This window comes from Tetrao urogallus (genome assembly GCF_951394365.1).
Source record: "Tetrao urogallus genome assembly, chromosome: Z".
NCBI classification, from domain to species: domain Eukaryota; kingdom Metazoa; phylum Chordata; class Aves; order Galliformes; family Phasianidae; genus Tetrao; species Tetrao urogallus.
In genome coordinates, this window is record NC_136816.1 from 61,645,490 (window position 1) to 61,789,668 (window position 144,179).

The 144,179-nt window shown below is 39.1% G+C and overlaps 2 protein-coding genes across 2 annotated transcripts in view; both read right to left on the minus strand.

Moving 5' to 3' along the window:
• Positions 1–322, minus strand: part of CCDC152 (coiled-coil domain containing 152) — a gene marked incomplete at both ends in the record, with an annotated part of 15,034 nt that extends 14,712 nt beyond the window's left edge. The window contains one exon of the mRNA XM_079548309.1: positions 260–322. Within this exon, the coding sequence (XP_079404435.1) occupies positions 260–322 (63 nt within the window). The remainder of the gene's footprint in view (positions 1–259) is intronic.
• Positions 323–13,256: 12,934 nt separating this feature from the next.
• GHR (growth hormone receptor) lies at positions 13,257–76,351 on the minus strand (the record flags this gene model as incomplete). The annotated part of the gene is made up of 8 exons (XM_079548935.1): positions 13,257–14,216; positions 14,493–14,562; positions 16,644–16,734; positions 18,843–19,014; positions 22,202–22,380; positions 23,424–23,584; positions 26,494–26,614; positions 76,282–76,351. 8 exons carry the CDS (start codon positions 76,349–76,351, stop codon positions 13,257–13,259), a joined length of 1,824 nt encoding a protein of 607 aa, XP_079405061.1.
• Between the last annotated feature and the right edge of the window lie 67,828 nt (positions 76,352–144,179).

Here is a 144,179-nt window from a genome sequence, read left to right on the forward strand (position 1 = left end):
CTGTGTGTTATGAAGGAGCTAGACTTGTTGATACTGGTGGGACCCTTCCAACACAGGAAACTGCATGATTCCATGGTTCTCTTAAATCACTAGTATCACTGTGAGATAGAGCCAGTACAGAAAGCTTTGAAACAGCATTGGTATTACAAGGTATATTAATCAGAATTAGCTGACAATAATTGAAAAGCTTCCCACAATATAAAAAAAAAAAATTATAGATAGCAATTTCAACTCTCTTTTAAGGCTTTTTTTCACTTACCTTTTCTATCTCTGAGAAGTTATCTAAAAGTTTATCAAGATTCACCACATTGATTTTCTTCATGGCTGTGATTCATTTATTTCTGGAACATTTCATCCAGTGACAATTGCATATATAAAAAATAGATCTATTAATTTTCAGAAGATTTCTTATCCACAAATATAAGCAGAGCACTTCACACTTTTGAAAAAATTATAACTATTTTTGCCCATTAATCTGAACTTCAGCCAACCTAAAACCTAATATTTTTAAGAGATAAAATTAATGTCAGAAAGACCAAAGCCAATCTATCAAACTGTTAGATGATGTAATAAATTGTTGCAATTAAAAAAATAAATCTGAATACATTTCCATAGACACAGTGACACAATTTTAGCTAAAACCACATATGATGCTTTTAAAACATATGAGATACTTCTTTCTGTATGTGTTACTGAAACATATTGGTTTTCCTATCCTCACTTTTAAAAACAAGAAGTTGAATGGATTCAAAATGCTCGTTTTCCACTGCGCATCTTTTAGAGGAAAAGAGTGAATCTCTGTTAGGTTTAATTAACTTAAAACATATTACATAAACAAAGGAGCTTTTAGAAGGTACATATTAATACAGAATATCCATCTTTTAACTGTCTATGTGCTCTAATACTTTATTCAGACTTAAAGCTACATACATATTTTCTTATAAACAATCCATACTAGTATCAGAGATGAGACACTGCTGAACATAAACCTCACCATGCTAGTAAAGATCAATATTTTGAAGCACGCCCGTGTAATTTCAGATTAGTAACACAATTCCTGTTTTTACTGGGAGTTTTACTTACAGAATCTTCAGCATGCAATTGCAAGATGGATCTGAAAGAAAAGATAGGAATGTTTATAAAAATATTTCAAGTGTCTTAGAACATCAGGCTTCATCAAATAATTCCAATGCAGATAAAGCATATATTCTGGACCAAATCATCAGTTCTGCATAGGAACGTATAAACTGTCTTTGTTACATGGAGTAAAGTAAAGATGAAATGAGGGAGCTGATCCAGAAGATAGAAAGTGTGTGCTACCCAGAAACTGAAGACGTTTCGACATCTATGTGCTTATAATGAAGTTATGCTGAAATATACATGTAAACGATCAACTGAGCAAGAACTAAACTGAATATTTCCAGGTCTTTATGTATGTGCAACATCTTTAGAAAAGCAGTAAGATAGTAGAAATTGTTCTGTGTGTTTAATAGAGTTTTCTCGCGTCCCCTATTTCCTCTAATTAGCAGTAGAGGGACTAATGTGAATTCATTATGTAACACTAAAAACTATTCTTTAAAAAACAGTCATTTTTAAGAATCAATACTTCTAAGATACTGGTAATTTTCTTCAAAGTGGTAATCTTAATGGCCTGTAATTTTTATTACAATGTAATGAATTATTCAAATTGAGTTTCAAATAATTTTTTAGGACATTCAATTTTGACAAACAATTACATGTTTTATTTGATAATCTACATGTACAATGTAAATGCTAAGCTGTAATCTTTCCAGTCCTCATCGTGGGCACTGTTTTATCCATTTCTCTATCACTGTTCCATGCCGTGCTTATGAAATTGTTTCAACATCTGAATATTGACTGAGGATGGAAGCTCAGGGAGCTGCCATGCTGCATGCTGTTTTATTTGTGTTTTCATATTCCATGGCATCATTTGTTTATGTAGAAGACAGGACGTGCTAAGCATTTGGCAGCATTAGCAATGATGCCACTGGGAATATAACTCCTGCTGAACAGAAAGAATACATTAAAAGTAATATGCTGTATTTTTAATGTTGTATTTTTACAGCAGGAAAACTCATCACTTTTGGTGTAATTATTTTTACATGTTATGTTCTCCAAAGGCATTTTTCTTAAGCATCCCACTTCCATTTTGAACTACATTTATTTGGAGATAGGCTAAAGATTTAACGCGTGTTTTCAACTGCCACAAAACTGACGCCATTATTTACTCTCCACCTCCTCATCTCTTACAATCATTTTCTAAGTATTGCTTATGATGACCTCATTTTGGAATTTAAGGTTTCTTTTTTGTTTCATTTAACACTGAAAACTATATATAACCAAAAATGCTCAAGAGGCTCTCCTGATTTTTCAGCAGCACATTTGAATTGAATAAAGCGATTACTCTGTAACAGGCACTCCAAATCCTCTCACTGTTTTTCTGAGCTCCACCCATCTTGAGGACCAGCGCTAGCACTGGTGCTGACCTTGCTTCATTGCTCACTCTTGGAAGACCCTCTGGCATTTAAAACACTTGATTTTGCAGAAGTCTCACCACAACGTAAGAAGACAGCGGAACAACTGCTGCAGTCCCAGCCAACGGTGTCCACCAGCTTGCAGTGGCGTTTGCTTTTCTGACCTGTAGTTTGCTAATAGCCGGTGCCTGCGTCCAAGTGAGATCCTCTCACAGGCTCCAGAGTGCAGCACGCTCAAGGCAAGGCCTTTTGCTTGGCAGAAGCACGGAGCGAAGGCAGATGCTGCGGGTACCTGTGAGGGGCCGTGCCTCGCCCCACCCTGCGCACCCCTACCCCTCAGTGGGCTGAGGAGGAGCAGCACACACCCTCAAAGGCGGGAAAACCTCTCGGCGGTGGAACGCTCTGCTGCTGACCTCGGGGTCCCTTCAGCCCCCTTTGATTGTGGGGTGCCGGGGGAAATGTTGTCAGGAGTGTGCTGCACATCCTCATGTTCCCTTGACATCAGCCCTTCAGCAGTGCCTTTGCTTGGCACCTCACAAAATGAACAAAACAGAACCTGAACACCTCAGAGGTGCACCTGTCAAGGACCTGACTTTATTCTCTCTGTGATGTTTGAATTATTTTTTTCAAATGTATCCTCACACTGGCATTAACATTAGCTGAACAGGAAGTTCATGTGTGAATATTCCTTTGAATAACGGCAAATTGACTTCTGATGAAGTCAGCGCACCATCTCTGTGAGTGACAGAGAGCAATTGGTTCCCATTATCTCCATTTCTAAGTATTGATGATGTGCCTATAACTCAGTCGATCAAGCAGTGATACTCTCTGTATCACTCCTTTTTCTGTGGGAAATTACCACAAAGAGCTTCTGAGAAAGCTGTCCAAGATACACGTATAAGTGTGGCAGCATGTAGTGAAGCCTGCAAAGTAGACAATTATAATGTCATTGAATAACATTTCCAGAAAATCAGAGGCAACCAAGCCCTTTTCCCAGGAGGAGCTGAACAACTCCTCCTCCAGCTCCTTCTTACCTCGTCAGGTAAAAATTACTTGTTTTCCACACTAACACTAAATTGATGACCAGGACATGCCAGCGGTTTTTTAATCCTGCTTGTTAAGGCCATGTATGTATTCTGCTTGATATTCTGCCTTACCATGGAAACAAACTGTGGAGGCAGGAGGTTCATATCTGTAAATGTAACTCTTGTTATAATAGGGTAATTAGCTAGAGACTGAAAGCTTCACAGCAAAACATTAACTATTTTGTCACTAAAATTATCATAACAAGGCTTCAGGGTTAGTAATGCTGAGTGAGGGAATATTTGCTAAGCTTCACATAATAATTTTGTTTGGAAGGGACTTCCAGATCTTACTGAGTTCAGACCTCTTCTCCAAGCAGGGCCAGCTTCAAAGCCAGACTGAGTTGCTCATAACTTGCCAAATTCAGTTCGGAATATCCTTAATTCATGATTATATCATGGCTTGAACTGGATATTTTTAAAACAAACTGTTTCATTTAGATAGAAACAACTCAGCCATATCTGCATGCCAGAATAAGTGGACTTGCTTTCAGAAATGCTAATTATGTCACAGCATGCTCAGATAGTGTGACTTAATTTGTGATAGAGAGGAAAGATGTTACATCTTCAGTGCTTGTTGATGCTGTCCTCAAAACTATTTCTGCCTGCCTCATAGATAGAAGCCATGGGGGCATGCAGGGCCCTTCAGGTCTGACCATGTCCAGAGAAATAACATCTTACCAGTCCTGTTAACAACAGCTGTCTGTAAGGAACAATGTGATCAGAATATCTGAGGACCGCTGTCCACTGGAATATAGACATAGTTAAAGTGATAAAAATATTTTTTGTGCACAGAAGATCTGCAGCTCAGATAGGTGCAAGTGGAGAAACTACTGTGCTCTAGTAGTTGTGGATTACACTTGGGATTCCAGGTGTGTCATCATGGCAGGTATTGATGGGGAAAGTGGAATTCCTGTCATCTCCCAGTGAACTCAGAGCTACTTGTACTTTCCAATTCACCTCTGCTTCACATACCAATTTTCATGAAATTTATTATTCACTTTCTATTGTTCTTGCACAATCACAACTACCACAAAGATGAAGATTAAAAAAACACAAAAAACAGTGCTGAGTAGTGAGATTTTAAAACACAGTAAACCACACAGTACTGTACAGTTTGTTTCTAATGCTAATTATTTAGAGGTTGTTTTACTTTATAGATTACATTCATAGGAAGACAGGCAATGAAGAATGAAATCCAAAAATTTAACTCTGTAGACGTCTCTTATATTTGCAATAAGGTGATGCTGAATATCCATTTGTAAATACATCACAGATCCTGTCTCCGCACAAGACTACACAAAATCCAAACACCATGTCTGAGATATGACCAAGTGCTATGTCTGAGGTATGTCCAAATGCTTCTTGAATGGCTTGGTGCTGTGATCTCTGCCTCAGGGAGCCTGGTCCAGTGCCCACCACCCTCTAATGCAGAACCTTTTCCTAACACTCAGCTCGACCCTCCCCTCACACAGCTCTGTGCTTTCCGTCAAGTTCCATTATGACTGGTAAACAGGAAATCGAAAATTTCTAAAGTGTATACCATCCCGTATCTCTGTAACTGCCTTGATTTAGGTGCCTCCAGGAGGACTCATAGGGGTCAGATGAAAAGATACAAACACACACTAGTGTTAGTGGTTCCACATGCTTGACTTAAAAATGTCTATAGTCTGCGCTAACTTTCTAACTGACTGCGACTGTGGATGGAAATCCAACTCACTGTATCATGCTGTCTGCAAATCTTAGTCTGGAATAGCCCATGTTTGTTTGCAGCATAATGTTTAATAAGATATTTAGCCATGTGGGATTGAAGGTAGACAACATGTTCCAGCATTTTCTGCAGACAGGCTGGTACGTGCTGTTTCCAAGGGAAAAAAAGCCCCTTATATGTCATTAAAGCCTTAGAGACCTTTACAGTTATTTAGCTTGTCAGAACAATATTTTTGTTTTAAAAGTCTCAAACATCAACCAAGCAGGACTGAAAGCATTGATTTATACCGTGGCTTTCTTTCTTTTTTTTTTTTTTTAAAGTTTATTAAACTAATTAACAGGAAGAAACTACACAGTTGTTATTTACACTACAGAAGCAACAGATGTTTTACCCCTAGAGCTTTTCATAAAATAGGTCACTGGCTGGTCTCTTGGAGTCTGACAACTACTACACTTCAAAAAAATGTTGCATTTTTAAGTACACTGTGATAACAAATCTAATTGCATTAGATTACATACTTCTCTAGAGCTTCGCATTTTTTCGTTAGAACATATTTGGCTCAAGCAATTTCACTGAGAAGCTTTCATGGCACTTCAAGGCATTAGCTAATCTTCCTGATTCTGTAAACAACAAAAAACAAAAACAAAACAAAACAAAAAAACCCCAAAACACAAAAAAACAAAAAAATCATGAGAGATTTCCAAAACATAGGCAATAACCTAGCTTTTGGAATCCCACATTGCTAGACTACAGATGGAGGTTGGAATGCTGATAATAATTCTGACAATTCTGGGTAGCAAATATTCGGCACTCAGACTGTTTTTGAAGGGCTGGACCCACTCTTTGCATAACACAGTTTTGCAAGGAATCATGCTATCTTTGGTAATTTTCCAGACTTGTGCCTTACTCTTCCAAGGAAAGTACATTTAGTTGGCTCACAGAATCAGTTCCTGAAGAATTTTTCCATTTGGAAGGGCAAAGTTGCTATTTCTTTTGTTTTGTAACTCAAGATTGCAGCACTGTATGTGCTACAGGAATAGCTGCTGTGAAATAGATCAGAGATTTTAATTTCTTTCTTAGTATGGGGAAGTATAGAACTCTGTATGGTTCTATACTTCATGTCTTTCTGGTATAATATTGTAAAGCTTCAGGAAGGAGCACAGCCAGCATCCAGCAGGCAGCCCACTCTTTCTCCCTTCTGAGAGCAGTATGAAGATGCACTCTGTTGAAACAAACATGGTGACCACCTGCCACAACTGTCAGACTGTGGTGGAAACCCAGGCTGGGGAGCCACAACCTTTCCAGGCTGATGCATGCACTCAGAGAGGGTTCCTGGTGAGCAACTGAGCTGCCCAGGCCTTTGGTTTTGAGGGACTCCAGAATCTGGAAGTCCTGAATGTGGGCCTGATGGCAGAGGGAGGTGTGCAAATGTGCAAATGTGCCTAACTTGATGAACTTTTTGAGCAGGTGGCCATGTTGTGTGAGGAAATCATTAGGCAGTGGAATATTTAGATTTCAGACAGAGAAATTGATAAGTGATATTTCACAGTGACGTGAGCAGACTGACAGCTCTGCCTTGAGTTCTTGAAAAGGAAGAAGCTAAGCTACCTACCTCTCAGCCTTGAGGAGACACAATATTGTGTTCAGTGGCTCTAAATCCAGACAGAGATTGGTGATGAATAGTATCCACAGAGGGTCTGTCTTTGAAGCAGTGCTATTCAACATCTTCATCAGTGATCTGGACATGAGATTGACTGCACCCTCAGAAAGTTTGCTAATGGCACTAAGCTGAGTGGTGTATAGTTGATCTAACAGAAGGAAGGTATTCCATTGAAAGGGACCTGGACAAACTTGAAAAGTGGGCCCATGAGAACCTAATGAGATGCAACAGGGCCACATGCAGTCTTTAGCACTTGGGTTGAAGAATCCCGGGTATGTGTAGAGGCTGGGAACGTAGTGATTGCAACTCTGAGGAAAAGCACTTGGGGTTCTGGTGGGTGTAAAGCTCGAAGGAAGCTAGCCATGTGTGCTGGCAGCCCAGATCTATCCTTCACTGCATTAATAGAGGGGTGGCCAAAGGGCGGAGGTCACTATAGTACTTCATCCAGGTCTGGGGCTCCCAGCACAAGATTTGGAGCTTTTAGAGCAGGTCTAGAGTGGAGCCACAAAGATGACCAGAGGGCTAGAGCACCTCTACTATTAAGACAAGCTGAGAGAGATGGACTGCTTCAGCCACCAGAAGAAAAGGCTCTGTGGAGTCCTCATTACAGCCTTCCAGTATTTGGTGAGAGCTTATAAGCAGGATGGAGACCCACTTATTACACATTCTGAAAGTAAAAGGACATGACAGAAAGACTTAAAACTAAAGGAGGGGAGACTTAGGTCAGACGTTAGGAGGAAATTTTTTACTCAGAGGGTGGTGAGGCACTGGCACAGACTGCTCAGAGAAGCTGTGGATGCCCCATCCCTGGAGGCACTAAGGCCAGGTTGGATGGGGCCCCGGGCAGCCTGATCTGATGGGTGGCAGCCTTGTCCATGGCAGAGGGGTTGGAATGCCATGGGCATTAAGGTCTCTTCCAACCCATGACGTTCTGTGTTCTATGATATAAAACAGGAATGGAGAAATATGTGAAATGTATGTTGTTAGTTTTACTACTGAAGAAAGAGTGCAAGGAATCAGATTCCTGGCATGCATTGTCCTGAGGTGTCTCTTAGCAAACATATTTCACTTCCTTAAGCTCAAAAGGGGAGCAATGATTGCAGTGGAAGCTTCATTTATAGGATTTGTGAGTGGAGAGTAGATTGCTGTCATCTCTTCAACTTTGCTTTTAATTCTACTCCCTAAAGATAAGCCTTCTGCAGACTTCCATTCTTTCCAACTGGGAAAAAGTAATTTTATGTTCCCTCATAATTTGCAGCATGATGTGGAAGGATCCTCTGATTTCTGATTTTCAGTAAGCGTATATAACATTAGTGTGATAAATTTCATATATTAGGACATAAAAACTCTTATAATGTGAAAAAAACTGCTGAAGTCTGTAGGAAAAAAAAACCCTATAAAACATTTGTGTTAATTTACAAGATGCACTGATTTTAATAGCTGCATCTGCTTTTCATTACACATACTGACAACAGTGTTGTCATCCGCACCACTCATACAGCTCCACCTACAACTTGTTACCGTTGCTGTATTCCTTTGACTATTGGTCTGCTTGGCCAGAGTCTTAAATATCACTGATATTCTTCCACTTCCATCTCTTTAGAACATTTTCTCTTACGGCCCTGAGTTGAGGAAGTGATGAGATGCTTACTCAGTAAATAATGACAGTTGTTATGTGATGCACAAATAATGGAAATGGATTTCAGGTATATCTCGCTTCTGTTTGGCATGATTTCTAGAGTTGCTAAAGCACTGACTGTATGTGCAATTAATGATAACAAAAGAAAACAGACTTTGAACATTTAGATTAGATTTTAACAGAGATTTCCAATATAAATATACGTCCAGTAGTATCTTCTAAAAGTCAGTTGGCTAAGGAAACTATTTAGTACCAATTTGCACCGTACGTGCAAACAAGGATGTTCTCAATTACAATAAGGAAACGTGTAATGACATCGTAATCTTTCATAGTAATCCTTCTCCAAAACAGAGTTTGCTTTGCTTCTTTAATTTAAAACAAACAATCAAAAGAAATAAAAAACAATGCCATACTTTAAGCATTTTCTGTCTTTTTTTCTCAGGTCAGTTAACCCGGCACCCTGTGGGATACTTCTTTATGCAGGGTGTCTGGTTCCCTTAGGCTTCCCATGCTGCCTGACCTCTCTCTCTCCAGTGGCAATACTTTCATTTTCCACCTGAACTACAGGTGACGTTCCTGCTCAGTAAGCTAGCCTTCTGTGCCATCTACTGGACTTCCAACATTTTGTTATTTTTCTATTCCTGTGCTCTTAAGAGGTGGTACTGAGCTGAGAACAACAGTAGTGCACCCAACATAGACTGCAATCATAAACGTGAATCATTAATAATAACAGTGAAAACTTATATAACACCTCACACCTATTTAACCTATTGATCTTGCCTCCTGCATAGAGGATTAGGAAAAACATTTCAACTCAAGTAGTAAGCAAGAGAATTGTAAGCTGTTTTTTCACAAAATTATGCCTTAACAAAAAATTGTATAAATATTCAGTTTTTTGTAACTGTAATTTGGAAACCTTGATGCAGAAAACTGATTCAAAATCAAACTCCTTCACGATGAAGTGTGCTTTTTGATGACACCAAAAGGCAGAAACAGATACAATTTTTGCCCCACTTCAGGGAAAAGGTGAAAGCAAACAAATAGGCTGCTATGCAAGTGCCTTGTACCTTAATAACAGGTTACTGTGTTCCATATGAAAACAGCAAACTGCCAGTACAAAACACAGAGTTCATAGGCAGCTGCAAGTCCACCATCTGGACTTGTCTTCAGAACAAGTGCACTGTGCACACAACCGACAGTCGTTAGTCATTAAACTTGAGCTGCTGTTGGAGACAGGAAGGAGCTCAAGACAGCTTTCCATAGTCCTCTTAAACTGATGGATGGTAGCTGCCACCAAGAGAGGTTGTTACACTACTTCCCTGCAAATGCACCTACCTTCAGCTGCACGTCCCTCCGTCCCTCATCTTGCCCACAAGGATGAGCTTCTCAAGAAAACTGTTTTGATCAAAAATATTCCTGTAGGAAGATCACTGTAGTTCCTTCTTCCTTTGCTCTTGGCCATGTGGTCCTGTGTATCCTCTGTGGTGTTCACCCAGAATTTTGTTCAATTAGTTTAACTCACTAATTAACAGAATATAGCTTTTAATATTCTCCTTCCATGAATATATTCAGGTTGGATCAAATAATTTAAAAGCAATTGCTGAAAGAACCGAAAATGTCATAGCTGGACTTCCCCTTATGGCAGCAGAGAACTACTGTACTTATTGCCATTTCTTACTTTAAGATTCCCCAATTGTGAATCCCCAGACTCCCAGTGGAGCTTAAACAATTATGGAGACTTAAAAAAGGCTTAACCCTTCTGAAGGTTAATTCTTCAAGAAGATACAAGCAAGCACATTCACTCATAAGGACAGTTAATTTGTACTGAGTTTATACAAACAGCACAAATCCTAAGAAAATAGAAATAGCTTTCTTTTCCCTTCTCATCAAAGGGTCCAGGTGAGATGAAATTCAGCTCAGCATTAAGACACTTCAATTAACTAATATAATTTTGTTTCTGCAAAACGTCCATGCTTCTACTCTGGTCTGAAGAGTCCCAACCAACTCTCCTAAAGAAGATGCCAAACCTGACCAGATAGGTAGCTCTTTAGACTGCTGGCCATAGTGGTAACTTACACACACCTGACAGAGATATTTACATTCCCTAACCTGTTCTCTTCCACTAAGGATCAATTCAGCTGCCAAATTTATCATCAGTCAGGCTTTCAGATGAAGCAGAATCTACGTAAGCCCTGTTGCTGTTTTTCCTGGAGTCCCAGAAGTGGCCTTCTATGTACGGGGAATTGAATCATACCCTGACTGCCTGGGGAGGCAAGGATTTAGTCATGTCCAGCTGGATTCCAAAAGCTCCCTCTCTACCCATGTATAGAGAACACAGGCAGTAATAAATGACCAAGGTGCACTCTAGGAAACATCCGAGGTATGACATTTTTTATAGACAGACTAGATTGTATTTCTGACATTTCAGAGTTCATTTACTGATAGGTTTAAAGCATAATTATAAGAAAGTACTGAGGACTGTCAGAACCTGATTTGTGGATTGAATTGTAGGTGTGAATCTCAAACTAATGTGGTTTATTTATCTGCAATCACAGGCTGCGCCAGCCAAAGGTCTGCTGAATTAGTAACACAGTCTGGGCCAGTGCTGGGCACAGCATGTCCTATCTCCTTCTACAAATTTAGGTACGTCGTTCTATTTTTAACTAATAAATATCAGTAAGTGAAAACACCAATGCCAGCAGGTATAGCTTGTGTTCAAAGGAAGGCTGTATTCTTCTTGACTCAGTAAGAAATACTCGATTTCTCCTAGCAGAATCTCTGTTCTCCACAATCACTGAATTATCTGCAATAAAACACATTCTGTCAGGACAGATCAAAGACAATACATTTATTAAACTTTGAGGAAAACAAACAAAACACTGACATAAGGAAAGTTAAATAGAAACTGAAAGACACATCTTCTGACCGGCGAATAATGGCTTGTGTGACCAGTAAAGTACCAAAACAACATTCTGAGTTTGATTGAGGTATTTAACTATTTTTGGCAATAGAAACAGAGTAAGAAACTTCTTCCAAACACACATAGGCTTTACTTGCATTAGTGTCTATCATCTATGAAATTTTATATGAAACTAAATAATGTAGCTGTTAGAAAAATATAGCAGCAAATTAGCAGAATACCTAATGCACATTTACCATAAAGTACGTTCTAAACGTAAAAATCCCACCCAATAGTTGGGCTCAGTCCTGTAGCCCTTGGTCACAAAGAGAGCATCAGTGAGTTCAGTGGGAGACATCATGAGCAAGATCTGCATTCACGGCACGTCATACACTTCTGTTCATGTCAGAGAAAGGCAATGAACATCCCCATTTGCTTTATCAGAAGAACCCTGCTGTGATGGAGCTATAGTCTAGTAAGGTATCTTCTGAAGCAATAAAAACTCATTGCAAAGCTCTGTCAAGTTCTTTATATACTTAAAAGTAAAGAGAACTTTCCCACTTGGTTTTGGTTTTCTCATAACCTTTCTTTCCTAAGTCTGCCTAGCGCAGTCAGAGGAGATACTGTAGGCAAAGAGGACAAATCTTTTTTAACAACACTGTATTAAATTCCTGTGCTCCATTGAAGACTTTAAATCTATTTATAGCTTAAAAAATCAACCGCTGGCCAAATCCTGAAGTCCTTATTTTCTTAATCAATACTTCATTTGTTAATCTAATAACTGTTGTGGCAGCTTTGTCCATCGGAGGGCTTCAGAAGTCGGTCAAATATGGAAAGATTATGCTACTAAATCACCAGAGCTTATTCATGTGTTTTCAAAAATTTTCAGTGAAAGCGTACTTCCATACTCCTTAATATTGTGGTCACTGAAATCTTGCTTTAAAAAAGTATATTATCATTAACCAGAATTTGATGAATAACAGAAATTTTTGTCCAAATATTTTGTATAGTTTAAAGTTTTCTACAAAACTTTAAATTTCATGTCTATTTCTATACTAGTTACCTTAAGAAAGCAATAGGATCAATTACTCTAAGCTCCTAAAATATTTCAAAATTTCTCAACAGATTTCCTTAGAGGTATAAAATGGCTCTGTAAAATCTATCTTTAATTTTTGCTGCAAACAAAACTTTTATGAAACAGAAAACTTTTTTTCAAGACTGCAGCTCTTACATTCCTTGGATGGGCCATTGTAATTAAACTACATCATGTAGTGTAATATACAACATCTACGCTTTTGTGCCTAAAGTATTAAAATATATTTTATTAATTTATATGGATCAAAATAGATGCTTTTTTCAAACTACTTCTGTGGATTTTTTCACCCTCGCGCTCAGTTCCCAATTATTGATAGAAAGATCTCTGTCAACTGCACAATTTTACTAAATTCTCAGATTTTAGACCACCTGATTTTTAGCTTTACAAAAAGCGTGATTTACTGTACATTAAACATAGTCATTTCAATGTTTAGTATCACAAAAATCAACACCCACAAGAACAAGACAGTCACGGCTAGTTAAGCAGTCTCAAGACAAATTCATAGATAATATTTACAGAACAAGAGGAATATTATGATGAATATTTTATGCTTCAACATTTGAGATAAACTTTTAAGAACCACAACAAATGTTTAGACTTCATTTTGGTTTCAGCACACAAGCCCAAGCTGACCCTCTGCTGTGAAATACTGCACACATCTAGTCAAAGAATTGCTACGGCATGATTTTGTTCAGCTGGTCTGTGCTCACATAGCCGCAAGACATGTTAAATTCTTTCTCTGGCACAGGCAGTGCAGTTGCATTGAGCACAAGGCCTTGTGGAGAGTGAACTATATGAATAGAAGTGTAGTCTGGGACAGGCATTTCCATACTTGGGGTTTCTGCCATTGAAGCTCCAAGACTGATACCAGTAGTGGTAAGGCTTTCTGTGGTGAAGTAAGTGTCCTCATTACAGCTTTGCTCCTGACCACGCGGCTCATCCTCTTCCTGGGAAATCATGGCAATACATTTTTTCACATCCGCCTCGCAGAAATAGGCATTGTCCATGGTGAAGTTTTGTTCTGTGCAGCCTTCGCATTGCGCTCTCCCCACCTTGGATTTCTGCCCTGGAGAAAGTACAACACTTCCAGCTGGAGTAATATCACTCACTTGAGCATAGAAGTCAGTGTTTGTCAGAGAATTCTGGTTACTTAGCTGAGTTTGGACTGATGGACTAGCTGAGTCAGTGCTCTCTGCAAAAGGAGGCCATGACTCTCTGCTTTCAGACTGAGTACTAGTAGGTGACTGTTGGGTATCTGTGTTGGCAAGACTTCGAAGTGCCTCATCATCTTTCCTATGAAGGCACAAGAGATCCCCTTCCTTTTCTGTTACCTTCTTGAACTGATCAATGTCAGAGATGGCATCACATGTGTCGCTTGCACTGAAGTCTGTCTCTGGAATATCTGGTTCACAGCAACTGGCACGTCCAGAATCATCATCCTTTGCTCCCAAGCAACTGTGTGATTTCAGATGATCATCACTCAGGAGCCTGTCAGTATCTGAGACTCTGTTCTTTTCATCGGAGTCATCTATGTCTAATTCAATAAACTCAACCCACAAGTCATCATTGTATAGCTGTGTCTTGTAGTTGTCATGGCTGGCTAAGATGGAGTTCACTTCATCTAGCTTTCCTTTCTATAAAACAAGAAAAAACAGATGTATAAGAAAGAATAAAAATATTTGTGCTTCTAATAATGCAAACTTACGGAAAGCTAACTGGAGCTGATATAATAATTACAAGAAGGTTTTTTTTGTTGTTTTCATATTTTATGAAAAGTTGTTCCATTGCATCTCCCCACACATTGCTAGAAGATGTAATTTCTTCATAGAAAATTGTTCTGTTTTTGATAGCAGTTGTAGCCTGCCACTACTACAGTGATTCCTACTATACATATCAGAATGCAACATTACCTTCAAGAGATCTGGGTCAATCCCTTTAATCTTTGGAACTGGCACAGGAGGAAAAATCAGCATTTTTAGCCTGGAAAAAAATAAATGATTGTTTTTAATTTACAGCAGTCCTTTTTGAGGAGGCTACAAAAAAGAAAGCTTTATGTTGCACTTAGACTTCTTTGCTTCAAAATTGAAATGTTTGAAGATTCAGCTTAAAATTGTGCTAAGGAAAAGAATATTTTTTTCACACATTTCAAACTAAAGCAAAACAAAACAAACCCCAGTTTTTTGTAGCCTGCCTTGTTGGAATCACGTAAATTTATGCTGAAGTCCACTCTGACTCCATTCAGTTATTTTAATGCTTTATATAAGGAGAATAAACTCCTAGAGCATTGCCAATTGTTTCCCTTTTTATGTTTTCCCAAAGGTGGTTTGTTTTTTTTTTTTTTTTAAGGGATAAAGTAGTTCTTGCATGAGCCCAATTAATTTAAACAGGGGAACAGAAAAATAAAGTTGGCTAGGCCAGTATTCTGTTGTCTGCAAGACTGTTGTTGATGCAAAAATTAATATATAATAATAAGGTTTTATCATTGTTGAGAAAGAACTTGCTTAAATGTGTTCATGCTGCCAAGACATTATTTTAATCCTTCATAAAATGGATTTAAAATTCTCAGAGAAAATAACTAATAATTAGCTATGGCCCTCTTCCATTTTACCTCTCTGTTTCTTTTACAAACACATAAATTGTAATCCCCAAAGGAAAATTCAATATTTTCTTTATACTGGATTACTTCTCCATTTTAGAAGGTAAATCTGAGTCCACAAATCAGATATTCTGACAGGATTGGGAACTAATCCATCTAATGATACAGCCCAAGGATTTAACCACTCATGGACTCAAGAAACAGTTCAGGAAGCATCTTTATTAGCTTCAGATAACTGTAACCTGTGTGTCTCAAGGCTTGATCCTATGGCATCTGTCCTAAGGAGCCTGGTTCAGAATTTGTGAAACAAAAGTTGAAAAAGAAATGAATTGGGATCTTTTTAGATACAGGAAAAAATGGATCCTGGGTATTTTGAATTATTGGAAATCTAAGACGTCCATTTCCCTGCAAGAATTGCTGTCACTCCCACCACCACATGTACCACTTTGAAGGGTGGAGGCCCATCGGTCCAGAAATGCGTGACAGACACATGCTGGATAAATGCCTCCTTCAGCAACCATTATTAGCACCGAATGAGCTGTGATTAGAGTCATGCTTCAGCCCTTGGGATTTTTTGAGAATAAGTTACTCCTTGCTGAGTGTGCTGAACAGTAAGCTCCTGGTCCCACACGTGACATCTCGTACCCATCTGACACACAGAGCTTCTGCTATTGCAGAGAGTGGCCTCTTGGAAGTAAAGCACTACTAAAATGCAGTGTTGCTTGTTTAACCTATTTTTCAGTGGTAGCTCCAGCTGGACCATCATGTTTTCATTTCAGTGACTTGTACTTACCTGGTATGTAAAATATCTCAAAATATCTCAGTGTTAATTTTCAATGTGTACATATAAGCTTATTGACAATATGTATGCGTGCACTGGGGCTAGACCATAGCGTTGCTCTAAAGTGAATTAATTCTATCAAAATCTGTCCCTGAACACATATTTCAGGGAATGAATTTGCTGTGAGACCACTATCTCGTTCTTACAAATGTGTCATTGTGACATTTTTATGAATGACACAATCCTGAGTTTTGTTTTATTTTATCCCTGTTATTTATAGGAGGCACAGTCTATCCACAGATGCCAAATACCACCCCATGACTCAAGCTCTTGCCGGGGCTCAGTGAAGTAGCCAGAGATTACTGGAATAGCCTTAGAACAAAGCCGAATATATAATTTGAGTGAAACTTTTGAGCAGAAGTGTGTAAAAAATACTGTTCACAAAATCTGAATGAAGTAAAAATATACCAATTGCCTTCAAAGTCTACGTACACTAAGTAAATACCATATTATAAAGCGCTCTGCAATCCAAGACTCCTGCTCAAAGCCCTGTATGCACATGTGCCAGCATCCATGTAGCCTGAGCAGGTGGACAGTGATCATCAAAATAGTGTCTGGCCCCTAGTTGAAGCACCCTTTTCTTAAACTACAAAGGAATGAAATATGACAGATAAACCTCTGTACCTTGGCTGTTTAGACAGCAGGATTAAGATCGCTGTTATGGCCAGCCCACACACTCCGAAGGCAACTACTAAGAACCAGGGAAACTCGATTTCTGGAAACAGAGAACAGAAACATTAGCAAGAATCTGAATCCCTGTTGCATGTTCAACTTACACCTTCTCTGCAGTCACCTGAGAATTCCAAAGTCAGAAAAGCTGATAGGAACATTTTTGATTAGATAAACGTGAAAGTTCTGTAGCAAGAAGAAATAAAAACATTCTGACATCAATAGTTTCTTTCCATGCTGCATTTGCGAGTCCACTGCGACTGCTTGCAAAAAGAGTCTGAACTTTTTGACATGAACAAGATCATAGCACAGGCAATATATACAGCAAAAGCAGACTGGAGGAAAATTCTGTCAGCTGGGAGCATGCTACCAAGTAGACCCCTTTGTAGTTCATGTTACTGCTTCTGTTAGCCCAAGCAGAGAGGACCTTATTAACAGTGTGTAGCTCTGCTAAATCATGGGCACTACAGTGGCATCAAAAAGGATGATGCCACTTTTTCTGAAGGCAGAACATTATGTTGTGAGCTGTACCAATTGCCAAAAAAAAAAAACCAAAAACAAAACGTTTTTGACCTTGCAGGCAGCTACATAGAATTTCAGGCCTGATAAAAGTGATGTGGCAGGGATGAGGAACAATGCTGATAAATGAAATGTTTTATCTTCTAAAAAGCATCAATTGCTTATTGTAATGCTAATTCTGAATTGTAAATTCAGTGGTATTTAACCTGACACTGTAAAGTACAAACTATAGAGAAATTTATTCTGGCTGTAGCCTAAGATTCTTCTCACTTGTTCCCAATTTTAAATTTTATGTTCAAACTTCACTTTCAGGGTCAAAAAATACTGGGCAGGAAGCTTTAGAATTCTATACCATGTAGAGTGGCCTATACACAAATTTATGGCCTTCTAGGAAAGAGAAGTTTTCAGTTTCAGACATCTGCTCCCAGCTTAAGTCGTTAACTTCATATTTTCAAACATGACTACTTGAAGTTCTATATGGTTATTTCTCTGTTAGTCAGGACCCTGTTCTAATGTAGAACCAGTAACTTCTAACATCAGTGAGACCAGAGTCCAGCTGCTTAAAAAAATTAGAATACTACATGTGAATTTACTACATGTGAATTTAAGCACTTCACAGCAAAAATGTCAAGTATGCATTCCTACAGGTGAAACACAAAACAAGGAACATAATATTCTGTCATTCTATACTTCCTCAGTTTTCCTCTGTGAACTTCCAGCTTGTGTCACAATCTAGCAATTCTGCAGATGGAGGAGAACTGACCTTCAAATAATTCGTTGCTGCTCTATGACAAGTACAGATATGAGTCCACTTGCAGATTGTGGGTTGTAGTGAATGAAGCAAACTGCTCGGCCTTGGATTTTCATGGTATTTTTTGTTCATATGCAAACACACACAGTGCAGACTGACTTGTGTTAACAAAATCATATGGACAGAACACTAGCTGAACTAGGTAATACAAGCTGCTAAAAAGGAGATTCTGGCAAGACCGTGAAAGACAACAGTTATAGGTTGGTTGTATTTCCATTGATGCTTCACAAAATGAAGTTAAGCAGTTTGTTAAGATAATTTACTGCAGAGTTCATCTCGTGAAAAGTTTAGAAAAAGGCACTGTCTCATTCTTCTGATAGAAAAAATGCAGTGCCCAGTGATTGCTGCTTCTGTTTTTAACGGCAGTTTTAAAACAAGTGCAAGCACAAAAGAAATAGAAAAAACCGTCCTTGGTTGTATCAGGGAGATCAGGAAAGCACAGCATTCTGATAACAGACTTAGAAAACAGTGTAACAATTTGATAGAAACCACAGCTCTCGCTTCACTGCTAGAATGCTCTCCTTGCACAATGGAGGTTGAGGTTTATCTGTCTCCATTTTAGGCTGTATAGCATGTGTAGGAGCAGATACTATTTCTGATCCTCAAAGCTACCTGTACTTTTGCACTCTAGTGAACTGAGAAACAGTTGTTGAATTTAATTCTGAACCTGTGTGTAACTTGCATGCTCTTAATCTCACCAAATGACTTGCATGTGGTAGGCTAAATTATCAACCCATTCAAGCATACAACATCAAAAGAATGGAGCAAAAAGCAAAAAGATGGCAATGGTTATAAGAACATTTTGATGCATTTATCTTATTTACCTTCAGCACAATGAACAAATTCAATGCCTGCTTGAGTAAAGGAAACATAGAGGATTTCGCTGAACTCCCCAAACTTTTCGGAGGTACGCTGTCTGGATCGGACTCGGACCTCATAATCTCGTCCCATCTTCAGAGAATACAGTGGAATCACTGTTGAGAGCCTGGGTTCTAACTGCAAAGACAGAAAGGCTGTGATATATTTAAGGGAGTTGTACAATTTTACACTGCTTCTTGGTTTCAGAAATTAACATTCAAAGGTATTTTTTCTGCTTGGAACATTAAGGACACAATGAGAAGAGTTCAGAGAGAAGTCACACCATTTACTTCAGACTTACTAGCTAGACACTGGACTTTCAGGAGATGAAAAGCTAAGAATCAAAACTCTCTAAATACTCTGTGAAGAAAGGCAGCTGTGACTAACTCCGCTGATTTTACCTAGCTGTAGATTCTTGCTACTGTTAAGATACAACCTTATTGACACCAAAATGCTAAAAAACTTGCTAAAATAACATGGGACCCTTAAAATAACTGTGATTCCCCCTGAATAATTAATTTTACGAAGAAAAGTGATTTACAGGCTTAAAAAACAAATTTATTGCATCTAACAAATCTAATTATTTTGCAAAGGTTGCACAGTTCTCAAAATCTTCAAGGATATATAAAATGAGAAAATGCAAAAAGAGTCTGGTAGAGCTGGCATCACATTGTAGGCCTTGAGATGCCTGCATTAGTTGCAACATTCTTGCTGCTGTGTATCAAACAATGTAGGAAATCATACTGGAGGTCTTAATACACAGGATGGCCATTCTTTACCCCTCCTCCTCGTATAAAAACATGCATTTTAGCTCTGACTTTATAGTAGGAGTACAGAAAGTATAGAAAATCTAGAAAAATAAGGAAAATATGCACAAAATAGAAATTCATGTGGCAGATAATATATTCTATATTTACTTCAGTAAATTTACCTCTGTGAGGGTAAGAATTAAAACACTACTTCTGTGGGGGTAAGAAGAAAAACAACAGCCACTGGAAACTTCAAAGAAGCGTCATCAATACCTTCCAAATATCACCACTGCTGCACAATCTACACTCAAAACACATTCTGTTGTTAGACATGATCTGTGGAGTACTGTCATCCTTGATGCCTCTAGATGCAAGTGTTCCCAGAGATGACCAGTCAGATTCTGGATGAGGAAGTGATGAGCACAGATAGATCACATTTTTTTCTGCTAATAATGGATGACAACCCAACTGGAAAGCATGGAGAAGGGAATATGATACTATTCTACTTTACTTATTTTCTGCGAAGAAGCCATAGAAAATAGCACACTCAATTTCACTGTAGATTAATTATTTTTTCTGGAACACTTAATACAGATTCTTGAGAAAGGGATGCTGCCCACACTAAACTTTATGTACCCCAGATAATAGCAGCAGTTGGAAAAGGCAGCATGCAAGCCAGCACAGAGAGCTGAAGAACATCAAGTAGAATTACTGTGTAACTGATGTGACCTGAATTTGCAAGATAGGTAAATGAAAAATTGAATGGTGTATGAGAAAAAGCAATCAGGTTAATCCCGAAACCTATACAAAAATTGCAAGGCTCAGCAAAGAGAATTTAATAGAATTTAAGCATGGAAAATTCTTTTCTATGTTACTTTCTTGTATCAGAGTTATCCATCATTATGATGTATCTGTGCACTCCGAGATTATCTTCTGTGTACAAAACTAGTAATTTAATCAAAGCGTAAGTGGTCATCCCTTCCTTTACTGTTTCAACACTCATTTTAGAAGGTATTTGTAGGAAAGAATGCACTGCTACTCCCCTGTGGTCAGTAGGAATTTTGCTATTCAGGTCAAGATTTTGTTCAGAAATTTGGCTTTTGTATTCCAATTAATAGGGGCTCAATGCTATGTTTATGGTTTTAAAATGAAAGGTGCAGTAACACACAATAAATACAGCTCCAGTACATAAACCCTTTTTTCTTTAGGCAAATACACTATTCAGGAGTATCTGTTTTCTGCAAGAACAAACACTGAACTTCAAGCTTTGCTGTCCTGGGGAGAATCAATCCCAAGGCATACTGGAATTACTAACGGTGCTGGAGCAAGAACAAAGGTTTAGAAGGAGATTCATATGATTGATACCTTAAGGATTATAAAAAAAAATACAAATTGCATTTTTAAAGAGGTTTCTGTATTGCCACCTGCTTTTGTAAATCTTTTAAGAAATTGGCAGATTTTCATGTTAAGAATTTATGGCAAAAGTTAGTCTAAGTCATTTAAAATGTAAAGATAATACAGAATACATAGCTTAGACAAATATAGAAATAAATTCAGGCAAGTATTTGAAAAAAGTTAAAGACAATATAGGGCCTGTTGGTCTTTACTCTTACCAACAAGGGGACACAGAAAAACATAATATTAAGAAGGATCAGAGGAGAGAAGGAGCCCAATAGTCTTAGCTGTGTTTCAGCTGGTAAACCTGCCTTTTGGAGATTAAGACAAATTCTCAGCAGTATTACCTGCTTTCCTTCTGTCATTTATCTCAATTCATTCTAGTAAGAGAATAAAGTAAGAGTTGTGCTCTGAGAAGACATTACGTTGGTCAGGTATTCAGAAAAAAGTCTATACATGCAATTATTCTTTGTAGAATCCTGGCAGTAGGTCTTTATATACATTCAGGTAAGCTGGGTAGAATTATTTTCCCCATAACAGGAAAACTCCATGAAAAGTTAGTGATTTTTAGAATAAAATGGAAAAGATTCAAGAAGTAAACACCTCATGCTTTCATGGACTACCTATACATTCACAAATTATACATTTCTGTCTTGTTTGAAATTGATGTGTTTTACCAATGCCTTGATTTTATTAGCTTATTGATCCAATTTTAAATCATAATTCAATCTTTCAAAAAATGCATTAAAACAATATTTAAAACTATTAGAACACTGAAGAATCTGGACAGACATAATGACATTTTCCAAATAAAAGATTCCTGTTCCACATACTGAAAATACTGTGTACTTTTTCAAATAGCTGAGGCTTAGGAAAAACAACAGAGAAACATTTCATCCTTGAAAACCTTTATATATTTGATTACTGCTACACTTTGTAATATAACACATAAGGGATTTCAGGGTTTCATTATCTTACTTGTATGCCAGCTATCTTGATACATAAAGTTAAAATGTCTGCCAGAAAATTTCATAAGAATATGTGTTTACTGTTTAAAATTTAAGGCATCATCTAATTAGCATTCACAATACTGTAGCTTTCCAAAATGGGACAAATGGGGTAGGGACAGGACAAGCCTGCACTGGACTATGACTACTGCATAGTAAATATTTCCTCCATACCTCCTTCCATTTTGTCTCATTAACTTCTTTGTACTGCAATTCATACTCCAGAGTAATCCATCCTTTCTGAACATCTGCTGTTGGTGGTGGATCCCATCGTACTTGAATATCCCCATGGATCCCAGTTTGACTAGTATTTAGCAGAGTCCAGTTAAGATGCACAGGGGGATCAGGTAGTACTGTTTAAACAGAGTAAACCAGTTTTCAAATCAAAATGACCATTCTTACTGTACAGAGCTACATTATTTCAAGATTAAAAAAAGCACATTAACCGCACATTTGCTGATTAAAATCTGAACCCATGAGTGTCAATGACAAAATCACTAGATGTCTGGAGACAAGAAGGTAGCTAGCCACCAAGAGCAGACGTGCTCTGCATAAATCTCACCCGAATAGTTAATAAAGAAGACTAAGGATGTATTACCTATTTAATGATGATTTCCAAGAGTGGCTTATAAAACACTGAGACTAAACAACTCTCCATCAGAATTTACAGTGAGTTCTCTTGACAAATAAAACAGTAATTGAAGTCACACAGAATACAAATATTTGGTAACAACCTCAGAAATAATTTAGAAATACACTGAAAATCAGTATCTGAAAAGTAATTCTGGTGTTGCTCAGCTGAACAAAAGGGCACAGTGGGTACGCTCTAGTCACTTGAGGGAATACAGTCTTAACTGCATGTGCATACACCATTGATATGCACCAGCAAAAATGTCTGGAAATCCCAGTCACAATTGATACTGCACTAAATATAAGATCTAACCTAGAAATGCTAAACATCCTGACTCTGCAGATGTTTTGATTCGGGAATAAAAATCTATTTGGTTTAGGAACAAAAATCTGTTGGGCACCAGAATCTTGCAGAATCAAGACGTTAGCACCATCCTTGATCACAGTGACCAAAGGTATACAGCATTCCCTAGAAAGGAATCAGAGTGACAGCAAAGGTAAACACTGACGCACATACTTGAGAGCATTGGTATTCGTAAAGTAAAATGACATATTTGCTTTCATCCTTTTGGATTGCTCTCAACAGTGGCAATATTACCTAGATGTAGATCACTTTACATATTTTATAAATTCAAATTGCCTCCTATATATATTATTTTTTAGAAACTGTTCTCAGGGGGAGAATTCAAATATAGTATGAAAGCTTACAGAATCACACCTATTGCACTAAAAAACTACAGAGATAAAATGCATAATGGAAGGGTACCTATTTCATCAACACTGAAACATTTTTCATCGAATATTTCATCTTTATTGGCAAGCTTAACACAATACGGTATCCAAATCGAGGTGTAGGATGTGTTGAAGTAACAGCTATTTTCTCCTGCAGTGATATAATCAGGGCATTCTTTCCAGTCTTCATCATTCCTAGAATGACAACAAGATCATGAGATACGTGAGAGAGAGATTTATAGATTTTACAAAGTATAAATTGCAGATGTTAGAAGACGAGCAGTTGATAAGTCATATCTCCTACAGAAGTAAGAAAATGTGTCAGTATTTCCTGTGATTTACAATGGAGTCAAACGACTATTCAGCCAACCTACATAAATATTTCATGTACTGCTAGTGGCATTTCTATGCGTTGGATGGCATTTCTGAAAGAACAGTCAGAGAGTCATTTAACATGCATTTACGTTACTGTTCTTCAGGCAAAATTAATTGCAATAAGGCACCTATCTGTATGATGAGATCCAAAACTTGAAAGCCAGATTGCAAGGCAGATCAGCGCTGCACCACTTGCAAAACTATGGGCAGTGGACTTCCGCTGGTGACCACGATGGGAATGTAGGCACTGGGACACCGAATACTCACATGGGAAAGTGTCTGAGGGCAAATGCTGACACAAAACAACCCATATCAGCAAGATGCAAAATAAAAGAGAAGAAATACAGAGAAAAAGCTATCGTACTTGGGATAAAGAACTTCTAAAATGCTGGAAGTACTAGCAATAAAACTACCTTTTTCCACTCTTTTGTTCAAACATTTATGAGTGCACTTTGTAAATAAAAGAACTGTAGCAGGAGATGTCTCATGCTTTTGTATGTTTTGTTTAATCTCTTAATAAGAAGAGAAACTAGCAGATAAGAAGTGATGTGAATTCTCAGACTAAGAGTTGTTATGTATTTTGTAGTGTCAGTCTCGTAAGACCAAGCTGAAATGAACCAGAAGGTCCAAACTATAGAAATCCTTCAGTTAAAGCAAAATGAGAACAACTAGTTTACTAGAAATATTCTACAACAAAAGTGAAAGATTTTTATGCATTGCTTCTGAAATATCTCAGAGTGAACAGATGCCATTCCTGATCTTTCTCTCAATTACCTCTCAGCCCAAATACAGACTGAATAGGGAACTTTTCATAAATTACAGTCTCAGTTTGTTAAAGGTGTAATGTAAATGCTCTTCCTTACTAAGAGTTGTTCATACTGTACAGGAGGTTTAGACTTAAACAATTATTCCCATTGCATCCCTCAATGCTGGAGTGGGTCTTTAAGACGTAAAAAAGACAGATGATGCATAAGTGGAAGAGAAGCGTTTGTGCTACTAGGCAAGAGCCTTGTGCTTAGCTGATGAGACCAGACACTTCTCTAAAGGAAATGCTGTAGCTCTGCCAAAGCCAGGACTTGATAAAGGTCAGACACTTCAGATGCTATGGCTCATGTTAAGCTCATGTTAAGTTACTTGATATAGTTCAATCCTGAGCACATTGAAACAGAAATACTTCTAATATGACTTTTCAGTTCACATCTTTTATTGTAGAATGCTAATTTTTGAGACAATACATGAAATACACATCTTTTCAACATCTGTGGAACTGAGTTTAATTTTTTTAAAGTTTACACCATCTTTGTGCACGCCATTGATGTTGTCAGCTCAACATTTACACTTTAGCAATGTTTTTGATTTGGATGCCTGTATTTCTAGGTCTTAGAAAGGCAAGGAAGAAAACAAGCCTTGCTGTTAAGCTTGTTTCCTGAGCAAATTTATTATCATGTGCAGGAAGTTTCTGTAAATCAGAAAGGTTGAAAACCAGTACATTAGATGGAAGAGAATCACACATCCTTCTGTTCCTGTGAGTAAAAAGGCTTTTGTTTCCCAATTAGCCATTACTGGTAATGAGTATGTCCTTTTTCTGGCTAATCATTTTAGCAAGCAGAAATTTATAAAAACTTCAGTGGAATGTAAAACTGAACTACACAGAACTCTGTGAAACATAATCCCCAGTCTCAGAGCATGGTTTTTAGGAAGATCTGCACACTCAGACTTTAGTTTAGCAGATGGCCAATGAGGGTTTTATACAACTTTAATAAAAACTGAAAAGAGCTTGTATACAAATTCTTCTTCAATACACAGACATAACGAATATCACAGCTACATATTAAATTGTTAGGAAGCAAACTGAGGTTCCCTATTAGAAACTCCGTTCCCAACACATACAGAGTTCAATTTCAGATTCTGAAACCAAGACCTACATTTGGTAAGAATGTTTTCTTACTTAATTCCCATGTAAAGTTCATGATTGCAAAAAATTTGATAATTAACAAATAAATTAAAAAATACGCACTTAAGACACAGCTTTGTGCCCTTCAATACATTATTGTTTGTATTATAGTGAAAAATTAGCAACAAGGAGTTAACAGGCAAACATGAGGTCTGCTCTGAAAGTAATGCCTCATTATGTTGCCCCAGGACACCAGGGATGGATGTAGGGGTATGGTACTAGAGGCTGAACCTTCCCACCAGTATCCCATACGTTTTGTTGCTGTGTGACAAAAGGCAGCAGAGTGGCAGTCTGACACAATGGCATCTGACATGAAAGTGCGTGTGAAGAAAAGGTGTGACACTGAATTCCTCCCCTGGAAAAAATGGCACCCACTGACATTCATGGATGCTTGCTGAATGTTTGTATAGACCAAACAGTGGATGTGAGTGCAGCAAGGTGGTGGGCTGTGTGTTTCAGCAGTGGCAACAGCAACAGTGTTCTTCTAGGCTGGTGCAGATTTTTATGAGTGCAGCATACATGTTCTTGCTCACTGCTTGCAAAATCGCAGAGCTAACAGTGATGACTATGTTGAAAAGGACTGTTGTGTAGCTGCAAATTTGCTTCACCAAATAGCATTACTGCACTTTTTGTAGCTGCTGTAGTTTCCAGGCAAATAAGTAGGAGGCATTACTTTTGGAGCAATCTGCATATAAGTAGGTGAGAATAAGAATGAATTCCCATTCTTTTCCTCCCTCTTCCACTGTTTTCATATACAACATACACCTTTTCATACCTTTTCATATACAACAGTTGTATTGTTCCTGAAGTAGTGAGGTTTCCATCAGTCCAATAACATGAAAATGTCTCCAGCTCAGGTGATCTGCACTTGCTGATTTGTGGCCACTGCAGAAGATCTATCAAGGAAAATGGCAGAAGACAGAATCAGATAAATCAAAGGAATCCATAAACTGGACCAATATGCTGTTAAAATGAAGCACAGGACTTTTTATACATAATTAGCTTTCCTTCCGATTTACGAGCAATGAGGCAAGCTATAAATTCTGCTTACATGCAGATATCTAGATGTCTACATCTGTGAAAGGCCAAATTTCAAAGATGGATCCAGCTTCCTTTTGTGAGAATGGAGATGTTAGTGCCATGGTCTGCTACCCAGAGTGGAGGTATGCCAATGCTAGAGCTGTAGTTCAGTATAGATACACCTGCATTACTCCTGCCCTTCTAAAGAAAAGCTCTGTTTTAAGGGAAGTGTGGTACTGCAGTGCTCGGCGCTAGACTAACCAAAGCACTAGATTTGCTCAGGTGATCAGTTTAGCAGTGTGACAGGGCCTGTATTGCTACCATTAGAGTTGCCACCTTGAACTGAGTTCAGGTTTGTGTATTTCTCATTGTGCAGTTATAGCCTTAGTCTGACAGAGATGAGGACAGCTCACAAGCATATGCCTGTTCTACCACATGCTGCTTCAATATTCATAATTTCCATTATTTTTCAAAGCTGAAATTATGCAGATCCAAGAAACGACTGGTACAATTGCTCAGCCTTGTCAGCCTTATGAGAAAAATAGAAACAAAAGTTGTGCATATGATTCACTGCTTTCAAAGTAAGCATGTAACTTCTTCCTAATTTTTAAGGGTCTAATCACGCAGTCATTCCAAAATGCCACCATTTCCTACTTGGCCTAGGAAGCCTTCCAGAAAGGGATCACAGCAAATGGAAGTGCTTATCTGTCTTCACTATCTGTGAAATACAATCATCTGTCAAAGAAAATTTCTCCATTACGCACCCAAAATTTGGACATTATCAGGTGTTTATGACTGATGAAATGATCCCTGGCCATGAACAACACAACACTACTGGATTCCACCTGCAAAGCCTTTCACAAGTATTTTTGCAGCACTGCAACTGAAAATATTTGGTGAAACTTACTTAAACTCAAATTTCGAAAAAAGTATTAAGGTACAGATACCCACAAGCATCAGATGTTTCTTCCTACGCACGGGCATTCTGTGACCCTCCTGTCTGCTGACTGCTTTATTTACAGTCTAGACAGAAACGCTTACAGAACACCAAAGTAATTTGTATTTCTTAGGCTTATTGGTTCAAGTTGTGTCCTCTCCTCTACATTCTGCAATGACAAGCACTGACATAAGCAGTAACTAATACATGAATATTAGATGTTTTTCTGTTTTGGTCACTATGCAGTATTGCCTCATTTTACACTTTGGACATTGAACAAGGACTGAACACCTTTGTGTAAATAAGAGGTTTGATAAGCTTTGTGGCCTATGCCCCCACCAAATATTTTAAATTCTTCTTACCAGCCTAAAATAACTGCTTTTCTAATGACAAAGATTTAAACAGCACATTCCATTTTTCTGAACTTCAAAGAAATTTCATTTTAAATTGAAACACATTTTCAAATGAAATGTTGCAGCAAAAGGAAAGAAGTCAAACTGTTCTTTTTCAGAAAATGCTGAAATGAAATATTTTGGCTATGGGGCTTGGTTTTGTTATGCTATTCAGTAGTTGGTGGCTTCTGCCTAAATCCCAACACGGTTTTGGTTGACCTTGACCTGAATTTATAGAAAACTTCGCATCATTCACCAAACAATTCTCATCTGGCAGAAATCATCATTAACACATGACTGTAATTAACACTGTAAACTATTATAACATAGATTGAAAACAAAATAGAATAAAAGATTCAAGAGTATTATATATGTATTTTTTCTGTGTATCATAGTTTCCTTTTTCAAGCTTGAACTTTCTTTTAATTTAATTATTAAAACTCATTTAATTATTTAAAAACAAAGCAAAGAAAAATAAACTTTTGTGCCTCTACTTCAAGGACATGAGCAAAATTGCCTCATTCGCAGGATACCTATAATCAGCACGACTCAGGTCTCTCTCTTCTTCTATAACCGAGTGTGGTAATGAAGGACATGCTATAGTTTTTCCTGTTTCTATCCTCAGCTATGTGAATCAAGAACAAATATAGCTAGTTTCACTGAAACAGTTGTAAGAATATAAGAAAATGATATACTGGAAAACTCTCCTAAGTTAGGATATTTCTGTTGATGCCTGCACTGTATTTAAGGCTGGGACATACCATATTTAAAGCTCGCACAGACCATGTCCTCATCTCCAGGGGTAGAAGTCACACAGTCACTTCTTTACATGGCCAAAGGAATTGAATGGAATAAAACTTCACCACTTTATACGGAAAATAAATTAAGGACTATGAGACATACAAACTGTTCTAGAAAAACTGATAAGAATGCAGCCAGAAGAGCAATCAGTTACGATGGAGAGATCAGCAATGCACACAGAATGCTGATTAAGATGTGTCGTCTTACACTCTAGCTTGAGAGGAATGCATTCCTAAGACCCCATTTTCTTCTCTTCTCTCTTGTGACAGGACTCACTATTTCATCACACAGGTGTTCCTTTAACTTGCATGAGAATTTCTCTGCATGGAACAGATTTATCTGGGATACATATACTCTTGGTTTTTACCGATTTGCAATTCATATTTTTACTTTTTTAATGACCAGATCAATTTCTAACAAAAATTGTTATCTAATCAGTTGTTTCCAGATTCTGTGTCAGGATTCCAGCCTTCAAAACCACAGGCTTTTGTGCCTGACGGGAGGAAACCTTGTCATGCTGACTTGTAGAATGCTTGGCACTTTTGGGGTGCATCTTCTCAACTTCTTGTTTGCCACAGGAGGTAATTATCGACATTGTACAGGACCCTGTGTGAGCTCTATCGCCCGGACAAACCGTACCAGACTCTGATAAATGAATACAATAGCTCAGTTGAATGCATTTAGGCACAACGGCAATAAATGAATAAAAAACACTCATTTCATCCCAGATAATGGCTTGGCTAAGGATGCAGATTCAGCAGCAGGAAACAAGGAAAAAACCTAGCAAATCTGTGGTTTCTGCCATGCTGGTTCTGGTAGAGGAGATCTAGTCTTGCCCAGCCAAAATGTTCAACTGCCACAACTGTGCTGTAAATAAAAAAGAGTAGGATCTCTTTGTGTTTTGCTTCCTTTCTGCTGCGGCCGCAGATTAGCCATGGTATAAACTGGCTCAGCCAGAAGTTGTTCTGCCAAAACAGTAGCTGAATCAATGGTGTGGTTTGCAGAAAGAATCAGGAATCCAGATATGCCATCCCTCTGCTTACATTTGTTTGAGGTCACAGTTTTCCATTTAGTGTAGTTTCAACGCTGCATATATTTTAATGATTTAAAAAGGAATATAATGCTGTAACAGATCACAGAAAGTTACATGTGGATGGGCTTCAAAACAGAAGAAGTCTTAAAGACAATCTAGAGTTGTCAGAGGGCTAAATCCTCTGGAGATTAAGTTCCCCAGTGTTGTTGTTTTCTTTTTGTTTGCTTATTTAAAAGTCTCTTTAAATAAAATGTAACTGTAAAAGGAGCTGGCCTCAAGTATGAACAGCAGTCACTGATGCTGTTAGGTAGTCAGTTAGTAACTGGGGTACAGCAGAGCAGGTCACCCTCACCTCAGAGACAGTCCTACTGCCACCAGAGCTCTGGCAGTTCTCAGGGACGCAGGCAGGGCATTGTGTAAGACATACAGAAACCTATGCAGTTAGGTAGGGGAAATACTCATGAGGATGTAACTGATACAAAAATAACCAAGCTCGCTAAGCAGTACAGGAAACAGGAAGATGTACTTTAGGGGATTAAGGCAAAGTACTTATCATGGTAATTTTACAAGGTTCATGTGGAATTACTGGCTATCAGAACTTAGAGCAAACTTAAACTTCCATAAAAATAATGTGCTCCAACGTGCAAATCAATGACGGATCAAATTGTATGCAACAGTACACTTACTTCATATTACTTACTCTCAAAGCACACACACTGTGACACTGCTAAAGCATAACAAGAAAGATGGAGATGCAAACAGGGAAATTAAATACATTTAAAATTGCAAACAATTATGAAGACCTGGAGTGTTATTTATTGTAGCTCAGATTTGTACATTGAAAATGACTGCTCTATCAATTAGGTTCTGCTTCTGAATCCACCAACTTTAACTACTGTTGGACAATGTACTTTATTGAATGCAGGGTGATTTCTCTAGTACCATGAAATTCTGTTTCTTTCAATTTGCAAGTTGAAATGAACAATGTTTGCTGTCTGTGGATGGTATTTTAAACAGTCTAGAACTAATAATTTAACATACATCATATATAAGGAAAGTAGGATGCAGCCAGCAGACAAGAGGTCAGTTCCTAATCATGCTTCTTGCCAGTCTGACTCAGCCCTTGCTCTAGGTACCACCTGTCCACAAAGGGCCAGCAGCAAAATTCTGGAACAATGCTGCTAGGGAAAGGAAGGTAACTTCTTTTCTGTCAGTATCAAATGAGATCATATTGCATGAAGAACTTAGCAGAAAGAAAGATGAGATTAACAGCTGTAAAAGGAACAAAATATTTCAGTGAAAAATAAAGGAAAATAACACACAAGAGAGTATTCTGCCCATGAATTCAAAGTATTGCAATAGTTCCTGAAAAATAATGATGTTCTGCTGAGGACTGAAGGCTAATTTGGTGACCAGTTTTGACCAATAATACGTAGGCATTCCTGCTAACAGATGGGAGGCATGCACAGTGCTCTGCAAAATGCCAGAAAGAACTTTTAGCAAGTTTGCCGCAGAGTCAACAAACAAAAAAATCTGAAGATCAATATTGGAGCTTGGAAGCACTGAATGAAGAGGCAATGGTCAGCTATTCCCTTTCAGGAGCAAGCTCCCTCTTGTTTGTTTCTTGCCAAGTGAGACAGATATAGTTAAAAGAACAAATGCCTTGCAGAAGCAGAGATTTTCTTCAGCATCACAGTGCAGTGACTGTGATGGTTTCCCACGCTCTCTGTGCTACTGAACCTCCACAGAACAGGAGCTGATGTGGCTCACAGATGTGGTGTCCATACTGTGCTTCTTGGGTACACGAGAAGATTCAAGTAAATAAAGCTGAGAACTGTGGGAAAAACAATCCTGCAGCATTACTCAGTACTGTTGCCCATGAGACAGTCTGTACAGGGATGAGCAAGGATGTGGATATGTGCCATGTTTCATGCGTTTTGGTGTGTGCTTTCCAAATCATGCCCTCCTAATGCACAGCGGTGGAATCACATGGTTTCTGCTACAGGCAAGCCACATCAGCTTCCCAGCCTACATATGTAACGTAGACATGCAAGCAGAGACAGAGGGCATAGCAAAGGAAAGGCAGTTAACACAACAAAACCCATTTCCAATGATCTCATAGTTGTAACTCAAAGTTACTTTTTTCAAAAAAGTATCCATAAGAATAATAATTAACAATGCTTTTATCTGTTCTTGCTGCTGCTGAAGATGTTCAAAATTGCACAACATTATGTGGTAAGGCATCTGAGGAAAGCTGTGCTCTCCCTGCTGCACCAACGAACAGTACAAGAAGTAAACAAATATTGCAAGAGGTTTTCTTCGCTCTTCTGAGAGCAAGCAATTTCTACATAGCTGACAGATAAGATACCTCCAGCATGCTTTCCTCTCCCACTCCTGCACCAGCTGACACCTTTCAGGTACAAAGGGTGCTCAAAACCAGGACATCATGACGGTCCTGGCTAAGTCTGACAAATTACTTCCCTCTTTTAAACATCAGCTCACTTCCTATGAAGAAGGGGGAACACGGGGGGAAGCAGGTGATCGGTCTGACTCGGGGCAGCCCCCGCAGCCTGGAACATGTGATGCCCCCATCGCTGCGAGAGGTGGCAGCAAGCGGCTGCAGGACGAGCGAGCAACGCTGGTGCCAATGGGAGAGACGGCAACACGGGAGTGCTCACAGAGCTCACGGCACAGCTCACGTCTGCAGCAGGGTGGATTGTGAAAGAAAAACGGGGGATGCGGGAGAAAGAAGGACAAAGAAGGAGGAGGAAAAAAGGATGGAAAAAGAAGATGCATTTTGAAAGAAAGCTGAAGAAGAGGAAGTAATATGGACAATCTGTAAAGGAAATGTGCCAGGTGACACAAAAATGTGATCACTGCTACTCAGTCTGAATAGTAAAGATGACAATGTCTCTCGGTCTGGCATGTATATGCCCTGACAGTGCAGAGAAAAAATAATGTATATTGGTGACCACTCAGAACTCTCAGAAGAGTTACTTACTAAGATAAGCTCATAGTTACACGGACAGTGCAAAGCTGAGGAAATAAGAAAGGAGTGACACAGCACACCACTGTTAGAGAATATCTGCAGAACAAGGATAACTTGCCAGAATCACAGAAGTAATTCCTCACGAATCTAAGAAGGTTTCAATCATTAGACACACTACAGTGAGAGCTTCTGGAAAGCAGGGACACAAGTTGGCCAGGTTTCATAAGACACACAGCTGTGCATTACCCATTATCAATGATACTACGTCCTAAACTGTATTTCGTCACTGAAGCAGTACCTGGTATGAACAAATTCATCCTGATATCTTTTGTTATTTATTCCCTTTCCACACCTTTGTTAAATGCAAGTGAAGTAACTCAGGAACATAGTGGCCCTCAGTTCATCCTTGTTCTTGACATTTGCTCCCTTTAATTCACACTCCTTTTTGAAGGCCAGAATCAAGTTGTAAATTCTTGAACTTGTCACTGTTGAGCTCCCGAGCTACCTCTGCCTTGTGTAGATTTTAACCATTTCAAAACACTGACTGACTAATAGCACTTGCATACACTAGACAGAAAAATGCTTCACTGTATGTTGCAGAGATTCTCATGGGATGCAAATCAACTATCCTCATTTCACTGAATTTGAAGTGGCAGAATTTGGTGGAGTTGTTAGTCTAGTGAAGCAAAGGATGGAAAAATGCTGTGAGTATCCACAGGACGACTAGATGAATGCCCTTGGAGGAAACTCCCAGAACTCTTGTTCTTCAGTCAGGGGAAAGTTCCCTGTTACAGTCCATATATATTAATATAAAAACTAAGGAGCCAAAAAGCTTCCAGAGGCTTTATTACTATGAAGATCATTTATTATCTTCCACATCTGGAGTGAAGACCCAAGGAGATTACTGAGTTGTCACACAGCAATTCCTCTCAGAAGCCCTGCTACAAGACCTGTCTGACACATGGGCACGTGCAACAAAGGGGAGATGAGGTCTCCAAGTATTCTGAGGAATTTCTTCTCACTCTCTGATCACTGACAACCAAATATTATTTGTTGCTTTGAATATCTGGAGACTGAAAGTCATGCTGATTTTTCACAATTTTTCATGATAGAAACCACTCAATTTCACCTCTACAGACAATAGGAATAGAGAGGTTTTATGGGATATTCTTACTCTTTTTGCACATCTGGACCATAACACATTTTTTCTGGGCAACAAAGATGACTGAATCAATACGGGTATTTTAAAACCTCCTGGCATGCAGTATTACGCCTGTGCCTTTTGGATGTCCTGTTTTATTACTGCAGCCAGGATGTTTACTCGCTCAGTAATTCAGAACTTTATTATTGCAATGAATCATGGACTATGAGTTACTAACTTCAAAGAAGATCCAGTGAAATTTTAAAAACAACCTAGAGAAGAATAAAAGTATTTTCTGCTCAATTTATTCTGTAACTTAGTAAGAATATGAGTCTTTGCAGTTTTGCAACTTTCTTGTACATGCATCCTTTTCAGTAGATTTCAAAAGGAAAATGTCTGTGACAACAATTTTGTTCCTTGCTAAAATGCAGTTCTTATTGACAGATCAGCAGTGTCCTTTTAAAGGTATTTATAAAACAACTATTTCCATTCTTAATTAAGTCAATATATTAGGTACATAATCCTCATAAATTAACAAAATAGTTTTCTTTAAAAAAGCATAATAAAACAAGAGTATCTAGCAGTTCTCAGTGCCATGGCCAAATCTCAGATGGGCTCTTGTATATGAAAGGAAATATATGTGACACATCTGAATTTATAAGTATAGAGTATCTTGTTCTTCCCCAAATGGTAAAGTTGCTGAGCTGGGTACTTTTGAGCTGGTTACTTTTTAGCTTTGAAATTCAGGGGGATGGAAACACCAAAGGAGTGAGAAACCATGCCAATGATATTAGACTGATAGAATCAAGTTAACAGTGGAAAAAAAAACAATTCCCAAAGTATTGGAGATTCAATACTAAGATGAACAATGCACAAACAAGGAGCATTCATGACTCAGAAGGGAACTGTCCTTAACAGAATAGTACATTTTTTTCCTTCAGCTTTTATTTCTGTGATATGGCTATGAGCCTAAAAGAGTTTTCTGATCATCTGCACAGCGTTGAGAGGTCTGAAGTAAGCCTCCAGATTCATCCTGATTTTACTATTGCATTTAGTGATTCATGTGCAGAATGGATTTGGATAAAACAATAACATTCAAAAGCACAGTGTAGAGATTTATAGAGGAAATCTCATTTTTTTCTTCTGACAGACTGCCAAAAATGATTAGAGTTGTATGTATCCTCTGCTGAACTTCACTCTAATACTCAGTGCTTTGTTAGGACCCATCTCTGTCACTCCTATGCTTCAGAGCTTAGTTGGGTAAGAATCACAGAGAGAGTTGCTGGGGTTTTTCCTCTCACTATTTGAACTACAGACTCCTGAGTTCAAGGACTTAAAGACTAGTGGATTTACAAGAAATGAAGACTGATCGCTATTAAAAAATTGGCTGTTCTCACTTGGCTTGTTTCTCATGTGCCTTCAACATCTTTTCATAGAATAGCCATTTCAAATAAATGCAGCAGGAATTTACGGGGAAGCCTGACTTTGTTCATTTAAAAAACAGAGCCATTTCCTGACTGGACAGAACACAGAGCTAACATTAAAATTAACAAAAGACCAATCTAAGTCGGTAGATTTACTTTTACATTAATCAGCCACTAAGTAGATTCCCCTTCTGACAAAAATACTGACCTTAAGGATGCTGTGCTAAGGAAGGGCTAAATCCCTTGAGTGACATTAATACAGAAGCAATACAGTTTTCACAGTTTGTTTAGATTAATGAAAGATTAATAGGCATAAATAATGAGTGTTTAAAACAATCAAAGAGAACAAAAGTCAGTGAAAAAAACACTCTTATGTAACATCTACAAAGGCATTCACTACTCTTCCAGCAGCTTTCCAACACGTACTTTTGGTCAGCAGGTTCCGGACATTTAACACACAATATGTTAAGTGCTTTGGATGTCACCTTATTCAAACGGTAGCACATTATCCCTTTAAAATTATTGTGACATAGGTATTTCTCAGCTCTTTGCTAAAAGAAAACAAGGGATTAAAAGAGGTTTGGTACCTGAACCCCAAGTAAACCTAAAAAGTAGGATAGAGGAATTGGCAGTCAAAGACAAAAATATTACTCAGAAAATCCTTACAGCAAGAACTTGCTCTAATGTGTCAGACACTGCATTGTCTGTTCGGACATTGCTTACATGGAGATTTCTAAATGCACAAAGAAGACACTGATATATGTGCTGGGTAACAATACAACAGACACCTTTCCTGCTCTGGAAGCCCTGCAACTGCACAACTCAGCTCCGATAGTGATCACCTGTCACCTGCCTGCTAGCCCAGCTTTTCTCATTCTCTTTGTTTTTATTCCATTACGCCTCTCTTATTTTAAAGGTATCAAAATAAGAATGGATAAGAAATTGGTTGAGAGGCCGCAGACAGAGGGTGGTCATCAATGGCTCTATGTCCAGGTGGGGGCCGGTAACGAGCGGCGTCCCCCAGGGGTCTGTCTTGGGACCGGTGCTGTTTAACATCTTCATCAATGACATCGATGTAGGAATCGAGTGCACCCTCAGCAAGTTTGCTGATGACACCAAGCTGAGAGGTGCAGTTGACACGGTGGAAGCCTTTCAGTACCTAAAGGGAGCCTACAAACAGGAGAGGAATCAATTCTTTGAAAGGGTTGTTAACAGCAGGACAAGGGGAAATGGTTTTAATTGAGGGAGGGAAGATTTTGGTTGGATGTCAGGGGGAAATTCTGCACAGAGAGAGTGGTGAGGTGCTGGAACAGGCTGCCCAGAGAAGTTGTGGATGCCCCTGTGGGAATACAAGAAAAACTATTCAGAGCAGAAGCTGTGGAGCAAGATAAACAGCATGAGAACCAAGGACACCTCTAGAAGAAGAAAGAACATCTCACAGCTCTGACTGGATAAGTGCCTGTGTGAATGGTTGAAGAGTGTTTTGTAGAATGCCCTGTTGACATGTAAAGGTGGATGGAAAAGTTGTAGGGGTGGATGGGAAAGCTAGAAAAAGAAAACTTGTGAAGGTATATAAGAATATGATGTGAGAACTTGTAATAAACGATTTGGATCGTTCACATCTAAATCCGTGCCCCAGGCACTGCATGCCCTGTCCCTGGAGGTGTTCAAGGCCAGATTGGATGGGACCCTGGGCAGCCTAGTCTAGTATTAAATATGGAGGTTGGTGGCCCTGCATGTGGCAGGGGTTGGAGAATCATGATCCTTGAGGTCCCTTCCAACCCTGGCCATTCTGTGATTCTGTGATTCATTCTGTGAATGCTTACAGTGAAAAAAAATGCAACATTTAAGCCAGCAACTGCTCTGCTGATTTTACTGCAGTGCTTTAGCAAAGGAAAACTGAGATTAAGAGTCTGCAGATCACTTGGTTGCATTTAGCCAGATGTATGTATCTTGACTGTGGCCCTAATGCATACTCCAGCACAAAAAGAGAGAGAGTCTTCTACTCAGACAAGTCTCAAGAATAATGTTACAATTACACCATTTTCTAATCAACAACCACAAGCTATAATTGCACAAAAAAGGGCCAAAACATTCATGGAACACTAAATCACATGGCGTCTTGTGATTCATTCAACTCCTCTACACGTGAGCAGAAAAACAAGCTGAGTGCAGGAGGTCTAATGTTTAGAAGTACTTTCTTAATAATAAATAAGAATAATAACGAGAATGGAAATTAATGTGAGAACATCCCTGAGTCATACACTAAGTTCTACCTCAGTACATCATTCCACTTCACTGAAAAACTCATCTCGTACTGATCTTTTCTTCACTGCTGGTGAACCAATCTCGGTTTGCACAGGAAAGAAAAATGTAAGAGTTTCAGAGAGGGAGAAATTTAAGAGAAAAACAAAATCAAGCCAAGACACATTTTAGCTTTGGGCAGAACATTCTTCTGTAATTTTCCTATATACATTTAATTTTGAAGGCTTTATTTCACTTTGGCTGAAAATATTTAAATTTATCTGAGAAACTGCCCAGCAATGTGCCTTTAAGAATATCTCACAGGTCTCACTGTGATGTCACACATCCACAGGTCTTACTGGTAGGTTTAAATGCATTGGACCTCCATAAAGAAGGATGACACCTTCAACAAAAACTTCATTGTCATATTTTCCTGTTTTTCTAAGGTGCAACATTTTAGGAATCTACAGTAAGCTTATGCACATTTTTATCATGCTATTTATGAAGGGTCTTTGGATATTTAAAATTACCAGTAAATAGGATTAAGACAGCAACAGAGAGGATCATAGCGCGCTATTAGTCTGACCATTTAATTTCTGCCTACTGACAGAACAGATACATTAACTCTCTTCAGACTTATTCCGTGATTATATGCTAATTTTCTCTTGAACACTAAGGTTATTTGGAAATTTAAACTCCTGAATGCTGTAATGCAGGCTTTCATCATCATACCAAATGCGGACTTTCCCAAAGTACATATTTTCACATCCTAAAACCTACAGAGAGACATCAACTGTGAATTTTTCTGTTGCTCACAGAGGTTCGAGACAGTTCCAGTGGTAATATATAGAAAGACTTCATGAGATTCTGCTAATTGATTTTTTTTTTTAAATAAAATATGCTTATTTTTATGCTTAAATTATTTTTATATTTTTTTATATTTTAATAATATATAATATAATAAAATAAAATAAATATAAATATAATATAAATATAAATATATATAAATAAAAATATAAAAAATAATATTATATAATAAAATATAATAATATTTTATATTATTATTTATGCTTAAATTTGAAACGTTATAGCTAATATCTTCTTAGTCATGAGAACAGGACTGTATGATAAGACTAGAATTAGAAAATATTAGGGCATAAAGTAAATGCAAACATCTGATTTAAAACAGATGATACTTAGCATCCACATCTGAAAGGAGATTCTAGGAAAACTAACCAGCTCAGTGTCAGAAATGTAGTTAATCCAATTTGATGAATTAAAAGACAAATTACTTCTTTGACCAGATTTCAGTGACAAACTAATGTCTGTATAGAGAAAAACTAATATTTATTACAACTACTCTAGCATATTTTCCAAAGTATACCACATTTCTTGATTACTGTTCTAATTGGGTTCAGAAAGTCTTCCTAATTATTCCCATTCTTTTGCAGTACAGACAGTTGCTTTTGTTACAGGAACAATGGTGACCTTGTGAAATGTCACCCTTTTACTTAGAACTAATTTTTGATTATACACTAAATCATGTTGTCTCGTTTTATTTAAGTGAATACTAAATCTTGAGAGCCCTTCAGCACCAGTGAGAATTTGGAAAAGTGAGATGAATTCTAGATGATGATCCATGTTTCAACAGAATTTTTCAGACAGGGTTTCAAAATCTCCACATGAAGATCTACAATGCTGTACCTTGTACCTAACCTTTACATATGCCAATATTTTCAGATCATTAATATGCTAGGCTGATCTACAAGTAGCCCAGAATGAGTAGGTGGAGATGAAAAAAAAAACAAACCAAACCAAACCAAACCAAATCAACCAACCAACCAAACAAAATCAGAACAAGGAAAAAAAAGGTATCAAGAAAACAAAAAATGCTTAAGTTGCAACCTATAAATTTGAATGACATTTGAAGCTGCTGCTTCTTTTTAAATTCATGCTATAGAAAGCAACTATTAAAAAGATCCTATATATACCACAGAGCTTTATTTATGATGAGAGGTTGACAGACCTGACTGTAAACAGCAAATGGAGAATGGACAGCAGTGACTCAATGGAGACAGAAGACAATTCGAGACAAACTGGGGAGATATAGATTTGCTGCGTGAACTGATTACTAGATAAAGAATTCTTTGGATCATTGCATTCAGAAAGTCAGAGCGAAATGTCCAGCTGGAGACCAGTGACAGGTGGGGTCCTTCAAAGATCTGTACTGGGACCAGTGCTGTTTAACATTTTTGTAAGTGACTTGGATAGTGGGATTGAATGCACTCTCATCAAGTTCATAGATGAACCAGGTTGAGTGACATTGTTGACATGATGGAGGGAAGGGATGCCACCCAAAGGAACTTGGACAAGCTAGAGAGGTAGGCCCATGACAACCTCATGAGATTTAACAAGGCAACATGCAAGATGCTGCACCTGGGTCAAAGAAATCCCCAAAATAAATCAGGCTGGGTAAAGAATGGATAGAGAATAGCCCAGTAGAGGACTTGGAGATGTTGGCTGATAAAAAAGTGAACACAGCCCAGAAGGCCAACTGCAACAAAACGGGTGGTCACGAGGGAGTGGGAGGTGATTGTCCCCATCTGCTCTGCCCTTGTGAGGCCCCACACCTGCAGCACTGTGTCCAGGTCTGGGACCTTGGTGTGAGAAAGGTGTGGAGCTGTCAGAGAAGGTCCAGAGGAGGCCATGAGGATGATCAAAGTGCTGGAGTACCTCTTTTATGAAGAAAAATTGAGGTAGCTGGGCTTGATCTGTCTGGAGAAGGCTCTATTTTCCAGGACAAACAGGTTTGATCTGTATCTTCTGTATCTGAATGCTTCCCCTTGTTCACTTCTAATGATGGCTGGACTGGTGCCATCTGTTTCTGAACAAAGACTTGTGTTCCATACCCAAAACAGGTTGAGGGGCCACTGCACTGTCCATCAATTCTTCAGACAGGCACTACTGCCCCATGCTCTATTCAAGCTATGGCAATGGGAAACACCTCACATAAACTTTTTGGAATGTTTTTTTATTGTCTCATACCAAACAAAGAAGCGGAGCAAGACTGGGAGCTATTTCCAAGGCAGTGAGGAATCACTGTTCAGTGCCAAGCTGATCTCAAGTGTTGGAGATTCAGAGCTGCTTCCAAGTCAAGACAGCAAGAGACAGTTTCACAGCTCACACCAGAGTTTGCACACAAAATAAATGGAACCAGAGATGAGATGCCATTTGCTCACAATACCTTACTTGGGGAAATGAGCACTTGACTGATCATTTCAGAAACCAAAAGCTATAGCACAATTTTGACCAAATATTTCTAAGTAAGAAGGTAAGTTTTCAGCAATATATACCTGCCTGTGAACTGAAAAACAGGCACAAACATACACATGCGTTATTCAGCTGAAATGTGCTACATGAATCCTTTTGTATTATAGCCACATGTAACACCTTGGTTTCAAATAAAGCGGAAAGCTTTATGTATGGAAATTGGTGTTTGCCTTAAGAACCAGCCTAAGCTCATGCACAAGCTGTGAATAACACACACACACAAAAATTAATCTGAAACAAATGCTGGTTCTTTCAGAAGATTCTCTCATTATGATTCTGGGTAGCTACAAAATTATTTATTAATGAAAACAGATAAAGAACTTTTTTTCTCCTGTGGAAGTTTGACATTCAAGAAACACAACAGAAAAGCAAAAGCTGAAGTAAAACATGTCAGCAAGATTAGGACAGAGAAAAAGGCTGGTTGTGAAAAGCAAACAAACAATATGTAGATCATGTTGCAACATTTCAGATTTGCACTCACTGGAATGCCTAAGAAGTGAATTCATCAATAAAAGCCCATAGTATTTGCTTTTCGTCATTGATTTCAAGACCAGAACTATTCTCAACAGCTGGGCAGATTTACATCAACTACTAAAGTTTAACTTTACAGATTGTAAAACACGTGGCTTGGTCTCCTGAAATATTTGCAGTAAAAAGTCTACCAAAACAACATTATTTCCACTAAAAAACACTTCCTCAGCAGACAGCCATTAGCCCTGAATACTGGTAATAGCATTGGACTGACTTCAGGATATCTGAAAGCTTAGCTCAGCACTTCAAGTTTGGATACTTGATTGCATCTCTAGAGACAAATTTTTCTTCAACTTGCATCATGTTGGCTTTAGAAAGGCAAATAAGGTACTGTGAAGAAGAACATGACCCATGGCCTGCAAATCTGAGTGGAAAGTCTCTCAGCATGCCCTCTACTGTGACTTGAAGCACCCTCCTTTTATAGCCAGGCTTTTAGGTTTTTGCTTAAACTTAAAATTAAAAGGGAAAATCTGTTGAGTATTCTATTGTATCCTGTGGTTTCTGCAGGAGGAAAGAGATAATTGATCCCAGGCTGCCGTTCAGAAAGTGAGAGAGTCTAGACAGTTTTAATGTCAGGATTGAGAGATCCACCTCTCCTTAATCTGGCCAAGGTTTATTTGATGATCACCACCTTCCAGCAAGTCCTGTTAAGTGTAGGCTATTTAGATTTTTCTTGCAGCTATTACCATGTTCGAGTTAGCACATAAGCTGTGTCATCTTAGAGACTGACAGTTTGATTAACTCACGTGAGACAAGTAGACAGCAAGGTCCATATGGCTGAAAGCAGAAGGGCCGATGGTTGTGAAGTGCCATGTTACTTATGGCACTTTTGCTGGGCTTTGGAAGAAATAATTATGCCTAGGGAGGCTGTTTGTGCTTGCTTCTAACTAACTCTGAAATACTCAGCAAAGTGTGCAGTACCACACGTACAAAGATTGATTTACAGAGGCAAACTGTGACAGGAGTCATGTAATGCCCAACATCAAAATCTTTGGCAAAGTGTGCCAAAGGAAACTTGGTAAACTTGGCAAACTTCAGTGTTTCTGCCACCTTGTTTAGGTCACTGTCCAAGAGCACATTATGTAGAATGACACGGACCATCACACTCTCAAGACCGCTGTGGAAATAAATGCAGATAACTTCTTGTACGTCTGCACAGGATATGGCATTACCATAGGCATATGATTACCCAGCAGGTATATACCTAGTAGAGCACAGTCAGGCCCAAGACAATAAAAATTCAAACAATACAGACCATTTTTTTTCAAAACAGTAAAACGAACAGTAATTTCAGAAATGTGAAAATCTTTCCAGATGCATCCAGAACTGCTTATTTTGAATATGTCAGCAAAACATGAATCCCAAGTGACAGTGACTAGGCAATCACCCAGCTCTTTTTATCAAATTAATCTTCCTAGAAACAACAACAACAAAAATACATACCAGCCTAGTTAAAAAATTAATATTTATATATATATACAACACTGAATATATACATCTGGTAGTGGTCCTGGATACACTATGTAATATTTAAGCTCATACTTCCTCGCAAAGACAGAAAAGTCATATAATAAACATGAGTGACTGCTGCAAAGTCAAAGGATGTGCTGCTGACACAGAAATTTCCTCTGTATATTACTTCTCTCCCCGTGTCCTGTCTTACCAGTCAGCCAAAAAATGCTATGACTTATGGACTTAGAGGAAAGAGAAGACACACTCTATATGCTTTGTCTTGGTAAAAGTCTCTAAATTATACAGTGAAAGATAAATGGGAACAATTGTGAGGAGAGAGGATGTCCAGCTGACTCATACTGTGAAGTATCTTGCATTCAGTTCCCAGTGCAGCAGCATACTGTGGTGAGGAATGGCTCTGCAATGGCTTTCACCACACATTGCTGCTCTCAGGCAATGTAAGCACAAACTCAGTGATGCAAGTACAATCCACAGCTTGCAAAGCCCTCTTAACACTTAAGGCTCCAGCAGTGAATTTTGATACAGCTACCTGCTACAGTTCTATCATCCATCAGGCTCCCAAGAACACCATTTACACTGACCTTACTCAAGAGTTTTGATCACTTTATTGCCCATGAAGTATGCAATCAGAGAATCACAGAATGGTTTGGGTTGGAAGAGACCTTAAAGATCATCTAGTTTCAATGCTATCACAGACCTCATATTTCCTTGAATACATCAAGATATAAGTAAGAAACCTAGACAGTAAACTAAACCATGTACAACAATAATACATTTGCATTAAACAGTAGCTACAGGTTAGATAATCTCTTTGTGGATTCTATTCTAATACCAGAACAAGGAAGTACAGGAAATCTTTCCTTGCTGTGGTCTGTTTTGTCCCATCTCTGCAAACAAACCTAGCATATGCTCTTCAACAATCCCAACACAGTGCTGTCAAAACTCTGCCCAGCGAATGTTCTCCAGATTGCTAAGGACACAGGCCTCACTGCCTCAAAGACTTTCTTTTTCAGGGTGGGCTTTTCCACTTCTCCTAGGGCTCCTTGGCATGCTTTACGGGCACAAAGACATGGATTCTTGCCTCCTAACTTGGAAAGCTTAATGGATGCTTCTAGGGAAGGAGTGAAGGTGCACTGAGCTGCATTCTGGAGATACCCATCTCTCAATGACTGCAGTCCCAGGAATTCCTTTGGCAGATGTAACTAGCAGTGCTGCCTGGAAGAAGCAGGCTCCCAGGATGCTTGCTCCCTTCTGCTCCAGGAGCCTGTATGACACTGGACAAGAGAAGGGAGGCAGCTGAAAGCTGATACTGGGGGAAAAAAGAGATCAGTTCCCCAAAACAGCTTCCTGTATGACTGCAAGGAGGCAGGGATATGTTCTGAATATCTCCAGAGAAGGAGAATTCTTCTGAGTCTCTCTCAGCAGCCTGACGTGTAATGTGACTCTTGGAGCAGGAATGAGGATCAAAGACAAATTAGCTTCTAAATTCAGCACTTGCCATATCTGGATTTATGAAGAGGAATTTCTAATGATAAGAAGCAGCTGAAATTTTGGATAACATCTGTGCTGACAATATAACTGGCTCAAACAATTGTGAGATAGGCACTCATTGGTAAGGAGCAAACAGTTTTAGGAAATAAGAATAGCATGAAGTACTATACAAGCCTTCTATCCAGCTTTGCTTTGATTGAAGTTTGAAAAACTGAAGATTTTTTTTTAGCACTCATATTTTATATATTTTGTCTCTAACCTTTTTAGTTCTATTAGCAAGAAGAAACATAAATGAAAAATTATCATTAAAAAAATGAGTTTCAAAGTATATTGCTCCATAAAATAGTAACCAAGGAATATAGGAGACACCAGTGTACAACTTGCAAGATTTCATGCTCATTTCTGTATGGTTAAGCCTGTGTTCATCATCCAACTCAAATCACCACACGTTAAAAAAAAAAGGATAAAAAATTACAGTTTAAGTGGAAAAACCAAGCTCAAAAACTTCCACAATTTCTTTGACATTATCTTAACATAAGAGAGAAAAGCTGTTGGAATATGGAAAGAATAGAGAGGATGGGTACTAGTGTTTGCATGATAGAACAGAGACATAAGAAACCAGAAACATGTCATGATAAACTGTACATCAATGGTAGAACTAATAATGTCATCTGTGAAGTCTTCCCTTACACAGCCCAGTAGAAAATTTGGCATTCATTTTCATGCTGCTTTGCTATAATTCACTCATTTCAGGTGAATACTGCTGTGTTAGGTGCCTGCCTGTTATGGAAAGCAGCAGTCAAAACAGTTCAGCTTTTCAAAGCAGCTCAGAGAAAACAGTTCACTCATGCTACATACACTGGTGTTCTTCATTTCAAAAATAGCTTTTTGATTTCTGCTGGACATCTGCCTTAACTCCGTAATGCATCATACTGAACACAAATTTCTGCCTAAAGTTGCACTAGTTTCTTGCATGGGGCACATTTTTATTACACGATGTGTAGTCACTTTTGTTAAAATGACTGCTTATTTCATGCTGCTGTATGTCAGTGTAGGTCTCAGTCTTTCGGCAAATGTTCATGCTGTTACCTGAGCTGGGAAACCAAACCAGGCATCAACTCTTTCATGTGCAGGCACATAACATGGTGGCACATGTTGGAAATTCCTATGACAGTGGCAAAATGCTGACAGATTAATCTACACCTGGCCCAGAAAGTGTCTGCTACCTCTCACCAGACAATAAATCAAACATGTTTTTTCAAGTTTTCTTCTTTTAGAAATCACACAGCAAATATTTTGAGCTCAAATTGGGATCCTTTTTCTCATAAAAGTGCCAAGCCCTTTTCAAACTGGTGCTAACTGAGAGCAGATTAAAGTATCAGTTGCTTCTGACATACAGGAACTTCAAAGTGCTTAAAGGAAGAGAGCAGTATTTCAAACGCTACCTTGCAGAAGATAAGCCACAGAGTCACTAACCATTATCAATGCAGAAAGCCTGGAAATGTTTTCAAGCAGCTGTTGTCACATTTGGCAGCATCAGAGTTGCTCTGCCCTTGCTGAGTGGCACTGTGTGGGTTCTGCAGTGGAGCTGACCACCAAGGCTGAAACCACTGCAGTGCACAAGGCAAGAGCCTAAGCAGATATCATGGACGCAGGTATAAGATAGAACCTTTCACCCAGGCCTAAACATAAACATCTCTGGAGGAAGGCAAGATAGCTAGTGTTCGCTCTGTTTCTTTGCTATTCACTGCATATTTGGTAGACAATCATTTAAGATGCAGGAGATAGATTACAAAGTTGAAAGAATTTTAGATCTTTTGTGGTACAGCTGTTACTGTTTGGAAAAGAAGCCTGCAAGCAAGATTAACATGATTATCAAAAAACTGTGTTTTAAAATAATTTTTCTGCTACAAATTAAATAATAACACTTTATCAACTCAGTTTTGCCACCTTACGTCAATAAGTGACATACTCAAACTTCCCAAGTCGTGTTATGTAACACAAATATGACACAAGCTTTTTGTTCTACTTTTAATCAAAGCACACTCGGTGAGCTCAAGCCAGTTCACAGCTCTGAGCCAGTAATTGCTATCGTAGGTATGTTACTCCAAAAGTAATGCCTCACTGTGCTGACATCCACTGTTTGCTCTCCATAAATGTTCAGCTAGCATTGATGAATGTCAGTGGGTGCCATTTTTTCCACATGGAGGAATTTGATGATGCACCTCTGCTACACACACACTTCCATATCAGATGCTGTTCTGTCAGACTGCCCCTCTGCTGCCATCTGTCACGCAGCTGCAACACGCAATGAAATATTGGTTGAGATGTTCATCCTCTACTGCCATTCCACCAACATCTGCCACTAACAACATGGGCCAATAAGATAGGAGGCACTACTTTCGGAATAACCTTTGTATTTTAATGCTGCAAGGAAATCTGAGTTATCTGTTATATATATATATGTATATATATACAAAAAGTTCAGAAAGAAGAGTATAGCAAGAATAGCACTAATTTCATGGTTTAGCTGCAAAGTTCTGCCCTCTTCCTTGAACATGACCGTAGGCCTTCTTAAATGACACCCTCTCAGGCTCACCTGCACAAAGCTACGTAAACACCACTTTGGGATCATTGCCAAGCATGGATGGTCTAAATCACATCAACCGTTTATTTCTTTTTGAAGAGAAGGGCTGAATGCCACAGGGGGAGATACACCAAACCGGTAAAGTTCAGGCAACTTAATTATGTACTTGTCTAGTACCAAGAGAACAGATACACCTAATCTTGCATACAGAACTCTATTTATTTCTCAGTTACCAAAATATATACAGCATTTATGGTGGCTTTTAGCTTGCTTCCCAGGCATAGCTGAGAAAGGCAACAGTGCCTTGAAGAAGTAGAAGAACAGAATATTCCTGAACTTTTGCCATGTACTTTGCTGCTGAGATTGTAGCCTGGGACAGATAGAAAAAGATTTATTTGTTGAGAGACCTCCTGCTGTGACCTGCACATTACAGTCTTTTTTTCCTCCCTTGTAAATTTCATAGAGCAGTTCATGCAGCATTAACTCTCTGTGTGACTTCTACACCACAAAAATAAGACAGATAACGCATACATTGTTGGAATAAGTCACTAAAAGCATGATCGGTTTGCAAGCAGAACAAGAATGATCAGCAGAAGGCAATGGTGACCCTTGCACACCTGTAAGCCATGAGAAGAGCCAAAGACACCTCTCATTCCAAACTCTGAGAAATCAAATACATGGTATCCTGCAGCCAGTGTGATGAGTACAATAATCGATTCCAAGAGCACAATCAACTTTCATACACTGCAATGCAAACACAGCACACTTGGTGCTAGATGCCTAGGAAAGAAAAAGTCAAACAACAAAAAGAATTAAAAAAAAAAAAAGAAAGGTACTGTTAGGATTTTAAAGTGTGCTTTGCAAAAAGAGAATGCAAGTTTTGATAAGAGCAGAGAACAAATACCCTTTCATGTTTCATCAGAGCACTTGAGGATCACAGATTTTATTACTGAAACTAGTGACAGAAATCCTTCTGCATCTGGTATTTCCTTCTTTTTTTGCCCTTTCATGCCTCCTCTTTCCCTTCCTGAGCTCTTTGCTACCACTGATGAGTTAGTTTCCTGCCTACATTTCTCCTTTCCCAAGGTGCCTTCCCCCTGCACGTATTTTTGTTCCTTCCCCCTGTCATACCACCCTTCTTTCTGGCAGTTCCAAGCTGAGCCATTCTGAGCTGCTTTGCTCCTGTGGGGTGAAGGCAGGATGTGAAACAGGGTGCTGAGCAGCGCGGTGGCAGATCCAAACACAGCACAGTGACATGGCTTTATTTTCTGTTTGAGACACAAGGACCCAGCTAACCTTTGTGTGATAACAGGAGGGATACTGTTTCGTATAGTTCAACAAATAATTAAATAAATACATAAAAATAAAATGATTTGCTAAGGGATCCACAGAGGCATCCTGAAGCAGAATAAAATAGGGCTCAGCTGACAACTGTGCTGCCTTTTCCATAGGGAACACTGAGCTTTTGCTATTGACACAACAGAACCTGATCACCTAACGGGTCAGAAAGAACATTCTGGTAAATATTTATGTGAATTCTGTTGAAGTCCAAAAGCTTGTAAGAATTACAGCTTCATTATGTGACCTTGAGCACTACCGAAGCACGTTACAGGACTGCCACAGTAACATACCAAACACACTCTATAAGTCTTACCAATGACAAGTATTAAGTCCCCAAACTACAACAAAGCTCCCATCAAACTGCTGCCATGACTGCTTGTCATCTTTTCTAAACGCTTTGTATAATGCATTAGCCATTTGTTACAATTTATAAATGGATTTACTTCTTGTCACAGGCATCCTGGTGAGAAACCTTTTGTTGACACAGACAATGGCAATTTCTTCTATGAAAACCATGTTTTAAGTTCACATCAAAGATACACTGAACAGACAGTAACATTTCAACAGCTTTTTAGAAAACTGGGATATGAATTAAAAATGTCAAAATCACAGCCTCTGGAGCAATTTAAGTCCTATCACTTGCACTGAAAAGATACAACTTAATTTTGAAACTAACGGAGGGTGGGACTGGCTCTACCACACTTACTCATGCTGGACAGGGTGTACCTAGCTAAGGCACCCTTGGGACCTCTTTGCAATATGTAGTACTGGCCCTTTCAGATTAAACTGAGAAAAGAAAAGAAACAAAATGTTCCTTTTCTACTGTCTTAAAATGCTGATTTGGGGCATCCTGTGGTGTACTTCTTGTACAGTTCTAGATTAATCTCAGTCAAGATTCATGTTTTCTTTCTGCAGCTCTATTGCCCAGTAAAAAAAGGATGTATGTATAGAGGAAGAAAATATGTAATAAATATGAGCCAACCTGACTGAATGCCAGCTCCAGCAATACTGCCTGGATGGGAAAGGCCTATTTGCTGGCACTCAATAGCTGGCTTGGTCACGTACTTTGCCAGTGAGATCTGCATCTATCCAGTACGAGGCAGCAGGCCTCCATGGGAGGAAAGCAGGCTGCAGAGCTTATATGGAGCTTTTTTTTGCTGTAGTGAACCTTTGTGTTTCAGCATTAGAAACCGAGCCTTATTTGCTTCCATCTTTTTGCCCTTATCAAGGGATCACCTTCAAGGGATCTGAGCAGTTCCACTTTTACCATTCAGACAATATTCTTCTTTTCTTTCATTGCTTCAGTTTCTTTCTCTTCCTTTCAGTCTAAACTGGTATGACAGAGTTCATGGAGACTGCATTTACATCACTCCTGGCCCTGCACTGCAGCATGCCCCTGGATGAAAGGCTGCAAGTTTCTTGCCATCAGCTGCACGTGAGCTCCGGACCTGTCTTATATACCTGGTGTTATGCAACATCAGGCCACCTTTAGGCAACATTTGCACAATGTTACCTGAACAGGCAGAGGCTGTGCACAGAGATGGATCCCATTCCACAGTAGGTCAGTAGAGTAGATAGGCATCTACTGGGCCACCGAGATAATTTCAGGTCTAGCATACACAACAGCATGATTTCAACAATTCAACCCTTGCCCGTATCCCTTTCCCCCAGTTCAGCTCCTGTCCCCCTAAACCTGAGCCTATATCCTCCTCCAGGCAGTCTTGGCACCAGCGCGGGTGTCACTGATTGCGCACAAGCGGCAGGCTTCCTGCTCCCTGCTCCAGGCCTTGGCCCCCTCCCAGCCCACAGCAGCTGGCTGTAGCCGCTGAGAGAAACTCGGCTTCACCTCTGCAGCCCTGGGACAAACTGTGCTCAGACTTGCCTTGTGGGCAACATGAGCAGGTCTGTCAGTGCTTGGTGCTAAGAGAGCCTAGGCAAAGTGTGATGTCAGAGGCTTTGGAAATTTTAGTTCCCAAGTGCAAACACATTTCTACTGAGCACACACACACATAAAGTTGAGAATTCTCACAGGAGTATCAAAGTCTGAGCATGCTGTCACAGACACAGTGAAATATAACTCCCTGGTGAATCAGAACCAACTGAGAACATTTAAGCAGAAAGAGTTAGGCAAATTCAAGCCGTGCTTCCTATAGTCATTCTATCATTGGAAAGCTTGGAAATGTGGAGAAGCAAACAACACTGGCCCTCTGGTGCAACAGATCCTGCAGCCACTCCCTTGCTTTTTTGCATATACCTCTGACAAGAAACAGGTGTGTCCATAAAAGCTCCTGCAGGTAATGGAAAACATACCCAATTACTTCCAGCTCCTACCTAAACACCGCATGCTCCCACCCTCCAACCAGTACAGCGGCCCCCTCCACTCTGGGACTGCCTCCAGGTTGTCAATGGTATCTGTAAGTATAAAGCTCTCTAGATTGCACAATTCCACAAGAAAACACCAACTTAACAACAGCAAAATAGATTTGTGAAACATTTTACTGATTCTTCATTATTCATTTAAGATGACTTCTGGTAAAGCAATAGTTATGGGCAGTAATTTCAGCAGGGTACAGGGCAGATTCTGCAGCCACGTTCTGCAGTGAGGTTAAAAACTAAAGCCTATATAGGAATATAAATATTAGAAAATATCCTGATGAGCTGATAACACTGGAAAAAAAAAGAAATATCATGTTCGGAGAAAGTACAGATTGCAAGTTTTCAGATGAAGTTCCTTTCTGTTACAATATTCCACTTAACATCAAAGCCACATTTTTCTCTGAACTGAGGTCATTTCACCGAGGTTCTGAGAAGTATTTTGGGCAAAAAGAAAAAAAAGAAAAAAAAAAGGCCTCATTAATCACCTTCTGCATTTCAGAATTAAAAATACTCCTTGTGACTCCTTGTGATCAAATGCTGATGAGTTTGTTTCAGCTAGTGTCTACAGATGAGCACTCTGACTTACCTAAAAATTCCCTTGAGTAACAGTGCTGGAGAGAACTGCCAGCACAATGAGGGCTGCTACATTTTCCTATGGTATTATTTTGAAACCCTCACAGAGGGTTCTGTGGATTTTCTAGGCCACAGCTGAAGTTTTCCTTGCCCTGGTGAAGTCTTTCTCCTTTCTGTTGATTATGCAGAAAAACAATGGGGAAAGTAGGGCCCATATGGCAACAGTTACGATCTTCCCAAAGGAAAAGAGAACTGATGTGTTTCTGACAATGCTTGCCATTGCAAGTAGCAGAGCTGCCAACTTCATTCCTACATTCCTAACAACAAGAATTGTGTCAGTGGTTTTGGGGAAATGCAACACTAGGTTTCCTGGAAGCATCCTTCTTGCACAGAGCATTTCAGAATGGGATAGGTAGAAGAACTGTGTCAGGAAGTGTGCCGTGAAGTGTGCTATGGAGCACAATGCTAACTTGCTAGCTGGAAATACAGAAAGCCAAAGGCACTGCTCTGCTACAGCACTGCTCTGCTAGGTAACCCTGAGAGGAGAAACTACCACACTGTATGTAGGAGACAGTAAAATCAGACACATCAACGGACAATAAGTCAATGCAGGATTTTTCATACCGCTTCAGTACTGCTTGATGCTACTTACCATACAATCACCTCGTACTCACTTGGTTGTGCTGTTGTGGCCCACCCAAGGGTCTGCACTACCATGTTCACCCTTGATCCACAAAAACACACTTTTAATCTCATTTTAAGATAATAAAATTTAAATATTTTGGAGTAGAAATGCACTGAAAGCTTCAGTATTTCTAAATCCCAATCTATCAGGTAGATAAAAGATTCCATAAAAGATTCCAGTAGTACTGTTGAGTAAGATCGACAGAAACTTTGCAATGTAGCATGAAATATTTATCAGTGGTATAATATTATTTTTAAAAAAGGCTTTAGAGATTTAGCATTGGGATGCATTTGAAATTTATGGGATAAGTATGTTGGGACTCATGCTAGCATATTTAGGTGTCCAACAACAATTTCAACTTACATATACCATTGCTGTATTTTAATATAATTATGTATTATATATATATATATATATAATATATATATAATATATATATATATTATATTAAATATAATTAAGTGATAAAAATAATACAGTAGCAGTATTGCTAAAAGCAGTGATATAAAAAATATTTTTGTTTTATATCTGCCACTTTACATTCTTTGCTGGAGGCAGTTTTGCTGACTGCCTTGGTATTCAGTCAATTAGTATCTTTCACAGTTGATATGGCCCCTTTACACAGCAATGTGATAGCAAAAGAAAAAAAAAGAAAATGGAAATGTGCCCATTACGCTACTGAAAGGCTGATGGACTTAGGGAGAGAAGGAAGAATACATAAACGTTCTAAACAGATTTTTGATGATCAATTTTAACTCCTATGACACATGGAAATAATAGATGAAGACCTGTGCTGAAGAGAGTCAGGGGTCATGTGCTTGATTTGCAGTCTTACCTAAAAATGAGTAGCAGCTGTCCCCTTTGCTTTGTTATCTTTACAAAACAACTGTTGAACTCTCCTAACAACTCCCCACTTCAGCTCACATGTTTCTTTCCTATCTGGCACCATACCTTCTGCTATGATTTCCAAACGTCCTCTTGACACATGCTTGTGCACGTACTGCTGCATCTGCTACTAATTAGGGAGGGATATTTAGCCTGGTCTGAGAACGAGGCTTTTCAGCAGGGAAAGGAAGACTGCAAGTTAAAAACACCTTCTCACTCCACTTCTACTAATTTGTATACACACTGAAACAGAGAGAAAAAAACCTCCGAGTCTTCTCCAAAATGAGAGCACATCTTTGCAAACGTATTCAGTTCTCTTTCCAAGACTCTGGAAAGTGATTTCTTTTGCTTTCCTTTGATCCCTGAGTCAGATTGGCTTTCTTTCACATACCTGTGCATAACAGACATTTTCTACCAAGTTGTTAAAACTGTCTAGGCTTGCACAGACTGAAGAACAAATTCATGCTACCTAACACAGACAAACACTGTAGCAGGTCACCGTGGAACAAAAAAAGCAGACCAAGTTATCAACTTGCCAATAAAAGTGCACAACAAATGATAAAGCTTTATGCTAAATAAAAAAAACCCTTGCAAACATTGTGGAGCAAATGAGTAGGATATTTAATTATAATGCACTATGAACCACATAGAATAGTTGCTTATTTGCTAACTAAGCAGGCTGTGATTTTTCAGTTTAATGATATGAGATACAGAAATTCAACTTTGTATGAAACAACAGAATTTGGAAATGTAGTGAGAATTTATGAGGCTTTTCAAAAGCAAGGTTTCACCATAGGAAATGACTGCACATTCAAAGTCCCAAGATAACTTCCTCCTTGTTGCTGCAAAGGAACAGAAAACGGTAACATCTGACAACACCAAATTATTTTTCGAAAAAATGCAAATACATTCCCGTAGGTTTTGCCTCTCCTGATACACCAGCATTATGCTGTTTTCCTATTTCCAGGCATTTTTAAAGCTTCCATAAATTTGTTTTCTTTGTGTTGGTATTCTTATCTTTTTCCTTTATATTTCAGGTCTCTGTTAAGCATTTTTAATCTACTCCAACCACACTCTGCCATCCGGTTTATTCTCAACTCCAACCTTAATACTAAAAATTATTTTATTTGCTCTCCCTATATTCATGTGCAGATAAAATTACTCAGGTGAACATGAACGTATAGTTTACATGTATGAGCACACACTTGTTTCTGTTTCTATCTGGTGGCCAATGTTCATTTCTTCTTAATCTTCTTCCATACACTAAAGCATGGGTGTGCAACCTTTGGGCCTCAGTGAGTGAAGAGGAATTGTATTGGGTTGATGTTTGGGTAGTTGCTGAGTGATGGGCGTGTGTTTACAAGGCTGAGCTGTTTGGTGGGGAAGAGCCATGAGGATGTGGGGTAGGAGGCAGGGCTAATTACTAGCTGTCCTGGGCTGCATGCAGTCCACTGTCTGTGGGATGGACATGTCTGCACTAAAGTATCTGAAGTCTTATTCCAAAGAGTTTCACACAGTTCAAAATGAATCTAGAAGATAGTTATTTGAAGAACAATGTACGAAATTGTGCTGATTCACTGCAGGTCTGTCACCATTTGGAAAGAGGCTTCTTGAACATTTGGCAGCCAGACTAGGAAAATGATAGTTCCACATCTCTAAACCCATCAAGACTGTTTCCAACAATAAATCTTAAGGTCTCCCTGGAAGCTCTTACTAGTGTTCACAAAAGAAAACAAATCTGAAAAACATTATTTTAAACTCTAGTACTTCTGACAGCAAAAAATGGTCCCACTCATTAAGAAGGAAAGGCCATAATTGTGAGAACTTTGAGTCCTGTTCACATATGGAACAGTTTAACACATCCAGGATGAATGTCATAAATCAAAAATTAGTTATGACAGGCAGAGATCTAGCACTCATTAATATGACACAGAAACAAACATCTCAAATTTCCATGACAATTCTGTACATAGATTCCAGTTGTGTTCATAAGATCCTATCAAGGCATAAAGAGCCTGATGGACACAGGCAATGATTTGTTTTCAGAGTGGCATTTATCTACTTTTTAGAGAGTCATCTTAACAAAGATCCTGAATAGCTGTTTGAAATACAAACAAGGTTGTCCAGCTTGCAGAAGCTGACATATCTGCTGCTGTGTACCAGATAAAAAGGTCAGATCACATTCAGCCTGCTGAGAAACTTAACAGTACCTACATGTGAACCATATTTGCTTATTTATGGAGCCAATTTAACTCAAAGCATAAATACATTTTAGAAGCATGGGAAAGGATTTCTATTGAATTCTATGGATGACAGTGGTACGTATAGAGCTCACACACACAACTTTGGATCTTCACCAACTGTAAGCATTGTCTGCCCTGTTGTCATGTTGTTTTATGATAGATGTATCTAGTTGTTATAAATCTTATTTATTTCCACAAAAGAAAAACCTAAAATGCATTTTGCTAGCACCCATTTTGCATGCATATTCACGTAAAAGGACTGGCCTCTTTCATTCATTCTCTTCCAGAAAATTTGATACTCAGTTCACTTTTTAAAATTTTTCTTGTATTCCCATATCTATATCTTTTGCAATTCCAGGTTTTGCTCAGTGGCCAGTTAATGCCATGGATCAGGCAGAAATGGCATCCTTCAGCACAGCCCTCCTTAATCAATAAACAATTCTGGCAAATTTCCCCCAAAAGGGCTTTAATAAATCCAGGAAGAGCCTTTAATTTCAAGTGTTGCTGGGTACAAAGGGTTCTCAGCTCCTTATAGAAGAAATAAGGGCCTAACAGCCATATTTAATCTTCTGAAATCTGAATGTTTTGACAGAGATTAATAAATTATTTTAATAGGGCTATAAACTGCAATACAGAACACTTCTAAAACTTTGCTCCCAGCAGTATTTAAATACTAATGGAATAAGAATCAGTAAACTCTGCATGTTTTTCATTCAGAAATTGGACGTGCTGTTCCCACTTTTGAATTTAATAAGAATTAGGTGATGTAATTTTAATTAACCCTTACCAAAAGAGTATTGCAACATGTGTGGACCTATCTACATACAACTCCCTCTTTAGAGGGAAAAAAATGTGTGTGTCTGCATATGTACCTTTCACTACCCACAACCTCCTCCTAACTGGCATCACAGAATCATGAAATAATTTAAACTGGAAGCCTTTCTGGCAGCTTAGATAACTTCAAAGCAAGTTCAGCTTCAAAGCAAGGCCAGCTGTAAAGGCCAATGACAAAGGTAGTACAGGCTGCCAAGGCCCTTGTTCAGTCCATGGTGATAGACTTTAAAGACAGAGATTCTGCAGCATCTCTAGCAAAACCTACCCCAGTGAAAAGGGAAAATCTTCTCCTTACGTTCTAGTGGATGATTGTTTTGGCAGCTTGTGATAACTTACTTTGCCCTTTTATATGTACCTCCAAGAAGAAACTGGCTCCATTTGGCACACAACCACCCTTGCTGTTAATACATTAATATGTAGGAAACTGAAATCACACTCCCTTTCTTCAGATTAAACAAGCTCCATTTCTTCAGCTTCTTGCATGCCCAGTGCTGCAATCCTGCATCCATTGGATTGTGGTGTGTCAGCAGTTTTCTGCAGCAAAGTCCCACACAGTACACAAGATACCACTGCTGAACAGACAGAAATAATCTCACCCCTTGACCTGCTTGCTATGTTCTCTAAACATGGTCCACTATGTGCTTAAGCCTTAATCTCATCCACCGTCATCCAGCTTTCTTCTCCACTTCCATGCAGCATTGAACAGTTTTTCGAAAGAGACCTCTGTGAAGGGAATATGTGATGGAGCACAGTTTTGCAAACTCCGTGATGTTATGGGATGTACCATAACGCTGCTTCTTTTGCATGCTGCTGTATAAACACATCTCTCAGTTTCAGAAAAGCTGAAGTATTCTTGCAAATTATAAATGGTAGGTAAGTGAAACTGCCAAGATGTTACTCGACAGGAATTTTTGATCTCCGCAAACTCAGAGCTCATAAAATCTGAATAGTTATACAGGCCCTCCCTACAAAGATAATCTCTGTACTTCATGCTTTCAGAGAGATGAATAGCACCTGAAGTTAAAAAAACAACAACAACAACAACAAAATAACTGATATTTTCATCCACTCCTTCCTCAAAGATCAGTACTGACTTGAATACTAACATACACAGGAGTTTATTAATATTCCATTCTAGTAATCGATAAATCAAGTTTGTGTTTTGTATCACTGAATCATAATCTATCAGAACAGCTCAGTATTTAATAAGTATCACCTTTATTCCTACTGTAAGAAAATGTGAAAACCAGTAAAATAAGAAACCTGTCCTTTATTACGATTTAAGCAACTAGCTGCAAAACTTTGCTAAATGAAAAAAATTTGGAAAATAAATCAAACATCTAAAAGAGTATAAAACAAAGACTGAAAATTGATTTTAGTGACTGAATTTTTTCCACACAATTCAAAAAGGCAGACAAAGAACACAGATTCCACAAGTGAAAGCAGATTTCACAAACTTCACTATGTCCTTATTATTTTTGTGGTCAAACTGTCCAGCTGCTGATTTTTGTGAGGAAAGTAAAAAAAATAAAAATAAAAAATCCCCAAACCCTCCAATTCTCTAACCACCCAAAATAACTAAAAATGAACAACACTAACAACATTAACAACATTAGATAACTATTGCTAAAATGTTTTAGGTCTGAAATCTTTTCCCTCAGAACAGTTATTTGCATTTCTCCAGCTACATCAGACAGTAGAGGTTGTTGCCAAGAGCATGTGTTCTCGGACATAGCTGTGGGTCCTGGAGAAGGTTAAATCTCCTCAGCTGAAGAAATCTGACTGCAGAAGGCACTTCCAGGAGACTACAAGTGCTGCCCATCCTTGTCCTGAAATGTTCTTTTTTTTTTTTTTTTCCTGCTGTTTTTTTTTCCCCTTTTTAAAGAACTGTAATTGGAATGACACTTCATACCAAAAGCAGAAAAGAAGCCAAGAACTCCCTGAACCTGACTAGCGACTTCATTATTTCCAACAGTTTCTGAGGATGTAGCACAACTACTAGGAAGAAGAGGAGATACCGATGCTGCAACTGCCTGGATTCTGCTCTGTTTCCAATCCACCTGCTCAGTAACACAACATTGCCTCAGACATAGTGTCTTTGAACTCTTCTGTAAACTCACAGAAAAAGGAAACCTCTGTGAAAAACCAAATGGACTTGAGACTCTTACTCTTGTACCACCTTTATCATAGAAATGACAGAGTGGTTTCAGTAGGAAAGAATCTTAAGGACCATGTGGATCAACCAGGCTGCCCTGGGCTGCATCCAGCCTGGCCTTGAGCACCTCGAAGGATGTGGCATCCATAGCTTCTTTGGGCAGCCTGATGCACTTTAAATATTGGCTGTGTAGTGTTTATCTCAATAACTGTATTTTCAGCATTTTTACTCCAAAAGCAATATCAGATGCAATAATTAGCATTAGAAGTAGAAATATAAGTAGATTAGACCCAACCAACATTAATTCTGTTACTATACACACAGTGGAAAACCATAAAATCAGCTGTACCTGCAGGCTTCTTCCCTCTGTGTTTAGCTCTCCTGCCACCTGTCCTTTAACACTAGATGATACCTGCATCCACCATCCCGCTGCCATCTGCATGAAAGGACCTTAAAGCTTGTTCCAACCCCCTGCTGCAGTCAGAGCGGCCATCTACCAGATCAGGCTGCCCTGGGCCCCACTCAATCAAACCTAATCTCCCCTCTTTTTAGTTTAAAACCATTCACCTTTGTCCTGTCACCTTTACAAGACCTTTGTCCTGTCACCTTTACAAGACCATGTAAAAAGTTGGCCTCCCTTCTGTTTATAAGTTCCCTTCAAGTTCTGGAAGACTGTAATGAGGTCTCCCTGGCGCCTTCTCTTCTCTAGAGTGAACAAGCCCATTTATTCACAGGAGGTGAGAATCTGAATCCTGTTTAGTGAAACGGCTGTGATCAAACCCTGTTCTAGAAGCATGTTAGGACTGCGGAAAGTTGAAGATGTCCTTTAATTTCCCACAGCATTTCATTTTTAAAGACAAAATGAAAAACAAAGGATTTCTTTTCACAGTCTTCAACAATCAACATTTCGAGAACATCAACGATAATTTAAAATAAAAATTGAAATATCCAGATGGAAAAAAACTAGACCATTCCTGTAAGAAACCTTCCACAGCACAAAAATGAAATCCCCAGTATATATTTCTGCCTCTTCTCAAGAGATTTCATTTGGTCTATTTTACTGTGTTTTATGAACAGCAAACTATTTTAAGCATCTAAATTGTGACATGATTCACATTGATGATAAAAGCCACATTTGAACTTTGAACACCATCTCCTTTTGTTTTTAATGGTTTAGAACTGTCCTAACGTATTTACACGGGTTAAGTATCCTAAAAAGCTGGAACACAGGAAACCTTTGGGCTAAGCACAGCATAAGGAAAGTTCAGAGTAACGGTTAAAAAAAAATGACAACAAAAGAGAATAAAGAAATTTGAAACAAGTTTTGCAACCTTTTTAAATAGAATTTTTTGTGGAAAACACAAATAAGTTTCTCTGAGTTATTTAGATAGACTTTATTACAGATTTTCTTCATGTCAAATTTGGCAAAGAGATTTAATATGACACCTAGAATATCTTCACATGTACCACACCATATGTTTTGAAGTGCAAGCATTCTCTTATCTTCTTCAGTAAGGTATTTCACAAAGTAAAAGAAAAATGCAGTCAATTAGAGACTCCCATTGTGCCCATGGCTCTACAATTACAACTCTAAAATGACAAATATCAGGATACTCATATATAATTTCATGGAATTTAAGCCAGCAATTTATCTACTTAGAGATCCATGAAAAGAAAAATGTTTTAGACAGCCCATATAGAACTTAGAAGATATTAAGTTAATGTCAAAAACACAAATAAGCAGATAGACAAACTGTTTTTTTTTCTTCTGAGGGATGAAACACATCAAAATATTCTTTTAAATTTGATATATTGATGTTACATTTAGAAAGATAATCTCTAAGATCATTAACATCTTTGTAGCTTGAACTATCTTCCACCTGCAATTGGGCAATTTGGCGTAGCTAATTCTTAATTTTCTTTAAGAGCAAAAGAGTAAAACTTTTATAAAACAGTACTTATTCTCACATGCTTTTAGTAATATCCTTTATCCATTAGTAAATTACTCAGACCAGGAAAGCGAGGTAGTGCACATTAGTCAGATTCTTGAGATACTTAATTTGCTGTTTTCACTTTCAACATTAGTGGTTAATTTCATAACAACTGATAAAAGACTTCAGTTTGACATGAGAACTCTGTGTTTAAGTTGTAATTTAAGGAAATACAAGAGAACAAGCAGCAAAGCAATTAGAGGAATGTCACTTCTCCAATTCCCATTAATACTCCATCTGTCTATAGCCATCTCATCCTCGAAATTCTAAGGCTATATCAGTGCATCCATCATAATCTAATTAGATCAATAACATGTACAATCTTCATCATTTCATCAGATTAGAAGAGTTCCAAAAACAAGAAAAGAGAGGAATCAAGCTGACAAATGACAAAAGGCTTCACAGTTAAAAGATCAGTAAAATCCATCCATGCTTACGTGACACAAGGAGTTCAGCCCTTCTTTTAGGATAGGCCATGCTGGTGCTAAAGGTGCTCACACACAACACAGAGATGTCAGACAAGAACAAGTGTTTGCTTGCTGTCCTAAACAGTGCTATAATTGACATTTATATTAATCTAGTCAGTATTTTTTACATGTAAGAATTTGGCAGATTAAGCTGTTTTGAAGACAAGGAGGAAGCCAAGTATTGTACTCTACTGCCGGTGCTTCTCTTGTCTGAGAAAACGGTGCCAAATTCACAGTCTAAAGCAAATGTGCAGCTCAGCCAGTGACAGTGCAGCTTTTCCCATAACATTTCATCAATACATTTTAACCTGCATCACAGAGATTTTCTCTAAAAGGTCTGTAGTGAAGTTACACTTACAGAAGGCCTTTGTCTGCTCTGCTGACAAACAGAAACAATTACGCCTCTTGACCCTAATGATTTTTTGATGCAGCTTGTTAGCAAGCAGCCTGACTTCAACAGCACATCTAAAAGCTATGAAAAAGCAGGTAGCTTGAAAAAGGTCAAACGTAACACATTAAAGATTTAATATAAACACCTGCTTGTACAAGCATCTTCCTCAGGCAGCTGCTGGTTAGTAGAAACCACATGCAGCAGCATCTCTTCCTCATATCCCAGCAGAGACTCCGTGGTCACTGCCTGCCACCGTGGTGCCTGTGTCACTTACAACGTCTCCACACTTTACTCATCAGAGTGGAGATATTCTGAATTTGGTGTTCATCTCATGAAAAAAGTGTTTTAGAAAACTTCAGACAGGATAATTCAGCCTTTTCAGTGTAAAAGTGAAAGGGAAAAATAGATTCATTATTTGAAACAAAATGCTGTCTTCTTTGAAAAGCTCTGTTTCCATTTTTATTTTTGGATCACATTATTCAGCAGGGAAAGGCTGGAGGGTCACAGTGTGTAACAGCTGAAGTTTGAAAAGGGAAAATTTCACAACTGGTTGTGTCTATGCTCTGAATACATCAATGAATAGAAGAAACATCAAGTGGCACTCGGAATCTCTGCAGCCCCACAGACAAAGTGTTCCAGGTGTTGCTGATGTTGTCAAAATCTTTAAAATTAAATTAAAGTTTTTTATTTCAACTTCAGCACATTGGGCAAGAAATATATATATATGCTGTGTAAAGAAAGATTGAAGAACATGTATGAACATAAGCTCTATTCAGAAATAAACGCGTGGGTGGGCACTTCATAGTTTCCCATGATAACAATTAGTTATGGACTCATGATAGTACATATCCTTGCTTGTAGGAAGAAAAGTAGTGTTTCTCCAAGTACACAGATTTATGCAGAAATCAAGAATGTGCTGGGGGTAATGTCAGTGCTTTCTCAGCTAGCTAGTGCTGTCCTCTATCTGCTGATAAACACACAGCTGCCTTCTCCTGCCTTGAAGAAGGAGGCAGCCTGCCTGCTTCAACACTACTGTCAGAATACATACATTTTTCTGTCATTTTCCTCTGCACAATAAATGCAATGCTGTTGATAGGCAATACTGCACAACTTCAGCAGTTTCATCACCATAATATCTGATCAATTTGAACCAATTAAGGAATTTATTCTCAAAGTGCCTTCTCAGTATATAGATGGGCAACTGATGTTAACTAGGATATATGTATCAACTGACATATCAAGATTCTCTTATCAACAAAAGAATTTCTGTGGTGCAGACAGATGTTGAAAGCTTGCTTCAGACCAATGCCTCTCTTATAGAACTATTACTCTTCCTAGAGTTTCAGGGATTTTGTCTGCTATTGGACAAATAAGTGTATCTTATTAAAAAGTTAAGTGTATCTTAAGAAGCTCCTCCTTCTCTGCAAATGTGCTCCCGCTTCATCTGAAGGGCTCAGGTTTTTGTGGCTTGTCTTTCTACTGACATTGATAGCAGGTATGTCTGATAGAGACAACTCTGGTAATTGAAGCACATTTCCTCCAGAAAACAGCAACAAAAAATGCGTAATTCCAAATGAGCCACCTAACTAATAAAACAACAACAAAACAATAAATAGGCTTAATTAATAAAACAAATTTCACTCGCACTTTAGTACTGAACTAAATGCCATTTGAGTGAAATACAGCTTCGGCATCCTGCACAGTGATCTGCAAGGATTTGATTAGGCCAGCCCTGTTCCTCCAACTGACACATATGTGCTGCAGACATCCCAAAAATGGAGTTATATATTTTAATACTTATCTATGATCTAAGCTTTGTCCTGATTTAAAAGAAGGAGAATTTCTTCATGTGCATTTTTCCAAAATTGTCATATTTCTATCATACTGTAATCAAAATTTATGCTAACACAGAGGAAATGCTGTGTGATTTCCCCACCCTTTTAAGAAGCCAGAGCAAGTTAACTCTAGTAAAAGATAAATATCTGCAGCTCTTACAAATGTTATCTGTTTGATGATTATAGTGGCTTTCCATAAATGTAATTGACTACACAACGGGATTTCTTTTTGCAACTAGAACAACAGAAGAGCCTATCTCTGCTTAAATCTACAAGCAATATCCATGTAAGCCATTCTTTTTTTTTTTTTTTCTTCTTTTATTAAAGGAGGTTAAGAACCACGTCCTAGGTCTAATACTATGTTTTTTAAAGGGATAGCTATGACTAGGAAAAAACACTTTCTCGAAAGTGATTATCTATACAAGGCATCATTGGATTACTGGAGATCTTAATTATATTTCACACATCTTTGCAAGTTGCTGAGATATACAACCCAGGGAAGGGAAAACTTTTGCCATGGTCCTAATTTGTATTTCTTAAGGAATTTCAAAGGAACATAATGGAATTAAGTAGCAAGACATTAACAGTGGGTATCTGTCCAAGCAAAAACAAAACAAAAAAACAAAAAGCAAACAAACAACAACAACAACAAAAAACAGAGTCTAAAGAAAAACTGAACTTTCAACTAAACAAATGGAAAGAAAAAAACATGTTTAATTTCAACAGTAACAAGATCTCATAACTGAAAAACAGAGTTTAACAATAACTTACAATCGAGCCTTCTGTTACAAAATTGAAAAACACAGAACAAACAGTAACACTGAAAGATATAATCCCTACAGTTTTTCCTGTAACTGGAACTGCTCTTTAAGTTTACCATCAAGATAAAATGATGCAGCCGGCTGTAAAGCCTGCTGTTCTGTTAGAATAAGATAATAAGTCAGGTTCAGGCTTCTGTAAGGAAGATATAGTTTTTTTGAGGCGGTCAGCGTTTTTGGAAAGAATCCCTCACCTCCTGCAGAACACTAACTGGAAGCTGTCAAGCACTTATCTCAACAAAACATTCACAAAATTGCACCATGGGTAAATATGACCAGTGGGCCAAATTCTGTAAAGCGTGCTCCTCGTGGTAAAAAGAACATACACTTCTTGACTGGTGGAGCAAACAAAAAGCAACTCAGAGAAAAACCTGCTTCAAACAACTAGCAGTATACACGGACTGGCAACATTATATAGAAAAAGAGCAGCTAGATATTTGGGGTAAGCACATTAAATATCAAACCAGTTTGATATTTGCTATCTGTCTTAATGTGAAGTCTCCTTCTGTAACGTTCTGCAACATTACTGAAGTATTTCTGTAGAAATATATATAAATCTACTTAATTAATTATCTTTCACAGGAACAGGAGGATGAACAGCTCCAGCCGTGAGAGCCAAAGAATCCCCCAGGACCCACATAATCACAGCATATCCCAAGTTGGAAGGGACTCACAAGGATTACCAAGCCCAACGTCTGACTCTACACAGGACCACCCCAAAATCAAATCCAAGTCTGAGAATGCTGTCCAAACATTTACTGAATTCCATCAGCTCAAGGCTGTGATCAATGTCCTGGGCAGCCTGTTCCACACTCACTACTCTCTGATGAAGAACTTTTGCCCACCCCATCTCCCACACTCCCCCGCACAGCTCCATGCCGTTCCCTTGGGCCCTGCCGTTGTGTCAGAGAGCAGAGCTCAGTGCTGCCCTCCGCTCCCTGTGAGGAGTTGCAGCCACCATCAGGCCTCCTCTCAGCTCTTCTGCTCTGGGCCCAACTAACTCAGGGACCTCAGCTGCTCATGTCTTCCCCTCTAGGCACTCCACCATCTTTGCAGCCCTCCTTTGGACACACTCTACTAGCTGTATGTCCTTGTTGATTGGCCCTTGTGGCTGCTAGGGGACACTTCTGATTTGAGTTTACATTGATGTCAGCCATAATCCCCAAATCACTTTCCACAGGGCTGCTCTCCATCCTCTCATCCTCTGCTCTACACACATATCCAGGCTTGCCACATCTCGAGAGCAGGATCCGGCACTTGATTTTGTTGAACTTCATATGGTTTGTAATTGTCCAGCCCCCCAGTTTGTCAGGATCTCTCTGCAAGGCCTCTCTAATCTCAAAAGACTCAACAGCTACTTCTAATTTAATCCTATCTATAAACTTCATTATTATCCCTCCAAGTCTAATATTTAGATAATTTATGAAAACAGTGAAGAGAACTGGCCCTAAAATGGAGCCTTCAGAACCCCATCTAGTGGCTGGCTGCAGCCCCATTTACCAACTCCTTGAGCATGGACCCATCAGTCAAGTGTTCACCCACCACATTATGTTTTTGTCTACCTGCTTGCTGGACACTTTGCCCAGAAGGATAATGTGGTATTAAAAGCTTTGCTGAAATCCAAAAAAATTACATCAACAGGCTTTCCTTAGTCAACTATATGAGCAAGCCATATCATAAAAGCAGATTAAGTTTATTAAACAGGACTTTCCTCTTGTGAACCTGAGTTGGCTATGAACAATGACTGCATTTTCAAGTATTTTTCAATACGAACTGCAAAGTCTGCTTTTCTATCTCTGCAAAGTGTGACATAATCCACCCAAGACATCAATTTAATTTTGCAAGGCCCTAGATGTGTGCCATGGGTAACACAGGATAATTGGGGCTTTTCTGATTAATGTCTACAGCATCATACTGTGCAAATGCTATGGATTCAGAAAGAAAAGATAGTAAGATATTGACCTTGCATTTATTTCACCACTTGAGGATTTTATCAGATATAAGCATTTTTTCTGTGAAGTGGCTTAATAGATCTTCACAGCAAGAAGTGCTGAGCTTTGGAGCCAAGTGAAGGCAGCCTTGGGTAAGAGGGTTATTTTTGCCTAAAACAGATGAGGCATTTACACTCAAAGATAATTACACTAGTTAGCAAGAACAACCACCCACTGCAAGCCCACTGAAGAATAAAACAGAGAATGAAACAGTCTGCTAGAAAATAATTTATGTTGTCTATATATATACCAGCCTATTATTTTTTTACTCTTCACCAGTGTCATATACTTTCCTTGTAATACATTAATCATATTTCCTTTACCTCATGAAATAAATTGATTGAAGTGGCGCAGAACAGTCAGATCAGTGACTTCCACCTCCAAACACCTTATCAAATCAATCCCAAAATATCAACACGTAGCCTATGACAGGTAGCTCTTGTTATATTCTGCCGGCAACCATTTTTGTTGCAGAAATCCTTGAAAATGGATGCTAAGAATGTGAAAAAAAAACCATTTATTTTCCTTGCCAAGCTCTGAGCCACTAATAATTTCCATTCCCTTAATAACCACTTCTATATTCCAGAAAAACACTTCACTGCAAGCAAAGATCAACCCAGGATATATACAAGTAGATTAAAACATATGGTTTGAATTAAATCCTCTACAATAGCAACTGTAGTTGTCATAAGTGTTTTTATTGAAATAATTATGAGTATTAACTATTTGATCATTACCAGCAAATAATGGAGTGTTAGCATTTACAATTATTACCCATATTCACTTCCCTATGTTTGCAATTTCCTATTCAAAATCAAATTATTACTTTAGACTTGGTCTTGTGCTTCAGTTCTTTAGAGGAAAAAAAAAAATCGAAGAGTGTAATGACATTTTACTTTGTAAGTGTTGTTTAAAATTTATAATTTAGTAAATGTCAACATAGTTTTTTCTGTCTTATTGTAGGCACAGGTGGCAAGCAGTAAGTACCTTTTAAAAGAAACACGATACACACACAGGGTTTGCCAGCCAGGCATGTTATTGTTGTGGTTATTTTGTCCTTACAAAGAAATAAACGGCATATATGGATTCAAATATAAACTCTTGATCCAAGTGAGTTCACACTCGCTTGTAAATTTCCTGCGTCAGCCTTGTCTCCAAAGCCAAGACTGCACATTGCTAGGGGAATAATAAACAAACAAAATCCCAAACCAAAGAAAGAATATATTTATTCCCTTTCAGTGTGTTTCGCTGAATATCTTCTGGGTATGAATTAGGGAAAGCCCACAAAGGACACACTTTCCAGGCTTGGTGGATCTTTTTGCCTTTCCCCTACCCAACTGCACTCCATCATCACAGCAGTGCAGCACTGGAGAGTCTGCATGGAGATGAGAAGTAATCCAGGAGTCCCTGGATGCCTGCTGCATGCTCACATTCTTCTCTTTCACTCTCTTGACACCATTCAGGATTGCACGGATTTCCGTCATGTCCGAACATGGAGCTTTTCAAGCACAAAAGCTCTTCTCTATTTATTTTTTTCATGGATTGTATAAGGGAAATATCTTTAGACGTTTCTCCTGTGGGAACTGATCATTTACCAATTTACATATACTTCCAATTTTATTTCACTTTCCTTGCTTAGAAGGTGTTTCCTTGAGCCTTTTTTAAAAATCGGTGCCAATCGGTTCTGCCACATGCCGTTTCTTTAGTGCCAAGGCTGATGTAAAAGATAAATTCCCAGTCATTATTTCCTATTGCATTCTTTGAAACTCCAAGGTAAATCTCCTTGATCAACTTACTAAGACTGAAATACAGGAGTGAACAGAAACAACATGTGGCTCTTCCTATGACACAGCATTATAAGCGTATCTTACAACAATACTGTGTCCCTTCCATGGAATTACTTTGTAAAACATTTTTCATATTTTTTTAAAACACATCTTGTGCATCAGGAAAAAGAAAAAGATTATCACTGCATAAGCAAGGATTCAAAATCCCCAGCAGGGTGACAGTTTTCTCAAGCTCTGCCGCAAATTAATCACTGCTGTTATCATTTTACAGATGAAGTACGTTTCTGTAATGAGCAGGGAGAAAGTAAAGCAGAAACACTGTCCTGTTTAACGTCAAAACTTCCTCCAGATTCAGAATCTAAAGCGGCTCTGTCTATAGTCTGTGGTTCTACCATGTGTAGCATCATTCTTAGGCTACTCTTATATAGTTAATTCTTAGCGCTTCTCCAGTAACAGTGAAAGGAAATAACCTAGACCAGAATTTTTGGGGAACTTTACCAAAAGCCTTGCTGTGGAGGCCCACTCAGTGATTAAGCTCCCAAGCATCATCCCTTTGCAATGATGTGCAAAATAGTGCTGAGGTGTCAAACAACACGTCCTCATGTACAGTGGTACAAAGCAGACCTATTCTGTGACCGTTCTCCAATTTCCAGTCATGCTTTTATTCTGTCTCAGATCCTTCTGAGGACCATAGCATGGAAATAAAAGGTGCAACACTGCAGACAGTCTCTTGGTTCTATAAGTCCCTTGAATATTAAATTTGGCAGTGCAAATTACTGCACAATGATAACTGTACCACTGGATGAATTCCTGAAAAAAGTATTTACTGCTTGTTTTCCACAGTCATTTCATAATACACTATGAATGCGCAGAAACAGTTTATTTTTTGAGTTGCAGTTGGTAATACTCAAATCATTTGCTCTTCACTTACCTCTGTACAAAATGATTAATTATAGCTCATGTGATACGCTTTTTTAATGTTAGTGTTTATTTGCTTGAGCTACTTTTCCTTTTCTTGATGCAATGCCAGTTTATTAACTGAGGTTCATTTGGTTAGTGCATTACAAACAGCTCATATAATTCATACAAAAAATACAATTGCACTTGTAATAACAAAATGAAAGTTCAAGCAAAAGCTAATTAAGAATTTTCTCAATTATTATCTTCCTAACTATAACAAATTGTTGTCTTGCTGTCTTCATTATCTGAACTTCCTCCTTAAATACATGAACTCAAATGCATATTATGGACAAAAGTTGCTTCAAACTAGCCTCACTGATTCTCCAGAACTAAGTCACAAGTGATCACTCGGAGCAAGCAGTATTTGGTGCAGCTCATCTCTGGTAAAAAAAGAGTCATGGTTCACAGAGAACCAGACTGTGCACTGGTGGCTTGGATGCTTGGAAAAGAGAAGACATACACTGATATTGCAAGTCCTGCAGCTGATATATAGAATGACTGACTTTTCCTTCTCGCTACACCTGCTACTAACTACAGATGTGTTGTTAATTTTTGCTAATGACCCCACAAAAAACATCAGAGGACAAGAAATTGATGATTTTGTGTTTTAAGGAGAAGAAAATACAATGGCAGCTAAGAAGCAATGAAGAAAATCTACACAAGAGCAGAAATGCTATAGATATCTGAGATGACTAGTCAGGAAAATTGGCATGTACGTTATTCTGCAGGGTGTCTGAAGCTGACTGATCACAAAGTGGTCTTTTGGCATATTTGTGAGTGAAGATAACCAAGAGCTCAAAACTCTTCACTAAATGCTGGAGTCACAGATGTGGTTTAGAGGAAAGGACAAAAAGCACCAGCATTTTGAAATGTATATCAGCATTTCAATTCCTGGATATGCTCAATTACAAACCTAAATATGGAATTTGCTGGGCATAATTTAAGGCTAACTGAAAATTTCAGGACTATGTTTTTCTTTTCTGTGTTCTCTTACAAAAGATAGTCCTGTATACAATTCATTTCCAGAATGTACTTTCCACACTTACAAATCCCAAATCCCTTCTTGTTAATCATACATGCTATCCACACAGAAGAAAGATAAGATGAAATCCTTTCTTCTTCATGTGGGAGTTTAGATACTGTCACATTGGCCCAGACAAAATACTTATCTGTTATACGAACTGACTAAGAAGTAAGAGCAGTGAAAACAACTCAGAAACACAGAGTTTCAAGGCCTTCCCTCAAAATTTTCAGACAGTTATCAAAGCCATGCCTAATCGCAGAGGAAAGTAATGATGGAAATACTACTCGGTTCTCTGTCAAAATGAGCATTTTTTTTTCCAGCAGGAATGGCTTAGCAGTATCAGAGCGGTATAACTTACATTTTCCTGTGCCAAGCTTCCTGATCTTCTAAAATGGCTTCCTCATCTCAGCTCCTAGAACGGCTTCTGTGGCAATTTCTACTACATAATGGAGTATTTTTCTTGCTCAGAAATACTTCTGAAAACAAGGCAAATATTCTAAATGCTTTGCCTGTTTAAAATGTTTTAAAACTTGTTATTTTTAAATATGAATTCTCAACAATTCTCCTGCTGTTCCTGTAAAAGAGGATTCACCAAGCTGACAGCAATGTTGAACTTTTTTTAACTGCCAACTCTGCTCTGACTTGTATTCCATAATTATTACTTATATAATTGAGGCTCTGGCAAAAATTCATCAGTTAGAAGAACTAAGGAAGAGAAAACAAACACAATGACTACCAACTATGTTATGATACTATTATTCACATAGAAGAAGTAAGGGAGTCTGCAGCTTAAGGTAGAGATTCTGCCTTTTCTCATTATCCTCTCCTACTCCAAACAAGATTAGAATAGTACACATGGAAATATATAACTTTTCCTCATCACAAAAAAAAAAAAAAAAAAAAAAAAAAAAAAGTTCACGAGAAATGGCTTGTCACTGCATTGTCCGCGATGTGAGTTTGCCTAAATCACAAAATGTGTTCAGCCAAAACCCTACAGAGTCACTGATACTTACTGAGAATTTCAAACCAGATAACGAAGTTCTTGCTATCTCCCAGCTCCAGGAAATGGAAAGTTCCCTTTCTCAGCCAAGAACATGCTTCAATTCAACTGCACCTTACTGCTTAGATTAAGAATTCCTCTGTGCATCACAAAACTAAAATCAATGCCTATAGACAACTACAGTCTTCTACTTAACTTCATGGTGACATTAAGAAGACATTAGTTATCTTTTCAATCCATTAAGAAGACTCTTTACATTGGCTGTCAGTAGAAGACCTATAGCATATGGCTGAGCAGCTACACAATTTCACAATAGAATGTATGCAGAATTATATAGACCCATATAGACAAGGCACTGGATTCATTGATCCTTGCAGATCCTTTCCAATTAGGAATATTCTAAGGCAGACATGAGCATGAGACTGTTCAAAAATGCAGGCACCCAGACACCTATATATATATTTCTATTTATTCAAGTTAGGCCAGAATCCAGTAGCCTAGACATCTGTAACGGTCTCAGACTGCCTGCTTTCCAGCATCTGCTGGAAAAGCACACATCTCCTGTAAGTTTTATAAGTTGTCTGCAAGTCTCATGCAGGTATTTTAGATACCTAGAGGTTTTCCATATGATTCATATATGTATGAGTGTCATCCTTAGGTATCCAACCTCTCATAGAATCAGTGCAGAGAGAATCAATACTGTCCCTAGAAAAAAGAACAGCTGATGGAATTTATTTGGTTGCCTGAAAACATAAAGTTCAGGGGTATTTGAGATGCCTGGCCTTAAGCTTTTTATAGAGCTCAATAAGTTTCTGGTTATTCCAGGACAATACAGATATCCTACAGGTCTGGTGTTGTCTCTGTGGTTCCCATACAGATGTCTGAGGTGTCCAGGAGTGTCTTTAATGACAACAAAGCCCATGCATAGCCTGTGGATTAGATTCCTAGTTCTATAATTGGTAGGTGTGACACCTAGAGCACACCTAAACTTAGTTCAATTTGGACATGGAATACATACAATGCACTCAAGCAAGTAAGAGGGCAGACAATAGCATATTAGAAATACATTTTCAGGGAAGTAAAGTCTGGATTTCAGTGTCTCAGAAGAGTACTTCTGAGAAAAAAAAAAAAAAAAAAAAAAAAAAAAAAGGAAAATAGAGCATTTGAGCATAACAGTTTCATGCACTAACTGAAAAAAAAAAAAAAAAAAAAAAAAAAGAAGTGATGCAAAACATTAAACTCATTTCTGAAGTCAGTCTAGATAAAAGGCACAGTAAATTCAGGCTCACAGCTCCTAAAATCATTGTTGAACAAAAACAGTTTACTCAAAAATATTTTCACAGTTCTATCAGAAAAAACAAACATTTCATTAAACCTCCAGAATGAATTAGCATAGCTGCAATAGTATAGAATAAACTTTAATTTAGTATAAAGAAATGATAAGAGGCATTTCCTACTTCTTTCACTGGGAAGAAATTAGTTTTGGAACTATGAGCTTATGTATTGTTTTATTAACTGGGACTAATTCCAGGTTTGTCCTCTCCGTCCTTACGTGACCTGCACCGACCAGTTGTAGACAAGGAACAAGCAGACTTATTTTACTTCCTAAACATTTGTAACCTCTGCCTGTGGCAATTTGGCCCCTTTGGATGTCAGCTGCCGCACTGAGCCAAAACACTTAAGTGTATGCTTAGATACATATTTGAAACACCATAGTTACATTAATCTCAAAGACAAATAGCTGGTGCTGACTTGAATACAAACTTATAGTTTTCCTTGAAGCAGGACTACTACTGCACAAAGGTCAGCAAAACATCCATGAACCTCTCCTGTCTCTTGTTCACATGCCTTGTTACCTAAAAACAAAGCTCTACAATTTTCAAAAGTACATAATCCCACACCTTCAAAACAACCTAAATTCTCAGGAATTGCAGTTCTACTGACTTTACAAACATGTTTTCAGAGATATGAAAATGGGCCTTTTGCTTCAATTACAACACTGAAAATTACTTTCCCACTATTGTGACCTTAATACTTTCTCTCTGCCTGTACTGTGCCATTACTGTTGCAGGCATCTCCAGAACATGGGCTGTGTGTGGATCAGTGTCCAGCTGGCAGGAGGCTGCAAGTCCCCAAACTGCACAACTCTGGCCCACACTTGAAGCTCTGGTGTAGCAGACATATTTGGCCACATTTAGCATCTCCATCTCAGTGATGGTGGGCACCCTGTGACTTTGCTTGTTTAAGCAGCTGGCAAGCCAGGCTCTTGGCAGAAGGAGAACGTGAAAACGAAATCAATGGAAAGCCTCCAGCAGACGTAGCAGAAAGCAAACATGTTACTAAATGTCCAAGATCTGGTCCTGAATGCTGTGCAGTTCTCCTGCCAGCCGCTGGCCTCACAGCAGTTTTCCTGCCAGGAGGAAACACGTATGGGATTTAAGTGTGTGCCAAGGGTGGATCTGACCCCACTGCTGAGATTCAGCTTGAAGCACAGGCGCTTGTACAGCTGAATATAAACTTTACTTTCAAGACACAAAAGTATGCAGTTCTTTCCTTTTATGTATCAGTGTACACTGTGTCAGTAAAGTGCTTTGGTATCAGATTTGCTAATATTATACCATGCTGCCATAAAAACAAACAAGCAACAATTTCTGAAGTGAACTTCTTCAGTAAATCTGACACTGCGGATCCATCCAGTCCCAGTGGCAACAAATCCAGTATGTATTACATCAAACTAAGCTTATAGGAAGGTCTCAGCAAGTCTGTGCTGGGCAGAGCTTTATGAAATTGTCAGGGTTCATCACCTAGAAATGAGCTGGGAGAGTGGCTGGAAGCTGTTTGGAGAAACAGGCACACCCACATGGAAAAAAAAAAAAAGAAAGAGAAAAAGGAGAGCGGGGAGCGGGGAGAGGGCAGAGGGAAAAGAAAAACTCCACTGGCAAAAAACCAACCTCATCATGCAAGAATGACACATGGGTGTTCTCCACGCTATTATCTCCCATGTTCCTGTTCAAGTTAAACTTCCTTGTCTGACTTTTTTAGCCAACCATCTGCCACACACTCAGCACAGAAGTGCTAGGACCTGAGGAGTAGATTACTGTTAAAAACTTATTTTCAGGATGACAAAGTGCTGTCACTTTGCACACAGTTTCATAGCATTACTGCAAATCAGGACACATGCAGTTAGCACTGTATCCTGGATTTAATAACAGGAACACAATTAAAATGTTTTTGAGTTCCTGACTCTGGAGGAAAGCTCTCAGAAATTGCTATTTAATCAAGTTACTATAGACAAAGCCTTCAGATAAAAGGTGACACTGTGGTTGAGTTTTGTTTGTAACGTGAAGATATTTACCTAGGACATCTGGACCACACCTCAGCTGGAAAGATTTAAAAGCCCATGTGGGCTTTTATATATATTGTGAGAGCAATCAATTGGTTCACTAAACTACATCCAAGTAGGGCTTATTTTTGCCCACTTAATGAAGGTACTGTAACATACAGACACAGTGGAGAAAGGATCAAGTCAGGACACATTCATTTTTGTTCTACTGGCTGTACGACTTTCATTCTGAAACACAGTGAATAGAAGCTGGTACATGTCTCATATTTCACTTAGAAATACCAACTTTCCACATTTCAGCAGAACCAAGGAGGAATTTGCAAAGTTTATTTCACTTCACACACCTAACTAAAGGAGTGCTATGCAACAGGAAAAAAAAAAAAAAAAAAAAGAGCATAGACCTTTATTCAGCAAATTCCTATCATAAACCTTCTCTTTTAAAAAAAAAAATTGAAGATAGAAAAGGATACAGAATAAAGTAAATAAAGGCTTAACATTATTAAAGACCAACTCTAATGCAAAAACAAACACTTCATTAAACACTATTCCTTATACACTTCTTAAATAGGCACTCTCATTTCAACTGGAACATGCAAGTAGCAGAATGAAAGTACTCCTTTAAGGAGGAAATGAAAGTAGAGAACAAAAGAGAAATCTTGATCCATTCATTGCCTTCAGCAGCCAGCTACATTTGGAATTCAAATTCAATTTGGTAGATGTTACAGAAAATACCTTAACTAGCAGTAGAAAATATAATTTTATATATGATCTGATGCCTAATAAGACTGAGGACAAGAATCTGAGCCACAAACATGGAAGTTAATACAGACACTTGTCTTCTTCCAACCTGAGCTCTTATTAATAACTGATCTTTAAAGAAGAGTTCTCTGAAAATTGATCATCTGAGTTCTAATTATATCCTACTGCAGCCTATTGTCCCCATTAACAATAAGGTAATACCCCTTGTATTTCTCCAGTAGTTCTGCAAATACAAGTAATTAGAAATACTAAGTATGAAACTCCAAGATAATGCATAACTGTATCAGGGAGAAAGAAGATTATTACACCTTTAACCAGTTATGTTTATAAGCAACTATTACACAGCCCTTTCATTTCATATCATATTCTGAAAATAACACCAGAAGGACTAACAAAGCATGGCTGGCAACTCTATCTGTACTTAATTTCCATTTGGTAACGCTTAAGCAGGATTGGAACTAACGAGCAAAGAAAAAGGAAATAAACTGCGGGATGTGAGAAATTTTCATTGAGTATTTTATCAGTCTGTTTACAGCTTGCTGTGGAAGCTGCATCCACTCCATTTTTTCCAAATTATTCATCAAGCTGCCCTGACTTTCTCTGCTAGCACTGGCTTCAGCCACAAGGTAAGGAGGGGTACCTGCTTAAGGAGCCCCACCAGTTCTGCAGCTCTGCAGTTTTGGGAGAAGCGGCAACACCTTTGTGTAAGATTGGTAATTATGGAAAACATACTGTTCTCCCCAAAGGCCAGAACAAGACAGAGCAGATTCGGTTCTGTATTTGTTTACAGGACTAGATCATAATCGGTGCTAGCAGATCAGTCTGATCACAACAACAAATTTCCCACCGAAGTTAACAGGAAGTTCTTGTCCTAAATGAGTAAAAAAGACCAGTCCACAAAGGACCAACCAGGTTCAAGGCAGGCCTCTGGGTGATACAGAAATGGGCTACAGAGCGTTGCTGGTTGCAAGAGGACAAAGCATCAGAGAAAGCTCAGCCGGAAGGATTAATTTCCAGCCCTACATTAAATCTAAAAATGGATGAGTTAAGGCGAATACGTTTGGAAAGAGAATGACTGAGGAAAGTCAGAGGTACATTCTGTGCATGTGAATCCTGGGCAATCTGGTGAATCGTGAACAGAGCTTCACCTGGATAAAAAGGTTTCTTCTAGCTACCCTCAGCCATCTGTCTGTCTAAGTTTACATGTTCATTTCAAATCCCTTTCCTAGCATCTACTTAAAAATTTCTAAGTGTATTTCTTATGCAACTTGTTCATATTGGCCTCAGTTCAAACACACCCAGCCTTAAAGTACTTCCTCTGTACTTTCAAATAGTTCTACTTTTATCAGGGAAATATACTAAATATGCTTGTTAAAAAACAAGAAAAAGTTTCAATTAAAAAATTAACACCACACAATTCTTACATAATTTCAGTACATGAACAAAGAAAACCTTAAGATCTAACATCATCATTGATTCAGACTGCTTGCATACCACACGCCCGGTGTTGTCTGTGAACTTCTCTTTTATTTTCCCACCTGCTGTCTCCATCTTACCTACCGTCTTTACAATAAGACTGACATATGTTTCACATTTTGCACCCAGATAACACAATCAAGAAACTTGCACAGTCCTGATGCATATAATACAAAATCACTCTGTATTTAAAGTTCTACATACACAAAGGCACAGAATGATATCATAAAACTTACCATCACTTGCAGAAAGTGAGTCATTTGCACAGACCAGTGCCAAAGTAAACAGCAGATGCCGAAGATCCATACCTCTAATTCTGTATTAACAAAGAACAACAAGAATTTCTTTATAAACTAATATTATTATGGGTACATGACACTTCAATTATTATCTATTTCCATTGAATTTCTGATTGAATCTAAACTAGAAGCATATTTAGTTTACAGCATATTTAGTTGCAGTATCTCTTGATTTTGAATTAGGAGATAGATAGTAAAATAGTCATATTAAAAGAAGACTAGCTCATGGGTCACTAGTTCATTTAATATAGAAGAAAAAAAATCAGTATTGTCAATTTTTAGCTTGCTTCCAGGCTGCAACCAAAGTAACCACACTCCATACTGAGCAGCCTGTGGGGAACGGATCTCAACAACTAGCCTAGGTTAAATCTTAAGGTAGGAAAGAACAATCTCTCTCGGGGAACAAAGACTTCAAGCTCATGCTCCCCAGATGCTGTTTATCTTTGCAGGACATATATAATACTTCATGAGTCTAGATCCGCACGAAGTGAAAAACGAGTTCTGAGGGGACAGAGAAACAGCACTTTTATATTTGTCCACAAAGTAGTACAACAAACTTTGATTATACGCTGGAGTATTTTCAGCTAGACATTCTCCTTTTCCATCTGACATAACAGATCAGCAGAATAAATCAAACTATTGAGTCCACTGTGGAACAATATTTTAACTGGGTGCTACTGAATAAAACAACTGGTGCTAGCAAACTTGGCTGCTAAAATAGTCCTACCAGAGTTAGCAAAGTTTGAATTCAATCAACTGTAAGATACAAGCATGCTGAGCATGGAAAACTATGTTCACATTGAACTTAAAAGATAATTCGCTTTACTTAATTTTCTCACCGCAAGAGAACAGATTACTCACACTGCAGGAAAAAAAAGCAATTATTATTAATGCCAGATTTCTCATTCATGCTGTTTAGAACAAAACTGGAAAATCAGAATGTATTTCTCACACCCTCATTAGCAAAACTACTCAATAATTCTCCAGTTTCAAGCCCAGCATGGGTAAAATTTATTCCAACTACATTGCAAAGCCTAACATACAACTGCAAAGACAAACCAGAAGGTGCTTTCTTTTGTGCTGGGGCTGCTACAGGAATGCCCAGCTGCAGTGCTTGTCCCTTTCCCAGCAGACACAGCTCTGTCCAAAGGGGCAGAAGTCTTAGAGCTTGGAGGGATGCAGGCTTGTGAGGCGTTAGGGCTGATGTGAGAGCCTGTGGAGCAAAACTGAGGAGTGGTGGAAGGCAGTTGCTGCCAGAAAGCACAGGACTGGGTAGAAGTTCAGAGAGCAACTAGAAACTAACTCTCGTACTTGCAGAGTAGATACAGTATGAGATTCATCCCAGCACAGCTACATTTTTATCTAGCTCGAGTCCCCATTCCATCCGTACTCATGACTAAAGGATTCTTGTTGTCTCTTATTAATAACTTTTCTTCTTCACTGCATTTGTCAGTTTCTCCCCTCTTAGAACATTTCCACTCTAACAAACAGTCCATCTCCACAGCCCTTCCACTTTCTCTCTGAAGCTTTGCTCCCTCTTTTGCAGATGTGAGCATAGCATTACTTTATTTACAACCCTGCTCTTCTACTATAACATCCAGACATCCCACATTGCCTCTATTTACACTTCCCTGTTCTTCTATCTCCACCAACATCTGCTAATTTTCAAAACACTCTTCTCCGAACTCTCCTACTTCTTTCTGCTTAACAACAGCTACAAAAAAAACCTACAACCCAACCAACTCCATACAAAATCATCAACACTGTTGGTCATTCAGAGAAAACTGCAAGTAGAATTTTGGTTGCTGTAACCACACCATACCAAGGATCTTCTCTGATGAGAAGGGGATTGATTCCCACAGGCTATCCCTTTGTTTGCACTGGAACTAGGAGCTATCTCAACTTCCTCCACGGAAAAGTGGTCTGACAGCTCGAGCACTAACCCAGGAGTCTGGACATATCCCAGAGGTCAGACATCATGTTAAACTTCAGTAAGGTCTTAATGCTGCAGATAGACACAATTCCACTTCAATACTGCTCTTCCTCTTGTGCTGGCATTCTTGTTTACATAGCTGCATGTAGTGATACCATCAGGAAACTGCTTCAACAAAAATGAATCCATAAATATTTTTAACAAAGATCTGTTATAAATTGTAATAAGAAAGCAAACAGGATGATTCTGAACATGCCCAGTACAGACAGGATTGAGCTCAAAAATTATGACTGCTCTCATCTGAAAAATGGAAAGTCTTTTGTGCTTCATATAGGCCATGGAAAAAGGAAACTCCACTTCCTCAACAGAGCCTGTGTGATAAGTCTCATGCCCAAGACCTTCCCCAGCCAAAAGGAGCATTGCAAGGGATGTGAAGCACTAGGGTTTGTATCCCCTCTGCACCCAGCATGTAAACAGAAAGCACTGCTGATATGCAGTAAGTCTTCTACTTCAGAACTTCTGGAGGTCAAGGCACAGCTGTCTACATCTACGGTAGCTAGACACAGGAGGTAGACACAGCTGTCTACCACCATGCATGTCTACGGGATTATGGGAGAAAATCTGTTGCGAAGCAGCTGCCCCATCATGATACTGCTTTTGGTGATACAGAACAAGATTTTGCAGAGAGGATTCCTTTGAAGCACCATCTGCTACACCAGTAGACAACTTTCTTATTGAAAGTTCTCAGATATCTGTTTTGTAACAACCCGCTGTTCCTCTAAAACACTTGTGCAAGCTCACAAGAGCAGTATTGTTCAGAGGCTGCAACATTAACCTAGTGAGAGTCAGCTTTTCTCTTCTGATTAGCTCTAGGACAAACTCGACCTATTATAATCTACTAACATCAACGTCCCGAAAATTATGTCTGTACATCTATGAAAGACAAGTATCACAAATACACTTCTTGTTACTGAGCAGATCAAAAAATTCCAGTGCCTGTAACAAATGCTATTCTAAAGCATATATTCTAATAATCTATATCTTACCTAACTCCTGCAGTTTGAAAGAACGAAGAGAGCTAAAACCAGAAAAATAATTACAACAGCTGACTGTCCTCAAGGCAGCTGAAATTTGACCACAGGAACATTTGGCTAGAGGTCAGCTCAGGCTAATTGCTTCAGTAGAGAAAGAGAGCCAGGAGTTATAAAAAGGACAGAAAAATTCCTGGCCCTTTTCTATAGCTGTGTTGGAGTAAGGTCAATCACAAGTGAATTTAAACACAACTCTTCAGTGGGACGTGAACACAGTCAGCACAGACTGTGGAAGCTAGACTAAGAAAATCCTTGAGAAAATAAATTGTTTAGTTAGAGCATACTGAATGGTTTGTATCTAACTCTGGACAGATAACAATATTGAATTTGGAGCAAGTCATAAAGAGTTCTGCTTATATACAAAACTGTTCTTTGAAGTGGAATTTTTATGTTTAGATAGCTCCTGAATCTGAAAGGACCTAAAGGAAAGAGAAAAATATTACACTTCATTAAACTGTGCCTAAGAAGGAATTTCTGCTTTTGCCATCTCCGTTAACTCACTGTACTCCAAGCACTCCAAATATGAGATTTTTTTTCCCCTACAACCTCCTTCAGTTTCACTTGGCTTGCCAAACAACACATGTGCAACTATTCCAGAACCAAAGGTGGCTTCATACTGCAAACCAAACAACATAACTGAAAGAAGGACTAACCCATAAGATTTACATTTTTCGTATGTTGCCATTTTGTATGTTACCATTTCATTAAATCTCAAACAGGCAAGCACGCAAGAAGTCACAGTGCCCGTGGATGAGAGAAGAAGCAAATGCAAATTCAGGCTCACAAATTCTGTGCCACTCTAAAGCATATGTATTCAAATACCAAATATATAAGCATACCCTTGCTGAATTTTTGGGAGGAAATACCTTTATTTCTGGGAGCGCATACATTCCTTACAAGCTATCTCATGGCAAGATAAGTGGCAGGAAAAGAAAATCTTATTTCCCTGCTTATGTTACAAAATTCATCCAGGTTTCGCTCAATACGCATAGCTGAAATCACATCGCCTGCTCACTCCCACTTCAATAAATGCCAACAGTACAGAGTCATTCGCAGATGAAATGAATTAAAAACCTTCAAAGCAACACAATCTAAAGCTGCCACAGACCTAAAGACTTTTCTGCTTGCGTGCTGATATTACAGCTTGACTGAGTTACCATCAATGCCTGGATGATTGCCTGCTATTACTGAGTCCTTGTCAGTGCCATATACTTGACTACCTTAAGAAACATAAGGAATGGATTGCCTCAGTTGGGATGAAGAGCAGAACACTCACCTAGGGTCTGTGGTAATTCAGGATATGAAAAGAACAAGACATAATACCACAGAAACAGAAGTTATGTGTTGCAAATAAACAAATCTCAGAGAGGGTGAATTTCTCAAAAAAAAAAAAAAAAAAAAAAACAACACCAAACACAAAAACCTACTAAACAACCCAACAAACTCACAAAAACGAAAGACAGCACCACTGGGAAAGAATGAAGGTCTGGCAAAAAAGCTGCAGTACAAAGCTGCAGTAATTACACATGGTTTGATGCAAATCTGGGTGTTATTAAGAAGTATATCTTCATAATAAACTGAAAGTATGGAATAGAGACAATTCTGTGTTCTTAATTACAGCTCTGTGTAAGTTAAATCATTTACAACAGATGTAAGTATTTAAGTTGGAAACAAAAACTGTAAAAACAATTACTTTTTTTAAAATAAAAAATTTCTTTTCCCCCTTGACAACTTTATCATATAATTACTCTTACTTAAACTGAACTTAGACTGGTAACCAAGACCAAATGGTTATAGATTCTTGCATGTTATTTAAATGAATCCAGACTTCAGACACTATGCTGAGCTTTTACTAAAAGCTCTTGTAAGTTAATTCAGCTGCAAGAACTGGAGAATAACTACAAGAACATGGCATTATAATTCTCACCCTCTAAATGCTAGGATTCACATCACGCAAATTAGCAAGTGTACTAACAAGCACGTGGGCAACTATAGCCAATCAGGCTCCAGAACTCTTATTATAAAGAAATCAGCACCTCAGCTCTTCCACTTTTCTGCAACAGGATCAACTGATTTTAGGCAGAGATTGCTGCCACTCAAGTGATTATAAATAATTAAGTTTCTGCTGACCACAGTGAATCCAGGTTTGGTTACAGCCAAGCAGTTTTCCTCAGTTTCTTTTAATCACCTTGAACTCAAGCTTGCCCTTCAGATCTCAGAGCATATTTGTTGTCAGGAGGCAGGGAGTTCATTTTTAATTGTATTTATACAAAGCTTTTCTCTTCCATGGAAGATATCTTCAAGAAGCTGCGAAACTCTGGTTAAAGACCTTAGTGTTTATCCTAGACTAATGGAACTACTTAACAGTTCATTAAGATGGGACAAATTAATTACATGGTTCAACTGAATGCTGCATTATTCATGTGCCACTAATCAGACTAAACACTACATAAAAAGCCTGTAAGACATTAAGGAACTTCCTGACTTAAATACTGAATTAAATGAAAGTTTGTAAGGGAAGAAGTACTGGAATAGAATTTCTAGATGGCCATTTTTGACTCTAAGCGCTCACATATTCACATTGATTATCTGCAGAAAGCAGCAGAAAAGCTTCCACATTTCACATGCTGCCAATTGCTTGGTCAACAAATAATGACTAACTAGTTTAAGAGAGAGTATATCAGTAAAAAGTGCATTTAAATTAGTGCAGCTTTGCGTGTCCTGAAATTCATACAAGTTTTAAGATACGATTTATATTGATTTCATTTACAGCCAAATGATCAAGTAAATATCAGGTACAATTATCTTTTTAAGAAGTCGTCTTCTGTAACATGATATCAGCTTAGCTTCCTGGCTCTATTCCCCACAGTTTTTGTGCTTTAGGTCCATGTAAATCTGAATATATAAACTGTGTGCATCTACCAAAAGTAGCTCACTGCTTTGAACAACTGCACACTTTAAAAGTGTTTAAAAACCACTTTACATAACCTCACAAAAAATTCTGAGCTCCATTCTTAATTGTCTAAGTAAATGCAAACCTGAGAGAGATCATATGGTACTATTATGGGGAAAAAATGTTATTTTTTTTACATGCAGCATTGTAAAAGTACATTTTCATAAAGCTGCAAATAACTCATTGAAGACTGCTGTCCAAAGATTCAAAAAGTCACTTAACGTCTTCCTCTACTTTCATTGGTAAGATCTGGAAATTAGAATATCCAAACACAGAGTTTGAAGAAAGCTTTGTCTCACATTAAAAGAAGTTGACTATATCCATCACAAGTAGTCTAAAAACACATCAGCATTTTTATTTCCATCCAAACAGGATGTCTATAGCCTTTGTGTTTGAATTAAACACATTCTTGTGATACAGCTATCAACATCTTTTAAGCCAATAGCCATTGGACATAAGCTGCTAAGCTGCTCTTTTTCCAAGGCTAGTATGTCCAGTATTTCCAAACAGAGAAAGAGAAAACAGCTCATTTCATTACCTGAATTAATTCAAATGTAATGTATTTACTGAGTCTTGTGCTTTCTCTTCTAAGGACTCAAAGCAACTTTTCTCCTAGATCACATTTTCAGACTCTGCCATTATTTGAGCCATCTCAATTAGTACTGGTCCTGAAAAAATTCTTCACAAATGTGTTTTTTCTTTTTAATTTGTGTGCATGTGCTTACAGTCCATATACATAGCGACCTATTTCAAAGTCACTAGTTCAGCGAAGATGAAAATCATGTAGTTAATCTTCCAAGTAGGCATCAAGGAAGTCTGGTTTTGGAGTAAGAAAGGTAGCAGCTGGTGACTGCAGATGGCAATTAAAAATCTGTATCTGAAACTGAAAGAGCTCACTGAGACCCCATGCCCCTCTACTACTAACGAAAAATTTAAGACCTTCCTGTCAAATAAGCAATAAACAATAGAAATGAGGTTACCAATTTTAATGCTAATTTGCCAAATCTATTTATGAAGAGATCTTTTAATGTTTTCTAACAGTGTTTTCCATACAGTCTACAGTGGGCTCAGTGCCTTCATCCATCTTCACACAAGGAAAGGAAGCAGCTTGCCTACATTTACACTGCTGCCCCGCAGTAGAGTAACAAGTGGAGAGCTGCTGTAGCCAGTGATTTATCTGCCCCAGTGTGTTAATGAGAACAATGAATTTATTGCCAGCCCTCTCAAAAAAAACCTCAGCAAACCATAACACAGCTATTCATTTGCATTAAGAGATTAAGAATTGTAACTATTAGAAAGACTAATTCTTCTGAAAGTCTTGAGTAATTAGCAAAACTTTCTTAATAAATATATAGCTCTATCTTGTGAACAGAAAGAATATACAACAGTCTTTAGCTACAGTAACTACTAGAGTACAGTGGATGTAAATCTCTCCCCTCCGTATTAAGGGATTAATACAGACGCAGTTCTGCATGCATACTACATGCAGAAGAGTAAGCTTAAGCTCAGCTTAAGCCAGGCTGGCTGCACGTGGCAGTACATCTCATTCAAAGAATGTGATAAATCCCTGCCTGCAGGAAGCCCATCATGTTTAAAGACAGTGAAACTTTGGAGCAAATTCAACATTTTTTGTAATGAAAGCAGACAAATGCATTCACATTTCTTCATTCCTATCATTGTTACTTTACACAGGAGCACAAGGAAATGGTTGTCTACAGGTAAATTTGACAAGTTACCCTCCATAAGGGGCAGCTGAGAGTCCTCATCCTTCATCCACTTCCACCAGAATTGTTGCTCATACTCTTGCCAATTTCAAGAGGGCTACTCAACAAAACACTATACTAAGCTAGATCTCACAACTTACATTAGATGCACACAGTATGCTAAAAATAAGTTGACTAAGGGTGAGGACATTGCACTGTAGCCACAGAAAAGTTTGTACAACCCTACCAGGGTCTTTTCTGCTGTCATTATAAGACTATCATTAGCTCTTTCGTGCAGCCTTGCATCCCCACTGCATCCCTTCCATAATGAAGGAAGTGGCAACACTGCCTTCACAAAGCCTGTAAGCAGAAGCCCTAACAACTGGTCCTTTCAATTTTAATCAGTGTATCAGTAACATTCCCACTCAGTGCTTGGCCCTGCAGACTAAACTACAACTTTCAGTTTCACTACCATGATCATGCTCAGAAACTGTCTATATAAATGAGAAAGAGCTACACAATAGTCCCTTTTGTGGTTGTTACACTGAGTAATACACTGAGTATAGTATCACAAGTATATTTGAAATGTACCAGGCTTCTTCCATCTCTGGAAAGACCTTACCATGTAAGTTCAAAGATGATTTTTTGTTTGTTTGTACAAAAGATCCTAATGATCACAGAATCATTGAGTGGCCCAAGTTGGAAGGGATCTTAAAGACAACTGAGCTCCAACACCGTGCTGTAGGCAGGGTTGTCACTCACCAACTTAGGCTGTCCATGGCCCCATCCAACCTGGCCTAGAAAACCGGGATGGATGCAACCAAAGCTCCTCTGGGCAGCCTGTGCCAGTGTCTGACAACTTCTCAGCAGTAGAATATCTTCCTAACATCTAATCTAAATTCCCTCTCTTTTAGTTTAAAGCTGTTTCCCCTTGCCCTATAGTTATTAGACTATGTAAATAGTCACTCTACTTCCTGTTTATAAGCTCTTCTCAAGGCCACAGTGAGGCATCACCAGAGCCTTCTCTACTTCAAGCTCAACAAGCCCAACTCCTTCAGCTTTTCATCATAGGAAAGATGCTCCAGGCCTCTGATAATCTTCGTGACCCTCCTCTGGACCCACTCCAATAGTTCCACATGCTTCTTGTAGCATCTTTTAGCATGATGATACACACCATCTCCTCCCAAAAATGTACAGAACACAAAGCAATCACACTTGAATTGTCTGTAAACAACAGCATTCACAATGAGGACAGTGGGTCTGACTGTTCCTAAGTCCTACTACACACTGCAATGCAACCTTAGATAAATCATTATCTCCATAGATCATTTTCCCAACACTAATTATACCACAGAATATCATAGTAGACAGAGTCATTAGTTTCGAATTGCTGTGGTGTGTAAATTAGTCCTTATTTATAGTTCATTTATTGCATGCAAATATCTGCACTGCAATCAAACTTGATAACAGGCGACTGGACTCACATGCTAGAAAGAATAATGACTCAACAGAATTACTTGAAGATATTATTCTGTTGCTGCTTTCACAGATTATATAAGTGATTGCCTGCAAAGATTAGAGAGCTTATCAGTCACGTTATCAGCTAGCTCTGAATATAAATTGATACAGGGTGCTTTAACTACATGTAAAAAAAGCCCCACGCTCCTTCAAAGATTAGAAAGTAAATCCAAATGTTAGCTATGCTGTGGGTTGCAGAGAACAATTAATGCAGAATTACAGTAGTCTATAAATTATTTTGTTGGTAAGCAAGGTCTGGTTTGGGCTGGCTTTTAATTACAGACAAGCAGGTTCCCTCCAGTCTCAGATGCTCTCTATGGTACACAGAGATTCACAAAAAAGCACAGACCCTGGGCTTAGCCAGGTTTCTCCCAAATAGCTCAGATGGTAGGTACACAATGGCTGTGCTCTTACAGAATAGGAATGTCCTCAAAATGTAGCATTTACAAAACACTTACAGTTGTACTTTAATTTTTCTGTGTCTTTTTCTTTCCATTCAGATTGAAGGGTTTTACTAGATTTTAAGTCTTAATAATTAAAACATGTACAGAGATCGGTACCTGTGATGCAGATAATTGTTCTAGATTTCACTACAAATAGCGCCAGGCATGCCTGTACATATGCTTGAATAATGAGGAAGGATCCGAAGAAGAAATTGAGATTTGAAATGCTGAAGTATTATACCACTGGTAAGTAGGAAGCTTGCATAATATAGTACGTGATTTTTTAGCAAACAGCTTATTTGAAACAACCTGAAAGATACTTTTTCCCCAAAAAGAATTTGTCCTGATGGGAGAAGTATATTTACTTTACTGGTGTGACTGGAAGTCATGTGATATGTTAACAAGCAACTGTACTAGGAGCTGATGCATAAATCAATGGAGATGATAGCAGAATTTCAAAGAGAAGCATGCGAAACTGAAGACTAGCTTACTTTAAGAACGGGATTCTTTAAGTAGTTTTTTGATTTGTTTGATTTTTGTATGTAGTTAATAAAGCAGATCGTGCCCATGAAAATATGCTATTCAGCTTGTGCCACCTCTACCTGGAAGGGAAGAAATCCATGAAGCCTGTTTGAACCCTTCCTTTCTCGTTATATCCTGCCACCCACAGCCCGAAGTAGAGAACGCTTCTTCTTGTTGCCATCAGTGAAGGGAGATACAGGGAGCTGCTGCTTTTTCAAGAGCAGCACTTGTTTCCCTTTGTTCCTTTTTCCTATTTCTTGGACTCTGTCAGTAATTCAAGCAGAATAGCAAGTGTGTGCCTTCAAGAGGAAAAAAGATGAAAAGAGCATGGTGAGAGAGAATAGCTGCTTCCACTGCAAGATAGGCAAAGGGTGTGGATGGAGAAAAGTGGCCTGCAGTTACTCAGCTAACAGTGAGTCAAATGCAGCGAAGTCGGAATGTCGAGATCAGCATTTCCAAAATTCAGATGTACATCTTATGTACTTCTGCAATGACCAAACCATACTGACATATTTTTGCTAGTGACACGTAATAAACTCTAGAGTGGTACCTATAGAGTAAGACTTGATTTGTTGCTACGTATTTTTAAGGCACATAAAACCACATATGTGAGGGTAGATTTCCATAGATTTATCTGATTTTCTCACTGGCTCAGTGTATTATATTTAGCCTGGAAAATCCGTTTTCTACAAATAATTTTCAAACAGCAAATTTATGAGTTGCTGTGTACCCAGAATTCTATCTTCTGAGCATGGAGCCAGAACAGAAGTGGCTACACCAAGGAGCACAGAGTATTTTACTAAAAAAAAAAGTAAATATTTTTTGTGGTATACTTCTATGCTTACATTCTTAATTTCTTTTCTATTTTAGGCATAATAGTTAATAAAACATGACTGCCTTCAGACTTTTGCCAGTACATAATACCTGTCTTTGTCAGACTTGTTCAAACTGAATCCTAACTTTGATTTCAAGTCTGCAGTACCATATGACTCAACAGCAGTAGAATTTAACTCTATTTATTTGACAGGAAATTACATTGTTCTACTGATGACTGTTTCATTAACTGGTAAAAAGCAAACACTTCAAATTATATGATGAACTGATAAAACAAAGGCATGAAGAATGACCATAAAGCTAAAAAATAAGAGTGTATTTCTTTTTTATGATTAAGTACATATTGGTCTACTAGTAACATTTTTGACTGAGGACCTGGATCTGATTCCAGTCATAAACAAGGGGACATGACACAAACGGTCATGTAGCTTAACATCACTAAACAAGTGGCCTAATCAGAAAAGTATTACAGCATTTTAGTATCAAACTGATGGATACATTCATTGTCAACACAGCATTTACACAGTGACATTTTCATTTTAGGCAATGTCTTCCCTGAAGTTAAAAGGCCAAAAGAGAGAAGCCCTGTATGCCTGTAAGCTTTTCCAGACGGTGGAGGAATAAAACAGAGCCAATTTCATTTCCATACCCTTAGCTTTTCTCAAGCACTTATAGCACCATGATTGGTTTCCATACTCTGTCTGTTGTATGCAAAAAAATTAGCACAGCTGTATTTAAAAGACAGAGAGGTGTGCCAACCTGGTAGATTGTGAGTGTTAACAGCTAAAGAAATGCCACTTACTGGAATATTTTACAGCAGTTATTTTACAAACATCTCTGCTACTTCTGGCACATACTAATTTTTTTTCCAGCATATTCAGCAGAACTACCAGCACTCTCAAAATCTAATTCAAGCTCTGCCTTGTGTTATCTTCCACTGCACTGTAAATGTCAGTGAGGCACAAGTTACTCTTGCCATATCTATGGGGCACTTTCAATATCTCAGACTTCAAATAACAAGGCATCTGTTTAATTTTTAAGGAAAGAATACAATGCATTCATTTAGGATACACAAAATCCTTATTCAGAGCAGAATACTTTGTTAATATCAATCTAGAAAATGTGCAGATGTACATTTCCCATCACACACTGTGCATTACAAGTTTCAATTTCACTGAAGAGCAAAGCTGTAAACTTGCCTCCATACAACTCAGTTAAGGGTTAGCAAAGCCAGGACTATATCAAGAAGTAAATATAGAAGGGCTTAGTTCTTTAATCTGCATGAGAACAGTTATCACGTTTCCAATTCTTAACCTAAAACTAGCTTAACATAAATTGTATAAATTATGGGTATGTGATTTGTAAGTTACCTGGCCAGAATTATCTCCCTTCTCTTATTGTTGAAGTAATCAGAGTCATAAAATGGCTTATGTAGGAGCAGAACTTAAAAGATCATCAGTTCCAACCCTCCTGCCACAGGCTGGGATGCCACCCACTAAATCAGGTTGCCCAGGAAATGAGAAGTGCTCCAGCCCTCTAATTACCTTTGTGGCCCTCCTCTGGACCCACTCCAATAGCTCTGCATTCTTCAATTTTGCAGGCCCCAGGCCTGGACACAGTACTCCAGATGGGGCCTCATAAAAGCAGGCTACAGAGGGACGATTACCTCTCTCTGTCTGCTGGCCACCCCTCTTCTGATGCAGCTCAGGCCTTCTGGGCTGCAAGAGTACAGCAATGGCTCATGTCCAGTTTCTCATCCATCAGGATGAGAAATAATCCATCTCTGCATCTCTGCAGGGCTTCTCTCTGTGAGTTCTCCCTGTCTGTACTTGTATGTAGGACTGCCTTGACCCAAGTGCAACACTTTGCACTTGGCCCTGCTAAACCTCATTGGATTATTGTGTTCCCACTTCTTGAGTGTGTCCAGGTCCCTTGGGACGGTGTCCCTCCCTTCTATTGTGTCAACTGCACAACTCTGCTTCATGTCATCAGCAAACTTTCTGAGGGTACATTAAATCCCACAGTCTATGTGGTTGATAAAGATGTTGAAGAGCAAGACAGACCAGTCCTGGGGGGTCTCACAAGCCTGTATTTCCCTAGGTATTCCTTTCTTCTTTTCTTGAAAGGGGAGTGATGTTTCCTGTTTTTCCTGTTACCAGGGACTTTGCCTGACAGCCACAATTTTTCAAATATGATGGAGAGCGGCTTGGCAACCACATCAGCTTGTCCCTTCAGAAGCCTGGGATGCACGCCATCTGGCCCATTAGACTTGTACACATTCAGCTTCATGAGATGGTGTAAGACACGCTTCACCTTACTGGGAGGGATTTTGCTCTCTGACCCTCACTTCGAAATTCAAGGACAGGACAGCCATGAGAAGCCAGACTGGCTGTGAAGACTGAGGCACTGTTCCCTCTGTCAAAATGCTTTCTGTCAAGTTAGTCTAGACTAGTCAGTGAAAAATACCAATAAGAAAGCATCACAGAAATTTCTACCTTAGAATCATAAAATCCTTAAGAGTTGCAAGGGACCTCTCAAGGCTATCTGGGCTAACTTCACTGCAATGAACAAGGACACCACATGTAGATCAGGTCTAGGGCCTTATCCAGCCTCATCTTGAAAGTTTCCAAGGACAAGGCATCCACAGCATAAATAGGCATCCTGTTCCATCTCACTGTAAAAGACATTTCTTTATATCTAACCTAAATCTGTCCTCTTTGAGCTTGAAGCCATTTTCTCATATTCTATCACCACAGACCCTGCTCAAGAATCTGTATCTTCTTTCCTGTAGCTCCCCTTTAGATACTGAAAGGCCACTCTCAGATCTCCCCAGAGCCTTCTCTTCTCTGGGCTGAACAGCCCCAGCTCTCTCAGTCTGTCCTCGCAGGCATGGTGTTCCATTCCACGGATCATTTTTGTGGACATGCTCCAACAGGTCTATCTATCTCCTGTACTGAGGACTCCACATCTGGATGCAGTACTTCAGGTGAAGCCTCACCAGCGCAGAGTATCCCTTGATCTGCTGGCCATAACTTCTTTTGATGCAGCCCACAATACAATGCAGCCCTCTGGGCTGTGAGGGCTCATTGCTAGCTCATGTTGAGCTTCTCATAAGAGAGCCCCCAGGCCTTTTTTGACAGAGCGGTGCTCAATCCTTTCATCCCCCAGCTTGCATTGGTAATGAGGGTTGCCTCAACCCAGACGCAAGACCTTGCACTTGGATTTGTTGAACCTCATGAGATTCACCTGGGTTCGCTGCTCAAGCCTGCATCCCATCCCTCTGGTATGTCAATCACACCCCACAACTTGGTGTCACCTGCAAACTTGCTAAGGGTGCACCTGACTCCACTGGTCAATGTCACCAGTGAAGACATGAAAGAGTATCGGCCCCAGTACCAACCCCTGGGGGACACCACTCATCGCTGATCTCCATTTAGACATGGAGCCATTGACCACCACTCTGTGGACTTGGACCTGCAGCCAATTCTTTGTGCACTGAACAGTCCACTCATCAAATGCGTATCTTTCCAATTTAGAGAGAAGGATTTGTGGGATACTGTGTCAAAGGTCTTACTGAATTTGAGACAGTCAAATGACATCAGTGGCTCTTCTCTTGTCCATTGATACAATGACACCATCACAGAAGGCCACTAGGCTAGTTAAGCAGGATTCACCCTTGGTGAACCCATGCTGGCTCTCCGTTATCACTCCCTGCCTTCCGTCTGCCTTAGCATAGCTTCCAGGAGGAACTTTCCTATGAACTTCCCTGGCACAGAGGTGAGACTGACAAGTTAGTAGTTCTCAGGCACCTCTTTCATACTCTTTTAAAAAATGGGCCTATTGCCTTTTTTCAGGGACTTCATCTGACTGCTATAACTTCTCAAATATCATTGAGAGTGGTTTGGCAACTATGTCAGCCAGCTCCCTCCAGATTTTGGGAAAAATCTCACTGGGACCCATAGACCTGTGGATGTTTGGGTTCCTCAGGTAGCCACAAGCCTGATCTTTGATCCCCTCCTACCAAACCAAATGTTTGAGGGCTGTGTGGTGAGTGGTTATCAGGGAAGAGAGAAGCATAAAAGCTGTTAAGTACCTCAACCTTCTCCTTGTCTGTTATTACCAGCTTGTCTGAGTCACTCCTGGCTCCTGGTCTTCCCTTTTCTGGTTGAAGTACCTGTAGTCTTTCCTGTTCTTCTTGTCAGCCCTAGCCAAGTTCAGTTCAGGCTGGGTTTTAGATTTCCTGACCCCATCCCTACACACTCTATCTGCTTCCTTATATTCTCCCCATGGTATCTGTCCCTTTTTCTTCTGCCTGTGCATTCTCTTCTTGCTCTTCAGTTTGACCAGCCATACCAGTCTCTTGCTTTCCTTTCCTGACTTGCTACACCTGCAGATGGAAAGTTCTTGCACCTTGAAGAACACCTCCTTAAAGATCTGTCAGATCTGCTCTGCACCCTTGCCCATGAGGACTGTTTCCCATGGTGTTTGGTTGAGTAAATCACTGAAGAGCTGGAATTTAGCCTCCCTAAAGTTTAGCTTCCTAATTTTACTCTTCACCTATCTCATGTCCCTCCGGAGCATGAACTCAAACACAGCATCATCACTACAGTTCAGGCAGTCTCCATTATTGACAACACCAATTAGTTCATTTATGTTTGTGAGCAACAGGTCCAGTATTACATTTCCCTCAGTGGGGCAATCAATTACTTGACTCAGGAAGTCATTACCTGGGAATCCACTATAACTTTTAATGCAGAGTCATACTTGAATGCAACAAGTTTGAACTGCCTTCTGATAAGGCACATGTGCTATGTGAGTACAAGCATTTCCCAAGGATCAGACTGCTTTTGTCTTTTCTGGAAATTAAAACTTACTAGCCTTTATTTACAAGAAGCAAACTGAAACACAACACTGTAAAACAAGGTGGCAAGACCACAGAGTGGTGTACCAGTGGTGCTCAGAAGCCTGTCCAGACTCTCTTTTCAAGTTGAGCACTTGAAAAGTGAAACATTTCTTTCACTGATGTTTGTAGAGGAATAAAGACCAGGCAGCTTAGCCGGAGCATGATTGGCTTGCTCAGCGCAAAAAGCAAGGAAAAGAATGCACAGAAGCAGCTTTCTGCATGGCTGTATTGCTGTAATTCAGCTATAAGATAAGTCATCCATAAATTTGTTTTTGAGGGTGCTTAACTTATTAGGAGAAAGTATGGTAGCCACAAGAAAAAAGATTTTGGTTTGAGAAGGTCCCTTTTGACAGTAGGTTATGCTTTTTTTTTTTTTTTTTTTTTTTTTTTTTTTTTTTACAAGCAATTTTTCACTCTTTTGACCTTTTTATTTTCTTAGTGGAATTGATATTTCCTTATAAAAGTCCCTTGAGTGTAGATTCATAGTACAATGAATACATTCAGAGTTCAATTTAATTTCAGAAACATTGAAAGGACATAGAGTGTTCTACCTGTTGTATCAGAATCTCTTGAATTTCTCTTTTATTTAATAATGTTGTATTTATATGTAGTATATATATATATACTATATATATGTAGTCAATTAACCTCAATCATAACAATCATAAAATTGTTACTGTACACAGATAGCAGCTGTAAAGTCTTATGTAATCATTTAAAGCTAGATAACAGCTTTTCAGTTCCACAGCATAAGCAATCATACATCTGCAAATCTTGCATCACAGCTGTTGTTGGCAACTGCGAGACCCCCCACGGGATGTGACGCGATAGGCCCTCTTCCTGCTCTCTGACTGATGTGTGGCACATGCCCTTAGGGGTGTAGACGAAGCACATAGGTTATATAAGCTAGAGTTCACGTGTAATAAAGGCCATTTTGCTGTTCATCATATTGGTGTGTACGTGCAGTCATTTGGTCCTGGCCTGGTTTTAGGTCAGTACCGCAGGAGGCAATGCAACACACAGCATATTTTGATGAAGCGTTTTATTCAAATTTTACCCCTACAGTAAATTGATTAAGTCTGTGGAAATGCACTCCAGATATGAATCAGAATCACCACATTAATTCATAGTAAATGCCACTTCACTGTCATATGAACAAAGATTTTCTATCTTATATTCTAGAACAGATTTCCAGGTTCTCTTCCCTGGAATAATAAGGAATATTTTCCTACTTGTTTTAATATTGTGCATTTAAAAAAATTAGGTAATCAATAGTTTAAATAACACCATAAATGAAAAGTGTCCCATTGACACACAGTAAAATAGCTTTTCTCTGACAAGAAAAAAGGGCTTTCAAACACTTGTTTTCAATTATTAATCAACTATTAAGTCACTTGTCTCAAATGCTGGACAATAAAGCTCAGTAGAAATGAAAACATCAGCTTAGAGCAGGATGGAATTGAATAGCCTTAATTCAAATACTTCTGGTTTTTTTGCTTTTTTTGCTTTTTTCCCGGGAGGAGGAAGAGTTCAGTGTAGGAAACTACGCTAAGGATTGTAATCTCAATCAAAATTCCATATTCTACATACTACCATTATGGTCTCCTGCAGGAATGAATCACAGGATTTGTAAGGATTACATGCAGAGCACAACAGGGCTCTACTCACCATATTCTTAGATAACATCAATCATTAAGTAACTTGCAGGTAAGAAAAAAGTTAAAACACTACCTCAAATGTCAGCAGGGGATGGATGATGCTTCACACGTCCCTCAGCTCAACAGCAAAATGTGGCCTTCTCCAGCCATCCCAGCACCTACACAAAATCAGGGAAAAAAAAAACAACAAAAACAGATGAGTTCTAGAACATAATGGTGGTGGAATGATGACAGAACAAAATCTTAGTGGAGTCTTGTCACTATCCTTCCATGGGAAAGGCATCTTGGGAAAGGCCCCCAGTTGGGCAGCCTCCATAATGGATCAAGAGGTGCACCTGGGCTTCTCACTCAAAAACTAGCAGCTGCCTGCAATCCCTTTGTCACTGGGGGCTTGCCAAGCAGCAGTATTCAACACTAACTTTGACATTAAAATGTACCAGCACAGATTTAAATGGCAAAGAAAAGTCAAGAAGACCTACCAACACTCATTATCAATATATCTAAACATAAATAAAGCGGATTGGAAAGAAAAAGCAGAATTATCATGAAGAGGATATGGATGAGTATATCACATTCCTAATATTTTAGACAGTAAACTATAGTGTAGAAACTTATGAACCGCTATTTTTAAGAAAGCAACACTGTGTTTTTCATTAGAAGGACAGTATGAAGCACTCTAAAGAAAAGAACGTTTGTTTTGTTCAGAATTGCTGAACACATTACCGCTGCCAGTATTTGGCAAAGCAGCAGTATCTAAAATGGTCTTGAACTAGTGGCACTTCTATATTTAAATAAAAATAATTATTAATTCAATATGAAAGTTTATTTCTTCTCAAGGAAGAAGTCATTAGTGACATGATTTAATGGTAGACTTGGTAGTGTTAGCTTGATAGTTTGGACTTGATCATCTTAAGGGTAATTTTCAACCTACATGATTCAGCATTCTTTAGTGTTTTGAAAAGTTGGCAGTGGTGCCTACATTCATTGATTGTTTCATAACAATTTGATTGTTGTGGGTGGAAACCCCTCAAGACCAGAGTTCACAGTATCAAGCTCTTTAAATACCCAGAAAAAGTAAGCAACTTGTGAAAAAAACACTGAAATAACTGCATGCATTCAGACTGTACGCACAAGGCCACGCTGCACTAGTACAGTTAGTATGTCACATAAGAGTTCTCCTTAGCTGAGGGCTAGCACAGGCTTCAGAAAGAACAGCAGAAATTTTGATCTATGTTCACAGAATTTCCAACTTTTTAAGTATTTCTTTAAATGTATGCATAGATGCCTAAATAATGGAGATTTGAATGTAAAATGAGGCAGACTGAGCGAAAATGTTGTATTAGTCAGATACTCTTTAGTGCAATTTGTAAAACACTAAGTGACAACTGTGTAATTATGTTAAAAAAAGACAACAAACAACTACCAGATGGGAAAATCTTTGAATTGATCATATAACAAGATTAAAGAAATATTTGGTAACATGAGAAGGAATCTTCCATTAAAAAAATTTTAAAAAATCATTAATAATAGCTATGAAAGTGAAAATAAATTATGCTGTGTATCATAGCTGAAGTGAAATCTGTGATCACGGTTCTTCACAGATACATGCCGTGGAACAAGATAATTAGACATGGTATGCCTTTAATTATTACCTCTTTCACATTTTGCAATAAGCACAACTAACACTGCATCTCACAGGAAGAGCCCACTCACATTTTATAAGGTTGAGGATCTTACTGTCCCATTTTAACCTTATCCAATAAGGATTTTTAAAACCATTTGTAAATTTTGGAAAGACCTCTTAATCTCACTGAGAACAATTGATCCATGAGCCACAGCCCTCATTTTCTATGATAAAGGACAGTTCAGGCTGAACAAAACTGTAAAGACTAAGGCAGCTGTTGACTGAAGCAGGTTAACTAGGAGTACTGACAAATTCCTGTTTTAAAACACTTGTTACAATATTAGCAAGTGGAAATGATCTCCATGTGACAAAATCAGAACCTTACTACAAAGGCAAAGGCAAAATTCTTCCAGGAGCCTTTTCAAAATATTTTGAAATCCTGCTCAATAGCAGAGAAGATCTTAGCTACTTTATAGGCAACAAAAAGGACATGCCCTAATTTCTGCTTAACTAACTGTACTCTGAATATTTTGTTTCACTCTTGGTAGCTCGTGGAGATAGCACAGGGATTCCATGCAACAACACTGCTAATTTGCAATGTTGCAGTTTAGAACAAGCCATCAAGTGTGAAGACAATCACATGTGCACTTGATTCTGACTCTTTATCACCTGTGAAAAAGAGGTGGTATGGCACACAACATAATGAGCAGCCATGTTTTCAATGATTCTTAGAAAAACTGCAACTTCAGTGAAAGGAGAACATGGATTAACAGGAAGAAACTGCACAGGTAATAATTTTTTCACAGACTTTTTTTTTTTTTTTTCACAGTAGACATTATTTATTCTAACCTGTGTGGCAAACAAAAGGATTAGAATACAGAGTCAAAATGGGATCCATCCAGGATTCCTTTGCCTCCTAACTAAAAACGTGCAATTCTTTAGTGGGATGTCAGGGTCTGTGTGTGTTTCATCTCAGCACCTAACCTGAGAGAATAACAAACCTGAGAATGTGAGACGGACACAAACACATCAGAGGATTTTTCATTCTTCAAAACAGTATTCAAACAATTCCATCTTTGTAAAACCAATCATGGGTTTTCAAATAGCATTCTATGGTTGGTCTCAAGGCAGGCAGAATGAGTTGCTTCAACGGGTATGAAGGTAGGAAGGAACCTGTTGCTTACAGAGGAAGCTAACTAAAATTAAGCTCTTGCTTGAAGGGAAAGCCTATGCAATGCATTGCCTCCCAGGAGATTTCAGCCATATCAGAGAGGTAGACATCTTACTGTGTGTACAGCTTATTACTTCCCTTCATCAAATGAGCTGCTCCAATACAATGCTGCTCAGAGAGCACTAGCTCTGCATTATGGCTTGGATGTCATCTGAATAAAGGGAAATGCTCTGGCCTCCCTACCAGCTCAAGTTTTCCCATTTCACTTGTTAACTCTATAAAGGCTGTTTCATCCTCAGACTGAAGAGATAAGGTGACTAGAGGTACAAATCAGCACATAAGTTCTATGTTCTGCTGTTGCCTTTCTTCACTTTAGAGTGTGTATTTCTCAATATAAGAAATGGGAGGGACAATGCCCTAAGACTAGAGAGGCTAAGTGTTGTCACTTCATTTATATGTGCTTCCAACCACAAGGCAATGCACCTCCTTTTTATAGTTACATGTATATACGTGCACAATTATACAGTCATGCTGACACTATATTACAGTATTTACTTCAATTGATCTTGAACAAAATGGAGCTACAACTTATGTAGAAAACTTGACCCAGGCACCAAATTTGAATCTACAAACTAAGATGAATGATCTAGGCTTATAGCTGAAAATGCACAGTTAGCATTAACTTGTGGTCACTTGCATTGTCCGGAGAACTTGCAAAGTATTCTCAGTCTGGTTTACATACTACACTCTTACATAAGCATGTACACAAAAGTTGCAAAATCAAAACCAGCTTCATGCTTAGATTCAGAATTACATAATCACAGACACAGCAAGGTTGGAAAAGACCTACATGATCATCTAGTCCAACCATCCAACTATCACCAATAGTTCTCACTGGACCATGACCCTCAACACAACGTCCAAACGCTCCTTGAACACCTCCAGGGTCAGTGATTCCACCACCTCCCTGGGCAGCCCATTCCACTGCCTGACCGCTCTTTCAGAGAAGTAAGAGGAGGCATGTATTTGTGTTCGATCTTTAGCTATAAAAAATACAACTGAATGCTTGTAATAAGCTACATGCATATATATGCCCATGGGATTTGAAGGAATGCATATGAAAGTGCTGAGGAAGCTGGTCAATGTCACTGCATGCAAGGCCATTCTCAATGACATCTGAAAGGTCAGGGCAATGTGGAGAGGTTCCTGAGGATAGGATGCATATCACTCCAATTTCAAGAAAGGAAAGATGCAGAATATTGAGAACTAAGGACTAGTAATTATTACTCCTGATCCCTAGGGATCTCATCTTGATCTCCTGAGAAGTGATGGAGAAAATAATCCTGGAAAATATTTTGAAATATATAGAGTACTAGAAGCAATTGTGAGTAGTCAGCATGGAGTTATGAAGGAAAAATAAAATCTGATAGCCTTCTAGGGTGAAATAATTAGTTTGCTGGATAAGGGGAAAACTGTAGATGTTATCTTGAGTTCAGCAAGGTTTCCAACACCACCTTCTCTGAAATTTTTTCACTAACAAATCAAAGAAGTACTGTGCAGGGAAGCGGATTGTGAAATGGTCTGAAAACTGGTTAGCATACCAGGCTCAAATGTATTATCAGTGGGAAAAATTCAGCAGGTCAGTCAGTGATAGAGTCAATATTCAATACTGACCAAGAGTTAACTCTTTGCTGCAAGACATCCATAGCAAATCAGAGAATCATAGAATGGCTTAGGTAGAAAGGGACCATGAAGATCATCTAGTTCCAACTCCTGTTGCCACTGGCAGTGTTGCCAGTCACTAGATCAGACTGCCTAAACACCCATCCAACCTGGTCTTGAATGCCTCCAGAGGTGGAGCACCCACAACCACTCTGGACAACTTGTTCCAGTATCTCATCATTCTCTGAGAAAAAGATTTCTTCAGAACATCTAACCTAAATCTTCCCTCTTTCAGATTAAAGACATTCCTTCTTGTTCTGTCACTATCAGACCAGGTAAAATTCAGTCACTCTCCTGCTTGTAAGCTCCCTTCAAGCACTGGAAGGCCGCAATGACATGACCCTGGAGCCCTCTCTTCTCTAAGCTAAACAAGCCTGAATCCCTCAACCTTTCTCCATAGGAGAGGTGTTCCAGCCCTTTAATCATCTTGTCTCTCTTCTGGATTCACTCCAACAGCTCTTCAGCCTTTCTGTTACTGCAGACCTGAGACCTGGATGCCACTGTTCCAGATGGGGCCTCACGAGGGCAGAACAGTGGGGCACAGTCACCTCCCTCTCTCTGTTGACCATCCTTCTGATGCAGCCCAGTATGCAGGCTCACATCAAGTTTTTCACTGATCGGGATGCCCAAGTACTTTTCTACAGGGCTGCCTCTATGAGTTTTTCTCCCATTCTGTGCTTGTATCTGGGATTCTGCACTTGGCCTTGCTAAACCTCATTAGGTTCTTCTGTTCCCATTTTTTGAGCATGTCCATGTCCTGCTGGGTGGAACCTCCCCTTCTATTCTGTCAACTGCACCACCCAGCTCTGTGTCATCAGCAAATTTACTGAGGGAACACACAATTCCAGTATGCTGTTGATGTTGAAGAACACTGCTCCCAAGATTGACCCCTGAGGGACATCACTTGTGACTGGCCTCCACCTTTATACAGAGCCATTGGCAATAATCCTGTCTGTAACCTTTCAACAAATTCTTTATCCACCTAATACTCCAGCTTTCAAAACCATACCTCTCCAATTTAGAGATAAGGATGCGATGCAGGATTCTGTTGCCCTTCCTTTGTCCACCATCAGTGTTGTTATTCCATCAGAGAAGGCCACCAGACTGGTCAGGCACATTCTGCTACTGGTGAAGCCATGCTGGCTGTCTCAGACCAACTTTTCATCTCACATGTGCCTTAACATCTCTTCTAGGAGGATCTGCTCCATGATATTTCCAGGTAGAGAGATGAGTTTCACTGGACTGTAGTTCTCCAAGTCTTCATTTCTCCCTCTCTTGAACATGGAAGAGAGGGAGAACATGATGTTTTCCTTCTTCCAGTTACTGTGAACTTGTCCTGACAGCTACAATTTTGCAACAGTGGAAATTTCCAAATATTTTCAGATATTCTCTTTGAAGAAATTTTCATGCACTACCAAGCCCTTCTACCCTTCTTAAGTTCAAACTTCTTACTGCTTCAAATTATTTCTGAAACACAATAACTCACACCCACAGATGAACAACCTTATTTGCCACTGTGAGGTGACTCCCTGAATTCTCTAATAAACTTCTTCTCTGCAAGGGGAGTTTTTCAAGGAAACACTAACAAAATGCAACAGAACCTTCTAGTCTCTTTGTCTTCTTTTTTCTTTCTTTTTTTTCCCCTCTTTCTCTATCCAGATTGTCTTTTTTTTTTTTTTTTTTTTTTTCCCCTCTTTCTCTATCCAGATTGTCTTTTTTTTTTTTTTTTTTTTTTTTTTTTTAATTCTTTTAAGTCCTGTTTTTCCTCTTTCCTTCTTCAACCCTTCCACTTACCTTACCAGCATTCCCTGAATGAAGGATCACACTCTTTTTCCCAGTCAGAGCCTTTTTTCTCTCCCTCAATCCCTTCATATCCCTAGGGGTCTAACAATAAATCTTACCCTTTGTATTTTAAATACTTCATGGAACCACATTTCTGTTCAGAGAGATTTGGCAGTCTTTACCTTCTTGACATCACAATAACTGGAACATCTTAGCAGCACTAAGCTAAGGAACAACTTGCATTTGTTTTGGCACTCACAGTAGGGATGAAAGGTGAATTTATATTTTATACTGTATTATGCTTACATAAGTATAGCTTTGTGGACAGGAGATCTCAGGAGTTTAGCACAGAATCAAAATTACTACACCTTTTTGGGTTGTAAAATGAGCCATCAGCACTATTAAGGTTGTAAACAGATGAGTAGTTCAAACTTCATAGATAAGTTTACACTTCATTTGACATACACTGTAGATGCTGTGCTTTGCCTTATCAAAGCAGAATTCAGGCTGTCGTACACGAGCAAAGCGTGTCACATTCTCATCCACAGTTGTTCATGTTCTTGAATTGAAAGGATGTTACCAAAAACATACAAAGTATCTGGAGATCTGGGCAGCTGGAAATCCAGAACTCTACTAGTTGAAACTGTTGTTAACTTATCAGTAACTTAAAAGGGAAACTTTTACATTAAATTAACAGGGATGCACCAATTACTAGCTGAGAAGAAAACTGTATTCCTCGATCATTGTAGCTAGTTTTCATGTGCACGCTTAAGAGACTAACAAACCTGAGAAAAACAGAAATACAGAAAAAATCTTATACTATGCTTGAAATGAAGATCAGTTATTTACTAGAAGCTGGATGAACAAAACCTACATCCAACTTGCTTTTCAAATGCGGTATCACAGAATCAGAGAATAGTTTGTGTTGGAAGTGACCTTAAAAGTCTCAACGTCCCTGCTGTTCCATCCTCTAGATTAGGTTGTCCAGGGCTCTATCCAGGCTGGCATTGAACACCTCCAGGGATAAGGCATCAACTGCTTATCTGGGCAGTCTCATAGTAAAGAATTTCTTCCTAATGTCTAATCGTCTTGATTCTCAATTCTGCCTGCTGGATTTCATAAGATTGACAAAGACACATTTTTCACAAGATTTTCAAAGATTTTGTAGTCTCCCCAATCTATCCAAATCTAACCCAGCGCATGACTATCTGTGCCACTAGGAAAGTTATTTGAATGTAGATCCCAAGTCCTTCTTTATGTAAATCAATCCCCCTTTTTTTTTTTTCTGTCTGTATGCATGAATGTGTTTCTGTCTGTACGTTCCCTACTTTTTTATCATATTCCTTTACTTATGCAAGGACCACTGTACTTCACTAGCACTCTAAATTAAACTATTTCTTTCAATCAATCAAGCCTTACAGACTGCTGATAACTTTCAGTTAGCCCAGATCTTGCATAGCAGTGTGAGGTTTTACCAAAGCTAAGCTGAAAAGATTACTTCATGCAGTTTTCTTTTAGCTTTGTATCTCCAACTTCATCTGTATTTTGTCTATCAGAATAACATTGTTGACTCATGATCATCCAGCTCCAGATAATTTTGTGAAAACTGAAATGCCAGGCCTTTGAATAATAGTTTCCCTTTCTCCCATCATCGCCCACCCCTTCTTGATTAAACATTTCTAAATACAAAAATTACATATTAAAAATAGGGGGGAAATAGCTGTTCATTTTAACCAAACAATAAAATGAATGCAAGGATAAAAACTGTGGTTCAGGGACTGCAAGACTGCAAGGGACTGCAGGACTGTAAGAAGGTAGAAGAAAATATTTTTCTTACATATTAAGAAAATCACCTATTAAATGCATGATGCCAAAGTAATCACTGCTTTACAAAAAAACACGTAGCATATGTCAGTATTTGGCAAACTGTGAATACAGAAACAAAGTTTACTGGATCAAAACCACTCATGACTAACCAGCACAGTGTGTGAACAGTTTAGAACTCAAAACTACAGAACTTAAAATGGAGAAATACAAAATTTATTTTAAGCTAATTTGTATCTTAGTATATAACATGGTCAAAGTTAAAATCTCTGTGGCTCCTGTTCCCTCTCTATTCTGAGAAATGGGGTAAATACACACTTCAGGAGAGTGTTTTTGAGCACAAAGAAGGGAGATTTGGTAAATTTGTTCACACAAATTAAACTGAATATAATTCAACCTACATTTTAATGTAATTTGGTCATTAAGTGGTGCAGCTGCTATTCTAAGCATTATTACAGATCTTTGGTTTTAAATGACTGGCTTTATGAGTTCCTCAAGTAGCTCAAATGGTTTCAAATGATGCACTATCTTTGAACCAAAGCAGTGGCCACATTGTTCAGCCTTCCCACAATGCAATAGCAAACCCAAAAAGTTCAGCCATTCCATTTTCTGCCACAAAGAAAAGCTAACTCTTGTCATTACGTAGATTACTTTCAGCTCCATATGTTCTTAGATTTCCCCAATACAAGAAGAAAGCAGAACTGTTGATGAGTGCCCAAAATTATATAGCAAGAAACTATATATGCATACTTTATTTCCATACTCTAAATGTACTTCTGTTGTAACTCTCTTCTGATTTAAAAAAAAAAAAAAAAAGACTAAATTTTGAAGACATATCTATTTAGGAACTCCGGGAGCTCTAAGCAGACACTTAACAATGCTTTTCCAGACTTTGTAGATTATTCAAGAAATTCTGCTTGTTAGTTTTAGTCTTACTTTTGTACACATTTTCAAAAGCTTCTCAGAGTTGAATGTGAAGCAAGATTCAACCAGCAATCACATCCCCTTCTAAAGTTCGCAGTGAAGGCACTCAGCATTTTATCTCAGAATCGAGTATTGCATTTGGGAAGATTTCAAATCCACCTCATTCTCTCAGTAACAACTGAACACAGAATGACTGGTGTCTAACTCTCATGGTCACAGAACCAGAAGAGATTTCTTGTGTCACAAACTTTGGCACCTGTGCAGCAACAAATCTGTATATTTTTATTCAGCTCAATTTTAAAAGCAGTCCTTATTTGCTTTTAACTAATAATAGAAGAACACATCTCTAGAATACCTCTCTACAAACCAATCACAATAAGGCATCTTTTGAGAGAATGTATGGGTATACATATGTATATATTTGTACCACACATCTGTTTTGTGTCATGACTTCTTGTCACAGATGTTACCCTTTAAAGTTTACTCTAAGTCCTGCATTCAATTTTCATGCATATTTTGCAATATTCAGTTTTAATAAATGTCCTGACTACTAAGGCACAGAGGTTATATAGCAAACTCCCCATCAGTGATCAGTAGACTACAAAAACTACCTATTTGACCAAAATACGCTGAATTTTGATTGCTTTATGATACTATGCCTTTCCCTCCCTTTACAAACGTAATTTAGCAAACACCACAAAGCACACCTGCACCTGGGATAGTCCAATTTAGTGTGGATTTACTAGCCTCCCCTGTAAGATCTCCACACTGCATCTTTTGTTTTGAAGGCACCATGCTGCCAATCTGATGCAAAGTCCAAGCCCAAAAGCATAACTATCAAAAACTAAGGTTTATTTCACATGGATAACTATGAAAGAGCATCCGCAGCAGGATAGTTTGTGTGCATGTGTGGCAATTAACACAGAAGACTGCTGTGAAGAACTCTTTCATAGCATGTTTTCTCTGAGGTGCCAAGCGAGACCATGAATATTGTGCAATTCACATTTTCAGCCAATTATTTCTGCACTAACATAGGCTTGTCTCTCTTCTAAAAATATTAAATCAACAATCTTAAATCAGATTCAGGAATTTAAAGCAGCCTATTTTGAGGGCTTGGCAGGAGTATCACTGATGGCAATATTCAGACAGATTCCTGCCTGTAGCCAATATGAGACTATATTAGGAATATAAACTTACTTAGGTATTTACATATATACACATATGTAATATAACATAGGCACGTTTCAGCAGTTCTCTCAGGTTTGTTTAAATGCTATATGACATAAATGCAAAGTAATGGCAAAAGTTAATAAAATTCACTTAATACTTTAAATGAAAAGAAATGGAAAATGCTTCCTTTTCCCATTTCAGTACACATATGCCACAAGGAATTCCTGAGGACACCACTGTATGCCAAATCAGATAATCTTTAATAACTTCCTCATGAAACACTTACAGCTTGTCAGTAAATTATATCACTAAAGAGTTAATAAAATTTGCTGTTTTCTTGCACTTTTAGGGTATGTTTTCTGATGTGTTTTTAAACTTAATCACCTCTGTATTAAGAACTTAATGTTATCAAGACTTCCAAACTGAAATTAATGCCTCCTATTTATTTCCATAGAAACTACAATAAAGCTCGATCATGCTATTTGATAGAGCAAACTTTTGGCTACAAAACACTGTTTTTCAAACCAATCACCACCACTAGTTATGCATTTTCACCAGCCATTAACAAGTGCCCGCATGCTGAGCTTGTCAAAACCAGTACAGCCATCTGGAAGGTGGCTTGCCCTTCACTTCACTGTTGCCATCACTGAAATGCATCACCCGCTGCCTCACATCCACTATGTTCACATTCACTCTTCAGTCTCTATAAGCATTCACTAATCAACGATGAATGTCAGTGGGTACCATTTTTTCCTGCATGGAGGAATTCAGTGATGCATCCTGCTTCATCTGCATTTCCACGTCAGACACCATTTTGTCAGGCTGCCCCTCTGCTTCCTCATGTTGTCACGTGGCAACACCATGTAAGACGATGTTGGTGGGAGGGTTCAACCTATACTGCCATACTACCAATATTCACCTCTGATGTCATGGGCCACTACCATAAAATAGGAGGCATTACTTTTGGAGCAGCCCTTGCACAGAAAAAGTCCAAAACAAGCAGATCTGTTTTGTTGCTTTTTTTTTCTTTCATTTCTTTCTAATCTCAGATCATTTCAGAAGTTTTCATAATAATGGAATAATTGATGCTGAAAGTAGCTAAGTGGGAGATGTTACAGAGAATGCTCCTGGGCATAATAATTACTCCCCATAGAAAGAATGCGCATTTATACAAACGCAATTTATGATTAATTGTTCTTCAATTTAATGGTAACTTTTTCATTTGTACTGTATTCATTTTTCTAAGCCTTTCCTCTGAATCCTCTTTAATTACCAAATCATTAATTTAATGAAGCTCTAATTTATCTTGTCAGTGTTTAAGAAGCTAGACTAAAGGATAAAGAGTTATACTATTAGTTATGCTATAAGTGTCTGAAAAGATTAATGAAAATTAGTTATTTCTGTAAGCAGTTCTATACTGAGCATAAAGAAAAGCAATTTTCTTGAAATAAAACCCAAGCACAATTTAAAAAAATAAAATACCAAACTCAAATAGACAACAAATGATCTATACAGAAAAACAAAAAATACATCATATTGTAAAGAAATCATTAAAAAAAAATTCAAACAAATTTCAACTGAATGTTTTCTCCTTAACTCTGGCGCATGACATTTTCCCTTGACAAAAATAATGAATCAGAACAGCAAACAGCAGCTAGTTTGATAGATCAGCACGTGTTATACATCCTGTATCACCTTCAGTCTGAAAAACGACAATGATGACCACATAAATGAGACAAGTATAATTTTAGTATTTGGTCACAAATCTAAAAAGCCCCTCTGTAGGGAAGATCTATGCAATCTGCCTAAAGCTCTGCCTCCTTCTAGAGCCAATTAACACTAAGTCCTCAGACCACATGGTGACATCAGATTGTTTTGACAACTTCATGATCTGTAACTTTTGAGCTTCTCTGAGTGTTCCATGGTCCGGTCCTTTTTAAAATACTACTTACTTTGGTTGCTGATTAGTCAGAGTCCTAAAAAAAGAAACTGTTACAAATGCCTCGGGTTGCAATAGAGATGTGAGCGCTTCTCATAGTGCTAAGTGGTTTTCTCCAAACAGCTCATGCATTTTGTATGAAAATGAGCACAGAGAGTCAGGCTCAAGTAAAGCAAGCTGTAGTAACCATGACATGAATCTGTAGTATCTCTCCTGTTCTAGTTTTTCTTGACAGTAGCAATCTGTTCCTGTAATCTCAGCCTAACTGAGGACCATTGGCAGAAATCAGAAGTGTTTCAACCAGCAATTAATCAAATTCCTTTGATAATTTATATAGGCAAGTAATTTTCAAGCAGCCGGCTAAAAGCACATCATCTTTTTACAGAAGAACACACTGACACCATATTTCAAACCGCTTTAGCTGCCACAATGATTATCTGATATGGCAGGGTGACAGCTGAATGTCACGACCTTCACTACTATCTTCAAGAGCTGTTCATACTCTTGACGAACTGCTGCTAGTTATCTTTCAGATACTGGATGAAGATGACTTTGCAGATTGTGATGGACAGTGTGTTTCCAAGAAATACACCTGCTGTTAAGAAAGTGGTGCATTTAAAGGGACAAACCTGACTGTCGATATATGGAGTTGTGACAGTGCCATAAAGAGCTCAGCTGACACTATGCTTTAGACAAATTGAAAATGGGTGTCAAAAACAGCCCAGAAACAGGCTGAAACGTCCAAAGAAATCCTTGTCCAAAGAAATTAGGAGTTTTATAAAGCACTAGTCTATCATGTACATTTAGCTCAAAGACAAGAACACCTGTACAGTAAGGACAAGAGGGAAGAAAAGAAAGAATTGTTAGGGTAGAAATGATGCTGAGAAGACTTTATGTCAGTTACCTAAATCTCCACATCTGATTCACCATGAGCTAGGAGACAGACTGAGGCAAACATTTCATACTAACAAGGAAAGATCCAATGTTCCAAGATCTAGTGATGAGCAAGTATGTTCCACAGACAGCATACTCTATACCAACTTGCCTGACTCCACACCTACCAACAGCTCGATGGAAGCAATGACTGAAGTGTCATTCATAATGAATAGAAGTGTCATTTTGCCAAAATGTATGGAAATCTCATTTGCAAGGCCATCCTGCAAGAGGTCCAATTGCTTTTCCAGGTATCTGAAATACTCTTTGATGGAATCAGCAGAGCACACTAAGAGAACTGAATGAACTTTGTTTCCACTTTTACGTCTGAACATTCAAGTTATTTTAAGGTATGAATCCAGGAAAGAGTTAAACACAAGGATTATTGTGTGATTTTTTTCCAATTTGCTACTTTTGTTTTTTAAGACCGAAGGGAACACATTAACTGCTGAAAAAGCTTTAGACTGCTTGAACAGTCTGGATATTCCTCTCCAGTGGAAGGCATTTTTTTTTCTTTTCTATTTTGATGCCTTCACATCATTCCTTTTGCTCTCTGTCCTGCTGCTCCCCTCTAGCTATCTTTCAGGTTTGCCTCTAAACTAATCATATTCCACTTCATTCTACATACCTGCTCAATATTTCTCGTCTCAAAAAACTCTCTGCTAGCTTAACCTAGAACTTCTACTTTTTTTTTTTTTTTTTTTTTTTTTTTTTTTTTTGCCTCAAGCTCATCAAATGCAGTGCTTTCAGTCACTACCTGGAGGCCTCATCCTTCATTTCTGAAATCCAGATCTTTTACACTTCACCAAATTTTCTAAAAATTTGTCCCAGAACAAAACTCAGAATGTGATTCCATTACCAGTCCTGTTCACTTATTCTTTTGGCCATATTCCCAAAATCTTACAGTCTTTTTTTATTTACTGCTTCCACAGAGGTTCTTATTTTTCTATTCCTAGTGTTCTCATTTCTTCTGTATCTTGGTGAAATCTCAAATCAAAACAACAACTTAACTGATATAAAAAATCCTCTTGCTGAAAATAATTCTCCTAAATTTTGCTCCAAATTCATTTATCTTGTGCCAGTGAAAAATATGAGTTGGAATAATTCAGAAACAACTGTAAATTAAAAGTGAATTTCACAGAAATGAGATGCAAAAATGTGAAAATCATTTCTTTTATTAAGTTTGTACTCAATTCAATGCTATACATGAAAAGAATGCTTTGTTTAAAGATGATTTTATCTTTATTTGAACTAAATCTAATTTTAAAAGGTAAAAGGCTCAAGAAGTCTGATGAGGCAACATCAAAAGATCAAAAAAATATTAATAAAAACTTTTTTTTTTTGCATTTGTTTCAAGAAATTCAGATTTTTTTTTTTAAATTCTCACTAGTGTGATAAATAAATTACTCAAACAGCTCTTGGAAGCTACACAAAGCAGAAAAGTGAGAGCTCATAAGTCATTGATGAGATTTTAGCAAAAGCTTTCATATGCATGAAACAAATTTTTTTTAAGGTGCCATGCCAAAGCAACCAAGGAAAATTTTGCCAGCATCGTAATAGAGATGCTACCAATTGGAAAGGTTGCTATCTTAAACAAAGGATTTTGCATTTAAACTATTATTTGAAACTTTTATTTGATGCCAAAGTAATATTAAATAAAGGCAATTAGGATTGTACCGCTACTTCTCTTTGACTGAGCACAAACACCCAATGCTGTTAAGTAAGAAAATCACCACATTGGTTTCTGATTAATTAAAGTATTGTTTTGTTCTGCTTACTAAGCTGAGTTATAGCTTCTTCGAAAACAATTTCCAAAATATACAATTATGAATAAAATCGCAATGGTCATGTTTTAGTAATAATTCACATTTACTCTAAGAATAATTGCTATAGTTCTTTCTCTGATAACATATTTGCACACTATTTTTAGACATAATTTTCTTTACACTACCATTTCAAGCTGGTACAATATTGATTATGGCACAAAGAGTCAGTGTAATGTGGTAGGCAGAAACAAGAGAGTAAGAACCCAGAAACATTTCATGTATTTGTAACAGATGTGGACACTAGCATCTCAGAAACACTAGCTCTCATACATGTAAATCACAGCCATACGATACGCTCTAACAGTATAAATGTCACAGGAAGGATCAGGGTAGAGTCAGATGTTAGATACGTCTTTTAACTGGCAAGAGCACTAACCTAAATACCATACACTCTGGCCACAGGAATAATGATTTTCTAATTTCTCCGGTAAGCTTTCACATATTTGCACAAGGAAAACAATATAGTAGGGCTGTAAGTTTAGGCAGCAAAAAAGTCATTAAATAACAAAATTCTTCCCTTTTCTTAGCTCATAACTCATGAATCAAGAAGTAATTATCTTCTAGTGCCGCTTTGTTAAACATCATGGGAACAACTGAGACTTGAAAGGCAGCATGAGCCCCCAGTGTTACTACAGAGTAAGAACAAAATACCCACAGCAGCACTAAGACTTGGAGTGCAGAACCTGAATCCTGCTTCCATAGATAACAACAAATCTGAAAATATAAAATGAAAAGTTTGAAATTGAAGGTATTAAAAGTTCACTTCTTAATTAACACTTACTCTGCCTAGCTGTACTTAGTAAAGGGTACAGAATACATTAGTTGAAGTACAGTGAAATTGGATTCTGCTTTTTACCTGTAAAAAGAAGAAACGACCCTCATAAAGCTGAGAAAAGCACACGCAAAATACATTTTATTTCTGGTGCTGACTAACTAACTTTATGCTAAAAATGCCAGAAGCAACACATGACCTTTATAACATTTTGACTATGTTTACTCTAGTAAACTGCAAAGAACCAGGGAATGGGCCCAATTATTGGCATCCATCATCCTTACACAACATTCAATTGCCTGCACAGCTCCAGCTTTGACCATCTAGCCCTGTCCCAGGCACCCGTGCCCTGGCACAGAGCTCCACAGCTGCTCTCCATTGAGGGTGCAAATGCAGCCACTACAGGGAACAGGGAAGCAAACTGTGCCTCACCACTTTGTCCTCTGCCAACACAACAGCACCCAGTCTAACCATTTTAGCCTAGATGCCTCTTCTGAGCCTTGGGAAATCTACTTTGTTAGTGTTAGAAAGGGTGAAGAAGGCTTAAGTAGGGAAAAGATGAGGCTGAAATGCATCTTACATAGCTTGTGTCCTTCAAGCTTTAGCAGGACACAAGGCCATCAGTAGTGGCAATTTGGATTTATAGTCTAGATTGGTCCGGTCAAATTATAATCCATGCTGAAAACAACAAATGAATGATGAATATTGTAATCTGAGAAAACAGTGGCAACGGCAGCCAATTTGTATCAGTCTGCCTCTTCTGCTGGTTTAACCTCAAAATGAAAGGCTAAGAGGCTTCCTGGTCCAAATCCTTTTATCAAACTAAGTACTCTCTTTCTTTACCCTTTCAGCCTTACCTCTGGCGATCATCAATCATATGGGTATCTTACATGATGTTAGGTAAGACTGAGCACCGCTTCTTCCAGCATTAATACAGGCCTGGCACAACTGTTTCTTTTGTAACATGTATGAACTATTCAGCTATCTGCTGTTACAAGCTTTTGAAAAACAGGCCTGCTAAAGGAACTGTCCATGACAGCTTTTACATTTGCCAGGCATATTTTTCACAGTCTCAGATAACCACATTATTATTTATAAGTTGCAACATATGTGCATTTCCTAGAAGTTCCTATTCATTCCACACGGTTTCTGCATTGTGCATATGTAACACACATACACACAAACACACACACACAATCCCTACATGGAAGCCTGCCAGGGTCCCCTTGTGTAGCAGTTATATATATAGTCTCAGTTCTCTGCTGTAGCAAGAAGCTCTGTGATCCTCAGGAAACTTCATTGTTCACTCATGTTGCCCCTTCCTACTCTCATTCCCCTGGAGCACTGGGAGTAATGGTCTGTGAACCACCACCGCAGTCTATTAGACAGACAGCTGTGCACTTTTATCCTTCAGATCACTGGACAGAAAATGAGGGTTTGTAATGAAAAGCTGAAAGCTCTGTTTCCCACAATCCTCTTGTATGATTTACAACAGTCACGGTAATTTAATGCTGGCAACCACAGACCAGAGTGCTTCACTACTATTGTTTTAGTAGCACAATCAAATTACCGATTCTGGGCTTTTACAATCATCTTGTTACGTGCATATGTTATCACTTCATAAGTAGTAACATTACCAAACGGAATAATTCAGCAGGGAATTGTAACAGAAACAGTATTTTGAATGTAACTCCCACATCTGACCATTAGTGAGAAGTCCTCTATCATAATACATGTTTAATGCAGAAACAGAATTTTAGAAACTTTTATAACAATCCGTTTTTTCCTTTTTTAGTTTTGGAATTTAAATGAAGGCAAGTCATTTTTTAAAAGCAACCACTGAAAATTCCCGAACACTATAATAATTGTGTGGGTGTTTAAGTAATCCCTAAGGCCCTTATAACTTCAATTAATGCCCTAAGCTACAAAGACACCTACTGCAGAAATTAGTAAAAGCCAGCTATGTTCTTCTTTCCTACGTTAGGCTTTCCAATTATGGCCAGAGCCCTTTGCATGCATGTGTGACAAATTAGACAGAACTAGAAAAGAAATCTTTTCTTACATTCACTTTTGTGGAGCAATTTGTCACATTAGTAAGTTAATTCCGCATATGACTTGCATGCTGCTGTGAAGTATACAGAACATCATGATAAACACCACTTGACTTCTATGCACAGTTATTACAGCAAGAGGGATGAAGAGGAAAGTTTTCTTCATATATAAACTCAAGATAAGAGATGAAATCACACCAAGTGGGCAGTCTAGTTGCATTTACTGTGTAAAGAAACTATAGAAAAGAAAAACACAATATTTTGTGGCATTTTTACTAAGAAATTTGGATACTACTGGGCAGTGAACAAAGTTAATAGTTGAGTGAAATTGTATCTATGCAAGGAGAATCCTAAAATGAAATGACAACACCAGGAGACATTAGCTGTGTTCACATTCTGTACTGCACTGCTTTGGATGGAAAATGAGCTGGATGGTATATCTAGATCCTCCCTCACTGCTCAAGTCTTAGCTTCACGATCACGTTAGCCTTACTACCTTTCTGACCTTGCAGAGAGACCAGCTCCTCAACACTTGCAACTTGTTTACTATTTCATCCTGCCATTTGTGAGGCTTGCTCTTGTTAATCTCACATTAACTCTCCCTAGAGTGTTAAAATGACAGTGCAAGGTCACCAATCCATATAACATACTTGCAGAAGTATGACTTGCAGTAAATCTGGGATTTTGGAAGCGATATCACTATTAGCTATCACTTAAATGCAGTTGCAATTGTAATTCTTAAAAAATTCCCTTCTAATTAGAAGGCTCCAAGCACAGAAGACCAGTTGCCTTGCAGCCATGGGACAGTACTAACACGCCTCCCCAGTGCTAAGGGCAGTGCGAACACAGAAAGAACAGCATTCTAGTGATGTGGAGTGGTACCTGTCCTTGCTTGTGCTCATGTCTGCCATATACAAAACCAGAAAAACTGAACAGAAGCAAAAAAGGTGCTAATTTAAAGAGCCAATAAAATAATCATATATGTTAGTGAGGTATATGTGAGGCCTAACACATCCGTAGCTCAATAATGAGAACAGAACAAGATTATACATTAGGTTAAGGACAATACTGATAGCAGACGGGAACTCAACAGGCTGAACCAAAAGCTACAGTAAATAATAAAACTATTTCAAATACGCTCAGAAGAGAGGTCAGGTCAAGAAATGAAATAATGCTGTTTCTAAGCAATGAGCAGGTGATTTATTAACAAATGAGATGTTTGACAGAGATAAGGCTCTCTCTTTCCAAATTGTTAAAAGGATGGCAAGAAAAGGTCCCCAAAAACACTGGAAAAGTGATAAGATATGGTACAAAGAAATTAAAGTTCGTAACAAATTTAAAGTTCAGCTACAAAGGCCTGTGAGCTAATGCCAGCATCCTGACAGTACTCACAGTCCTTCCTTACCCTCTGCAACAACCCAGGGCTCCCACCTACCCTGTCCAGGCCCCCATGTCAGCCCTGTGGCTGTCAGCCCCAGCGAGGCCACAGCAGGCGGGTCTGGCTCCAGCTCCCCACAGCTCAGTCCTGCCAGGCCATTGCCCTGCGGGTTGAGCTTGTGTCCCATCATGTCCCCAGGGAGGTTCCCAAGGCACGGGGCTGGGCAGTGGTGGGACAGCTCTTCAGGATTATTCCTAACAGCTTTATGACTCCTTTGTCCTTCCCATTGATAAAGCGGGGCCTCATTCAAACCTCGCACAAGAGAAAGCCAGCAAAAAGGCCTCACAGATAATCAGTGGTTCCAGACTGGGCAGACCGGACACTAACAGAAAAAGCTCCTACCGCTTATTCCAGATTATCTGACAGTTTGTCATTAACATGCGTCAAAAGACGTGAATATTTACAAACCAATGAATGCTAAAGGCCAGCTATGTTTTCCTACAAAAAAATCTGAAGAGAATATGAACTTCAACAGCACTTACAAAACAGTAACCTGTGAGGACAATAAAGATGAGAGAAACCTTTCCTCATCCCTCTAACTACCATATAAAGGTCAGCTCATCTTGTGCAATACTATGCTCGTTTACCATTGGAAAAATCCCAACTGACAGTTAAACAAGCTATAGTTTGTATGTGCTAATGTGTTTTTAGCATCTAACATTTCACTAATAGGAACATCCTTGAGTTGTACTTCAGACTACCCCTTAGTTTGTCTTTGCTTAGAAAAACTGCCACAATACATCAGATAATATGAATCCTGTTACAGTGCTGATCCCGTAAGACACATAGAAGTGTCCTGCTCATCAACAAATAAACAATAGTGAAAAAGAAGCAAAACAGAATAAACAATCCCAACTTTAAATGATTACATCTGATGTAATGCCCCAGACTTCCAAAGCTATTTCTGCAGATGGCCTTCCCAAATCATCCTAACTCCATGTGTGCAGTTTTAAGTGCACACAAAATAATTTCAACAATACAGTGCACCAGCACAGTGTTTATACAAAATTACAAACTCAGTGCAAAGACCCTGAAGTTAAGTTTCTCTAAACTGCGCTCTCCAAACTGTGCTTTGAAGGGGGTCAGAGTGTAGTGTTGTAATTCCAGATTCAAATAAATAAATAAATAAGCATGGCCACAAGAAACATCCCTAGTCATAAAGTACTATTAATTCAAACTCTTCTGCACAGGGACTTCTGAGACTTGTTAGCAGAGACACAGATGGAACATTCTGCACTGGAAGCAAATCATGTAATGAATGAGTGCAAATTTTACATAATGTTTCTGCATTAATAGATGTTTAAGCAATCCTATCATTGCAATGAACCTTCAGTGACATTGAGATAATGCTATCCTATTGTTGAAGATCACTGTCCCCTTATCTAGAAAGTAGAGTTTTTCAATTAATGAAAAAAGTGGAAGCCTGAACTCAAAGGGGCTTAAGATAAAGGAAAGGTCTAAGTTTCCACTTAAAAGGCTTGAAAAGAACAGTGTCAGGCTATAATGTGTGTGAGCTGAGTTAGTCTTTTCTAATTTTTGTAAATCAATATTATTTTTATTTAAATATGACTGAGAGTTTCAAGGATCCAAAATCATCTTGGAACAATATTCAACTAAAAGTGAGAGTATGTAGTATTGAGGAGAATGTCTCAATATTGTTACACATTGTACTTTTCACTCCTCAAAGTCATAGCCGTAGAACACCATATTTAGGGTTCTGGAGGCTCAGGTTTCATGTTCACAGAACAACCAGTGGTTTTCTAAAATGGTACTTAAAATTATTGATTTTCTATTTCTAGCCCAAATCTTGAAAAATATCCTGCTATTTATTCTTTACAGAGATCATACTTTTTCACGTACCTTAAAAGCATATGAAAGGAGTTACGCAGATGCATAAATAATTATCTTCTGGTTTAATGTCAGCCACAGTTATCTGCCTGTATGCTGCTCCTTGAAGAAAATCTTGGTATTTCAGGATTATTTTCAGCAATTCTGGTATTCTAATTTAATCCTGTATTATACTAACATAAATGCTTATTTTATTTAGATAGTCCATTTAATGTAGGCCATCCTTGCTTGAAAGTGAATTACTTTCCAGTTTGCTTACAGCAAATTACCCGTTTATTTACATTTCAAGAGATCTAAACAAAAAGAAAAGCCCTTTCTCTTAAAACCAAGGATTGTTCTTTAAGAATGAGTCTTCAGTGTGGATATATTCAAGGCCTTCATATCTCCTGTTTATGTAAAACCTGAAATTGCCTAGCAAAAGCTGGAGAGTTATCATCAGATGGTGGTCTTGAGAAGCTGAGCAGGAAGTACACAGTTTCTTATTGCTCTATCCTCCAAATCACTTAGGATCAAAATTCGGTAGCTGTACAGACTGCAACAATGTACAGAGATCCTTCTTCCATCAAGGACAGCACCTGCACCATGTGCCAGAGAGGACATCGAGAATGTATCAGCTTTCATAGCAGTGGCCTACATACACTGGATAATAAGGAGTCCTAGTAAATTTTCTTCCTAGTTCCTCCCAGAACTTGTTTCCAACCATTTTCCCTCTGTAAACTCAGGTTTGCAGAATACAACTCACTTAAGGCAGCTCACACATTTTAAGGAGCATCCTGTTAAGCTCAGTGTAAGTAGAAGTTTCTAAACAAATGCTAGCAAGTCTATTCTGTTATTATTAACTGGTACATATAAGCAACTATAGACCCAATAGCTCACATACAGGATTCCTGGAACATTAAAGCCAAATTTAATCTGTGCAGTTTTTATGCTATTTTATCCTTGATGAATGTTGGACTGCCACAAATCTAAGGAAGTTGCAATGTATTTACAAGCTTTTGAGTCCAGCTATGTTCTGTCATTTATATATAAATATCACCCAATGACACAGTGCTGATAAAACAAAATTGAAATGATGTAAGAACTATGCATTCCAATCTGAACACATTACTGCACTGAGTGTCAAAACTAGAAAACATCACCAAAGCAAGTACACAATTCAAAGGAGTATTGTTGTTGTTAAATATGAAGTTGAATAATAAAAGCAGACCTTGATAAATGTGAATTGTAACATCTAGGGATTAATTATATTACTAAGACATATTTTCTAGTGGTTTGATACTACCAGAAGCCAATTATGCAATATAATAAAGATAAGAAAAGAAGAAAAGCCTTGGCTGATGTCTCTATTGGAAAGGCATTAGAAACAGTAGATTAGCATAATTATGAAATAGTTATCTAACATTACAAAACTGCAGATAATCATTAAAGTTTCTGAGTTACTTCTACTAAATAAAGGGAACTTCTTCGATCATGATTACACTCTTCACAAGTGTTGTGCAAATACTTTTTAAAAGTACACTGAAGTACACTGAGGTATTACAGGAAAATACGTTTGGGCTGTAGGACACTGGTGACTGACACAGGAGTCTGGGCAGGATTTTACAAAATTAGAATTTTTAACTTGATCAACAGTAACAGCATTGTTGAGATCTAGGGCAATGCCCCTGAACTGCAAAAATATGGCAAAAATGATACGAAACTTGTTATTAGGTGAAAATGCCCAGGTGATCCCTAGATGCAGTAACAGAAGCCAAGTCCTTGTTTTTAATTAAATAATCCCCTCATTAATCTAACTGTAACACTAAGCACACAAGGTACATTAATCACCCAGATGATGTTGTAGCAGATCCTACATGGCATTGATCAGCTACAGCCAACCCTCAGGGCCAGGTTAGTGCAAAACACTTAAGAAGTCAAATTATAAATTATGGAATTAGAAGAAAAAAGAAAATAAAAAAATTCTTGAAGACAAATTCAACAATTTTTTTGGGTCCAGACGTCACATGGATTAAGTTCTCAGAGCAAGCCTTCAAAAATCACTGCAAAAGAAACCATGAACAGAGGCAGAGCTACATGCAGGATTAGTGAGAGCATTAGGCCAGGTACTCCAGTTACTTAGCTGCTTATTTTAAGCCCCTGTTTTGATACTTGGACACTGCTGATCTGGTGAGAATAGCAGGTACACATCAGCATTGCCATCGCCACCCCTGTCTCCCTCCCAGATTCCCTCCAAAAAATTGAATCACAGGTGACAAACAATTCAGAAAAGTTTTAGAGAGAAAAAAATCTCAGTATTAAATAGTATGCACTGAAATGAAGAGTTGGCATTCAGAGAAGGTACTTGTTGGATACACTCCTGTCCAGCTGTGATATGGATTTGCACTAGGAGAGTGCATGGCTGGCCCTGCTAAACATTAGCACAATCATATGCTGCTGTCAAGAAGGGATCTTAATGAGGTGAGGCAGTATGGAAATGACAATAATCATTTTTAACATCCCAAGAAAAATGCAGGTTTCCATATCAGTTTTTAAATCTGTTCATCATACTTGTAACTGGGCCATTTAAAGCTAAGATAAAGTCTCAAATGGACACTGTTTACCAAGATCAAAACTATAAAGGTCCATAATAGGATAGAATCCATGAGAATCTGGAGAACTCAACATTCTGAGAATGACAGAGAAAACCACAGGCTTTTTAAGGGTTTATAAAATCTGTAAGTTCTCAAATCATTAACATGCTACATGTTGAAATTTGTACAAAATATTTTTCATTTAGTATTACATTTGAAGTATTTTTTCCAAAATGGTGTTTATTTTTTTTCATTAGCTACATTTCTCACCAAAAGCTGGGATTAATAAAATACCCTGTAACAACAAAAAAGCAATTAATGATTAATATTCAATACTATTTGCAGACTTATGGCAAAACAACAGTTGTGTAATTTGTTCCATTTGTTTTATGACTGCCTACACCAGGACACAGCTTCCATACTTTACTGCACTAATGCTTAGCTCTTGATGTATCTGCTGCAGGCTGAACCACTTTATTGGATTCCTTGTCCCTTAGAACATTTTCAATTGCATCCTCTCCCTACTTTTTGGATTTGCCGCTAGCAAAGTGTATGCTGAGCTTTAAATTTTGAACCACTCTAGCCCTGTTTCATTTTAAGATCAAGGAGACTGTTCCAACTCCTTCACAAAAACCTGTAACAAAAGGTAAAACTGTGACATCAAAATTAAGCAGGGATGCAGAGGGTGAATAAGCACATGAACAACTCACATCTAAAGGGACACAGTAAAATCAGGATGTAGTTCACTGAAAACTGTTGCTTAAACTTTGTTTCATTAATATCCCAAATAAAATCTTCCATTCAATTTTAGAGCTATTCTATTTTTCCATAGTGTATTTTTCTTCTGCTGATGTTTTGCAGAGAAAACACTACCATGCATAATTAAAGTGACACTAAAACACAAACAGAAGCATAAAGCAAATAACACTAGATAATAAAGAAAGAATAATAATTACTTTGCAACTAAATCTTTACTAGTAATCAACAATTAATTATTTTTTCAGTCATGTACAAAATGAAAATAAGAAGAAGTTTCCCTCTGAGAGCTTTTTCCTTTCCAATAGATAAGTAATACAGTATTCAGAATCAAACAATAACAATGTATGAGAGAGAGAGAGTGAACAAGAAAACATGAGATGGTTGTAAGTCAAACATTAACCATTATCTCATAATGGCAGTCAAATCAGTATTCTGACTCTCAACAGAATTCTACAGGCAGGAAGGGTCAAAGCACGACTGCCATTCCTTCTGTACACACCAGCAGATAATTTCTACCATGAAGGTAGGACTCATGACTCTACCTCCATACAGCACCCTGCAAAGTACTAGTGACTCTTAGAGTTAAGAGGAGAATGTTCTCCTTTACTGCATTAACATATTTTCTTTTGGAGAGAGAAATGTCAGTCTTGTAACTAGGCCCTATTCATGGTACTGGCAGATAACCAAAATTAGTTTTTAAAGAACTGACAATACGGAGAGCTCAGTAAGTCCTACATCTCTGTTTCTGGTCAATCACTGGTCAACTGACAGAAAATTACATTTATTTAATATCCAAAACAATAATTCTTGGGGCCATAATCATATGTAAAATGAAATTTACCAAATGCGTTACAAACAAAAAGGTAGGCCTCTGAGACCTTCATATCACTCATCCTACCAATAAAAGCAAAAAAAAAAAAAAATCAGAAAATGGAAGCAAAATTAATGTTTGGTTTTTTTTTTTTTTTTGGAGGGGGGAGGGGGAGAGGGGAGGGAGACTAAACCAATTGCAGCAATCAATAAATAAGTTTCAAAGAACTCTTTTAGCAAAAGCCTGGCTTAGACAGCAGGTATTACATTAACTGTCACTATCAATTAGGACTCTCTGTGAACAGACTTTATTTACAAAGCAAGAGTTCTGGGAATTCAGTTTTGTGTTAAAAGAATCTCTGTACTGCTCCAGCACGACGTCAGCAAAGCTAAGTGCTGCTTCATTAGATGTAGTGCTGCACATTTCTTAATGGAGAACAACTCTAGTATTTCCAGGGACTTTACTGTCATCATCTAGAGTGGGACATATGTATTAATGCTAACAAATTCGGAAATGAGATAAAAATACTACTTGTTCTTTTATTCTTTTTTCCTCAAAAAAGGCAGTATATCATAAATGAAGCATTAGCATAAACTAGGCAAACGCTCTCCTCAGTTATTAAACATGGCTAGCTTTTAGCATGTTAAAGTTGCAACCAGTAATGGGGAAAAAGAAGGAAGTTAAAAATCACAAAATATTTTGGCTTCTGAGAACACTATCATATACTCAGCCCTACAGGCATCGATCAGTTGACAAGGGAAATAATCAAACAGGAAAGAGGATGGGTATTTCTAAGATGTCAGTAACTTCTTTTTCTGCTTGCAGTGCTTCTCGCAGTAGGATGCAAACATAAACTTCCTACGTTAGCTGTACTTTTTGAAAGGTTTCTCCTGATTATAAAACCTATGAGCTACACAAATACAAAAACATTATCACTGGAGGGACATTCAACTCAAACCTATAAAGGGACCTCATTAGCTACCAATGCTGCCATTTTCTGTACATTATATTTTAGGTAATAAAGACACAATGGATTTGTTTGGAGGTGCAATAATATGAGTCATACATGACAAGGAGATAAACAGTACCGCTCCATTACCCATGAGATGAGACAGCTTTGGAGTGTTGTCACTATTTGCACTTAGACAAGAAAAAGCTTGTAAATGAAAATATCAATCTCTTTAAGTAGAAAAACAACTTAGGTACTAAAATTAAAAAGCAATAATAATTCTACTACAATCAATTAAAGATAATTGTATTTATTTTTTTAACAGAGGCCATTTATTTCTACCCTGAAGGTGTCTACATACTACAAAGGACAAAACTGCTTTCCAGCTCAGTATCCATATCTCTCCCAACCTTAAGTGGCCTTGAGAGTTGGATGATTTAATTGTTGCTTAAAGAAACCTTGAAACAGAGCATAAGATGATTTCTTCACTTGTAAAAACAGCTTAACTCTGAAATTTCTGTACTTTAGTAAGGTTTGAGCAGACTCTTTCTTCTGAAATAACAGCTGAACTGAGAAAATTCCAGAAAGCAAATAAAACGAATGCTTATTTTAACAAAACTGTTTTCTTTTTAATATATAAACAAGTATGACTCAGTCCTACACAGCATTTTTACTACTAAAAACTTCCTGTCCCTTCTCTGCACTTGAATTATTCCTGACAACATGCTCAAATATGCCTTGCAGCTTTCCTTCGTTATTACTGCCCAGACGTGAAATGAACCCTGTTTAGAGAGACGAATGTATTCTCAAACCACAGTAAAGGGACTGACTGTGGATTATGCATAGAACTGCAGTAGCCTCCATAGCACCCACATATAGAAAATAACTAATATAGACTTCAGTATCGGTAAATCACTTTGCTCTCAGGTAGAAAAGGAAGACACAGAGAAAGATAACATTTTTACTTTCTCTAAGTATCCAAGGCCTTCATACACCAAATATAGTGCAGGGGATTGCTTTAGAAAGTTACTGGATTTGTCAAGCAGACCACAGGCATTCAAAATTCATGAGGTTGGTTTAACACTGTGCTTAAAAATGATCGTTCTTATTTTTTCTGGGTCCTCAACCTTTAGGATTTGTGAAATCCCGTAGGCAGCAATTCTGCATTAGAAGTAAGATACAGGCTTGCTGCAACTCTTTAGACATGAAATGCTTTCAAGCATATTATAGAACCGTGCGTAAGGGGCTAAACAGATATGGAAGAATACAGAGGGTAAAACAGAGTGAGCCTTACCACATCTCTTTTCATCTCTTCTCAGCTCCCCTTCTGAACTATCAAGCTGGAACACTCAAGAAAAGGAGGCTATTCCCTCAATAAGGTATCTTTAATATTACTGAATTTCACAATATGCAAGTAGACAGTCTCTATTTTTAAAAAGCAGTCCTGTTACTGCAGTTAGTTGACTACAGCAGAAGCTCATAATTATCCATCAAAAAGACACCAGGCTTCCCTTGATTAGCTTGAACATAAAGGGTAAAATCACTTTTGTGTACATTCTCAACTCCTGCCCGGTTTGCAAATGTTTAATGAAATATAAATAGCATTAACTTTCTCTCTGTGATTCATTTAGGAGGTTAAAAAGTTCAACTGAACATACAGTACTCATCAAAGTAGCCCGTGGCATGGAGTAATTGTCTCTGAGCTGTTACAGTGAAAATGGAATGCAAATTGATTCACATTGTACAAACAAAGCGTTATTCCTGAAGACAGCGCAGCTCCATCTTTGTAGTCTCCATAAAATACCCCTTATAATCTGGCACTGCCTTCTGATCTTCCCATCACCACAAAGTCAAGAGAATAACAATTGAAAAAGATAAACTAATCCAGCACCTGGATTGGGAATTCAGCCAAAACAAAGAAGCAGGCTGCTCAGTATGAGTTCACCTTTCACCACATGCACATTCAAGGCTAACTTTAAGGGATGAAAGAAGAGGTGATGTCTAGCAGAAGGAGACAGGCTGGAGGGCAGAAGAGTAAGCTGCATCAAGGGGAACGGTGAAGGTCAGAAGTTCAGCACTAGCAACTACTCTGATACTAAGCCTCTCCCAACCACCACCCCTTTCCACTTGCCTTACAGGAAGAAATTCCTTGCTAAACCCCATTACCACTTCCTACCTGCCAATCTCCCTCTCTAGGTATGCACCCCATGCACTCATCCTTTACGATAACCTAAATATTCCTGTCTGCATTGCTAAAAAAAAAAACAGTAACATGTAAGATATCTACGATCCATCTCATCAAGCAAAAGCAAACAATCACCCTCAGCACAGTTTAGAAACTGCTCTGCTCACACTGGGATTTCCAGGAAGGAGCCCTCTGACAGAAAGGAGATAAACAAGAAAATGTGTACAGGGATCATCCGGAAGTTTAAGGGCGAAACTGTGCCGAGTGAGAGCAATGGCCCTATGTACCCGAAAGTCAACAACTGGATTCCAAGTATTTTGGAATATGAACTCAATATTTCTTTGGTTAACAAAGTTTACAAACCTGAAGTCACGCCAGAGACAAAGAGAACATTTTCATTTTGCAATAAACCTCAGGGAGAGCAAAAATCTCTTAGAAAATCTTAATACGCAATTGAAGTAAACTGCCTGCCAGTTTAGTAGTTGTATTTGAAAAGCTTTGTAAAAGTTAAGGCCAGAGGAGAATCTATACTGTCAGAAGATGTCTGGCCTTAAGTTATCACCTTAAACTATGACCAAAAAAAAAAAAAAAAAGCAAAAATAAAAGCAGTGTTTGGATCTTTACTGACCACAAAGCAAACAGGACTTTGTTCTGACACAGGACAGTGGCAGAGGCAGAACTCTAATGTTGTGCTAATGCAGCAGGTGAAACCTCTCTGGATCCTCAACAAAAATCTGTTCTGACCACTGTTTGGTGGAAATAAGGAGATGGATTTTGTGTACTTGACTACATCATTTTACATGCTAAAGCTTATTCTAAAACATACTTGTTTGGGGGATGGAAAGAAAAAACAAAAAGAGTAAGAGGCCTTAAATCACAGAAGTGTAAGTGATTATATCTGGGGAATTCCCATAATTCAAGACAGTTTTCATCACTGTTTTACTACAAGATAACATGTTAGCATGTAGCATGCTACCACTAACCAATGCTTAAAAAAAAAAAAAAAGAAAAAACGTGTCCTACTGTGGAAGAGGAGTTTAGAGTAAAATACAGACTGTGAGCCAACAATGTGGTCTTATCTCAAAGGTACCCGTAACCCCATAATACATTAATGGGAGCAGCATACATGTGATGGGAGAGTGATTGCTCCACTGTTGGGTGAACGAACACCAAGTTGCCTCTGGGCAGCTGCTCCTTCTAGAGGTGACTGGAAAACCAAGGAGAGCAGAAAATTACAGCCACCAAGTTCAGAAAACCCGACCAACAGAGAAAGGTGTAAAGATTGGTACTTAGTTTGTGAGATAAGTGAGACATAACGGGGTGATCTGAGGAATCACAGTATCATAGAATTGGTAAGGCTGGAAGAGACCACAGGGATCATCTAGTCCAAATACCAACCCACCCCACCATGCCCACTAACCGCAGAATCACAGAATCACCGAAGTTGGAAAAGACCTACAAGATCATCCAGTTCAACCGCCCATCTTTCACCAACAGTTCTCACGAGAGCATGTCCCTCAACACAACATCTAAATGTTCCTTAAACACAAAGAGGAAGAATGAAGAAAGAGAAACAGTGTCACTCAAAGTCTACCACTTCATTAACAGCACTGTTATAGCCACGACAATTCTTTCTTTGACATTATTATTTTGCATAGTAAGAATCTGGCATTGGTAAATATTCATTTAATCTTACCATTTTCATATGCACCATAAAAACACGGGCCTCTCTATAAAAGAGGCAGTAGTCAGCACAGCAGCAAAAACACTTCAACAAAGATCCTTTTGGCATGATGAAAAAACTCAGCTACCTCAATTCACACAGAAATTAATTTAATAGACAGCTGATTTTTTTTTTATTTCTACTTAATTGTAACATTTTATGAAAAAGAAAATAAAATGCATTTTGCATTTGTTTGAATACATCTGAAAATATTTCATAAGCCTACTAAAAATTATTTCTGTTTAGCTGTTTACTTCCGTTTTTCATTAAGCTCTATTAAAAAAATATTTCAGACTGCAAATGTTATTTAAAATGTTTGAGCTACTTTTAATAAATGAAGCTATTAGCCTAATCCAACTTGAAATAATAAAGTGTTTTGATTTCTTGGAATCTCTGTTTTTCCAGAATTACTTCTTTATTTCATTCAGTCAGTGGTAAGTTTGTAATGAAAAGCTTCTATACTTCACTGCACTGAAAAGACTAATTATTTTCACTCTCAATTCAATATTCAACGATTCCTTTCATGGTCCATTCTGTCACCAACCTCATCAGGCTGCATTCAAAACTTCCTTAAATTCTGACATTTCAGGAAAATATTTTCCTTCAGCTACTTTAGCAAAGCACAAACAGGCAGGCAGGGAGTATCATATTTCAGCAGACATACATGTATTAAGATCACAAGCAACCAGCATGTAGAGCAGCCACGTGTGACAATGTGAGTTTTGTTGTGCTTTGTAAATCACCCTGCTGACACAGAGTGCAATCAAAAAGGTAGCCCACCAGTCTCTCAGGCAGGTAGCTTTATATTTCTCTGGCACAGATCAGTGAACTGCTAACTCTGGCAGTGAATTGTATTAGTTATAAATTACTGTCACCCGATGCAAGAATCTTTGCTCCTGTTTATGTAAGCAGATAGCACACATCAGGAAAATTCTGCAGATACTACTGGTGTATTAAACTCCCATGGCTGAATCTTAGGGCTGTCAAAGTAGATTGGTAGCTTCAGAGAAAGGTTAATATTTTAGTTATTTAGTGAAAATACTAAATATTTGACCACATGAGCAAACTTCAGAAACTAAAGTCTTGGCCTAATGATGCTTAGCATTTTGAGAAAACATATGGTATTTGTGGATATTCATATCAGATCAGTGAAGTATCCAATAACCATTTACTCACCTAACTGAAGAAATTGAGTTGTAAAACAACTAACTGTATTAAATAACCTTCATGTGTTTCCACTTCTCCTTCGAAGGATTAACATAAAAATCATAAAAATTATAGAATCTTTTCAGTTGGAAGGTCCTTTAGAGGTAATCTACTCCAACTTCTCTGCAACAAACAGGGACATCAACAACTATATCAGGATGCTCAGAGCCCCATCTAGACTAATTGTGAATGTCTCCAGGGATGTGGCACCCGCCGCATTTCTGGGCAACCTGTTCCAATGCCTCACTACCACCACTGTAAAAAACTTCTTCTTTACATCCAGTTTAAATCACCTCTCTTCTAGTTTGAAACTATTTCCCCTTACCCTATCAAAAAAGACTCTGCAAAAGAGTCTGTCCCCTTCTTTCTTATACACCCCTCTGTGGATACTGAAAGATCACTCTCAGGTCTCCCCAGAGCCCCAGCTCTTTCAGCCTGTCCTCACAGCAGAGGCATTCCATCCTTTGGATCATTTTTGTGGCCCTCCTCTGGATGCACTCTAACAGTTCAATACCTCTCCTGTACTAAGGATTCCACATCTGAATGCAGTACTCCAGCTGAGATCTCAGCATTGCAGAGCAGAGAGAGGGGCAGGATCACCACCTCCTCCTTCAGCCTGCTGATCACACTTATTTTGACATAGTCCAGGATACAGTTGGTCTTCTGGGCTCCAAAGGCACACTGCTGGCTCATGTCCAGCTTCTCATCCACCAGTACTCCCAGGTCTTTTTTTGTCAGGGCTGTGCTCCATCCTTACATTCCCCAGCTTGTACTGACAGCAGAAGTTGTCAACAATATAGGTGCAAGGCCTTACACTTTGATTTATTGAACTTTACAAGTTTCATCTGTGCCCACTGCTCAGCCTGTCTAGGTCCTTTTGGATGGCATCCCTCATGTGTGTCAAATGAACTACACAGCTTAGGCATCATCTACAAACGTGCTGTGGGTGCACTCAATCCCACTGTCAATGTCAATGATGTTGAAGAGCACCCGTTCCAGTACTGACCCCTGAAGGACACCACTCATCACTGATCTCTATCTGGACATTCAGCCGCTGACCACTACTCTCTGGTTACAATCCCAGGACCAGTTCATCCTCCACTGAACAGTCCACCCATAAAATCCATATCTTTCCAATCTAGAGACAAAGATGCTATGGGGGCCATGTCAAAGGCCTTACTGAAGTTCAAGTAGATGACTTCAATGGCTCTTCCATCTAATGCTATAGTTACACCACCATAAAAAGTGACAAGGTTGTTCATATGGGATCTGTCCTTTGGTGAAGCTATGCTGGTTATTCCTTATCACTTCTCTCTTCTGTATGGCTTAGCATAGCTTTCGGGAAGATTTGTAAAACAGTTTAGCCTTTCTGGAGTCTCAAGAAGGGCAAAATCTTCTAATAAAGATGCTGCTCCCTTGGCTGCTAACCCTTAAAATGAGGGTGAGGATGGGTGGACACTGGGTCCACACCTTCCAGTCAGTCAGGTGCACTGCTTGCAGCTGTACTCCCTGGGTTAACCACGCCTTGGTGCTCAATCACTGGTTCAGGCCGTGACCTAGCAGTTCCCAAAGAGGACCCATAGACTTATGGACATTCAGGCTTCTCAGATGGTTGAGAACATGATCTTCACTTACAGCAGGAGAAGCATCACTGCCCTGGTTCTCACTTTCTGAACCATCTGCTCAAAGGCTGTGTACAGAGCAGTTGCTAGTGAAGACCGAGGCTAAAAAGTTACTTTAGCCTCCTCATTATCTATTGTCACTAGCATGCCTGTGTTGCTCACTAGGGAGAGTATGACCTTTTGGACTTTCCTCTTCCAGTTCACTTATCTATAGAAGCCTCCAAAGCACAGCACTGTAAGCATGTGAAATATGCTTACAGTTTCCCTTCTCCTGTGAACTAAGTTGTCTCTGGCAAGTTGCAATCACAGGAGGAACCAAACTTATTTATATTAAAAAAGCTAACTGGAAATAACCTTCACTCTTAGCTGTGGTTCAGCTATTTTTCTGTATTCATAGAAATGCAAACCAGTGCAGTGTTAAAATTCTGGAGATGTGTAACAATATTCGGGATTAAATAGAAACCTTGATCTCTTAATTAAAAACATACATCAAAATACAAAAATAACAAGCTTATGATGCCACTCAAACACACCAGGCTCTATGGGGTCTTATTTCATAATTGCTGCTGCAGCTGTCCATCCCTGCTTGACTAAAATTTGTCTCTATGGTAATACACAAGCTTTCGGGTCACCAAATGGCTGCAGGTATGAGCTGGCTACCTTGCAGATTCCTACAGCAGCTGCTAAGAAAGTAGATTGCAGTGTCCCCCTTTGATCAGTGCATGTGGCCCCATATCACAGAATGCTACAAGCTGCCTCAGACCATGGCCCTGCAGCAACGCTGGTAGCACCTGGAATGCAGGACTGCCAAAAACAGCTTCATGCCTAATCAAAATGAGCTGACCAGCTCCTCCTGATGATGAGGTAGACCACTACCACAGATTCCCAACACCTGCTGATATCAGAGAGTTGAGGGACAAGTTACCTTTAGCTCAACAATTGGGATGAAACAGGTTTAAGTTGCTGTCCCTTTATTTCATTAGATGAGTCTGTTGATTCAAAATACAAATTCACCTTACATTCACACAGTGATTTGCACTGACTGACTAGCAAAGAGTGGGAACCAGGAACCTGTGTGGAAGGAAGCACAGTCACATTTTCCAGGGCTATAACAAATCTGGTTTGGCTTAGTTTGGCTCGACCAGGCAGGAGATTGCATTCTCAAGAAGGAGAGCAGCTCTGGCACTTCGAGCAGTAGCACATATTGCTGTCTCCACTTATGCTCCAGTCTTTGCATTTCATTTCTGAAACTATCCTGAGCAGAAATAAATTCAACAAAGCTATGTCTGTCTTAACTGGTGACTGTGAAGAGAGAGGTTCAGATTCAGAAACTGCAACTCTGTTGAGGGAGCAGCAAATCTGCAGCAAATCATCAGGATAGTCTACTTGTCAGCTAACAGACAAAAAGAGAACAGACAGAAAGAGAAAACAACCCCAAGAAGCAAAGGGAAGCCCAGTTGGGAAACCACATTTTTCATTGATGTAGTTTCTATTTACCACTAACTTCAGGAGAGTTACTACAGCTTGCTAACCATACATCAAGAGTCAAAACTGTTAATCTGCTTCTGCGTACACACACATTTAAGAATTTGTATGTTTATAAATGGAATATGAAGATCACATTTTCCTTTCACAGGGCAAGCTACAGTATAAAAAAATACCAGCAAGGAAAAGTGATCCAGCCTTTAAGTGTTGCAACCTTAATGGCTATACTGCCATTCAACAAGACCTGGACAAACTGGAGAGTTGGTCAGGTAGGAACTGGTGAGGTTTAGCAAGAGTAAGTGTACAGCCTTGCACCTGAGGAGAAATAAACCACATGCATCAGTACAGGTTAGGGGCTGACCTGCAGGAAGGAGCTCTGCAGAGAAGAACCTGAGTGCTTCGGTGGATAACAGGTTGGTCATGAGCCAGCAGTGTGTCTTTGTGGCCAAAAGGCCACAAAGTATGTATGTATACTGGGATGCATAAAAAAGAGTGTGGTCAGCAGGTCAAGCGAAGTGATCCTCCCCTTCTACTATGCCCTGGTGAGGCCACATTTAGAGTACTGTGTCCAGTTTTCGCTTCCCCAGTTCAAAAAAGGCAAGGATTTCCTAGGAGTCCAGAGGACGGCCACAAAGATGATTAAGGGCCTGGAGCAAATGCTGTATGTGGAAAGACTGAGTAACATGGTTCTGCTCAGCCTGGTGAAGAGAAGACTCAGAGGATCTGATTAAGACTTATAAATACCTAAATGGAGGTGGGAGGCAAATGGATGAGGTCAGGTTCTTCTCAGTGGTGTGCAGAACATGTGAACAGGTGGAAGAACTTCTTTAATGTAAGGGTGATGGAGCACTGAAACTGGTTGCCCAGAGAGGCTGACGAGTCTCCTTCTGTGGGGATATTCAAGACCTGTCTGGACATCTACCTGTGTGACCTTTTATAGGGTATCTGCTTTAGCAGGGGGGGTAGATGATGATCTCTTGAGGTCCCTTTCAATCCCTGCAATTCTGTGATTCTGTGAAAAAAGGTTCTGAAAATAACCAAATATGCTTGATGACTAATTGCCAGTTATGAAATTTAAGTCTCTTTCTTTCAAAACAAAGCAGCTCCTGATAATAAGAGATAAAGCAAGGAACAAAATAATATGTTTGTGCTTATTTCTTTCAACAGTTTTCCACCTCACAGAGCCCACAGAATACTTTTCTTTAGTCTGCAGTTATGAAAGCATTTCAGCTGTGTTTTGCTTTTTTTTTAAATTGAATATATTTTCCTGTCTGCAGAATACCCAAGAACATGCCAGAAAGTAATTAGGAATGACAGGCATATAATGACACGTGAGCTTAAAGTATTAAATTTTTAGTCTGGAAAATGAAACACTTAACAGTGGATATGGAACACATTTGCTCTAGCTCCTTTATGCATAGCTGACTTGACTAATTTGAAAAATAAGAGAACCTGTGCCAATCTGCTTCTCAGGAAGAGTTCAAATGATGGAGAAACTTAAACAGGAAAATAAAGAGGACCAGAACAACCATACCAAATGCTTATATTAATTTTGCAGAGGAAGAACCAGCATCTCCAAGGCCCTGTGGGTAATTCCCCACAAAAACACCAGTCTGCACTTGGGGCCTGCCAGATTCCAGTCTTTACCAAAGAGATAATTCTAGCCTTTCTGAGAGCAGTGAAGAAATGATCACTTTGTGCAGATAAGTCACCGCCTGGCAGAGATCACAGATATAAATTATTTTTATATGCAGGTATCTGCCAGCATCATTCAGTTAGATTTTTCTTAATTTAAAGAAATCACTGCTTAATAAAAACTTGATATCATAATCTGAATGTTTGGGTGGTGTGCTGGATTTTGAGCAAATGCCTGGAGATCTAGTGTACAATGGAAAATGTAGATTTGTTTAGTGAGCCATCGGACATGTCTGTTGACACCCCAACTAGAAACTTTCTCTTGAATCTTACCAGAGTGGAGTTACTAAAGTTCAACTTACTAATGAACAATGCAGGAAAGTTTTATGATGGAGAAAAAATTTCTTTTTATCATGCAACTTGGCAGCAATAGGTTACCCAATACATATCTGTCCCAAACAATACTGTCAGCATACTTCAATTACTGAGCAAAGTAGCTGTGAAGGATATTATTGTCCTGTGCCTCACAAGGAAGGCTTGCTGCCAACTGGGTCATACAGTAATCAACAAACCAGGCTTCAGAAAGGATGCTACGTTCCTCCTAGCTGCACCTACTACTGAAAAAAAATATATTTTCTCTGTATAGTGCTGAAATTTCACTTCTTTACTAACAAACTTTAACAGCCTGACTTCTTACTTTGTCATGCATCCTTAACTCATGTAAACCTTTCAGCCAGAGAATGGCTTGAACAAAAGGAATAGTCTGTTTATAGACTCCCTGAAATCTTGGGTTGCATACATCATCCTTGAAATAGAAGAAGAACCTGGCTTATTACAGTCACAAGTCTGAGAGGCACAAAACTGAGAGCACAACATTTTCAAAACAACACTGAAAGACTTAACAGGTAATCTCTTATTCTAGAGAAATGAAAACAAAAAACAACACTGCTGCAGTGGTTCTGCAGTGATTTGGAAACCAGCACCATGAACACAGCGCTCTGAAAGTTCTCATCTGGCAGAGGTCTTTCTGAGCTTGCTGCTGAGCCTCCTATACATGCACGGCCAGGAACATGGCTATGTTCCTAGCCACAAGAAGCAATATCGCTTCCAGGAGCTACTGCTTGGGAAATGCAGGCCAAGGCTTTCACTCTAATCCAACAGTCTATTCCACAGCTCTTTCTTCACAGCTACATTAAATTCCCCAATAAAACACAGCGTATGGATTCCCATAACTAACAGTATAGATGAGAAACACCTTATTCATAAGCATCTTTTCTGTCTGCTGACTCGTCACCCAAACCATAGGGTAGTTTGCAAAGTATTAATAAACTCCTAAAACAACTGGACTGGTACTGACTTTGAGTAATTTTAGAAAACGCATTCCTCCAGTGGTGGCTGCTGGTCTCTCTCAATCAGCATAAGCATCTGGCAACAAGCAGTTCCACTGAGCAATCTTGGCAAAAATTGTTTTGTATTTTCTTCACAACCTCTCAGATCCTCGCTGTACTCATAACTGAAGATCAAACAGCATTGCTGTGGGTCCTTCTGGCCCCATGATAACTATTATAATGGTCTTCATGGTTGGTTTTTTTTGTTTGTTTGTTTTTTTACTTTTTCAACATTTTCTTAAATTTACTGCAATTAAAGTGACTTTTCTAGTTAGTCTCTTGCTGGTAATGAGGCAAAGAAGAGCAACCAACATTAAACATAAATACGTCTTTTAAGACAAATAATGGCCAGAAATACTAACATCATATAAAACGCACCCTAAGTTTGCAACAGTATCTGCAGAAATTTCCCTACCTTTAACCTGGTAAGGTTCTGATTTGCTCTATAGAAAGGAGCTGCTAGGACAGTTTTGAAACCATTATCCCTCATTTAACAGGTACAACCAGTTTCAAAGAAAAAGTCAAAAGAACATAAGAAATTCTGCTTGTTTTTTATATTTTGAGTGACAAAACAGTGTAATAAAAGGGCTTAGTCCTCTTCTGTATGAAACACTCTGCTAAGGTTGTATGGTAAGAGTAGTAGAGGTCAAAAGCAAAGGACCAAAGCCAAAGCTGCCAAAAAAGCAACTTTTTATAATAATAGAGCATCAGAAAATGTCTGTGCTGTTCACTCAGAAGTACACATACACTCCATCCTTTGTGTTCAATTGTGTTAGAAGTGCTTCCTACTCTTCACATCTCAGTCTCTTGATGTATGTATCCCAAACAGCTTATGCAAGTTGAATCAATGTTAGCCTGGAAGAACCATTATGACTCAATGTGCTTTTGGTGCTTTTTTTTTTTTTCTTCTTCTTTTTCTGTTGCTTTTCAAACATCTGAATTCCTGTATTATTAATTTCTTGTGTTATTATAGCACCTACAAATAGTTGCTGGCCAGCTGTGCTACAAACTGCACAAATAGAACAAAATGCCCACCATTCATCTTTCCTCAGAAGACGCCTTAATTCTGTCCAGTAATTGCTGTAATGAATACAGTTGCTTGTTCTGGCTTCCTGCTATTCTCTCTGAGCTAGTTTCCACATCCATCAGTGCCACACCTACACCACCTTCTGCAGCTTTACTGTCTTTGGGTCCCTTAACACACAGGCTTTATCATGTGCTGCTTCTCCTATATTGCCATCACAGGATACCAACTATTGAATTCACATACATTTGCATGTACTGCAAGACAGACTTCAATTTCTGCTTAGCAAGCCAGAGAGAGAGAGAGTAGCAGGAAAGAAGCACAAGGCAGCTATGCTTATGTTGTGCTGAATGGGCAATTGAAGCCACGGCTGCCTCTTCCTTCTGCTGTGCATAGCTCAGCACTTTTCCAGAACTGGCTTCTCTGTGTACTGTCTGGAATCACTCCACAAGCCACAGCTTGCAAACAACTGCACAGCTTCTGCCCCAGAATTTTAATAACATTTTTTAAAAGTACCTACTCATATTGTTAAGATACAGAGTAATCAGAACATCTAATATTTGGAAAATGCCAATCCACTAAAATGCTAAGCAACATCCTGAACATAGCATTTTGTCACTTCCCTCCAGAGCCATCCATTCAAAACACAACTGTGTGACAAGAACTAGAGATTACTCATTTGTCCTCTGAAGGAGCCTCCTCTTGGTCTTTCACACATGCTTTGTCACGTAATTCAGAAAATCATACCCAATCCTTAAAGTCTGCTGTCGGTCAGATGAGCTAGAATAAACCAAAGGAAGTGACTTAGATTTGTATACTAAATATAACCAAACATTCTGCTCAATGTGGATTGTATACAATAAGAAAACACACTGTTCAACAACCTGGATGCATTTTCCTTCTTTATGGATTGTTCTGTTAAAAACACACCAAAATTTGACTTGTTATTCAATAAACTGGAGATCACCAATCTGGTATTTGCCTTTGTCAGTTATTTAATACGACTGCTTAAAAACAATCAAAATCACCAATGGAAGCCTCTGCAAGTAATCTGTCTTCCTCCTCATGCTCAATACTGACACTAACACAGGAGAATTTGAATGTGTTTGTTCCTCCCCTCGTAGCATGCTCCTCTTTTCCCTCCCTGTCAGATCAGCTGATGGCAGTTTTTCAAAAGCAGAACACTCAGTGGGCTTAATGAATTTCACCATTAGTAGGCTACACACGCTTTCAACCTACAGAAGCTATGAAAATTGACAACAAAAATCATAGAATCATAAAATCATAGAATCACAAGGTTGGAAACGACCTGCAAGATCATCTAGTCCAACCGTCCACCCATCACCATTGCTACCACAAGCACTCAACCATATCTCGCAGCTCCTCATCCAGACGCCTCTTGAACTCTGCCAGAGACGGCGATTCACCACCTCCCTGGGCAGGACATTCCAGTGCAAATGTGTTTGTATATGCTGCGTTATTAATATAAAAAATTTATAAGACCTTTATTCATCCCTGCTAGATTAAGGGTTCTAAATTAAATTAAAAAATTACTTGTTTAAGCATATTCAGCACTCAGTATCAGACGACCAAAGGTTGTGGTCTGTGGCTCCAGGGCCAAAGGAGCCTGGCCACTCCATTAATGGAGCAAAGAAAAAAGTAGGAACAGTAGGTTGTCTGACTTACAGATCCAGAAGCCAAAGCCAAGGACATGTAGATGGGACTGCACGTACTTCTCATGGCAATTTTCAAGACACCAGGTCAGTGCAGATGTTTGAGATATAGAGGCTGGTTTTGCCTGTAAGGGTGCACTTCTGCTTCATTTGTACAGCATTACATCATAGCTTCTCAACAGACATGACTGCTTGGCAAGAGCATTCTAAAATCAGTTGGAAAAAAACCCACCATACAATAATAACTAACTGGTGAGAGATATCTGCTTCAGTCTTAAAAACAAGCAATGGCAGTCATTCGTTTTTATTGACACCTAAGGAAATAAAATGAAAATTGCAATATAAACAAACAGTACCAACTCACAAATAAAGGGAGTTAGAGAAAGACAACACTTGTTTGATGCAAAAATACCATTTTTCAGTTCCTTATGTTTTGTTACAATGCTGCAAAACACAGCAACCAATATGAGTTCAAAAGAACAGCAGTGCTAGCCTCTGGCAAAACAAACATTTTACTCGCCCCACAGATCTACCAGGAAAGCAGAACAATCTTTGTAATAGGAAAAAAAAAATCAAACTGAAAATATACTTCTGGGTGTAATTCAAATTACATTCAAGCTTTTTAGATAATCATGACGTGTTTTACTTTTTTGCTGTTTTCAGACACCTCAAATACTCTTTAACAAAGTGTTACACATGACCTTAAACATGCCTTTGTGATTACTGGTCATGTGTTATCCAGTTTTCACCTTAAGGCAGTACAAGAAGAGAGCACAGACTTCAGTCCTTCCAGCACCATCCAACAGTTACTCAAGCTTCCACATCCTGATCTTTCTACGTAAACATTTTCTCCTTTGTTTCAGAAAGTATCCACAAGCTTTATGCAGCACTTGTCTTTTGATCCTTCATCCCATACAACTGCTTCTCATTCTCTGTATGTTTTCACAAACTAAAACACATGCAAGACATATTCACCCACCATGGAAAACTTCTGTCTTCAACTCCAAGATCTCTCCTGGTTAAATAGGTACTTGTGTTCCATAGGCCTGAAATAACAATCAAACAGCAGGACAGAATTCTTCACTATTTGAATTATATCCAAAATTCAAACCTTTGTATGCAAAAGTGTGACTACTGAAGCTTCTATACAAAAGTTCTTGTTCTGTTGTTCAATGTTAAAGGGAAGGTTTAATTAAAGTCATGACAAGAGTCTTTCTTCCTAAATCCTGAATTCTTCCCAATGAACTTTTTATTTTTATTGGATCCTTAAAGCTTTCATGGGCTCTTACAGAGAAAGCCCTCAGTATGCAGGAGTAGAAAAATGGAGGAAAAGGGACCTGAGAAGATTTTCACAAATATTTTTGTTACTTTAGTAAAATACTAATTTATTTGTAATAGGAAAAAAAAAAAAAAAAAAGCAATACAACAGGCTACAATAAATGCACAGACTCAACAACAAACAACATCACCTCTTCCATAATGCCATTACATGCATTCACCTATGTCACAGGTTGATTCAAAGATACACGCGCAGAATGCATTTCTTACCTCCCTTGTACCTTCACACATGATAGCTGTGGCTTACAGTTACACACACTAAGCCTGAAACATCAGTGGTGTACAAAAGTTCCTCATTATATACTGCTGTCCTCTTTGCTACGACACAAGTTACGCAGGTTTTATGCATCACTTAAACAGGGAGATGCCATTTTCCTTAATGTCATTGAGTGGAACACCTACAGTCAGCCAAAGCCTTAAGAGCAATCAAGCAGTACTCTCTCTAGCTTACAAATCTGTGCATGCCTTGTGGTGAGCACATAACACATCACTGCAGAAGAGTGCCTGAACTCAGCAGAATAAAGGACATTCACTCTCTTAAAGCCACCTATTATGTCGAGGAAAGTGGTTATCCAAGAAAAATACTTCAACTAAGAACCAGCAGTGAGGAGGCACAGGCTGCTTCTTAGGAAAGCGAATGCTTTTTTGAAATGGCACTGAACTGATGATGATCAAATGCACCCTGCTGCTGGACAACAGAGGAGCTCAGCACACGATCCCACTAAAACAGCCCTCCTCCCAGGCCGCTCCCAGTTTGGGGCTGCAGCTGCTTCATGCAGCACAGACTGTCCTGCACTGTGAGCTGGCAGTGACTCCATCACATAACCAGCACAGCACTGCCAACACCAGCAACTGAGACTCAGTGCTACTGCCTTGAGCTCAGACACGGTGTGAAACTCTCTCAATCTCTCCCCACTCCTGTTGCAGTAACAGTGCAGCCACGAGCACCTGTTCATCCTGGACGAGCAGGTTAGCACTCACTGTTGTTCAAGCACAAGTCTAGTCTCCAAGTTTTGGCTGTACGTGTTTCAGTTACATGTGTAGATGAGCCAAGAACTTCTGCACAAGAATTCAGGAATAAAAGGCAGCATTCCCTACAGCACACTACACATCAGTCCTTATGGTGGCTTAACTTGCTGCGCAAGGATGGAGCCGCAACATGCCCTACAATTGTCAAGAATCAACTTGGATGGCTAAAGCCCCACAGAAATGGAGCTCACAAGGCTTGACCTGTGCATACTCAAAGGTCCAGACTGCTGTGCAGAGCTGCAGAGTCCTGACCATGCTCTGTTCTGTACTGCTTACTTAACATTTGACTCAGTCCTTAGAGCTGCTCTATGCTTGAGTTCACACTGCCGTAGTCATTTCAAAAGCCACAGGGTCAAGAGTTTCTTCATAAGCAGAAATTTCATAGCGTTCCTTGGACCTATCTTTTGTTCATACAGAGATACTGATGGATTCCTTCTCTTACGATGACAATCAGCAACCAAATGCGGAGATAGAAGTGATGAACCAGCCTAATTGCTTTTCTCCTCTTGATTGTTATCCCAGAATACTTTACTTATTCTGAGCACTTCTGGTAAAGCTTGGATCCATACGTCATCATGCTCAGGCTTCTTCAACTTGTGCAATGCAATGACAAGGACTATGATCTAGAAGGAATCTAGATCATAGTGTTTTTATCTGTTCACATCTCTTTTACAGGGTCACATAAAGCAACAAACAATCTCTTGAACAATCAAAACAGCATCCAGTTTGAGCTCTTCTGGATGAAAACAGTATAGCAGACATCACTCAAAATAATTGCAAATGATAAAGTAGGTTCACAACATTCTTTGTGAGCAAACACAATTTAACAAGCATTCAGTAGCAAATTAAAACAATACTTGCAGTCATGCAATAAAGGCAAGCCCAATGCACCAATCCACACTGAAGAGTTCCTATGTATGTGTGAGAAACACAGGCAAATAAATGAAAAAGGAACATGAAATACAGCAGAAATCTGGCTGCTACCTGAACATTTCAAAGCAGCTGGGAATTGTGATAAGGTATGCAGTGTGTGAAGTGAAGCAAAAGTTGACAAGCATGCTCATTTAACTGAGACAGCTAAAAAAAAAAATTGTTAGTCCTTTTGGTCTGTTTCTCCCAGTCTAAAAAGTCTACAGTCAGATCCTCTTCATCCAATTCCCTCACCCCAATAGACATAGAAAGAATTGTCTGGATGTATCTGTAAGATTGAGCCAAGCACTGAATAAAACACAAAAGTGTTGCATCCTGGACAGTCATGTAGACATCTGTTCACAGAACTGAGTAACATCCATATGATTTCTGTTTACAGGTTACCAACAATGCATTCTGAGATGAATGGGAATAGGGAGCCAGTCTGCCTGGACTTCACCCCCAGTATTTCAGAAGTGCAGCCAATTTTCAAGGCTAGAAACAGCTGTTGGATGTTTTCACCTAGGTAAGACAAAGTAAAAAACACTTCTGTCCTCCCCAAATTCTAGACTGGCCAGACCTAAATTGCCATTGCTACAAAAGCTGGGATACTGAGTGCATACATCAGGCTGCCCAGGGCTGCAGAGCCATGATAACCTGGGTACAAACAGATCAACCCTTAGCACTGTGCTGGAACACCCCCTGACAGTAGGTCAGGATTTGTTTTTCTCCTACTGAAGGGTCAAGTTTTACCAATCTCATTTTCTCCCAAGGCAGTAAATCCTCAAGTACAATTTAAGCACTTGAATGATGCAACATGATGGTGAGGAGACCAAGCTGTTATTAATAACCTAATGCTTTCCAACTAACCCACAGAGTTGCATGTTAGCTGCTGACAAACTGATACTGCACAAAATCACCCTGTGGAGCATAGGAAATACGACTTTATGTTTGGACTGACTACCTTTAAACTGAGTCTGAAGACTGCAATGGACTTACAGCTTTTCAGTTCTACACTTTAATTATCTCCATATTATTGATCAATGTTTAAATGATACCCAAAAGTAACTGATTATTCATACTTGTGTTGTTTCTGTTCTAGGATTTCATGCATAACCTTCTTAAGTGATCAGAGACAGAAACAATTTGTCTTAATGAGTGTAAAGCCGATGAAGCATCTTCACTTCATACACTGTAAGCTTCATTTCCCACGTTCTACACTACATGGCCATCTCTGCTTGATCCTCAGGCTTAACAGGTCTAGCACTGCCATACCCTAACTGTGCATCTCTGCATGATTACAGAAAAGGTGAGACAGGAAAGCGTAACTCCTTCCCTACCAGAGGAATAAGCAGTGTCTATTTTCTTAATGCAGAGGTTGACATTTTATCCTAAATTTACCAAAGCTCTACTGCTTCCCATCCACACTCCCCATACAGAGTTTGTTCTTCACTACATCTCCAGAGCTCTCCTTACAGATCTGTTCTCTGTCGTCTGCCCATACCACCACATTTCCACACCATGCATTCCTTCTGTAAAAGGACGAAGGCCATCCTGTAGAGTGCAGTGCTGTACAGGGAAAAGTAACATGCCTGAAAAACACAGAGTCACACGGCTGAGCATGTTTTAGAAGATACAGATGTCTACATCATGATAGGTATGACTAGCCATACTTCTGCAGCTTTAAAACTCATAAATGAAGACTGCTTGATTACTGCTTCAAGCATTTACTTACTGACTACACTGATAACAAAGGAAGCGGGCCACTTTCCACCTGAAAAGTTACCCCTATCTGCAGTCACGCATCTCAGGGCAAGTATCTCATACATCAGCAATCATCAGTACTCAAAGCACAACGCTAGGCAAGGATGCCTTCTCACAGACACTTCTTCACAACACTGTGCCTCTGAAATGCTCAGAACTCCACTTTGTTTAGATAAGATATTAAGTCCCATCCTACTGCAAAACACTGTGAAGTGCTTCTGAAGGTTGTATTAGTTTGTTAACAAAAAAAGCTTCTGGTGATGACTTTCCTACCAGATATCTAATAAAATGTCATGCTTAAGTGTATTTTCATTTCATACCTGCAGCCCACGCGACATAGCAAACAACCGTCTGTCTGGAAACAGCCCTTACAGCTTATTAGGAAAATTTATGCCTCATACATCAAGAACCAGCTCCTGGATAAGACAACATTCATTACATCCCCCGTGAATTAAAATGATATGTAAAATAAACATCCACCTCACACCAAGAACTCATCTCAGGATTTGTATACAGCAAAGAAAGATTTCCCTCACGATAAACTATAGGTGCACAAAGTGTTCTTTCAAGTCCTGACATAAATCTGGTTTCTCGTTGTGTTATCTTTTTGCCTTTGTCACTGTTGCAGTGCCTCACCACCTTTCTGCTGTCTTCCGGACGCTGCATGCTTCCTGCAATTACCACCCGGCTCACATGGGACAAAACTCATCTTCCCATCAGATCAATACATGGCGAAAGAAGCAGCACAATCCTCTCTGTTCCAAAGAGCCGAGCCCTTCAGCAAGGGACTCCTGTGTGGAGCCACTGTTACTGCACTGCTGTTACCCCTGCCTTGCCTTTCCCCACCACCTTCTCAACAATACTGTTTTTATTTATTTGCAATGCTTTGAAATTGTTTTGATGCCTGCCTTAAGACAGAGATGGCTTCACCTGGATTGAGTATAGGTGTTGTCACATCTGACAAAATTCTTTAGAGTCTTCAATTAGAAATAAAGAAGTCTAAGCTTCTTTGCTCATCTTGTTTTCTGGCCAGTATTACTGGCTTTTGTTTTGTCTGTGAAAAGATGACATTTCAAATAAGATACACAATGTTTTATTTATTCAGCCTGATGCTCCCATTAGCAGTGCAAAATCAACACTCATTTTGATTAAAAAAAAACAAACAAACAACAAAAAACAATTTCTGAAGCAAAAGAGAGCTTCCTTTGAAAGAAGCAAGGACAATCTTTATATCTACACACAATCAAGGGAAAAGTACCCTTTTAGTTATAAAAGCTAAATGGGCCAATGCAGATGATGGAAAAGAAGAGCACCAACCCAGAGCAAGTGAATGACCGAAAAAATCTGTTTTAGCCTTCCCTGCTGGAAACAGGCACAGGAGGCCCTGACAGCAGTGCAGGCTCCGGGCCGCAGGACAGGACAGGGCAGAGCAGAGCCCCCGCACCCACAGCACACCCAGCGCCGTGCAGACAGCCAGGAGCTGCACTCTGGGCTGTGTGGCTGCAGATTCACACACCCACATGGCACTGACATGTGCAGCAGCCATGTACCAACAAAATATGCCTGGGGTACCTATGGCTTCCCAATACAGCACAATAAACTTCAGTGGTTATTTTCATAAATTTAATAAAAGTATCACTGCCGCTTATTGGCAGTTTTTTAGATGACTCCTCAGGTAAGCCATGCAAACTGTGTTGTTCGTAAACCCCTTATAATTACTAAAGCACACTGACGTCCTGAATTAGCGCAGCAAGCAGCAGTTCTAGTAATGCCAGACAGAGATGTGGTGGAGATGAAAGCACTGCATTCCTATTTAAACACTTCAAGCTGCCTGAATAACTTTCAGTAATACTCATTTTTATCACTTAGAGCCACAGAATATTTCAATTGCAACCTAATCTCAATATTTAAAGCAGCATCTTTTATACAGATTTGAAACAAAACTTACCAAACCTCCTTACACTGACTGTTTCCAACTGTATCCTCAGCACCAGCGTGAATGACCAAGTGTGTGAACAACCAAACATGCACCACAGTGGGAGAGTTTCAGATTTACTACCTACTTGGTGAGAAATTTTGGTGAGCTTAAAGGTTCACTAGATTCCTAAAATGAGATCCAACTCAAGCAGCGGGCCACAGCCTTTTCACTGCTCTGCTCTTACATCTGACTTCACCACAAGCGCAGATGCGGCCAGGGGTGCATCTGTGGTTGTGGCATATGGAGAGAACGAGAGCCCGGACTGAATACTGTCCGTTAATGTGCTGCATTCTGAATAGAGTACCGCTGTTAAAGGATGAGCCACACACCTGATGGCTGCCACCACTCCCGAGAGCTCGCAGAGACAATGTTGCTGTGAGAAAGCACCGGCTGTGCCTCCAGCAACGTCTCCTGTGTGTTTATGGTGGAGCGGATGCAGCATTTGTCCTTAAAAATACTCTCTTCAAGTTTTCCTGTTGCAATACTTACAGTGGACCACACATTAAGAAGCAAGATCAGATAGGAACTGGGGACGAAACGGGTAGGATTCCCCTTCAAAACAAAAAACAAAACAAAAAAAAAAAAAAAAAAAAAGGGAAAAAAGAGAAAGAAAGAAGGAGAGAGGACTGCCCAAACACAGAGCAGACCTTCGGGGCAGGACGCCGGGACGCGGGCAGCACCCACCGCCCCGAACCCGCTCTTCACACCCGCACAAAGCGCAGTTCCCCGCAGCGCCCGCGACCCCGGCCCTTCACCCCCAAGACGCGCACCGCGGCCCGGCTCCGCGCTCCGGCCGCTCCCGCGGGGCCGAGCTGCGCCCGCAGCCCGAGGGGTGACGGAGCCCGCGCCGCACGGCACGCACGGAGAGCAGTGTCCGCCACCTGGCCGCCGGCACAGGCGCGAAGCCGCCGCCCGCTACTCACCGCCCGGCTCAGAACTTCCCCCAAGTTGCCCGGCGCTCCCCGCCGTAGCCCCAGCACCATCGGGGCGCCTCGGGCAGCAGCGGCCGCCGTCCGCCCGGCAGCCGCGGCAGCGCCGCTGGGCACGCGGCGAGCGCGGCGTCGCGCGGGCCGGGCCGGTCGCAACTTGCTGGGAGGTGAGGGTCGCCCGCGGCCGCGCCCGCAGCGCCCTCCCCTCGCGGGCGGGGAGCGCCCGCCGCCCCCGCCGCCCCCTCTGCCTGCGGGCCGCGACTCACTTCGCTCGCGGGAGCCGGCAGCCCCCTCCGCGTTGCCCCTGCGCGCCGGGGCGCGGGGCTTAGCGGCCGCCGCCTCCGCCGCCTCTTCCCATGGCCGCCGCGCCCCGCTCGGCAGCTCGCTGGCCGTCAGCCGCGGGAAGGAGGGGATGAGGGAGCGGGGCCGGCGGCGCGCCGGGGGAACATGTCTGTCGGGAGGGGCCGGCGGCCGCCTCTGCTCGGGGGAGGGAGAGAGGGAGGAGAGGAGGGAGGGAGGGAGTCGGGCGGGGCGGGAGCGGTGCGCGGGGGGCTGGCGGCGGGGCTCGGCGCATTCCTGGGAGCGCGGCTGGCCGCCCGCCGCCCGGCCTGGGAGCGCTGCGCCCGGCGGCTCCGTCTAGGGGAGGAGTTGGGCTACTGCAGCGCGTCCCGCAGGCCGCGGGCTGAGCCCGGCGCCCCGCGCTGCCCGCTGCCCCTGCCCCGAGGCCGGGCCCGCTTCGTGCCGCGGCGGTGCGATTCGCGGAGAGGCGGCTGCGGTCTGCAGGGAGCGTTGTCTGATGGGTGCGCGTGCGGCCAAGCGCCCGGCACCGTGCTGCAGCCCTCGAGTGGGCAACGGCTGTAGGCAGAGTGCCTCGTGGGGCTCCTGAAGTCAGAACGGTTTTTCTTTCGACACTTTTATAGAAGAAATTGCCCCAAATGAGCATATCCCACAGTTTGTTTTACTTGGGTATAACACTGTTGAAGTACCCACGTGTGGAGAAGTGACCTCGGCAGCGACGTGCTGATCTGTGAGGCCGTGCTGCGGCTTCCCTGTGTTGCACAGCATCCTGCTCCTTGTACCATAGGGAGGACAAGGGCCACATAACACTGAAGTGTTGCAATGTTTCACAGTCACTGGGTGAAGTGACTGGGTAAACCGTGATGGAAATCACATTCTGAAATTAATCCAGAATAAAAGGGAATCACAGCTTCCCTTGTGATAGGACACGGGTTCAAACTGAAACAAGGTACTTAGATCAGGTATAAGAAAGAAGTTTTTTACAATCAAGGTGGTGAGTCATTGGAACCATTTGCCCTGGGAGGCAGAGGATGCACCATCTCTGGAAACATTCAAGATCAGGCTTGATCAGGCTCTGAGCAATCTGATCTAGATGTAAGTGTCCCTGTTCTGTGCAGGAGAGTTGGACTAGATGACTTGTAAAGGTCCCTTCCAACTAAAATGATTCTACGATTCTTCCCCAAGTTCCCTGCTGTGGTTTGATGAACACAAACGTGTGGGTTGCAGTGGCTGGGAGCAGGAGCCCACACTGCTCGAGTCTGAGCTGCCTGGCTTCAGGGAGCTCGTGCGTCTTGCAAGCAGCCCTCGCACACAAAATAAGCGGCCCTCAGGCGGCTGTCCCTCCAGGCTGGCTCTCTGCCTGCTGGCATGAGAGCCAGACCAAGAGAGGGAGCAAAAATATGCAGCTAGGGAAAGATGGGCAATGAGATGTGACCTCACTAATTTGGGACTAGCTTAAAAGAATTGCAGTCTAACATGGCATGTTAACTCAGAGTCTTGCAGAGGTTTTAATCTAAGTGCCTCTTATGGCACATGGACACATCTTGCTTATTCTTACACCAGAACTATCTCCTTCCCTTTTCCCACTTCTGGAATCATGGAAACAATATTGAGCATAGCTTTTCCATTAATATATATGTACGTGTAATGGACATACAGTTCAATTCTCACCAGCGGTTAGGGGGTTCACATCCACATCTCCTGGGAGATGCCTGTGCTGCCAAATCTGTGGTTATTCCTGAGGCCTTTCATTCTGACTTCCTGCTTCTGAATCTATGGGAGAGTATAATGAGCAACTCATGGGGTTAGAAACTGCAACCGCAGACCTGATCCGGACTCTCTCATTCTGTGGATGGAGCACTCTGCTGGAAGACAGACGTGTTCCAGCCCTTGTGTTTATGGTGGTGTTCAGTACAACGTTCCTGTAACATGATAGGAATATATCTCAGATTATTACCAACTATTTTATATAGGCACAG